Source organism: Vanacampus margaritifer, chromosome 1 (assembly GCF_051991255.1).
Source record: "Vanacampus margaritifer isolate UIUO_Vmar chromosome 1, RoL_Vmar_1.0, whole genome shotgun sequence".
Classification (NCBI taxonomy): domain Eukaryota; kingdom Metazoa; phylum Chordata; class Actinopteri; order Syngnathiformes; family Syngnathidae; genus Vanacampus; species Vanacampus margaritifer.
Window position 1 is genome coordinate 52,430,225 of NC_135432.1, and position 144,179 is coordinate 52,574,403.

At 39.2% G+C, this 144,179-nt stretch overlaps 4 protein-coding genes and 1 non-coding gene across 6 annotated transcripts; 1 reads left to right on the plus strand and 4 right to left on the minus strand.

Moving 5' to 3' along the window:
* Nucleotides 1-31,983: 31,983 nt before the first annotated feature.
* On the minus strand, nucleotides 31,984-73,089 carry eipr1 (EARP complex and GARP complex interacting protein 1). The gene is made up of 9 exons (XM_077586089.1): nucleotides 72,936-73,089; nucleotides 72,658-72,741; nucleotides 65,782-65,914; nucleotides 64,754-64,910; nucleotides 58,200-58,299; nucleotides 52,650-52,786; nucleotides 40,052-40,219; nucleotides 34,396-34,563; nucleotides 31,984-32,294 (listed from the first exon to the last, which is right to left on the minus strand). The coding sequence occupies exons 1-9, from the start codon at nucleotides 72,975-72,977 to the stop codon at nucleotides 32,120-32,122; spliced, it is 1,164 nt and encodes a 387-aa protein (XP_077442215.1). The 5' UTR covers nucleotides 72,978-73,089; the 3' UTR covers nucleotides 31,984-32,119.
* Nucleotides 73,090-73,224: 135 nt separating this feature from the next.
* trappc12 (trafficking protein particle complex subunit 12) lies at nucleotides 73,225-101,247 on the plus strand. Of its 2 annotated transcripts, none has more exons than XM_077585486.1 (12): nucleotides 73,225-73,287; nucleotides 73,738-74,992; nucleotides 76,563-76,679; nucleotides 84,567-84,680; nucleotides 88,358-88,496; nucleotides 92,998-93,110; nucleotides 93,830-93,902; nucleotides 94,969-95,042; nucleotides 96,673-96,771; nucleotides 96,951-97,054; nucleotides 99,111-99,198; nucleotides 99,291-101,247. In XM_077585486.1, exons 2-12 carry the CDS (start codon nucleotides 73,754-73,756, stop codon nucleotides 99,531-99,533), a joined length of 2,403 nt encoding a protein of 800 aa, XP_077441612.1. In that variant the 5' UTR covers nucleotides 73,225-73,287; nucleotides 73,738-73,753; the 3' UTR covers nucleotides 99,534-101,247. The 2 variants fall into 2 exon arrangements, with proteins under 2 accessions (XP_077441612.1, XP_077441701.1); XM_077585575.1 differs by lacking the exon at nucleotides 73,225-73,287 and adding an exon at nucleotides 73,298-73,447.
* adi1 (acireductone dioxygenase 1) lies at nucleotides 100,255-104,554 on the minus strand. The gene is made up of 4 exons (XM_077585695.1): nucleotides 104,253-104,554; nucleotides 103,713-103,832; nucleotides 103,374-103,553; nucleotides 100,255-102,763 (listed from the first exon to the last, which is right to left on the minus strand). The coding sequence occupies exons 1-4, from the start codon at nucleotides 104,373-104,375 to the stop codon at nucleotides 102,647-102,649; spliced, it is 540 nt and encodes a 179-aa protein (XP_077441821.1). The 5' UTR covers nucleotides 104,376-104,554; the 3' UTR covers nucleotides 100,255-102,646.
* Nucleotides 104,555-105,210: 656 nt separating this feature from the next.
* trnas-gcu (transfer RNA serine (anticodon GCU)) lies at nucleotides 105,211-105,292 on the minus strand. The gene has a single exon. It is a non-coding gene; the product is annotated as a tRNA-Ser (tRNA).
* A 1,304-nt stretch (nucleotides 105,293-106,596) lies between these two features.
* Nucleotides 106,597-109,201, minus strand: marcksl1a (MARCKS-like 1a). Its single transcript, XM_077585825.1, has 2 exons — nucleotides 108,875-109,201; nucleotides 106,597-107,952 (listed from the first exon to the last, which is right to left on the minus strand). The coding sequence occupies exons 1-2, from the start codon at nucleotides 108,956-108,958 to the stop codon at nucleotides 107,419-107,421; spliced, it is 618 nt and encodes a 205-aa protein (XP_077441951.1). The 5' UTR covers nucleotides 108,959-109,201; the 3' UTR covers nucleotides 106,597-107,418.
* Between the last annotated feature and the right edge of the window lie 34,978 nt (nucleotides 109,202-144,179).

A 144,179-nucleotide genomic window follows, 5' to 3' on the forward strand; every position in this document is an offset into this window, starting at 1 on the left:
TAAGGATGTTCAATATCACTTTTACTTTTACCGAGACCAAGTACTGATACCACAAGTACGTTTGATACATAAAATTTTGCCCAGAAAATAGTGACAGATCATTTTAAAGCAATACTTATACAGTATGTCCCAATAGTTCATTGCTCGACAAGATTTCAAAAATAAACTAGACTAAGTGCAATTTCTGCAGAAATTGCGTGGGAATGCTAGAATTCTAATAGCTGAATGCTAATAGCTGAATGCTTATGAAGCATTCCCACAATAAATCACACGGCGTATCGCAACAGCCACAAGTCGACAACTGAGCGAATCGAATTCCCTGCAGCACAGATAGGACAAGCAATGTCGCGTGATCACCTGCAGCACCTGACGGCCAAGTAGGGACATATCATTAATTATTTAATTCGGGCTTGTGTCTTGACCTCCGCCAGACCCCTGAGACTGACTCACCGAACTCTTGGGGTTCGGTCGAGCCCAGTTTAAAAAACACTGTTCCAATTTTTATATTCTAGTTCCTGATTGTAAAATAGCCAAAAGAGTAAAGGCCGGCGTCTCGAGTACCGATGCCTTGAAAAAGGGCTGGGCCCGATACGATACCCGGTATTGATACTGCCCCATTTATTCTTAAAAGTGCATTCATAAGTCCTATTAAGCCATTCCAACAATAATGATTCCAACAAATCTGGTTATGCAATAAAGAACAAATATCTTGTTAACTCATTCACTCCCAGCCATTTTCACTGAAGCAACCACCTTTGCTCCCTGCTGTTTTACAGGATTTTGCAAGGCCAACAGAATATTGTGTTCCATTGCTATATATATAAAAAAAAAAACACGGAACCTATCAAAAGAAAGATTAGAGTCTCTTCTTTCATTAGGAAAAAAGTATATTTCTATCTGTTTCCATTTTGCAGCAATTAGCATTAGAATTTTCATCAATATCCACAAACACGTGCAAAACACTGGAGAAAAGAGCTTGTTGCAACATGGCCCTGGTTGATCTCTATGGGAATATTTAAAATAGAACGTTTTTTATATGTTTTTGGGAGCAAATGAGGTTTTGAAGTCGCAAAAGGCTCAGACCTGTGACATCCTTGTTGAGAGAGCATCACAGTGGCTTGACCTTGCAGAGTTATAGTGCATGTCTCATTGAGATCGCGTTTCGCCCTATGGAGTGGTGAGGATGATAAATGACCCGAGTTTATGGTGTCTCATATTAACCATATCATCGTTTCTCAAAATCTTAAGACCGATTACCATGGACTGTTGTGCTGCAAATGAATGAGGGGGGCATGTGTTTGCTGTTTGCGCAATCTCTAGCTAAGCCCGAAATGACTGTGGTAGAGTATATTTGCAAGGATATGTGTGAATCACACTCCAGCTGCCAATGGAGATGATATCTAAGCCAATGCGTGCATGTTTGAGTGCGACTGCCCCAACCAACCATTATGATCCCATTGATTCCTCATTAAAGCCCCTGGCTCAAAATACAGCCTTTTGTTGCCGTTGAGGGACGCAGCGCGTGTGTCATCCACCTGAAGAGCGAAGATGCGAACTCTGCACGTGTTGCCGCGTACGCCCCCGCTCTGCTTAAATTACCAACCCCACACCTGCTACACAACTCCACGCACATACCTGTAGGCACTCTGCGCTGGCATCTTCACAACCGCTGCACTTTGCCACTAAGTCCTCCCTTCTGTATGATGTGTGCATGTACCCCTCCTTGTTTTCCTGTGCCCCCCTCCCCTGCCTCACCCTTTTTTAATTAAAGCATGCAGCGGGTGTGAAATTAACTCTCTCCTACACCAGGCCTGACAGCTCTGAGTGGGAGGAGGGAGAACGAGATGCCTTTGTCTCTGCACATAATTACAGAGATGGAGGGAAATGGAAGGAAGGAGAAAAAGAGAAGAGCAGCCCAGAGACATAAAAGGAAGACAGGACAGAGACAGGGAGATTGAGGGGCAAAGAGGCGGGGGATTGGTGGGTAATAGGGGAGCAAAGTGTGAAGGGGAATTCAGTAAGGGGACCAAAAAAAAAAAAATCCATATCGGGTACTGAATTCACATTCACATGCCTGGGAGAATGTGGAGAATCCAACACTGTCTTGTTTTGTAGTAAGCAAAGACAAAACCACAGAACAAGAAGGAAACAGCTGAGGAAAGCGGGAGAAAGGGAGGAGGTGACTTGCTTGATCGATGGTACAATTTGGAAAAGGAGAGAGGCGGGGAGTCTTATGAGTTTAAGAATTGATGAAGATAAAATAGGCCTGGGTAGCAGGGGTAATAACTAGCGGTGCTTTTTCCTTATGGGCCGTGTCCCGACTCGGCCCACCTCTGATAGACAGTTTCCCCATCTCCCTCGGTCTGGCTGCTCCTATACCCTCTGCAGTTGAAATGAGAAAGGGGAGGAGCCTCACGTTATTTCGAAGGGGAGAAATGGCTGGGTGCAGTGGAAAGTGAATGAAAATGCAGCTTCAAGTGCAGCACCACAGTCGAATCCCAGTTAAGTGTTGTCATCCATTTCCATCACAGAGCTGACATTGCCGAACTATCCAATCAATATTCGACTTCAGTCCTTAGCACGCTGTCTGTTGACTTAAGAGGAGAACGAGCCCAATGGTGGAGGCCACGGCCACCATTGGCCACCACAATGGACACTCCTGCCCGGATTGGGGAGATGATTGACAAACGCGTGTCACAGAATATGAAATAACTGCCGTTTCTGCACGGACGCATTTCACTGACGAAACAGAACTTTGCACCACGGGCACGAACTTCCTTAAGTCTGTGGTCGCGGAATGAGCCAAGAGAACAGCAGAGCAGAGTCTGGTAGGTTTTTCCACTCAAGTTTCCGCGTATGGTCCGTCACCTTGATTTTTAAAACGTGTCATACTGTACATTAACACTTTTAAACAGCCATTTAAATATAAATAACAACATGACAACGTTTATTATGCGCGCGGCATGCATGCTGGTCCATATCCGTCTTTTTTTTTTAACCTTGACTCAAAGTTGGGTCAAATAGACCCAAGTAGAGGATTGGTCCATTTTTGACCCATAGTTGGGTTATTTTTGGCCCAACTGTTTTTAGAGTGCATGTAACTGTTGTTTAGTATGACGTAGACCTGTTTTATATAGTTGTGGAGAGCTGGTAGGGCTGGACCACCGTTACATGAGCTTATTTTAAACATTCACTCTAAAAACAGTTGGGACTCAAAAGTAACCCAATTATGGATTAAAATGGAGCGATCCACTTAATGGGTCAATTTGACCCAACTTTCTGGGTTGTTTTATACAAAATGACCCAATTTTTTTGACCCAGTATATATTGGTTAGATCCTTTACTTGGGTGGAAAAATTGGGTCATTTTGTATAAAACAACCCAGAAAGTTGGGTCAAATTGACCCGTAAAGGGGATCGGTCCATAGGATTGTTTTATACAAATTGACCCAATTTTTTGACCCAAATAAAGGACCTGACCAATATTTATGAATTGTTTTACACTAAAAGACCCATTTCTTGACTCAAAGTTGGGTCAACTTGACTCAAGTAGAGGATCGGTTCATTTTTGACCCATAGTAGGGTTATTTTTGACCCAACTGTTTTTTAAGTGTTTGTAAGAGCCCTGGAAATGTGCCAGATAAATTAAAAGTTTAGAAATGCCTTACATGATTTGAATGTCATTTGAAAACGTACTTAAAGAATGATTGAATAGTTGTAATTATGTTCATATGTTCTACGTAAAGCGTACCCGTCAAGATAAATCCACCAGACCACCAAACGCAAGTCCAGTCATGACTGTGGTCAAGGGTCCATTCACATGTTTTGATTGTATTCAATTTCAAAATCAAATCCACTTAAGAGCTCAAAAAGCAGAAACAATGTTAACTCATTCACTGCCATTGACGGCTATTGACGTCAAAAATTCATTTGAACTATTTTGATTAGTTTAAAATTGTTTCCACTTTTGTTAACAAGAGTATGAAAACGTATTGTACATTTAGAACAGAAATACAATTTGTGATTAATCGTGAGTTAAGTATTGAAGTTTAAATTTTTAACCGCCTGACGCGTAATTTGTAATAATCTTTTCTTAAAAAACAAAGATTATTAAAAAAATGTCTACGTTTTCATACTCTTCTTAACAAAAGTGGGGAAAAAAAGCTAAACTAATAGAAATAGTTCAAATTAATTTTTGATGTTTATAGGCGTCAATGGGAGTGAATGAGCTAAATAACATGATACAATGTGATCATCAAAAATACATTTATTGAGGTGTAAATTTTGTCATCCAACAAGATGCCAAAAAGAAGGGAAAAAAACAGCATTTGATGAAAACTTCCATAATTTCCTGGACGAGTTAGTAGTCATTCAGCAGTAAATTACTGAGTGTACTTTGTAATCACAATTTGAGTACATTCTCCTACAGTAGTTCGCACAGGGAAGCGAAGACATGCAAATACGCGCCCGTTAAATCAACAGTCTAATCTGGTTGCATGCCATATTTAGTTACGTTACAATAATGGCATTCGAGCATGGTGGTGGCATATTATTGCAGCATTTCAAACATAACAAATTCAACTTGACAATCCAAACTTAATCAGGCACTTAAACTGTCCAAAGTGTAAAAGGAGGCCTGTCAGAGTCAAGTCAAGTGGTCACTTGCCTTTATCCTCTGCCATTGATTGTAGTGTCTGTTTGTCTGAGGCCACACTGTGCTCTTTTTGTCATGTTTACAACATTTCACAAGCTGTCATCATCCTCCAATCTTTGCCAATAGCCTCCTGTCCAGAGTGTCCATCAAAAAGCCGCACTAGCGCCACCTTCTTTCCCGTGCTATGACGTGCACCCAAACCCAGGCGACCTCAGCAGAACCAGACAGCCCGCCTCAACCCATGGCTCCGGCTATCGATTGGTTCTTACGGTAATGGGCATCTGTCTCCCTATTGTCTAATTGGCTAAGTGATGAGATTGATCCTCAAATTGTTGGCTAAGTTCATTTGCTGTGGCTGCCATCGAGGCCAGAAAGTGGAATGCATCGCATGTTTAGAGCTGTGCAAGTCATTCCGTGTAATGGCTTTGTAAATGATCAAGTAGAAGCCACAGTGGGTGGGGCTGGATACATTAGTGGCGCAGGACGCAAAGAGAATGTTGATTAAGGCACATTATAGCCATTCTTATGTGCTAATCAATCACGCTGCATGTGTTTTTTATGACCTAGTATAGGCTTTAAAAACAAGCCTTTTAACATGTACAGTAGTAGCTCGTTTATTCGGATCTGCGTGGCATCTTCAACGATGCAAACTCCGTATTGGTCCGTCGTGCTAAAGAAGGATCGGAGCGGAAAGGCAAAGCTCTCGATTTACCGGTCAGTCTACATTCCTACCCTCGCCTATGGTGAAGAGCTGGTGTCCTGAAGGGGCTCAGGCATCTTATCAGGATGTCTCCATACTGAGGTGTTTCTGCACGTTATGATAGCAAACATCGTAAAAACAAAGAAAGTATATTGCATTAAATATATACCAAAACGAAAGTTTGCTCTCTGGCCTGGCCTGGCCCTGGGGGGTTGTGCTTGCTCTGTCCTGGCCGGGGTCGACGGCTCCCCTCTTTGGTAGAGGTTTTCATGCATGCCAGATCCACCACACCAGCATCTATCGAAATTCAAACACAATCTGCTTCCTCCTCTGGTCGTTGAATCGGTGGAGGCTGATGACTGTGGATCTTACTCTGCTTCATCTATCCTTCCTTCCTTTCCTCAGTCTCTCCTTTGGTCTCTTGAGGTCTCCCTGATTTGTTGGAATTTAGATGTTTCTAGGGCTGGTGAAAGACTCTGGTTGGTAACCCGGTGGGTAGTAGGTGATGTCTGGTCGGTGCTGGATTTCACTTTCCTTTCTTTTCTTTGATCCTTCCTCGGGTCTCCTAACAACCTCACGACTCGAGCTGGATTCTGAAGTATTCGGTTTAGATGAACGGTATGGGATTTTTAATAGGTTTTAGGTGAACTAATGAGTACACACTCACACGCACGCACACATGCACACACACACGCACATGCACATTCTCACGCACATACAAAATAAAATAACAAAAAAAAGAGCAATGATGATGTCAAATCGGTAAAATTACCGAATGAACAATACTGAGCTCTCAAAAAGGGAAAGAAAAAAAAAATATATATATATATATATATATATATATACTAAAACTGCAGCATAATATACACTCACAGAAATATTTAAGCCTAACTTTTAAAATTAAAATTTTTTAAAGATCATTTTAACACAAACCTCCCAAATAAAACTTATATGATACATATTCATTAGTCCAATACCTAATATCTAATACCTATTTATTTGAAATGAATAATCCTCAGGTTTATGTATTTAGTATTAATAAAGTATAATTACTCTTCTTTTTTTTTTTTTTTAGTTTTTGGGGATGTTTGCATTCAGTTTCATCCCAAAAACATTAAGATGTAAAACATGGGGGGGAAATGGACATACGTTACTGTAAGTGTTTTTTCACATAGCAACGACGATATATAGGTAACCTGATTATTATGCAACTCAAACAATATACTTAATGTGTCTTAAATAAATACTCTCATTATCATTCAGAGTAATTATACTTCATTCATACTAAATACATAAACCTGAGGGTTATGCATTTCAAATAAATAGGCTTTATTAGACTACTGACTATTCAATTCAAAATTTTACATTTATTACAGAAGTAAAACTTGTGATATCTGCCGCTGATCAACACACAAAATGATCACCACAAAATAAATGGCAGCAAGCAGTCAAGAGGCTTTCAATGTAAAAATTTGACAAAATAATTAGATGGCCTGACTTTTTGCTATATATATATTTTCCAATAATTGTGCTTTAATAATTTGGACTGAGAATGATTTAGTTTTATAATCCAGATTGTTCCACAAACTGACACCTTGAGTTGAAATACATCGTTCTTTTTGTTTTGTTCTGTATTTAGGTTTGGAAAAAAATACATGTTCCTCTTAAAAAAAAACACAAATTTGATTTGCATGTTAATTGGTAAAGTTTCATGATGGGCTTTGTAGATTATTTTAAGGTGGTTAAACTCCATCAATTCATTAAATTGTAATGTTTTAGTTGTATAAATATTGCATTAGTGCGATATGTACAGTATATGTATCATATGTAATATGTATCATATGTAATATGTATCATATAAGGTTTATTTGGTAGGTTTGTGTTAAAATTATCGAAACAAAAAAAGTAAATGGGAATTGTCATGCAAAAAAAACAACATAAATCTTAAATTAGGTTTAAATATTTCTGTGAGTGTAGTAACATGTGTATTTAGTGTAATTTCTGAATCTGAGGCAAAAATATTGCACTAGACAATATGAACTTGCATGAACACCAAGAGGGATTTGCATTGATAACAATGTTTGTTTACCAAATTGTAACTGTGTTCACTCAAACATCTGTTAGATGGATTTGATTTGCCTCTAGGAGTGCCCATCTGTCAGAAGGGTTACACAAAACCTACTCATTGCATAAAGAGGACTCCAACTGTGTGTATTTTGCCATTTAATTTGATTCATTGCAATAGTCAGTTTAAAGTGATTGAATGCCAGTCTCATTCATTTTATATATTGTACAATAAGGGATGACCATAGACAGTAGAATAATTCATTTTCATCACGTCTTAAACACGGAATTCTGTAAGCAACAAGCTTCTCTGAGTGGTTATAACACAAATTTCATTCTATTTTTCTCCTTTGTGTAATGTGGACAATCTAATTGTTGCCATTTTACTGTATTGACGGACTGTCTGGCAGTGCGTCAATACAGTTTTGCTGTTAAATGAAAAGAAACATCACTGACAAACATCCTCGAAGTACTAACAGAACCTTGTTAAAATCAAATGACGGACTGACGATTACGGTTCGGTTCGGCGTGACAATGACGAAAGGGTGCCCGAATGAGAAACCATTAAAATTTTGCAACTTGCCCACATCTGGCGATGTACACATGGCGCAAAGTGTGTGCGACACTCCTCTGCCACCTCAATGTGTTATCGTCCTCCCATATGTGTACCTCAGGGTCGTCTCCAGTCCCGGTAATAGACTCTCTCAGTTCCACAGAGTCTCTGTCATAGCTGGAGGGGCTCAAGAGAGGTGTGTGTGTGTGTGTGCATGCAAGTGTGTGTATCAAGGCCACATTTTCCCATGCCTTCCAGTCTGCCACATTCCCATAAAACAATTAAATCCCAAACCTTTCTTCACCCTGCCGCAGTTTCCTGCAGTGACTGCGACAGATATTCACATGTGCGTGCTTGTGAATATGCATAACGCCGTCTCCTACTGGTAAGCTTTGGCTGCGCGCGTAGTCATCGCCATTAGCTTTCTTCTCCATCCGTCTCATTATAAGTCGTGACTCATCGACGTGACGCGATGCTTTAAACTTGTGCTAATTTATATTCAGGGGAACGCTGTGCGTCTATCTATGATCCCTTGCGCAGATGGCGGATGCATCCAAGAGGGTTCAGCGCCCCTGTCTGTGTTAACCCTTTGGTTTCCTGTACAGACAACAGCTGGGATGCTGAACATTGGCAGTCATCACTGCCATACCTTCCTATCATTCCCATATGGAATGATAAGCCTGGAGGGTGAACATTTCCACAAGGGAGAGGGGGAGCGGAACGGGACGACACAAAACGAGTAAACACAGCAGGGTGAGACAAAGAAAAAACACAACCAGAATGATGCGGTATCACAAAGAGAGAAAAGGTAATGTTTATACTCCACTCAATTATCCTCAGAGTCAATGGCGGCCTCTCATTGTTTTCACATGCGACGATTCACACGCTGACAATATGGACAGTATGAAGGTCATTGCTGACATTTGCACATGTGAGGCATCTGGACAATTAGATTCTTGATTTAATAGCTCCGTAATGACCATTCGAGGCAGCAATGAATCCCACACAGTGGCATCAAAGGATACAGCTTGAATGCATACAGTTTACAAGGACAAAGAGGGATAATGGGTGTTAATGGTCACCTGCAGGGTGTTCCTAATGCATGTGAGTGCACGTGTGAATGTGTGTGCATTTGTATTTATCACATCTTGGGATGGTGCTGTAGACTGTTTTTTACTGACTACGTTTACATGCAGTCAATATTCGGGTTAAGGTCAAAATTTCGGTTTCTGTAACAATCGAGGTAACACGTTTACATGCGTGGCGGAAAGAGTTACTCCTGTTTACATTCTCATTTGTGCTAGATTGAAATAACCTGTTCGGACCCCGACACGCATTTCCGCTTTTAATTTACTATACATTCAATAAAAGGCAGAAAGAAATTATATTTATGTCATCCAACACGCTAAATAAAGTAGTTGGTTTCCTCCTCGCTCCTTTGCTGCAAGCGTCATGTTTGTTGACGGCTTGAGTATTTCCGGTGGGTTACACGACAGTAGAGACGGTCGTTCAGTAACCAAAAGGTCAGTTGTTCGATCCCCGCTCTCCCTAAGTCATGTGTCGTTGTGTCTTTGGGCAAGGCACTTCACACACATGTATGGGAGGTGCGAAGGTTTGGTGGTGGTCGGAGGGGCCGTAGGCGCACACTGGCAGCCACGCTTCCGTTAGCCTGCCCCAGGGCAGCTGTGGCTACTTAAGTAGCTTACCGCCACCACAGTGTGAATTTGTGAGTGCATGAATAATGTATCCATTCCATTGTCAAGCGCCTTTGAGCGTCTACAAAAGCGCTATATGGGAGGTCGTGGGTTCAATCCCCGGCCGGGTCATACCAAAGACTATAAAAATGGGACCCATTGCCGCTCTGCTTGACACTCAGCATTAAGGGTTGGAATTGGGAGGTTAGATCACCATATGATTCCCGAGCGCGGCTGCTGCTGCTGCTCACCGCTCCCTCAGGGGATGGGTCAAATGTGGAGAACGAATTTCGCCCCCACTTAGGTGGGTGTGACAATCAGTGGATCTTATCTAATCTTATAAAAATCTGATGCATTATTATGATATACTTTAATAATAGGCATTAGCTGTGGCGTTTTTGCCATAGAGACACAAAATAACGTGAAAACGCGGCGGAGAAATCAATGTATTCAAGGGAGGGTCCTTTAGCAAGTAGGACAGAGCTGCGCATGTAAGTCGTGACTACGTGGACCAAGATTCCTTGGGAATCAAATGAGCGAAGAACAAGAAAAGAAGACAAAGAAGAAAATAGCGCACAGTGAAAAACATTGCCCCGATCGATCAAGGTATTTCGAACGCGTTTATATGAGAAAAAATTCCAGTTATGAAAGGAGTAACCCAGGGGTCTTATTCTGTTTTTTAAAAACATATTCAGGTTATTGTGCGTGTTTACATGGCCTTACAAAACAGGAATAATGCCAATATTCAGGTTTTAAAAGGGTTATTATTGCATGTACGTAAACGTAGTCACTGTTACTTGCGGTGTCTGTTAGCAATTATTCTGGACATGACTATGTAGTTGTGTTAAGTCCACATTCATAGAACCACCACTCACACATGTAGTTGATGACTTGATGAGGGACACCTGGTCTGGTCATTTCACAGACACCAGGCCAGCCATTTCAGAAATGCTTTTCATTGGATGTATGCTGGCAAGTCTGAGAAAACACACCTTTTTTTTTAAATCACATAGATGAGTATTTGAATCTAGTACTAGCTTTCTAAGGTCAAGCAATTAAGAAATTTCCCATTTCAAATGAAAAATGCATCCATTAAAGATTGTAATGACCGTGTAGTTGATCGTGCCTACCCAAAATGCATTTAAAGCAAGAGACATTACTGCTTCTATTGCTCCAAGCCAGAGCTTGCATCCAATTGAGATACATCCTCAGAGTGAGTCATTTCATTTCAATTTGTACTACTTATTTGTTATTGGGTCACATTAATTAGCTGTACTTGCTACTGATTTCAGGGAAAAAGTTATTTATACCAATCATGAAGAATACGTGGTTGATGCTGAGGCTGAGGTGGGAACCACCATTGTCGGGGCGACAATGTGCGATAGAGTCCATCCAGCTAAAACTATTGCTTCTATGTGTGTGTGTGCGCGTGCGTGTATGTGTTTATGATGAGTTCATGACCGTTAATGTGTTAGTGTTTGCTTGTCTAGACTCCAATTACAGAGAGGAACAAGAGCAGCAGTAGTGTTGTCTATAGGTCATTACTGTTATACAGACTGTGGCCAGTCTCTACATACTACATACTACATACCCTCTTTAATGGACACCAAGGTGTTTGGCCTATTAATCTTTTGTTCTCCAGCCATGTGGTCATTGTGGAAAGAGACAAATTCTGGACCATCCGAACATATCACATCATTATGAGCTTGTCTAGATGAAGCGCGTGTGTATGAGTGTGTATATGTGTGCCTTGACAAACTTAGGGTAGCGCTTGGTCGATGATAGAATCCGCAAATGGACACCACCTTCAGCAGCATGAGGACAAGTCGTTTTAGCAGGCTAATGGAATTTTACAGCATGGGAGTACAATATAGAAGATATCATCTTATGTAGCATGAGACGTACTGAACTGCAGTGGATGAAGTCTGATATTTTCACATATTCCCACAGAGTCGAACAGGACTTAATTCCAGCTAACGAGAGCACAGACGAAACATCAAATATGCACAGTCCACTGGGAGACCAAACATTCAACTCTCCTTAAGTTCGTGCATACGTTCACGCATAGCAGAGCTGTTTTTACATAAATATCACCCTCGTTGTCTGATGTTTTAACAGTTCAGGGAGTCATCGAGTTACGAACGAGTTACGTTCCTACGCTTGTGATGCAAGCCGAATTTCCGCATATGTCGTATTTCACTGTTAAGTCGAAATTCTTATCAAAAATACTTTGTATAAAAAAAAACTAAAATACATTAAAATTAAAAAGTAAAATGCTGTACTGACCATTACTGCTTAGAGGCGGATGGTAAAGCCACAGATACTCCCGGTTCACAAACACAGACAAGCGCTAGCACTAGCTAAGCAGAAACACTGGAGACAAAATGGCAGACAAGGGACAAAATGGCGGACGAGGCACGGCCATCGTAAAGTCGAAACGCCATTAGGTCAAGTGCGTCGTAACTCGAGGACTCCCTGTACTTCTGTACTTCCAATGGATACATATTTACACTACAGGTTAAATAACTCTGGAGAGTGTAAACATGACTCCCAGCAGTGTTGATTTTTTACTCGACCGTGGTAGAAAATCAACTGTCTCTAAAACACTCTTTAACACTGCATTGAGTAATAGAAGATTAACACTGGTGACTCCAATAACTCCGGCAAGTGTTAATTTTACACACTGCTGTGTACATGAGGTACACATCAACAACACATCCCAAAAACAGATGCCCGCTTTTGGAAGGGATAGAGCAGAAACTCACATAATTCAACATCTGTAACAGGCTCCTAATTCTTTTACCACTCGTTATTGGTCTACAGTTGGATAAACGACAAAATCTGACTTTTACTCCTCTCACCCTCTCTACGGCGCACTTTGGTAAAGGAGTAGCTCATGAAGCTACACTGTAAAAAAAAAAAAGAAAGTGAGATATACTTGAAAAAACGAGTGAAGTTTTTTCACTACAAAATTCTAAGTGAACTTTAATCAAGCATTGAGGAACGAAATCATGACCTTTAGCTTGGGAGACAGCAACTCTATCACCTGAGCCATGCCGCTCTTGCTTTCTGCCACTATACTGCATTGCTGGTGTGACCAAAGTGAAACCAAAAGCTGGTCATTTGGAGGTACGGGGATTCTGCCTGACACCATCAATATACTAACACATTACAGGAGTGGCATGTCTCAGGTGCTAGAGTAGCTGTCTCCCAACCTGAAGGTTGTTGGTTCGGTCCATATCTTCAACTCTTGCATAGTGTTTTTTATTTGTTTTTATAAACCGGTAAGATGTACTCAAAACTCTCCTTGTAGAATTTACTTACTAGTTTTTTTCCAAATAAGTTTTTACAGTGTACTGCATCATACCACCAAGGAGCAAAACTGGCCGCCAGTCATTTCATTGTGCCGGGGGTCCACAGAGCAGTGGGGGCCACAACTTGTCACTGCTCTATAGCTCCACCAAAAAAGGCCTGTCAACAACTGAGTCAATGCTTGCATTTAATCTGCTGCTACCAAAAATATCCATGCATTCATACATTTATTAATCCAGCCATCCATTTTCTATACAATTTATTTTACTCAGGGTTGCAAAGAGCATGAGCTATATTCAATGGACATCGGGCGAGGGGCAGAAGCCTTTACAAAACCAGGTCACCATGTTACCTTTGTGCATTCTGCTTCAACAAAGTGCAAATGTAGATTTAGAACATGCACTTGACAAATTCCCCTCCGTTCTTGTTGCTTATTAGAATGTTTTTGTCTGATAGAAGCATTTTACACAGCTTCAAACTAGTCACTTTTCATTCAAATATGTCAATGACTCAAAAGTAGAGACATTAACATATTCTGACAAAATTACCACCCTTGGTAGAAAGTATTTTTAAATGCAGTTGGAAGCTCAGTATGCACTTCAGTATGGCCGCCTGCCTTACGGACGGATAATTTACGGCTGCCTTTGCTTCCAAGTTACCTTTTAATAAGCAAAGCAGAGAGTCATAAATAACAATAAGAAACACTAAATCATTAGACGTTAACTGCCTTGTGTGTGTTTTGTCAGGTGACATTTATAAGTGTTTATTGTCCCCATAAAAAGCTTCTGAAAGTGCCATGGAGATCAATATCTCTTCTGGATGCAAGTTGTGCAATAAATCATTTAACAGGATTCAGGTTCTCGTACCTTTCATAATGGAATTAGCAAGAGACACTTAAACCACAGCGAAAACCTAATTTCATTGTTGAATGGGACTTTGAGACTGTCACAGAGTACAACATACGTGAGGAATAACCTTAAGACCTTAATCATAAGTATGGAGGGAAAAACAGCTTTTAACAAGGATTTGAAAGCATTTACACTTGGGCTAGCTTCAGTCTGTCGGCAGCATAACAGCTAAACGCTGATGCACCGTGTTTGCTTTGAACTCTAGGCTCCACTAATTGACCTGAGTCTGCCGACCTCATAACCCTACCGGGTTCAATGAGCAGTTCTTTATTGTATTCAGGACCTAATATTCAGTGATTTATAGACCAGTATCATAATTTCATTCATTCAGACGTCTGACCTGGGAGTGAGAAAGTGCATTCTTTTATTTTCACAAGAACTTGCAAAAGTAAAATCAACCCAGTGAGAACTGTTTCATTTTCTCTGCTGCTGACCATCTGCTTTCCTTCTGTGTAGGTATAGCAGATATGAAATCTCTTTCAATCTCAAACTCATTTCCACCCAAAATATGTCTCACAGCCCTCTGACCTCAAGTGTTGTGTATCTCGGCCCATCTGTCGCAGACATCAGCGCACTGGCTGGTGTGTTTTACGCAGTCACAGATGACCCCGGCGACACTAAGCCAGCAGCAGATGTAGGGGCCGCGGCTGGCCGCTGGTGGCCCAGCCCAAACAGCTGTGACACTAAAGGTGGGTAGACTGGCTCACGATGATCGATGACTTTGGCCAAGTTGCTCCACAACAGCCAACTCAACAACGTTTGGCTATAATTCAGTTACTATTTAATCTCCTTCAGTTTGGTATTCATTCTTATAAAAAATAATGCATTTTCTATATTTACTTGAGCTTTGTGGGTGGTCTTAATGACAACATAACAAAAGATAATACAATTTAAATGGGAAAAAATGCTGTATTTTCAATTTAAAAAAAAAAGTTTTTTTTTTTACGTGAAAAAAATCAGTAACTGTTTGAATTTGATTTGTATTATTATTATTATTATTATTATTATTATTATTATTATTATTGGATGCTTTGCTCACATTAGCCCCCATGTAATTTGAATCCAGTACAATAAAAAAAATAATACACATGTATACAATGGAAAATTTAAGGCTGGATTCCAGTTCTGATTTAAAGCCTACAATATAATTTTTTTTAATGACTGGTTTCAGCTGTTTTTTTCTTTTCTTAACTTTATCAAATTCTGACATGGTAATAGGGTTATCCTGTGTAGTTGTACATGTTGCATCAATTTATGATTTTGCTTATTTGGGCTGATAATTGACTGGATGGATTGTACTTTTTAACTAATCATGACTGCCTTAGTATTCTTGAACATGTCATTGAAACTTGAGCATAACATAACCTCTAATCTTGAATTAATCTTAATCTTGAGCCTAATTTAGGCTATTTCAGGTTTCTGACTGACAACAGGTTTGTTTGGATTTGGAAAAGGCATTTCTGGCTGAATTGCGGATTGTTCGACCTCGATATATTTCAAATGTGGAGGTACCCCTGGATTTATAAAGGCAGACTTTTGTACTCTATTAGATCTTATTAGAATGTGCGATGTTATGGTGTGGGTCTTTATTGTTGATGTGTGGTATGACTTTGTAGTGACTGAAGACGAGTTAAAGGGAGCAATGGGTTAATGCTGACATCAAGGATTTCAAATGTGAACTGAAAGTGTGAAAAGCCTTTTTAACTTCTTTTTTTTAACACCACAGACATTGGATGTTTTCATCCTACTGCCAAGTCCAATTAGATCATCTTTTCAAAATCAAAGGGAGGGGGGACAGATGGGGGAGTTTTTTTTTTTTTTTTACCAAGCTTTCATTAGAATAAAAAAAAAACATTCAGAAAGTAAAGCATTTAAAAAGAGTCACTTGTAGTTGAAATGATCCATTTCCATGCATTGTCAAATGTGTCAAATTCTCCGTTACAATGAATACAAACAAAAGTGTTAGTGGTGGGTGGCAACACTATCAGTGTGGGCGGAACAAAATGGGATGAAATGCAGTAAACACACACACACACACACACAAAGTCACGAAAAAAAAGTAGGAAGGAAGTCATTTTGGAGTTCAAGCCCAGAAACAAGCTGATGGGAGGGAAGGATGCTGCGGCTGCCTCTTGCTCCACCCCATCCAGCTTCTGCTCTCACCTCCCCCGCTGAGAAGTCAGCTTTCATGTTCTTTTCAAAGTCTCAGGTAATATTACCCCGGGCAACCTTGACAGAGCCTGGGGCAAAGGCAGCGCCTCGGTTCGGCACCTGTGCAAACACTCACCCGTGTGGCAGGGAGACGCTCGCTGTAAAGCTTTTTTTGCGCGCAGACGCATTAGCATTCACGCAATCACTTCCCCAGGCTAAGACACACACACGCACGCACGCACGCACGCACACTTCGATTGTCTCCACGCCGTCGCTGTCATTAAGACTCATTAAGGCGGATGGTTTTATTGAAGGCGGTTGTGTTGAGGCATCTTCTGAATTATTCATATCTGCTCTCGCTCATACACACACACCACATACACACATATTCATAGGCACACTTATTACACATGCAGGAAGCTGTAGCAGAGAAAAGAGCTGCATAGCCTATATAGGTCACTTCCTTCTCCACCCACATCACACTGAAAGTGGAACTGGAAGGCAGGAGGGAGGGAGAGATGGAGACAGAGAGCTTATTATAGCGCACGCGTGTGTATGCACACACACGGGCATCGAGGCCTCGGCAGATAAAGGTGTGTCCACCTGAGTCGTCACCTTGAATGAAGCTCGAGTGGCTTGTAGTTACTACTAATTAATTGCTGAAATTGTGCAACAAAGATTGGATAAGTTAACGCACCTGTATGATGGTGTCATTTATGTTTAAAAATGTTGGGGGTAATTCAAATTGAGATTGAATTAAAGTACATCTGACCAATCAAAATGGACCAAAATAGAATAATTTATAGATTCCATGTAATATTCATCGCATGTACTAAGGGTTAAGTATTCACAATTATGGGGAGACAATAGAAAGTAAGGCAAGAATGCTAAGTGCTTTGAGTAATGCACACCGGAGATTTCAACAATTAGACGGTAATGCTAATAAATTGTATTTTTGGCTCATTACTTGTGAGGTTTAATTAGTATTTAGCTAATGTTTTTCTCAAATATCTAACAGTGAGAAATGTTCATTCTGGGAATGTGAAAAGGGTTCATCACGCCAGGAATATATGTCAGAATTACAGAGATGCAACTTTTCAAGTTTCATTTGATTGGAGTCATTTTGGGCATTTTCTCCTTTTTTCCCTTTTCTTATGTGACAAGAAGAAAAGTGATCACCAGCAACATTGACAAAGCTACCGGAATTTCTGGCAAGTACTGCTTGTTTGGTATAGGTAACAACAATTTGCTGTTGTCTATAATAGGGGTGTCAGGCGATTAATTAAAAAAAATCGTAATTAATCACATGACTTCATAAGTGAACTCACTGTTAATCACAAATTTTATATCGGTTCTAAATGTACAATAAAATGTACAATAAAATATTTTGTTCTTAGTTTTCGTACTTTTGTTAACATAAAAGTGGAAAAAAAGTTAAACTAATAGAAATTTGACTGCATCTTTAAGTCATTGATACAGTAATTTCATAATAACTCATAAAATTGAGTTAAAAATTTTAAAAAGATGTGCTGCACTGTAAAAAGCGAGTGTGATTTTGATTTGAGTTGAGGTAATTTTCTGCCACTAGATGGCATAATTGCATTTGTAAGAAGTTGATGACAGCTCAAGGCATTTTTCTTTTCATATTAAGAGCTATCTAATCTTTAGCATGAAGTAACTTGTGAAATTCTGCACATTTTTAAAATTGTAAAATACAACTTGGCCCCAGTCTACAGGCTTTCAAATAAGTGGCGGTCATTAATCGCGCGCTAAAAAAAATTAGTGGCGCTAAAGGAACTTTAAATTAACCGAAAATTAACACACTGGTTTTGACACCCCTACTTTATACTATAGGCCTATCTAGATTGTGATCTTGGGTGGTAACCTTTATCTTACAAAGAAATACATTCGAGCTTGTCTACATTTTACAAAAACAAACACGAAATTTCCCAAATGCGTGAGGTTATGGTCCAAAGAAACCAGTGTTGAGCTTTTTGGCCAAAACTCCAGTGCTTATAACCAAAGGAAGACCAAACCTACATTAAAGCTTGGTGGTAGCAGCATTATGCTTTAGGGCTGTTTTTCTGATGGAGGGAATTATTAACAGTCAGTGTGAGCACAAAACCTTCATGCTGCTGCTAGAACCAAAGAAAAAAAGGTCAGGAAAAGACTACTTGAAAAGTGGAATTTTATTTGTGGTTATTAAGAGGCAATTTAAATGATGGCAGGTGTGTACTGACTTCCAGTTAACATGAGTTTAAATTTGATTAACTCATTCACTGCCATTGACGGCTTTAAACGTTTTTTTTTTAACTATTTCTATTAGTTTAACATTTTTTCCACTTTTGTTAACAAGTGTATGAAAACCTTGAAAAAAACTTTTTATTGTACATTTAGAACAGATATAAAATTTGTGATTAATCATGAGTTAACTATTGAAGTCCTGTGATTAATTACAATTAAAGAATTTAATTGCCTGATGAGCTAATTTTTTAATAATCTTTTCTTTTTTTAAATAATATTTTTTCAAAAAAGAAAACATTATTAAAAATTAGGGTGTCAGGCGATTACATTTTTCATCGCATTCATCGCATGATTTCAATAGTTAACTCATGATTAATCACAAATTTTATATCTGGTCTAAATGTACAATATTTTTTCCCCTAGGTTTTCATACTCTTGTTAACAAAAGTGGGGGAAAATGTTAAACTAATAGAAATAGTTCAAATGAATTTTTGACGTCTATAGCCGTCAATGGCAGTAAATTAGTTAATGATGAACACAGCCAGGTTGTCATACAAACAGCACTTGTAGGTGCTTTCAAAAAATTAAAACTAAGAAAGTGGAGGTATGCTAGCCTGGAAATCCAGACTCACTCAACTGCCGTATCAGTCGCATTTTTGAGGCGGGGCAAACATGAGCTAACAGACAGTGGAATGAACCAATGAGCGAAGAGCGGACGTGACATCAGAAAAGCAACTCGACAGTAGTGAATGACGCTGTTGAATGTCGTTGACGACGTTCGACGATGTTTTCGGCCGGTGCCGTATCGCTGTCTATGGACGCCTGTCCAGACCTAATTTATTTTTGAAGAAAGTGGGTGTGGCTTGCCAGGCTAGAGATATGCACATACTGTATGTGATGGTTCATGTGTTTTAAAAGATAAAATCTTTTAGGTTGACCATGCTACAATGCATCTCATCCTAGCAACACCTATACGATATATTGGGATGACATCAGAACAATCATGACATTTATAGGTTAATCTTTCTGCAATTACATGACATCACAATCCATCCATCCAATTTATTCTGTTCCAAGTCATAATTTCCACATCATTTTCATCTTATTTTCGTCATAACCAACTGATCCACTCCTAGACTAAAGCAATCTTGAACCTGATTTTGTCTTGTAAATATCACCCAAAAAGAAAATCACATTCTTTGATCTGTACCTTCCCCACTCAGCATCAGCATTTTGGTGCTTTTAAACCCATATCTACATTTGCACATTTATTTGCAAGAGCTTTTCCCACTGTCTCGGAATTGTATCTCGCAATACAATTAATAAAAAGAGCCTCCTGATGCTCCACTGTACCCTGAATGGCCTTGCTAGGATTCTGATGAGTGTGCAAAAACCAGATCATCACACCCATCCAACACTCTTCAATGGCATCTCCTTTAGATTTGTCCCATTTAATTAAAGTTCTCATTAATCCACAAACATCCACAACTGTTGGAGCCCATTTTATTTATTTTCTTTGGCTATGGAAAGCCACACTTGAGCTTTTCAGGGCAATTGATTTTAAAGCCCTCCCACCCCAACATGAAAACACTTTTTTTTTTAAGTGAACACAAGAAAAAAAAAAGTTCTTTACAATAATATCTTCTATGTGCCCCCATTAGTCTAAAGACAATATTCTGATTAATATTGCATTTGTGGAGTATTGATTGAATGAAAGAGCAAAATCCACAAATAAAGAAATATATATATATATATATATATATATATATATATATATATATATATATATATATATATATATATATATATAATCACGGAACAAATTGAATGTGAATATTTATGTGTGTTTTTTTCTCTCTTTCTCATTTTTTTATGTATACATGTAAATTTGATTGACTGATGTTTGTATTATTCATCTATGTTCAATAAATGTTTTTTTTTTAAATCAACGCTGAGGGATAAACAGGTGGATTTTGCTGCTTAATTCATATTCCCAAAAAATTATCAGATTCCTGTGTTTAGACTAGTGGGGTTGCATAAAGAAAAGAAAATGTAAGTAATGTCGAATTAGAAAATTAACTGGCCATTTTTTTTGAGTAATTCTCCAGTTGTGTAATCTCTCTCTCTCTCTCTCTCTCTCTCTCTCTCTCTCTCTCTCGCTAGCTCTCTGCATATGCTCGTTCAATTCATGCCATATCAGGATGGTCTGATTAGTGCTTGCAGCTGATACTGAGTCAGGGCATACTAAACGATAGATACTTGACTTATATTTGTCACTACTGTTGACTCAATTAAAGTAGCTATAAAATAAACAGCTGCACAACTGATTGGTTTCATAAGAAACTTACAGTATATTGACTAGTCAGGCATGCAGTCATCTACATTTAAAAGGGTGCACTTCTCAAAGTAGCCATCGTCCATTTATTGATGTCAGTTGGGCGACATGGAATTATAATATTCAAAAGAAAATGTCATGTTCATCATACAGAACAACAAAAATAAGACCTAAAATAAAATTTAGTTTTTAACATAAATTGAAATAAATAGTTGAATATAACCTCTGCTTAATTATAAAAAAAAAAAAAAAAAGGGGGGGAGGTATAAATAGAAAGACATATAGAATTTTGCTTTATGGCCTGCATACATGGCTTGATTTGGGTAGGATAGGATAGAATCATACAAACCTGTTGTTTTTGTTGATGTTGCTTTTCTCCTTTGATTTTAGAGTTAGTAGATGTTTGCTTCAGAATGTATTACTTTAATACACTGGAACAAGCCCTCTTGAAATAAATCATGGATCTGCAGGCACAAAAAGAAAAACGACTGCATGACTCCCAGTGTTGATTCTTCAAGGTCATTTTTGAATGTATTTCATGATGAAAAGCAGTCAAACCACAGTTATTGTTGCTCAGGCAATTCCTATTGGCTGGCTCCGATTCCATGTGATTTTGTGAGCATAACAAGTGCTCCTTGCAGCGAGAAAATAACACACCTTGAGTGAAGCACTGAAACAGTTCTGAATAGCAAGGCCTTCACATGTTTTCAGAACAGAGACGCAAGTGAGAGACTATCCCAGCTTGATAGGTAAACTGCGAGGTGTGTGCTTGTGTGCGTGTGTGTGTATGTGTTGCGCTCACAGGGCCAGTATCAAAGCAAAGGTTCACTGGTTCTCCTTGTCACCTGGGTTCCTCCGTCCTCACCTGATGTCTTGTCAGTGACCCAAATGTCAAGTGCATCTTTGTTCAAGTGTGTGTGTGTGTGTGTGTGTGTGTGTGCGTGTGTGTGTGCGTGTGTGCGTGTGTGCGTGTGTGCGTGTGGTCAAGCTAGCAAAGGAAAAGACAGATCTGGGTCAGGCAGTTCCCATGAGAGTGTCGGAGCGCTACGCGGCAGATGACATGTCTGATGTGAGCGAGTGAGCAAGGAGCAGAGGGAGAGAGAGCGTGAGCATGCAGCCAGACAGCGGAACAGGCAAGGGTCACAGGAGGACGACATCATCGCATGAGCTCACATTCACTCACGCACGCACGCGCACGCACAGTTTGTCTTAGTTAGTGCACAGTGAATCCGTGGAAAAATGCAGCAACACTCAAGATAGTGTAATAGGCATAAATAGTCAATGACATCACACAGCTGAATTTTATATACAGATGGTGCTGAAAGCTAACTTATTTACTGTGCAGTGGTTCATTGCAGTTCAACTAGGGCTAGGCGATATAAACGGTATATTCAATATAAGGTATACATTTTGTCGAAGGTAGAAAATTTGACTATACCGTCTTATCGCGGTAGCGCATGTTGATGACGTCATCATATCTCTGACTGTCCACTTCCAACACACGACACCACCTCGAAATTATATTTATTGCCAATTAAGGACACTAAAGATAATTAGTCTGTTAATTAGTCTGTCATTAAATGACATATACAACTAGCAAATAGCCACTAGCGGCAGCGTAAACAAATGACAGCGTTCGGCGAGCCAAACTGCAGCTACATTCAAATACTGTCGGACATTTCAAACTCAGACAGAAAAAAGTCCAGTGCATTAACCCTTAATAATAATAAATATGTGACTTTTCCTGACCTTTCTAGATGCTGTCAACGATTTAAATTTTTTTTAAAGGTGCATTGTGCCATTTAAAAAGGTCATGTTAAAGCTTTTTCTACATCATGCATGCTCCACCAATGCCCATGTGAGTGTGAAGAGCCCTGTCTGTTTTATTCTGACTGCACCTATCAGCTTTATCTTCCCTTTATAATAGAGTGTGCGGACCCTGCACACTCCACAGTTTCTTTGGGGACGGGCAGAGTTTTTTTTTTTTTTTTTTTTACCTTATTTGAAGTCATGTCTTCGTTTGTCAACTGTGGCTGTCGCTTTAAGATATGTGCTCACACGTGCACCATGAACGAGCTGCACAAAGGTCCTTTAAACTAATTAATCACACAATTTTTCATAATTAACCAAGATTAATCACATTTTTAAATCACTAGTTTCTAAGGAGTATGTAATTGATATTCACTTTAGTAAAATGTAGGAGTTAATGCAATATCATCAAATACAACGTATATTTAGATTCAAAGACTGTTCTAATAGATTTCTTTGACCCCTGAATATTAATCTTTTTTTTTCTTTCTTTTTTTTTTACATACAACTCTTGAACAAAACATCTTGCTCACAGGTTCGGTTCTACTCACCAGTACCGCACTCTAGCAGCGCTAAGGCCACGTGGAGGTAACCTGAGATGATATGGTCTATATGTACAACTAATATGGTATTTGAATTTGGCTTTGCAACGTGCACAAATTATTTTTTAATTCAAATGAAAAATAAATGAGAGTAAAGCTGCATCACTTTACAATGTGCATCCGTACACAACTTAACAAAATAAAAGCATTCAACGTTGTGCAAAGCAGTCACTCTAACAGTAACACAATTCAGCAGTAGGCTAATAGATATAGTAATAATGCATATATTTGTGGAGACTAGTGTCAAGTGAAGATGTCTACAACTTACTTCATGTTCAAAATGAAGTCGCTCTAAAGCGCGGTCACCAATGTCCAACATGAACACTTTTGCCATCTAGTGGCAGAAATATGACCTCAACACAAATTAATGTCTCACACTCTTTTTTTTTTAATATAGTACAGTAGATCTATTTAATTTTAACTGAATTTAACTTATAAATATAACTTTATAAATTACTAGAAAAATACTGAATCAATGAATTACAGTATTTTCCAACTGTTTACCCACAATTTTGAAAACAGGGCTCCTTTTTTCAAAATATTGGCAAAATGATCCAAACATCACACTAAATTTGAATAACTCACTGTTTACAAAATGTAAAACATAAAACCGTATTTGTATTAGCGTTACATATTTTTCCACTTTTTGTTAATTAACATGAGTATGGACAAACTTGAAAAAAAATATTGTACATTTAGAACAGATATAAAGTGTGCAATCAATCAAAAGTTAATTAATAAAGTCATGCGATAGGTTGTCACTACTGTGTAATTATATATGTATATAAATCTCTTACTTAACAGTACTGTAGCAACACCAGAAAGTATGCACAAATTAAAACTTTTTGTTATTTATTGATAAAACCAAGAATGCACATCAAGTGGCACACTTGAAATCACACTCTGTACAGTAATTACGGTTTTAAAAAAAATGCACACACATTTGGAGGGGAGGGGTAGTGGTCATGGAGTTGTGAACTTTGCGACTGTGGCTAAATTGCTTTTAATGGATTTCATGGGGAGTCGTTCATGTGCCGTTTGAGTGACAAAGATGTTTGTGGGTTTGTGCTATGCACCATCGATCAATCGCATAAAAACTGACACTCGGTGTCACTCGGACTTCATTGACGGACTAGCTGGCCACTTTAATTATTAGTCAGTAAGTCTCACTTATTGGAGCTGGAGTCACAACTGTGAAGTTTTCATTTGTTTTTAGGTGAATGCAAATATCACAAGTTTAGTGCACCAAATGATCTCCATCATTCGTTGCTATCCAGTTCACACAAAAATTGGGCTGCCAATTCAATGATGAACCTCCTTCCATTGGTGTCATAACATCTGTGGCTCCATGTAGTCGCCTAGTAGCGCATGAGAATGGCTGTCAACATCACACATGACAAATGAGCGCACTTACAGCATTTCAGAGGTACGTATGCGTGCGTCAGTGGCAAGGGCCATAAATAATGTCGGATCCACACAATTGTGCTTGTTCATTAATTAAGGGACAATGACTTTGGATCAGGGAACTGGATGTATACTACATTGAATTGCACCTCTATTGTAGTCTCTTTGACCCTAATGAATAGGAGGTCGGTCTAGCAAGGCCATGACAGCATCTTTTACAAAGTAGAGGGTGATGTCGCTTTTGAAAATGTAATTGATGATTCATGAAATAAGCCTTTTAAGTCCTCAAAGCACTGGGATGGAAATGTTTAATCGGGTAGGCATGATTAAATGATTGATGAACATAAACAAGGTCATATATGTGATTTGTACAATTTGTAACGGATTTTATATGTGGAAGCAATGGCGGCATCATGCAGTACAGTTAGTTGGCATCACCTAAAGGGGGTACAATTCATTTAAAATTAGTTTTTTGACTTAATTGGTTCGGTAGAAATCTGGAATTATATTAAAATTATTATTGTATATAAATATATTAACAACAGTATATTATTTATGATTTCTTTTTTTGTAAATATTGTGTGTAATGCACAGACTGGGAATAATTTAATATAACAAGGTTACCCAGGCTAGTAAATTTTGTTTAACTATATGACTGCATTACTGCAACATTAGTACTGGAATGCATGTTGTGTATCCATCTCACTGTCTGTCTAGCTAGCTATCTGGCTAGCTAGCTAGCTGGCTATAGCTACTGTATTTCGACTGTTTCTCAACAAAAATCACAATGTTGGAGTAAATATTTACATTTGGCTCGTAGATTAAAATTTTAGAGATAACCTTTTTGGGAAATAATTTAATATAACATGGTTACCCAGGCTAGTAAATTTTGTTTATCTATTTGACTGCATTACAGCAACATTAGTACTGTAATGTATGTTGTGTATCTATCTGGCTGGCTACCTAATGTATCTCGGCTGTTTCTCAACAAAAATCACAATGTTGGAGTAAATAGTTTCATTTGGCTTGTACATTAAACTTTCAATATTTCAGAGATGAGGTTTTTTTTTTTTCATTTCCCCAATCTTCTGTGTATTTATTCATGGTATATTGTTAGGATAATTGTCTTAATGGAATTAATTCTCAACAGTTCAAATGAAATAGGTTACAGTATCTATAATACTGTAATGAAAACTTTTTTGGGGGGAAAAGTAGAAATGCACGGCGATAGATGACAACAATGCATCATACAATTATCTAACACGTGTAGTCCATCAGGTTCTAGTCATAAGATAAATGGAACTGTCAACCATCGTTTAAATGAACTTGAACCTGAAAATCTCATAACTTCATTAACACTGAAGAAAGAGGTTTAAAACTGGTGTTGAGATGGTAGAACTTTCACAAAAACTTGCAATTTAATAATAAAGCTGTGACCTGTTTTCTGTGTATTGCAGGTGGAGATATACAAGTGACATTTTTTTTAAATAATCGTGTTCAATGTAATCATGTTTTAATCCCCACCAGTAGTAAGATTAGAGTGAAAATAAAAAGCAATACCGGGAAGACAGACTTTCCTGTGAACATCTTCATGCAGAAACCTTCAAATTTAAAGGATGTCGCTGTTTGTCCCTTCCACATGCTGTTTATCTTCTGCAGAAATAATAAAATCATAAATATGTAGCTTAGGGCACAAAGAAGATTTCGCCGTGACTATGGGGTGCTTGTCAGTGTTAAGCACGCTTCCACTAACATCGAAAGCGATGAGATCGTGTTTCATAAAAAGGGCGGCAATGCTATGGAGCAAAGAACATTGCAGCTCGTGTGCAAGTTAGTTTCACCAGGCGTATTTCCTTCTACCTCCTATAACGGTTTGTTTTTGTGAGTCCACAGCCTCGATGCAGTGGGTGGAATAAAGTCTTCAGGCTGATGTTGGAAACTTTCTGGCCAAGCCAGACCTAACCAACTCAGGAATTAAAAAAAAAAGAAAAGAAAAAAAGAACAGAATATAAGGGCAAAATCTGCATGGCTGTGGAATTTATGAAGCCCACTGCCAACCCTGGAGAGAACAACACTCGGCAGACTCGGCTTCCTTCCTCCATTTCACTTCATGCGCACGTACATCTTGGCTATGCTGCTCTCGTCACCTCCCATGGGTGCTCGCTGCAGACCTCTTCACTCTCCTTCTATGGCTGTCAGTAATTCGCTTCTCTCGGCCTGTCCGCTCTCCACCCACTGTGCAGAGGAGCATGTTCAAGCATGAGCTTCATTTCAAGAAGGCACAAATCTCCTCCATGCAAATCAGTCAAACACACAAAGGTAATTATCACCTGAAACCTGAAGCTTCACTTTCACATCCAGCCGGAGTGGTTCCATGTTACATTTATGAATAAATAATTGAATGAAACCCAATTATTTTTAATTTCATTTCGATGGCGGCTCAAGCCATTTCCACCGCCACGTTAGAAACATCTGTTTGGCAATTACTGCCATTCACAACAGTAATTTCTGTCGCAGCTGACAAGTCTGTTTTGCACTTGATTACAACATTCTTCTTAGCATAGCACATTCACATCATAAGAGGTTTTGTACTGAGTCATATCAAAATTGCTACTAAGAGCAAGCAGACTGTGTTCTTCTTTTATCCTTTAATTCAACTTAAGTCATATCATACTACTAAGCAGAGACTTGTAATTGGTAATCATAGCATAAAGGAAAGTACACACATACTGATGATAATCAATAATAAATGAGAGACAAGGCATATATTTTACATAATGGTACAAGACCAAACAAAAAAGTCGCTACAGATATATATACTGAAATAATGATGATTGAATGTCAATTTACTCATTAATTAACGTACTAAGTTTGGAACATTTGCCATGGGAATACAGAAATCACTTCAAAAATGCGTTAATATGTCATTTCTATCAAGCAAATTTTAAATGAGTAATTTTAACTAAAACTTGCTTGTATAATTTAATAATATTATACTATATTATTATATTAATAATAATATAATTATAATAATTAATAATTTTCTTCAGAGAATACAAATTTTCCATCCAATGGCAATTACATGAGTTACAGAAAAACCGTCATAAGCTAAACTGGACTCATATGGGTAACTTTTCACTTGATTAATGTTTACTCTCGTTTATACAAATCAGTTCCAAGAATAAAAATGACAAAGGGAAGAGTTTGCAGCCATAATGTATTTACCAGACAAGCTAACCTTTAGCCGTCCTATACTTTTTCTTATTCTTTGTATTTTTGGCTTGGATTTCATGTGATACTGTCGCTCACAAGTCAGTCTTGATACTATGCCAAACATCTGCTTTCAGGGGAGAAACTCACGATTGTTGTTGAATACGTATTAATAAATAAATAAATAGCTAGATAGATAGCAAGATAGCTAGATAGATAGATAGATAGATAGATAGATAGATAGATAGATAGATAGCTAGATAGATAGATAGCTAGATAGCAAGATAGATAGATAGATAGATAGATAGATAGATAGACAATCAGACAGACAGACAGACAGGTGTACAGTGTTCCCTTGTTTTCCGCTGGGGTTAGGTTCCAAAAAATACCCACAATAAATGAAATCCGCAAAGTAGTTAGCTTTATGTTTTACATTTATTATACATTTTTAAGGCTCTAAAACGACCTCATCACACAGTTAATACACTTTTCTCATCGATGAATTTCCATGTTTTCATATTTCTCTCGTTTAAACATTCTCAATGTTCAAACCTTCATACATTTTGTAAAATAAAAAACATTACTGTGAAAAAAACATGCAAAATTGCACAAAAAAAAAAACACAAAACAGCGAGACCGCAAAAAGTGAACCGCGTTATAGCTAGGGAATACTCAGAATACTTTAGAATCTACTCAGTGGTCATCAACACACTATTCCCATTTGTCACCACAAAATATCATTAAGAAAAATAAATAAATAAAAATCACACGAGGGGAGTTAATACTTGATTGTTTGACTAACTAAAACGCTGTCTTTCACGCCTATTGACACTTTTGAGACTCCATGCTAACATCCGTCTTGCATCTTCTAACATGTATATTTTTTTTCTATGAATATCTAAAATGTTAAATGGACTGATTTTTATATAGAGCTGTATCTACACAATATGGTGCCCAAAGCGCTTTACAATGCCTCACATTCAACCATTCAGAGTGGTCGGCTGCTGCCATGCCGGGCGCTGCCAGGTCAACTGGGAGGTAATCGGGATTCAGTGTCTTGCTCAAGGACACTTCAATATGGTCAAACCCACAACCTCACAGAGAGGAGACGACTACTCTACCACTGAGCCATGCCGTCCCCGTATCTGGTAAAAGTGCTTTGCGTGACAATGCAGCAGCACTTCGAGAAAAAGTGCTGTTAGCAGTGACAACATGACTTGGCTTGTGTTGTGTAGTAACTTGCAATATTATGATAAATAGTTGCATAGTAGCAACTGTTAGTTGCATACTAAAATAGTGAATGACAATTCACCATCACCTGCACTATGTAATCAAATGTATCAACAAACTGAGATAATTTCTGTTTTAATTTGTTTCCCAAGTCTTGCAGTGTTTTTATAGTTGAGTCATGGTTGACTAGACTCAGTAGTCTTTTGAGTACAGTTCTATCATTTAAAAAAAAATCACAGGAGGGAATATTTTGCAATAAATTATGTGATCGGTGAATTAAATACAATTAAAAAAAATCTACATCGTGCACCAAAAGGGGAAAAAACGTCCTTGTTCTGGGCCCAGAAAGTTCTGTAAGGTCATTTCTTCAGCACAATCTACATTATGAGGATAAGCAGTATATAAAAAGTGAATGGATGCCCTGCTCTCCTTTCGGGCCAAAAAGTTGTTCAAAATCCTGCTGGAGACTAGCTTTCCCCCTTAACTGGTTCTCCTCTTATTTACCAAAATGGTGCATACAGAAATAGAAGAGCATTTCGCTCAATTAAGGTGACAGACTCATTTCATTCAGTGCATTCATTCATGGCTTCAAGTGGCACTGCCCCCTCCTCAATCCCAAAATGCATGATTAGCAACAAGTCAGCAAGAAGCTCGAAATGTCATTGCGGAGTAGTAAAATCTGTACAAAATTTCACTTCTGTATTCATAACATTACAGGAGTAGCATGTAAACACTGAACACACATCATTCATGTCACACACGGAAAGAAGATTTCCAGCAACCGGGCATCATTTGGTAGGGTTGCCAACTTGCCACCTGTCCCGTAAAATACGGAATCGTTCCTTATTTGGTTAGTTAATGTTGTGTCCCGTATTGAACCAATTTGTAATGTATTTTTAATACAAATGTCTGTCAGACGCTAAATCTGACAATAAAGCACAAATAAGCATATATTCAGGCCAGCAAAATTGTCATGGCGGGTGTTCTGCTCTGGTCTTGGGTGTACCTGGCTGCTGCTGTCACGGTTGCCTGGAGTGGAGACGCACAGTGGCACTACTCTTTATTATAATAATTTTTTATGTGCTTCCTGAGTGCAACAGTGAGTAACATTTGGCATTGCTTGAATAGTTATCACATACTTTTCAGTGTCTTCTATCACACGCGAATGTGGAACAAAACTAATGATTAACAAATAATAAAGAGACCCTAATCTTAGATAAACCACTGTACACTATATAATACTGTACATAAGAAAGAGCAATTACAGTGTTTACACCTCGAAGTGAAGCATTCTAGGACTTTACAATTAGCATTAGCATTTAGCAAGTGACGTCACATAGTTGCCATGTCACGTCTTCATTACATAGAAAATAATCCAGGAATGAAATCCATCCTAACACTATTTTGAGTGTGTTAGCTAAAAAAAAAAGGTACATTGCATTCTGTGCTGTTGACCGAGTGTTATCTAGCTTAAAAAACACTACCGGTACACGTAGTTAAGTTATGAAGAAAAAAATCGTATGGATCTCAGCACATTAAAGCCTTAAGAGAAAAACCAAGGTAATAAAAATTTAAAATAAGATAAGCAACATTGTTACTGACCATACAACCAACACACTACTAAAAAAAAAAAAATAAGAAGGAAAAAAATAATCAATATAGTGTAAGTCCACGTCCCCTATCCATTTAGGAAGCAACACTGATTGTGAATCAATTTCACCTGCTGTTGTGCAAATGGAACAGACAAAAGGTGGAAATGGCAGGAAAGCAAGACAACCATATGAATGAACTGTTCTGCTGGAGGCCACTGACCATTTCCACGTCAATCCTTTCTGTCTGGTTTGTGATGTATTTTGCATTTTGGCAGTGCCGCCAGGCACCGCGCTATACCTTAGCCCCCTCCGAAATCTCAGTTCCAGCATTGTATTTTCATTTGAAAATAGTCTTTATTGAGTGACTCACAGCCCAATACAAGCTGAGTGTCATTAGCCAGAGATCACCAGGAATGGTAGATTTGCCAGCGGCACTCTGAGCTCTTCACGGATGGCAGTTGGTTCACACTGAGCACATGTGACAGGCCTGACAGTCGGGAAACACCCTGGAGAACGTCCTGCTGCTGCTAACATCCTCCAGCATGACCGGTTTTGAGGTGGGTCGGTGAAGGTCTGGGGAGGCCTATTTCTTAAGACCTACACATACTGTACTAGCCGGACGTACCCTGGTTGCTGATTAGGTACTGGATGAGATCTTCAGACCTGTTGTCAGACAAACTATTTGGGAGGAGATATCTCAAGAGCTGCTGCCAATTTTAAAGTTTTCCAACACATTCTAACGTAACATGAAGCTGAAAGAAGCACTTTCACATGAATGATTTGCTTCATTGGTTCCAAAATGTTGGAATTTCCCCGCCAGATCAATTATGAGATGAAATTTCGTCATTGCAAAAATGCAAGTGTGTTTGTTTGTTTCCATGCCGTCAACTCTGTGTAGATAAGTGACCAATTAATGGCTTTATTGCATGGGGTTTTAATGACAACCACCATTGGGTGATAGAAGTGTCAATAAATTGCATACTGCAAAAGAACGGCCCCATTGGATTCGTTTGTGGAATAGAAAAGAGCATGCGATGAAATGTCTGACTGATACATGTCTTTAACTTGTGCCGCTTTTCACATAAAATATAATTACATTGCTTTAACCACAGTTTAAGCCAGGGGTGGCCAAGTTCGGTCATTGAGAGCCCCTATCCAGCCTGTTTTCCATGTCTCCCTTCTTCAGCGCAGCTGAACCTAATGATCAGCTCATCAGCAAGCTTGATAACGATCCTGATCATGAATCAGGTGTGTTAGTGGAGAGAAACATGGAAAACAGGCTGGGTAGTGGCTCTCGAGGATCGAACTCGGCCACCCCTGGTGTAGGCCTTCTAGAATCTTGGTGTTTTTCTACCCATTGCTACAAGCTGATGATACATTAAGTTAGCATTCTAGTCAGAATCTAGAAGGACACATTTGATGCAGATGCACAAAATGATTCATACTGACATTTTGAAACGATCGTACTGAGGTGAATAAAATTGCTTTGAAAAGGTAGCACTGAAGAAAGAATGAAAGAAAAAACAGTTAACATGGAATGTTTAATTAATTTACAGAATGTCTATTTATATTTACACGAATGACTGTTTATGCAACAATATTATGTAGTGCGTTATTTTTTTTGGAAGCCACGCCTGCTTTGTCACACGTATGTCCCCTCACAACAGGATCTGGTATTTGAGGGCACGGGGGACCCTGTTGATGACAAGGCGGCCGTCATAGCTGAGCGAGGCGAAGAGCCACGGATCAGCCGACGACCACTCGGCTGCATATACGCTGTCTTCGTGCTCCTCGTAGGTGGACACCACGCTGTCCTTCAGAGGCTCCTTGCACCTGCAACACAAACGCACATAGCTAATAAACACTCATTTCATAATGCTATAAATAATGTATGGGAATTATGACAGCCAGCTGCAGTCTGAAGAGGTTTCAAATTAATTTCCACTGCAAGTCTGTGTACTGAGGCAACGTGTCACATTTAGGATGACGTATACCATACTTCAAATTTAGATTTACAAAATCAATGAAATCGGTTGCTTTAAACTCGCATATAAAAGGCTTGATCGGTTGTGGCTTACAACATGCTTGTATTGTTAATAATAATTAGAATGTACGATCCATGTTACCACACCCACTTCCATTTGTTCAGAGATTATTGCGGGGCTCCACAATCACGTTCATATAATATCACTGACAATTAAATGCGTAATTAATTACGTCAAGGACAGGCCTTTGCTTGCCTTCCTGCTTCAGTGGTTCAGTGCAATCATGTCAAACTAAAGAGTTTCACTGCAGTTACAGTGGTTATGAAACATCTGCAATCGTCAGGTTGATGTGATTTAAAACAATGAGACAATAATGTTTTTTTCATCCCAGTTCAATTTTATTCCATTTTAAATTAGCATAATTTATTATGAAACATTATTTATATGAATGGGCTTAATTTTGGAGATGAATTACATGCAGCAGACTCTCTCTCGTGACCACCAGCTCATGTTTGCGGTTATGAGTCAGTAAACACATAGGACTGGGTGTTGCTTCTAATTTCCTGAATCAATTTGATTTAGATTCACAAGAGTTCAGTTCGATTAAATTTTTTCAATTCACTTCACTTCAATCCGATATTGATTAATTATGGAACATCAATTCTTCTTAAATATCAAGAACATGATGAAACATTATATTCAAAATTAAATTTTGCGAATGCAGTAACTGGTTAAATGATTTAGTTTATTAAATCAATCAATAATTGTATATATAAATTAAAGAGATTCTGAATTGTGCAAGTCAGGTTTTTCATAAATGTAAGAACCTAATTTTTAATTCACGTGAACAGCAAATTTCAAGAAAGCAGTAAGATACAAAAAAAAAAAAAATCTGAATTTATGGGAAAAATAGATATTAAAATAATTTATTCATGGTATTATGAATCATTATCAGGGTCAAAAACGAAAATCGATTCGATATTGATTATTCGATTTTTTAAACCCAGCCCTTAGAGAACACTGTAGCATTGGAGTCAGCGGCCTAGCAAGCAGCTGACTTTCCCATCAGCACAGATTTACTTGTAACACTTGCGCTTTGCTGTGCAGTCCAATATTCATTGATTTACACTGGACTTCACCGCTATAGTAATTATTCTTCATCATCATCATAATTGTTGACGTGAACATACTGTCAGAGGCTTGACATCGTCCATGTGCATGCTTAGCTGTAAGCTGTTTACTGTACTCTATTGTATCTTTAAGGGTACAGCAGTTTCACAATGTTGGCGTTTGAAATGCTATTGAAGTGTTTTGAGATCATAGTTTGTGGTATAAACTATTATTACAATTCATTCCCTATCCAATGTGAATAGTTGGGGTCAGTTTAGAGTTCAAGGTATGGAGCAGTTTGGAGTCTGGGAAACCTGGAATGGTGTAAGCATGATAGCTGAAGTAAAAGAGTGAAGTGATGCAGTCAGTGTGGACTGGACTGTCATCATTATAGTCATGATTTTGAAGAGTTGGTAATAGGGTGTAAGGGTCTGCCATTGAGTTAAGAGCTATAGTTCATAATTAATGAGGGGCAGGAACGTCATGGATTAGGTGAACAAGATGTGAAAGAGCTTTTTATTTTTATTTTTATAAACACTAAATGCCTGCTTTATTGTTTCACTGTTGTCGGAATATTTTTTTTTGGGTCACTTTTGGCCAATTTAAATGATGGAAGTGAAAATACCATATACAGTATTTATGCTTATTATGGCTATCCTCACCCATGTTATTTTTTGTAGCCTTTTAATTAAGTCCATTCATTACTGCCTACTGTTCTCCAGTGCAGTTGGTTTTCTCTTCAAACTTGGCACTCAACTCTTTCGCTACCCTAGTCGATCATGCAAAATCGTTGTTTGATTAATTTCTCATAAATTGCAATTGAAAAATGTTGCTCTTACTTATCTTCCTGGTGGTTGTCCTCCCCCTCGCTGAGATCCTCATCATCCACCAAATGGCCAAATGGCTCCGAGGAGATCGACACCATGTTGGAGAGGATGAGGCGGCTGTCACTGCTGGCCGTCAACACCAGCTGGTCGTGGCTGTGGTTATAGCGGACGCTCCACACCCTACAACCAAAAAGGACGATTCACCCATTTTGCAGGGACACCACACAAAAGTGCGACATTGTGGACAAAAGTATTGGGACATATGTAATACTGCACAAGCAATTTTGTACATTTCCTTGGTGTGCCCACTTAGTAGATCCGTGACCACATCTGTTTGAGTAAGAAATCCGGTTTGGATCTGTTTTTGCATGCACAAACCTGTACTAAATTAGGCCATTTATATACTAAAATCTAGGAATGTTCAACACCACTTTTTTTTCCAGATCAAAACCAGTATGAGTACTCAACTCAAGTAGTCACTGATAAGCATACAAAGTACCGATTTGTACTTTTGATTTGAAATGGGCGCGTACCGATACCAGGTAGAGGTACTCGCAACGGCTCTCGTGGCCGTTTTATGACCAGGAACTAGAAATTACAAGAATAGAAAATTGCCATTAATTTTATTATATTTTAAGAAAAGGAAAATAAAAAAAACGCAACAGTATATTGGGATATATAGGACTTAATTTAAAATGATCTGTTATTGTTTTTTGGGGGAAATGTTATGTATCAAAAGTACTTGTGGTATCAGTAGGCCTACTTGGTATTGGTATCAGTGACTATTGAAGCGTTCAGTACTTCTATTGTTATCGGGCTGAAAAACATGTGGCATTAATCACCCCTACTTTTTTAACACAAATTTCCCCCCCAAAAGAATGACAAATAATTATATATATATATATATATATATATATATATATATATATTAGGGCTGGGTGATAAATCGATTTTTTTTGTTTTGTTGTGGACGATTAAAAAAATGATAACATTGAGTTTTTTTCCCCTTTTCGTTGCGCCGGCGCCCGCGGCTTTCGCCCCCATGGGCTTCCGTAGCTTTAGCTCTACTAGTCGTGTCCTCACACACTCCATACGGGAGGAACTCAACAACAGCAAACAAACTCCCGCTAAAAAACAAACAGTGTACCATTTTACCGGGGGGCAGTCATTGACACAAGAAAGCACGTATGACAAGAAAGGGGCACAATAAGAGCGATCACCAAAGCGGACACGTTGCGCCTCGCGAATAAGACTCGATTTCACCACTTGCTGAAAACGGGAGAAGCCAGGTACGAGTATATTGCTCAAGTTGCCCCACGCCATTTGTTTAGGCAGTGGTTATTTTGCCGTGACTGGCAACTCAAATGCTTGCGATAGTTTTGCTCTACGGCTCCAATATCGGTCAATCGCCAGAGTGAGGAATCTTTAGTCTGATGTAATTGGATATTTTATCCTGATTGCTTATAGACATTTACAAGCTTATGTGAATAGCACAAATGTGCACGTTAAGGTCGCTGCGTGGTCGCAACACGTAGGCTATCTCGCCAAGACGGACTTGCCTTTTGAGCACTTACCGTTATGAAAGACAATCTTATTTTCACTTGCCGTGTCCATGACACTTGTCAGCCTCTGCGTTGTCAGTGACATAAAATCCTTATGGAATGTAGTATAGTAGGCTGGTAATGCTGATAACAAAAAAGAGTGAAAGGAGATCTATAGGATGGGGTGAACTTGGTGAAGCGGACTAATCACGGTAAAATAGACGATTTACGGCAGGCCAAGACTTTCTTACTCCGGGGACTGGCCAATCAAATAACGTTAAAAGGAAATGTGCCAGTCATGGCAAAACAGCCACCTCAATTTACATAACAGTACTTGTGTACTTTTAAAATCAGCAGACAGTTGGATTGGATGACAAGCTCAGACCTCAGTTCCTACATTAAAGCCAAAATGTGATGTTATTTGTGTTATATTGAGGGACGCAAGTAGCACTGTTGCTGTAGCTTTTAAGACAAAGTTGAGAAAAAAGTTTTACTTTTCTACTTTATTAACACATAGATTTACATTTCCAGAAGTATTTGATTCAAGGTAGAAGTTTTGCACATTTACAAGAGAAGAAATATGGTTACTTTTGTTAACTGATCAAATAAAAGCAAAACTTTTTAAGTTCTTGGTTTATGTAAAAAAATATATAATAAAAATAATAATATTAATATAAAATCGGGAAAAAATCGTAAATCAATTTTTTTGTTAAAAAAAATTCAGAGATTTTATTTTTATATATATGTATTAGGGCTGTATTTTATAATTTATTTTAAGAAAACCATCGCGAGTAAAAATGCCTTGAAATGAGGCCTGGTACCAGTCTAATATCGATACCTGAGATTGGTACTCGCCCATCCCTAGCAAAAAATATGTAGAGCCCAGTCAGTGTGTTGCCTAAAACATAATTTCAGAGGACTGTTTATGTTTAAAAAAACAACCAGTTAGAACTACTGTGAAGCTTCACTGTGTCTCAATGAAAGGAGTTACATTATGGAACAGCTGCAGTGATGAACTGAAATCATGTAAAACAATAGGTAGGTTTATATACATATTTAAAACTGAAATATTAATCAGATACACAGCAGAAAAAGAATAGAAACACAAATAAAATTAACATCATGAGTGTTTTATGTATCCAGCGATGTCAATTTCTTTAGGTCTGCTTACATTTTGTGTTTTATGTTATGTGAATGATTTTGCTGCTAAATTATTTGTTATAACCTGAAAGGGTTTTCAGGGGGAATTTAAGTGGTACATTTTGACAAGGAATAAAGGGTGGGACTAGATAAGTCACTACTTCTTCCTACACCCTTTTCAAACAATGTTGCTTTTGAAATTGAATACTGGTAGAACAAAAATGATGTCATAGCTAAAACATTTTTTTTATTTTGTTGTGTATGTGCAATTGTTTACATATATATGTAGGTATTTCTTTTCTTTTTGAATAAAGTTTGTCTAACTAAAAAAACATTATATACCTTGCAGTTGAGCTCCCACATCATCATCATGAATGGTGTTTTCCTGTTTCCCTTGATGTCTCTTAATCCAATTATTTGTGTTCCATTGACACTCGCTCATTCACATCTTATCCATCTTTGTATCACTCACAATGAGAGTGCTTTTCCCTCCTCTGCTACTTTTTCATCTCTTTCCACCTTTGTCTGTACTTTTGTTCCCTAAGTCCCTCCATCTCTGTCATCCGGTGCACAGCTCAAAGTGCAGTCCTTGTCCCCTTGCAGGGAAAGCTTGTGCAATATCCAAACCGTTCACACACACCAAAAAAAAAAAAAAAAATCAGCTATGGCCATCCTATTCCTCACAAGCCTCTAATAAAGCTACCCACGCAATATCCTTATAAACCCAGACACCCTTACCTGCTTGTGCTCCTGTGATGACAAAGCACAAGCAATGCAGGTATAGAACACTTACACAAACAGACATACATGCGTCGAGATATTTACACGTACAGTATACATACACAATGGCAGACTGTTGCAGAAAAATCAAATCAAATCAGAGACTACAAATATGGGTGCACAAAGATGCGTACATGCAAACACATGCCTTTGAACTATCAAAAGTAGATGAAATCTGCAGCTAGAGGACCTATGTTAGCCAAGTATGCAGTATATTCATTCTACAAAGATGCGAAGTGTGTGTGCGTGTGCGTGCGTGCGTTTGCCTTAATCAGAGTGGTGTGGTGCAGGAAAAGCCTGGTTTAGCTACAGACACACACACACACATCTTTTAATCTTACACATTAGAGTGTCGCTCTCTCACACGCACACACACACACTGCTGCAGTACACTGCGTTCATCTCTCGGCACTGCCTGCAGCTTCACAGAGCAGAGGAGAAGCTAAAGCAGAACTGAGGCGCATTGGGCCGACAACGGTTAAACCTTTGCTGTCAAAAGGAGTAACTGCCTATTTAAAATGTAATTAGCGTATAACTACATTTTATTGCACCAGAAGTACTTAGAGCATTCAATTATTTAGGAGATAAAGCCATTAATAAAATCAGACACCAATCAACAGTGGTGCAGAGGAGTTTTCATTGTCATCAGGATAGTTTCTGCATTCTACAGAAAAAAATTAAAACTTGGATAATTCAAACAAATCGCAACACGTTATCTTTTACTTTCTCTACATTATCAACCAAATGCTCAGGAAACAATCATCTTCAAGTTCAAACCGGTCAAAAAGTACAATTTGTAGTTTGAACAAAGATTTGGTGGAGAGCAAAACACTTTAATATTAAAATAGTCAAAATCATATCACACGCGCAGTCAGTATCTCAGTAGACATGAGCGACTTGTCAGGGCCAGTTTTATGAAGATTCCAAAAGCAGGTGTTGTAACTGCAGGGCACTTTAATTTACAGATTGCAAACCCTGATGGTACCAGGTGTAAAAGTAGTGGAGACCAGCCTATTTATCTCATTCACTCACAGCCATTTTCACTGAAGCGACCCCCTTCGCTCCCGGCTGTTTTACTGGATTTTGACAGATTTTGCAAAGCCCACAGAATATTGTATTTTATTGCTATAAAAACATGGAACCTACCAAAAGAAAGATTCGAGTCTCTTCGTTTATCAGAAAGAAGTACATTTCTATCTGTTTCCGTTTTGCAGCAATTAGCATTAGAATACAGCTAAGTTTCATCATTATTCACAAATCTGTTTAAAACAGTGGGGAAAACAACTTGTTTGCAACATGGCCCTGGTTGATCTCTTATACTCTGCTGCCACCTGCTGGTTGTTTTTGTAATAACTACCATTGCTTCAACCGTTCTCTGCAACAAAGCCTAACAGATGCTCTAGCATAAAAAAAACATAAAAAACGTATACATGTCTTTGGAACAATGGTAATATTTAAAATAGAACGTATTTATAAGTTTTTGGGTGCAAATGAGGATTTTGCGCTTTTGGTAGCGCCAATGGTTTTTACTATGATTTTGTAATTTGGGAGATTACCGTTAGCGTAAAATGATGTTTGAAGTGATGGAATTGGAAGTGTTAGTGGAAGAGGTGAACAAAAATATCACTGAGTTACAGAAAAGAAGTCTATAGCTATGATAATTTAGGAGAAGACAGCAACCTTTTCCTTGATTTGACAAAAAAAAAAAACATCAAAATAAGTTACAATTCATACAGTTCTATATTAATTCCAGTGCAAACATATAAAAGTGGTTTGATTTTGCACATTTTTACTGGTAATTAATTAGTTAAGCAATTAACAGTGTAAGCAGTAATTAGTATGTTAAAAGTCAGTAGATATGGATTTCATTTTGACTGGAGAACAACTTTTTTGATGGGACATTTAGCTAACAGTCATGTGTAAAGAATGCTTTTACGCTAAAAAATAATTACCTCCAACTGGGCTATTCATAGACAATCACGCTCATGAACTGTAAACACCTATTGTATCCCAATAGGACTAATTCGTAATTCATAATGAGATCAAATGCTCTCCAAATGACATTCAACATCGGATTATTTTTGTCTTTTCAGTGAAACAAACGAGAGATTGAGTCACTGCGACTCTGACACACACTGTGACGGTTACACAGTTCAAGGACAAAAGCCTCAGACACACAGCCGCACACACACACTCATTATACCCACCAATGTGAGTGCTCTTCCAGGGTTTTGATGGGCTCCTGGACGTTGCGGACATCCCAGAACTTAACCTTGCAGTCGTCTCCACAGCTGGCCAAATAATACTGCCTGTTTGGGTTGAAGTCAAGGTCACGCACCAGCTGGCCATGAGCGTTCTCGATACAGTAAATCTGACTGGGAAGGAGAGAGAAACAGACACAGTTTTGAGGAAGTAAGTTTAAAAAAAAGGTTTGTTTTGGGGAGAGTTGAGACAGTAGCGGAACGATTAAAGAATAAAGAAATAAGAGGAATACCAGTGAACATGATAGGGGGAAAAAAGGGTGAAAAGTTGCGGATTTAAAAGAACAATAACAAGAGAAAGAGAATGATTCACATTGTCCAGACATTCCCAAGTGTGTGTCTGTCAGCCAAGGCCAGGCTCAATAAAGAAGCTGACACCCGGTGTTGGTTTATTATAAAGGCAACTACACAGCTTTGAGTTCCTGCGAGTCCAAGTTGATATAATGACAGCGGAACAGTGAAGCTCTGCATTCTGTCTACTTCCATCTTTTTGGTCAAATTGTGCACCGACCAACACTTTATTCTGCTACGTACGTCTGTCTGTTCATGTCTACTGTGCTATTGGTAACCATTTTGCTTTTTTCACTGTCCGAGCAATGACACATTTCTTTTGGATAGCTGAAAGAGATAAATTCCATGGTAAATATTAAATCAGTATTATACCAGGAGCCGTACGGGACTACAGATGCAGATCTTTAAATGCATAAAAGCAGAAATAACAGAGTGAAAGGGTTATGGTTATTGAGGCAGATTTCAATCATGAGGTGCGAGAGGCTACTGCTGCTTACACGTAGACAGCATTGTTCTGTGTTAATGCAAAATATAACAGACGAGTATTGCTTCAACAACCGGAAAAAGGTCAATATCACGGTGGATGGTGATAGGTTTCAAGTTTTAAGCTGAATAGTTTTCAGCTAGCTCTCCCTTTCAATACAGTGTAAGCTAATTGGCAAGTCAACCAAAAACATTTCATAACAATAAGTTGTATGCACCCCAACTAGTCTCAACACGGCATTCTGATTATTATTGCATTTGTGGAATATGAATTAAAGCACCCCCCAAAAAACTTCTTCACAATAATATGTTCTATGCAGCCCCACTAGTCTAAAAACGGTAGTCTGGTTAATATTGAGTTAGTGGAATAGGAGTTTAGCAGTGAAATCCAGCAGTTTTTCTCAGGTAACAACCAATCACAGCTCAGCTTCAGAAAAGAGGTGAGCTGTGATTGGTTGTAGCCAGATCGAGCCCTGAGCAACTGTCATGTCGTTTTCAGTTGACAGCAAGTGGCAAATTGGCCGCCCCTGAGATGGATTTTGCCTCATAACTCATATTCCACAAATGTAATATTAATCAGAATGTCATGTGTAGACTAGTGAGATCATATATAACATTATTGTGAAGAAATGTTTAAGATTAACTTCCCCGTTAAACACCAAAATCCACCTGTTTTAATCCATCTCAGGGTGCGACCATTTTGTCATTTGCTGTCAACTGAAAATGACATCACAGTTGCACAATTAGCGACCAATCACGGCTCATATGTTTTCTTAGTTAGGTCATGTCACATTCGCAAGCTGAGCCATGATTGGTCGTTACCTGAGCCCAGAGCAACTGTGATGGCATTTTAGGTGAACAGCAGGTGGTAAAATGGCCGCCCCCAGAGATGGACAAAAACAGGTGGATTTTGCTGTCTTGTTCATATTCCACAGACACAATATTAATCAAAAAACTGTGTTTCGACTAATGGGGCCGCATAGAACATATTATTGTAGAGACATGTTTGAGTTGACTATCCCATTAAATCCCATTAAAATGTGTTAAGTTTAGCTACTGCATTTGGCAGAATAGTATAAGCAGTGCATAGACCATAACGGAAAAAAAGGTACTGTTGATGGCAGATGATGGAGTATTAACCAAGTTACCTGTACTTGAGTTATTGGGCAAAAGTAAGTCCAAGTAAATGGTTACTGTTTACATATGCATTGTTGGCGCACAATGTAATTTATGTTCTCTTTTGCTACGTAGTTGTTTACATTTTGAACCTATGGGCATGAAGGTTGTTACAAGTGTTCAGTCATCCCTCGATCCATTCTCTGACCTGCTTATCTTTACTAAGGTCACAGGCATGCTGGAGCCCATTCCAGCCGTAATATGATACTTTTTAGGTTACTTTCTCTGCAGTATATTAAACGACAAACAGTTTAATAATTAAATGGAAGATGCTCACCACAGCTCTACTTTTCCCTTAAGGATGAATAAAAGAAACAGAACCCACCACAACAAAAAGCAAACTTTATAATCTTCAAAACCATTTCCTCTCCAGGCTCGCCTAATAAAGCTCAGCTTGGCTGGGTTATGTTCAGCAGAGTGGAAAGCCTCAAGTGTTATGGCCCAGCTGGATGCCAACAGCAGATAGCTAGCTAGCTCGTCACCCCTCTGATCACATTAGGCAATTAACATGCTAATTAAAAATCTCATTAAAATAAGGGAGGTATAAGAGAATGACCCGGGGCAAACTGCTGGGCTTCAATTAGGTCAAGACAGCTACAAGCTTTTGTGTGCCTGTGCGACAAAATGTCTAAAAACAAGTAGAGGGTAGAGGGACTATATATAATTCAAGCTATGGACTATGCAGCGCATGTCTGTAATTCAAGCATACACATAAACAGTGATCCCTGTCAAAAGCTCAGCGTTGTCATTTAATTTTTATAGGTGGAATACAGATTACAAAAATGTGTTGTGCTTAAATTCGTGGAATTTCTACACCATATGTTGAATATTTAATGCAGTCATAACAATAAAACCAGCATGGATACATTGATTTGTAATCCATGCTCTAATCAATGCATTGTTGCAATGCAGATGTTACGTACCCGTTTTAGGAGGGTGAGAATTTTCAAATGTTAAGTGAAAATCTGACTTTGACTCGTTTGTTATTTCTTTTTGATTAAACACTTAAAACAAAAGAACAACAAGTCATTAATTGTAGGCTCAGATCATAAATATGAAATGGGAAAAAAACGGCTGCAGGACTTAGTTTGATGTCTAAACCTGCATATTGCTTTTGAAGGGAAACGTTGACAAATCTTCTTTCATGGCTGCCATGTCACGTGCCTCACCCTTTCATGTGTTCAATAAAGACTGTTGTCAAATCATTGTCATTGTGTTTGTTTGTAGATAAAACATTCAAAAAGGTACCTACAGGTTGGAGGGTAAATCTGCAAAAGCATGAGGCCTCTTTCATGTGTTTGTTTTTCAAAATGATTCTGTTCAACCACAATTCAAAAACAATGTCTGACGTTCATTGCTTTTAAATATATTTGTTATTTATTATTACTTTTGTAAATTCAAGTTATTTCTGTGACCACTGTGGGATTTTGCTTCATTAACACTTTATCATTCCAGTCATTTTTACCTGAAATGCCTAAAAAAGGTAAACCCAAAGTAAACAGCTGAGATAGAACTTTTTTTTATAGGAAATGTGACCGTCCTGAAAGAAAATGATTTTTGCATAACTGTGGGATATGCTAAATTGCAAATATTACATTATGAAGAAAGGTTCAAGCACAATGGTTTATTTTGGGCTCAGTGCATGTGGAAGTACAGTCAAATTTCAGATGATTTGGTTGAGTTCATTATTAATGAGGCAGAGGTATCTATTAGTGTCAACATTAACACTGTGTTTCAATATAGGAAAACAATGATTGAAAGTGGAGATACATTGCACATAAAAGTTAAAGCTGCATTGCAGGTTTTGTCACTTTTTTTTTTTACACACAACTGCCACCTCTGGCCTAAAGCGTAATCACAGCCTCTGTGTCAAGATTGAGCATGGTGCACGTGAGTACATGGGCTTGAATAAACTTCTCATTTTTTGTTTGGGCTATGCTTGAAGCTGACTTCTTGTTTCTTTCAGTTTCCATCCCAAATGGGTCGTACGCTAGGCAATGCACCACTACATGTGTCCGGGGATGAGCATGACGCTAAAAAAAAAAGTTGCTAGATTTTTCACTAGTCGCTTTTGACAAAAAAAAAGAAAAAAAGTCACCAGGAGGCTTTGGAAAGCAAGAAAGCCACCAAGTTGGAATCACTGACGAGCATGACGTCACCGTCCACCACTCCCCACCTCCAAGAAAAGTTCGGGCGAACACACTGAAGGGACGATACAAGCTGATAGGTGCAGTCGCAGTTAAAAGTCAGGGCTCTTTGTACTCATCTGGGCATTGGTAGAGCATGCATAATGTAGAAAAATATTTAACATTGTAAACTCCACAATACACCTTCAAATAAAATAAAAAATCTCTCTCTCTCTCTATATATATATATATATATATATATATATATATACTGTATATACAGTATATATATATAGAGAGAGAGAGATAGATAATATATAAATGTTTGAAGAAAAACATTTCTAAATGATAACAATGCAGATTTATTGTACTTTAAAGTACAACAATGCAACTGAACTGCAGTCTATTCAACAAATATACTGTGCTGGATTTACAGTTAAAAAAAATAAATAAATTGAAGCCACTCGTCACTACTATGTGAAAAACACTTATGTCCATTTCCCCCCCAATTTTTTATGTCTATTTTTTTTTTAATCAAATGTTTACATTTTTGGGATGTATGCATTCAGTTTGATTCCAAAAACATAAAAATGGAAAAACAAAAAAAATAAAACTATGACAACATTGAACGTAAGTGGTTTTCACAGCGACGCACTGTAACATTATGCACAGTTTGAACATTTAATTCATTTATTCTTTCGCATACCACTAGAGAGAGCCCACATACCACCAGTGGTACTCATACCACACTTGAGAATCACTGATGCCACTATGTATGTCACTGTGGAAATGTTTCTAATTTACTTTCCCTGCCACTTAGTTGAAAATAATTCATTTTGGTGTCCTGTAATAATAATGCTAGCACATTTTTCAAAAACCCACCATTTGATAAATGGTTCTGACACATTTGAATCTAAATGCACTCTAGACATGCACACCTAGTTCAAAACAGCCTCATTTGCAGTGGTCACGCGATTTTAGATGTCTCTGAAACACCGGTTGGCCAGACCTTTGCTTCATTTCGTCGAATGGGATTCGAACAGACAGTCTCGAGCATAACGACCATAACCACGACCACGAGCCATCAGATAATGGATCAGCCATATAACATCAAAGAAAAATGTGTTTTCGCTTTCATGCATGACGTCTCACGCTGACTATATGCTTTTGCTTTAATCAAACCCAGTTTGTGAACCTTTTGCTTCTGCTCGGGCTATTTGCACCATACTGTACTGAAACGTATGCCCACCTAACTTCATAATTCAATTAAATGTCAGGTGAGTTTGTCAAATACTAATAGTCTGTCAGACACAAAACACCAGTCTTCTATGTTTATGCTGACTTAAAGTAACAATTTGATGTTTAATTTTGAAGCTGAGGCGCATGATTTATTCACAGGGCTCTCTCTCCTGTGTAAAAGCTGTGACCCCGGGCTCAAGGGTGGCTAGTGTTTAACCCGTTCCAGCGTGGAATGGGACGTGCCTGCCATGTGAAAAGGAAATGGAGCAGGAAATTGGGTTAGTTTCGCCTTTTCCCTCTCCGGTGTCACTAAGCAATCCCCACTACACACACATGAACACAAAGCAACACGCGCACACATCCACTCCCTCGGCTCCAGCTAATAGCGGAGAGACCTGGGACTTTTTTTTTTTGTACGTGTGCGAGTGTGTGTTTGTATGAGTGTGGGGGATTATAGTTGTGTTCTGCCTAAGCCACCAAACACACTCAATCTACTGTCATTCAGCCAGCAAAGCTGAGTGTGTGTGATGGGGGTTGATGGGGGAACAGGGGACCTATTACACACACTGTTAGGCACTAGCAGATAAAAAACATAAAATTGGGGAAACACACTCACAAACACTGTTGTGTGTAAATGCAGAAAATACCAAAGTAGAGCAGCAAACACTCACATTTCCATCAAATCAGAGAACATTACACTGCCATTCATTATTTATTTACAACCCCCTACCTCAAGGACCTAACCTCGAGTTCAAACTTTTTAGTCTTTATATTTTGTGACTTTTAAGTCTCTCTTTGTCCATCCAAAATGACAGGACAGTTCCCACAATATGGCTGGATAAACAAATTCCAGAGGAATACCTGGTACACATAACCTCCTACTGGCTTAGTCTAGCCGATAAATCTCTCCGCTGAGGGAATCGACTGGAACAGACGGTCATAGTCACACAGGCACACACACACACTCTCTGTTTCTATGACAACTGCTATGTGAAAGGATGGGGAGAAGGAAAAATCGAACAAGGAGAGCAATCATTTCATTGCTGTTCGAAAATTAAAGCCTGGTTTTGAGATTGGGCTGGCAGACAAGGATGACGGGGTGGCAGGTATAAAGGGAGGGACATCAGATGCTGAGAAATAATTATAAAGAAAGATAAACAGAGCAAGATGGAGAATAATCCATTGATTTATGAAAAATAATTAATAACCCAAGCACATCTTGAAGGATCGTTAATGTCACATGGGTTCACGATGTAACCGCCCAAGAAGAAATATAAGACCAGTGATTGTTTGTTGTCTTTTACCTTTTTCTTTTGAATCAATTTATGTTCCCCGTCCTGCGTGTTTTTAAAGTTCTACATCGAGTGTACATGATCCATTAGAACTTTGCCGTTTTTTTTCAATGAGTCATTCTTTGCATTAATTGCTATGTTGAACAATTGCATTATTTATTTATTTATTTTAACTGGGCTCCAGTAAGAATTAATGTGTAACTGAATTTTGCATCAATGCACAGTTTTAAACAATCTTAAATCTCTCTTGGATTAATTCTTTTGTTCTCATTGTAACAATTTATTAGCAAACATTCTGTTGCATTTTAAAACTTGATGGGTGCGTATGTTAAAGGTGATATTTGGAGTTAAAATACACAGAAAAGGCTAACAAATGCATGGAAAAGCCCCCCAGAAAAAAAAAAGTTTGAGTGACTACATGTTTCATGCAGTTTTTGAGGGAATAGTTTTTGAACGTTAAATATGAAATGTTTAGGGAAGGGAAGACTACACTCTGCACTCGTCTGTCTGCAGGGCTGTTGCGATGACCACATTATGTGAGAATTGATCCACTGCACTACCATTGTCTTCAATAACACTAAACTCATTGTTCATTTTTATGCTAGGATCTACCTAAGGTCATAAATAAGTCTCCAAATACAGTATATGCCTAACAGAGTCAAGGGGGCTGGAATATATGAAAAGGTTAGATATAATTGATTTGACTGCAGTAAGGTTCCAAAGGTCACTCTCAAATCAAGTGTAACATATGGAAAAGTAGATTTAAAAACAGCTGATATATTTTGCATAATTGTCTACTTTTACAATAGAAAATGTGACCGTCCTGATAGAAAATGATTTTTGCATAATGGTGGCGTATATGCTAACGTTACATTATGAGGAAAAGTTCAAGCACGATGGTTTATCTTGAGTCCAGGCATGTGGAAGTACAGTCACATTTCGATGATTTGTTTGGTCATGTGCATTGTTGACATGAGATTGTTTTGTCTGTCTGGAAGAGTTTTGGTTCTATAAGAGGTGTGCAGAAGCCATTCGTTACTGCAGCACTGCACTGATTTGAAGTATGCACCCTGCAGTGTATACTGTGGCTGCAGGTCTGGCAGCTATACAGCTGTGTAGATGGATACCTTTGGAGGGCTGCTATGAGATTGAAAACTTCTTGGAATGGGAGTAATAAATACTAAAATGTAGGATCTATTTCGAAAGTCATTGTCAGAGACACCAGTGCACAATGTGAAATGGAGAAGTTCACATTGCATCGAACATACATTGAATCTTGGCCATGATGAAGTGAATTTCAGGCTCTAATTGCACCATCAGTGTGTGTCCACCTTAGGTTGCTGCCATGGCATGTTAGGCTGCTTTTTATCCAGACAGTCTGCACATTAAGAGATTGTCTGAGGAGGGCACAACATGCAAATTAGTGCAATCTAACACTCCAGTAATTTGGACAAAGCCAGCAATTACAAGCCATGCTTTGTTTGATTTAACTTGTCTTGAGTGCTTAAGAATTCAATCTGTCCATTGTGCTAAACATTGCATTTAAAACTTGGGCTGGCACAAAAAAAAAATGCTCTGGGTGAGGCTGGTGCCAAATTCAGAGTTGAAAGGAGTTATGTCAAAGGTGATTATATTGCATGACTCCTTCAGGAGCTCCAAAATGTCTCAATCATTTTTGTTTCTGGTATTTCAAAAAATGATTAGCAGAAAATAATCATTCTCCCCTTCATCACAATAACCGCAGTCAGTTTAGTACAACTTTCAGACGTGGTCCACCACAGGTTTGATAAATTACAATGGGTGTGCTATTTGCTTGATGCCTCCCAGTATTTTGCACGTTTTGATAGGTACTAAATGAACTGTAAACTGGCAAGGTTGGTCGTTTGGGTGCCCCTGGTTAGTAGATCAGCTTTCAGATGTGTTTGAACAATAAAGCTTGCACCGGTTTGGAACGTGCAAAGATCTACTAAATTATAGCATTGTCCTGCAATCAATGTTAAAGCAAGTGCACTTGGGCCCCTTGAAAGACACAACAGCATAACAAAATTGTTAAAATGCCCAAGTAAAGAATTTTGACCATAATAAAATCACTTAATTTAAAAGATTTACTGTTGAGCTTTATTTTTTTAACTAAACATAAAACATGCCAACAAGCTTGCAAAAATGAATAGTGATTTGGGCAAATGACTTGTGTGCATGTTCAGTGAAAACATACCTTTTGACACTCAAGTCAGAACTGGGGGGTTAAACTATGCATTTAACTAATAATTGTGCTGACGTGCAACATAAAATATGAGGTTGTGTACTGTCCACATATCATTTGACCTTGCTTTTTCTTTCAAAGGCTCAAGGCTCCTGCATACTAAAATGACATAAACCAGTTACAGCCAACATGCATTCATCAAAAAGATACGTTATATCATTTAAAGGAGTTACTTGTAATTTTGATGAACATAAAATATTTGTGTAAAATCTGAATAAATCACCTTAATAAGAGACTGAGGGTAACACAGCACATACAGTATCACAATCCAACATTAAACTATACACTTTAATTTAAGAACAAACATGGCTGCACCCTTCAGGAAGGGGGAAAAATACTTAATACGTTTCAGTTTCTAAATAATGCACAATAAAAAGTAAAGTCAGGGAAGAACTTGCAAAACCTGTCTCATATTTCCATTAACACTGCTTTTTTGCCCCAATATACGAGTAGGGTGTTCCATAATTTACATAAAACTGCATATTACATTTGTACAAACTAGAACAGAATCCATGTATGTTTGTTTTATCAGTAGAGTTATTTTTATTTTTTAAGCATTATGTGACTCAGAGACAGGGTGCAGCACATATCGTACTACTGTGGCTCAGTTAGAGCTGACAGAACAGTTGACAAATCCCAAGATTCGGAGAGGACTGTAAAATCTACCATGGATACATTGAGCTGAGTTTGTTTCGCTAGACTTCAAACAAAAGATGCTCTGTCATCTAGATGTAAATAACATGGAATAAATGCTGGAATTCTGAACTTTTTGTCTCATATTCATTTTTTATCTGAAACCCAACTGTGACAGGGTGACAGAGCCTTCTTGATAGTTGCTCACACCCTTTGGAACTCTCTTCTGGTACAAATCGCTGACTGCATGGACGTACCGTCATTTAAATTACAACTCAAAACCCACCTTTTTAGAACTGATTTTAATGTGTGATTATTGTCATGTGCTTGTCCTATATCATGTATTGTTTATATGTATGTGTTTAGTGTTAATTTGTAAAGTCTTGTATAACTCAACTGGTGTAATTTTTCTTTCTGCCGCTGTAGTTTTTTGTTGTTTTTTGTGTGTGTATTCTAGTCTAATGAATAGTGCTATACAAATAAAATGTATTAAAGCATTACACTGGTCAGCAAAAAAAAAACTAAATATTTTCTGCTGCAGTTTTTGGATGTACAATGTAGAAATATCTCAGTTGCTTTTCTCTATATTTAATGTAATTTTATATATATATATATTTAAAGAATAATATAATAATTATAATAGGAACAATACTTGAATAGAAAATGGATGGATGGGTTGATGTTATTTTGTCAAAACAAAGCTGAAAAAAATGTTCACATGCAGCAATTTAAACCAAGAATGCTTGGCCACTAAAATATGCCTTAAAGGGACAGTGTAGAATTTTCTGATTTTTCAAAGTTCATTTATAAAAATAAAAAAAACTATACATTTTAATAATATGCTAAATTTGTTCCATCACATCAACATATTTTTTTTCTTTTTAAATGTAATCATAGGTCTAGTAAATTGCTAATTCGTGCCACGCCTTACGGGAGGGTTACATCATATTTTGCTGACATTTTTCTGCCACGGCTATCCGTCCCAAAAGTCTAATTAAAATACAGTATATAGTTTTTTTGATTGCTGCTTTGTTCAAAATTTCAAGATGTATTCTCTTATGCTGGCTGGAGTTGTCCTCTGAAATAATAGCGGTGCATTATGATTTTTACAGATGAGACTATGGCTTTTGATGACTAGGCCTGATGTAAGACACCTCACTCCACTTTCCTATGTGCTGACGGCCAAATCAGCACAGTCTTTCAAAACCCAGAGCTGCGGGAGGGCAGCCGAAATGAAGTGTGCAGGAACTCTTTAATTTGTTACAAGGCAGAGTGATATCAATGTTGCGCCCATCCTATCAGTGGCCGCGATACGCATCTTGTAAATATATTCTCTTCTTGTCTATCTCCCCTTCACCAAGCACCCCTCTCAATCTCCTCTGCACTTTGCTGTTATCATGGTGATCGATGGCAAGGTGATTATTATTCCTCTAGCAGAGCCCCCACACGACACGTGCTGACCTAACACATCATCACATATATCACAAACACGTGGAAAACAAATAAGCACACCCCCTGCACACACACTCAAAGCTAGAGGTTACAAGATGTGTTACCGATAATCTGCAGTAACGAGGTTAATGTGAAGAAGTACATCTACTCCACGTCAAACAGGAGCATTAATGTTAGACTGTCATGTAGCGTACTTCATCACGCACTGTGGAGTTTTGAATCCTTAACAGTCAAAAGATTGCAAACAACGTAAATGTGACATATTCTCTGACAGAGCATAAACACTGTTTACCCCAAGTCACAAATTTCACATAATATAGCACCACGTCCAATCACATTATTGTTGATAAAAAAATAATAATAATTAATAGCTAAATATGAGAACAATATATACTAGTGTAGATCTGCCGTCTGATGGGTTTTATGACTGTATGCGATAGATGCCCCTTCCCATCAATTGATGCCTGTTCAAAAATGATCGTCAACGGGTGGGAGAGTTGGATGAAACACTATCTGTTGGACGTATGTCTGGTGCAGGGGTCAGCAAGCTTTACTGTCAAAAGAGCCATTTTAGGCCAAATAAATAACAGAAAAAAATCTGTCTGGAGCCACAAAACATTTGAACATCGTGATGAATGAAACAGTGTGCTAGTGTTAGTCCGATTTACCAGACCCAATTTTTCATATACTTGCGTCAAATTTTTAGACATTTCTGGCAATTTTACATATTATGGTAGGTTTTCTACCTCATTTTTTGGAGCTTTTATGGCTATTTTTGAATTTTTTTCTAACTTTTTTGGCTATCAATTTTCTGAATTTTTGGGCAATTTTGTAGACATTTTATAGTAATTTGCAGGATTTCTTCTTTTGTTTTAGGAATTAGTTTTTATTGTGTTTTTTTTTTTTTATATTTTTTGAATGTTCTATTTCTTACTTTTTTTAAATCAATTTGTCTGACTTTTTTGGGCAATTTTGTGGACATTTGATGGTAATTTTTAGGACTTTTTCTGTTTCTGGACATTTTATAGTACTTTAATACTTTTTGGACAGTATCAAAGACATTTGATGGTAATTTTCTGCATTTCTTCTTTTGTCTTTGGATATTTTATGGTTACGAATTGATCTTTTTCTTTTCTGCCTTTTTTTTAATCATTAAATTCGCTGCCATTTTTGGCAATTTCATGGACATTTTATGTCAATTTTCTGCTTTTCCTCTTCCCTTTAGAAACTTTTTTGGTCACTTTTTACATTTTAGGTCATTTTAAAAACGTTTTCATTACCTTTCATCTTTCTTTTTCTGACAACTTAAAAATTCCTACAGTTTTTTTTTGTTTTGTTTTTTAACATATCTACAGGTTGCCACAAGAGAGGGAGTTAAGAGCCACATGTGGTTCCAGAGCTGCAGGTTGCAGACCCCTGGTCTGGTGTATTGCCCGACAAAAGACATTTAGCAGCCCATTGTAAATTGACATCAGGTGAATAACAGAAAACACCACTACTCAGTTTGGTTTTATCTTAATAGGCATGTGAGTGTAGAAAGATAAATGATTGCTACATTACACCAGATAAGCCTTTTACAGAAAACTCACCACATGGTGCGAAGGTCCCAGCCTCTTATAGCTGTGTCACTTGCAGTGGCAAGTTGGCTGCAGTTATGGTGAGGGCTCCACTTTCCAGAGGTGAACTTAAGCTGTCCTTTCCCCTCAAGCATAGCGGTGCTGGAGACCTGCAGAGTATCATGGCCCACCTTATTAACACCTCTAAGCAGCCACTTGAAATGTATCTATGGTACATAGCTCATTTTCCAAGAGATATGGCTTTTTCCTCACATTCTCCACGTGCTTTCCAGGATGTGTAGTTTGTGTAGAAATTATACAGTATTTGATGCAAACTACATTGTAGTTAATATTTGCTCAATAAACCACACTAGAATTACAACATCAAAATCACAACTGTTTAGTGTAAAGTGCAAACGTGCACTGCTTCATGTGATTTCATATATTTTAAGATGCCCTAAATGACTAAAAATCTGCTGTCCAGTAAGCAAGCCCCTGCACTGAACCATGCCTCTTCTACTATCAGTGACATAAATCACGATAACTCACATGTTCATAATGCATTAAAGATGAAAAATGTCAGATGATTGCTAAAAAAATGATGTACACGTGCAAGTTAAGGCTGCCTGAATTTCAAATATTGTAACTTATATGAACGCCTTAAATGACATACAATTGGGAGTTTTTATTATTTATTTTTTAAATTGGACTCACCTTCATACATGACTTGCATTTTATGAAAGTTGTCAATGCACCTCAGCAGACCTGCACCTTTACTCATTTTTTATTTTTTTTTGTATTTTACTCAAGCATGGCGAGAACATGCAAACACTGTAATGTACAACTGTAACTCAATGTTGGGTGAAGACAAGGGCTGTTATTATTTTTTTTTTTTTTGCACAGCATGTTTGTCAATAGATTTTCATCAAAACTGCTATTTGTGTCTCAGGGCAACGATGAAAAGGAAAGTAATCGAAGGACTTCACATGCAATCTTTTCTCATGAAAGTCCAAAAATGAATTGATATTGATTCTACAAGCTGGATTTGGATTTTTTTCCTCCCCACTAAAAGTAAGACGTACCAAACAGTCATAAAAAATATAATAATCCTCATGTTTTTCCTTTCCTCCAACGGTCTACATCCTGATTTTTCTCCTTTTCTGTATATTTTGTAGTTGCTCTACAGTCACGCTGTTTAGGCATAAATCATCAATCGAGCTGTTGCCATACAACTTGTGGGAAGTTTGGGAACCCTCTCATTATTTCTCCAATAGCATAAAGAGAATGCCAGTGAGTGAGTGAGGGACTGGGTGAGTCAGTGAGTAAATGAGTGAGTAGGTAAAATAGTTGTTAATTAAAAAAAGTACAGTAAGTGTACCACGTCGCAAAGAGTGGGTAAAGCGGCTGTCCTAGAACAGGCAGTGTGAGTGAGTGACAAGCAGGAAATCAGAAGAGGTTAAAAAACAAAAACAAAAAAACACACCAGGTTTGAAAGAGAAGACAGTTGGGGCTCTGTGTTCCTTTAAGGATTTTAATGCCTCTCAAACATTGCACCAAACATTTTACTGCTTGTCCTGGTTTGGGTCACAGGAGGGGTAAAAGAGAATGTAATAAAAGTGAAAGTTTTCAATAAAAATAAATAAATATAAATATAAAATAATAATAATAATAATGATCATACATTTTATGAAAATTACTCAATGAAAATCTGACATTTTTGAATTGTAGTTCAACAGAAATATTTTTTAACTCATGGAACAAGTGTGTTCAAAAATGATGGTACCCCTATCATAATATTTTGATGCCGCGTTCGCTGTTTAATTCAAACAGACGCTTGCTTGCAGCGGGTTTTTGCTTGCGTCACCACAACCTATTTCGGCCATATTCTTTCGGCTTTAATTTTATCTTGGCCGAATGGCTATTTATGTCATTTTCTGCCGAAAATTTTCGGTGCATCACTAATAATGTATGCAGAAAAGCCATATGAATCGAACTCCCAACATGTTCGCAAAAGGAGTCCACCAGTCCACCAATCTGTAGCGTCCGTAGGGCACAGCTAAATTTGCATATGACACGTTGCGAGTCGGGACAATGCTTACTTCTGTTAACACTGCAACGTGACGTTGTTGTTTTGGGTGTACGTCACTGATGTTAATTGATGACGTTTCAGTTTGCTATCTATATGGATTACCGGACCGATCCCTCTAAATTGTGGATCAGTCTCTTGGGGTAAAATATAGCAAAATAACAATTAAAAAGCACTGTATTGACCCCCAAAGAGGCCGACCCACTGGGCATCTGCCCTGTATGCCAGATGGCCAGTACAGCCTTGGTTTGAATGTGTTATAACAAGGGTGTGCACACTTGTGCAGCCACATTATTTCAGTTGTATATTTTTGCTTGCCTTCAATAAAAGATTCCTTTTTCTATATTTTAAGCTATACAGGTTACGGGGCACAGTAATGGTGCAAAATGTTTTGAAATGTATTTATGTCCTAAAAAACTGGCATTTGGGTGTGTAGAATGTAGACTTTAAATATCTACTGTATTCAGATGATTTTCCTTCATATTCATACGTGCTCGTCCAAACACCCACATTGAAGACATGATAATCTAGGCCAAGGCCTTGTGAGAAAGAAATAGACAAGTTGAAATGAACACATAACCCACTGACAGATAGAGGGAATGGGAGATGGGAAAACCATGGTGAGAGGGGGAGCAGGAAGGAAGGGGAAGAGATATTAGCATTCTCATCAGTACGAGAGGAATTTGTCTTGACTGCCAAGTTTTTTTCTTCTCTTTTTCATTCCCTCTCTCCTAATCAAGCACACTCCCTTCCCACATCCATACATCCTGCTCTGCCTTCCAGCCTACATCTTTCCAATCAAGCTTGGCCGCCCATTGCTCCCTCCATCTTCCTTTTCTCATTATACAGCCTCCCCCGATTACTTTCCAACTCTCCTCTTCTCCCTTGATATGGGATTTAATACCTCTGCTGTCCAGTGTTGGTGTCAGAAGATAGGATTAAGACCTCACATGTCCCTGTGGTTGTACTCAACCTCACATTGGGGTCACTACTTACACCAGAGCACACAATCTGAAAGCAGTATAACAATATTGCCCAAGTATAACATTTATAAATGATGGAACAACGGGAATCTGTGTGTATGTACATTAATTTTCTTTGAGGGGAAACCACTTAACTTCACAGATAGATTAACAATGTGAAGAAAAATATTGACACACATCTCTAAATTTAGATTTGGGCTAGACCCTTAAATCTTGACAAACCTGACCAACTCATTTATTATTAGGGGCCTTTGACTTCACACATGGTTTTCTAGACCAAAACATTTTGTAGAAAGTCTTCTCAGAAATATGAAATCTGAGCTTTACTTAAAGGCGTATTCAAGGATCTTTTGTGCTGCATCTTCCAGGTGGATCATCTTAGGCCCCGTCAATACAAAAGCCAGTTTCAATGTACCCTCACAAGTTTCTTACTGTTTAGGCCATTCGTCCACACGCTGGCGCGGTTTTGGAGTTTGAAACTTTTGAAACCGGGCTCCAGAGTGGAAAGATTTGAAAACTCGCCCCATACGCGTCCGTCTGGACACCATATGCAAGATACTCCTCCAGTGATGACATAATGGTCGCAGCTCGATGACGAAGCATTGTTGCAGATTAATGACGTATGCGCCAATTCTCGCATGACTGCACGCGAACCGTCAAGTCTGTCAACAACAATGGCGGATAGACGTGTCATAGTTGTTTTGTGTAGCCTCCTAAGCTTGCTTATGCTTTTGCAGCAAAATATTTTGCTTCTTTATTCCCACGTTCAACAAGCGGTGTCGTGCTTGAATCACCCGCCATTGTCACTTCTCCTGTGTTCGTCTTTTTCATGTTGGTTTGATACACGCAAAGCCATGTTTGTTCTGTAAATTGCAATAAAGTTAGGGGGGGAAAAGTGCTCGTCTTCTTCGCCGATTCTTCTTCTACGCTTTCTGTTAACTCCCTGTGGCTGCGCTACAGCGCCACTCCAGACTTGGCATATACATTACAGCCGTTAAACGTCCTCAACGTCTTCTTTTGGACACACGCAAATCTTGAAATGCTTTTGTGTGTACGAGATTTGTTTGAGGAACGAAGCCGGCTTCGAGTGTCTGTAGCATGTACCCGTTGAGCTTCGGACTCAGCTATTCATCGTTGTAGCTCCACCGATATCACCGCATACTTTTAAAAAGACTGAGATCCACAAGAGGACATCCGTCTATGAAGTGAGGCCGGCTGCAGAGACTGACGAAGATGATGATGAAGATGAGATTACACGTTCCCGACATTTGATAGGCGTTTCCCCCGGATAAGCAGGAGAGCTGGTAGGATGGTCTTCCGCATGCACAGTTTTTAAAAAGTGATGAACGGACGTTTGGCTTCTACTTTTCAAGAAAATCCTTGAATACACCTTTAACATAAAAAGTACATGAGCATTTTTCTGAAGGGCCAAGAACAAGGACAAGAAGAAATTTGTTATGAAAACAGCACTACTGCAACACATTTATCTCACAGATATCCACTGGAAACATATCACATTGATACTTGAAATACATGGCACTATTACAAATTTTATTGCAAAGTCAGTACATCACAGGCATACTGTTGAAAACTACATTAACACTTTGTACTTAAAAAAACCCAATTGCATTCCTTTAGAATGTTTAACAAATACACCAAACACACTAATAGTCTTATGTCACAGAATCAGCCAAAGCAAAAAACTAACTAATTTGACTGAAATAGCACAACCTCAATGAGAAATGAAAGCAGTGATATATTTTATTGTGTTTTTATCTTAGTACTATTTTTTATTTCCAGTTTTGTTTTAATAGTGTTCACTGCATTTTAAATGCATGCTAGCTGACCTGGATAGCTCCTTTTTATTGTTCTAATTTGTATTATTTTATCCCTATTGTTTTTTTTAATCAGTTTTTTAATATATGCAGCACTTTGGGCAGTGAATAAAGTAGGCAGTAAATAAACCTTGACCTTGATATCATTAATGTACTTATGATAACCTTAACGACACTCTGCGTTGACAGTGGGAAGTTTGATTTTCTGTTCATGGGATTGATTAAAGTTTGGCAATTTGTAATGTAGTTATTCCTTTGTCTAAATTAGTTCCCCCTGCTTACTTACTCCTCCTCGTGGCTATTAGTCAGAGTGCATTTTGTCTCTCAGTCTTTGTCAACTCCATTTTCTACAACTTATACTCATCAGCGTTATAGGTGAGCTGAAGCTCATCACAATTGACTTCAGGTGGGAGGTGGGACAGAGTGGTTATCAATCAGCAGGACACAAAACAACTGTACACACTCACATTTCACAATTACAGGCAATATAGAAGTGTGTGTGTGTGAGGGCAGGGGGGGGGGGGGGGTATGGTGAACTGAGTATGAGAGATTAGTGGACTCTGCTGGTGTCACAGGGAATAAGGACGTGTGCATCTGATAATGTAGAGACAATATGGTGGTTATCAAATAATGAGTTTACTATTGTGAGATATGGTGTGTGTGTGTGTGTTTGTCTTACTGTGGCCTGTGTGGAGCTCTCTTGCAGATCCCAGAGAAGTACATGGTTATCAGCCAATGAAATCACACGCTTGCCATCTCCCATTGGCTCCCATAGTACACTGTGGATTTCAAAACACACACACGATTCTTGAACAAGCACATTAACATTGTGTATTGAACAGGGGGTCATTGATCCAAAATATGATGGTATGATCAAAGGGGGAAAAGTATTTATTTCTAAAGGTAACTCCAAATGCATGGAGGACCGCAATGCATCCTACTAGACACCTATGGATTTCACCCCCGCATTCCAATACATAAGTGGCTGAAAGCATGATTGAGAGTGTAGTTACTCCACCTAGTGGTAAATTAGGGTTTCATCAACCATGCATTCCCTCTCGTCCTCTCCCTCGCCCTCTCCCCCATCTCTGTCCCCCACATACGATTTCATCCTTGTGGGTATTTCAAGTACTGCTATAAACAAAAATGAGACTATGTTTTAAATACTGGGTAACTGTGACGAGTCAGTTCTGTTACTTTGAGTAAAACTTTTATTATTATCTACGGAATAGTCTGGCATTATATAGCACAGGGGTGGCCAAGTTCGGTCCTCGAGAGCCACTACCCAGCCTGTTTTCCATGTTTTCTCCACTAACACACCTGATTCATGATCAGGATCGTTGTCAGGCTTCTGCAAAGCTTGCTGATGAGCTGATCATTAGAATCAGCTGCGCTGAAGGAGGAAGACATGGAAAACAGGCTGGATAGTGGCTCTCGAGGACCGAACTTGGCCATCCCTGATTAGCATTTGTATCGAGCAATTCATAACAAAAGAATGTCACAGCTAATCCAAACCCCTGATTCTTTCAATCCAGTGTTCAAAACAACAGTGGAATAAAAAAAAAGTTGCCTCACTGATGTGGGAAAAAGTGGGTTATTTTGCTGCATGCCTAGCTTTGATTCAACCCGCACACTATGGTCTGCATAGTATTGATTCCACACCTGCTTGGTCATTCTTCACTGTGCTCAGCATAAAGTACAGTATGTATTTCATGCTTGTTCCTTGGAGATGAGCAGCTCCATGACAGAGTTGCTCAAACTGGTGCTTTATAACTCCCTTGTAATGTTGATTGGCTCACTCATACTCTTTAGTGCTTATTATTTTAGGCTTGGTGCCTACACATTTTAGAATAAGGTATGAAACTACAGTCACAGAAACATCAAGCTACTTGGAGAGTCTTATAGCCTTTACCTTTAATGAGCGGTCTATAATTCTCTTTCTAATCTCTTGAGACAGTCCACCCCCTTCATCCTGTGTTCCATCATTAGAGCAGACCACGTCACATCATCAAACAGCACAGTGACTACTTGTCACCCTTCAAATAGATCAACTGACTGATCACAAATTTGAAGACACCAGTGATGCTATTTGGTTGAATGGTCAAATTATTTTCTAGGGTTAATATAATTTTTTGTCCTGCAGGCCTGTTTCATGAGTTTGTTTTTATAGATAATTCCGGTGAACCAAAATTCAAAAGCAGTGCCTAATTTCATTGGTTAATTTTCATGAAGTTCTTATTTCGTATTACCTTTGTCAGGTTTGAGGTTTTTTTTCCTGTGACCATTGTGGGTTTTTTTTGCAACAATTTTGTCCATGTGTGTACATGACTGTACCTTTCACAAACAACATAATGTGTGCATATTCACATAGCAATTTTGGCTTGCCCTACTATGTTAATTAGATTTATGGGGACATGTGCGTGGCAACAATTGCTTTCAATACAAATGTGATTCTTGGGTGTGAAACTTCACATTCTTGTAGTGGCTGGCGGCATTCTGCCTCTGATACTATGTCAGAGGTCGGCAAATTCAAGGGTAGACTTCAATTTTCCAATTCTGCAACGGTACCTTAAATACAGTATGGAGAGCCAAAAAACAGCTTAGCTGGTCAGTCTGTGATGAGCTGTTGTGCTTTTGGAGTCAAAGAACAGACCAAAAGCTCAACCTCAACCTGGGGTCGAACATGTACTGTATGCTTGTTAAAGTCTGGATTCAATTAGATTTTTCTGGGTTAAATTCAGTAAGGCAAAATGTCACCGAGCTCTAAAGTAGTTGTTATGTTATTATAGGTAAGTAAACTCCAACTTTTAGAACCTAATTGTTACCTTTAAGCAACAGCAATATTTTTAGTTGTTGAAAAAAAAAGTTGTCAGTGTGGGGGAGTGTGCTTAATTCATTTTACAAAGAAGAAACAGATTTAAAAAAAAATGTAAATGTGTATTAGGCAAAAGTGTTATTGCTATTTAATGATTTAACAAAACAATATCCCCCACATATACACAAAATAAATCCATGTAAATGGTCGTTATTTGTATGTACAACTTTTTTAGGGTTTGGGTTTTAAGAGCCATTTCATTGAGTAAACAATACAGCATTGATCATTACTATCGTTCTTTGATGGCAGCATAACCTATATTCTCTCTAAAGTGTGTAGGATAAAATCGATTGAAGTTAATATGTGTTTCAATAATATTCAATCACACCTTTTACAGCGGAAGAAATGTCCAATGCCTTAGACAAGAAAACAACATCATTGTACAGTTAAGAGTTTGGTGTGATTCAGAGACCCAGCGGGTTTGTTTGGACAAAGTCATGTTAAGGAACATTTCTGTCAGGCAAATGTATCAAGAAGAGGGCAGCTGTTCAGGAAAAAAAAAAAAACACTGATGAGCAGCAAGCATTTGAAGCTGCTGGTGGAGTCCTTACAACAGAGGTAGGGTAGAGTTCGCCAGTCGGCGAGCTGGCGAACTCAGTAACAGGGTTAGTTTTCACTAAGAACGCTGGCGTGACGACCGGGGCCTTGCCCCGCTGGGCCTGGGGTTCGGGGGTGCCGCCGTCCCCCGGTGCTCCCATCTCCCTTTCTGCCCCCGGTGTTTTGTCCCACCACGTGGCTGGAGGTGGGGTGGGCACGGGTGGCTGGGTGCTGGGGGGTAGGGGGGTCTGGGGGTTTGGGGGGCGGCTGGGGCTGGGTTGTGGTGGGTGGCGGGGGTGGATGGGGGCACGGGCCGTGTTGGGGTGGGGGGCGCTCCTGGGTATGCTCTCCGGCCGGTGGCCCCTGCCACAATCCAAAACATGCAGCACTGTGGCCTTCAAGGACTGAGTTTGCCCACCCCTGTCTTAGGACCTCATGATGCAGGACCCTCCTAAGGCTTGCATTGCAATTATTCATAACGTGTCAATAAGGTGGAACCCTACAGTAGTCTTTGAAATACATGAATACTATTTTTTTTTATTAATTTTGCATGTTAGGATCATTAAAAAATCTAAAATATCCATGTGAGCATAAATGCATACACCTCTAGTATGTGCCATGTGCCTGATTGCCGCCCAAAAATCATTTGGGAAATGATTCAGCTCACTTGCAACCTATAGCAGTATAGAAAATGGATTGAAAGATAGTTGGATGATTTGGGCAACAATAATGTGTGAGACCCTTCATGGTGCCTGAATGTGTCATCTTTGAGAAATGTTGAGTCTCAAACTGAAATTTGCTGCTATGGTCTAAAAAGAACCATGCCTTCCGCAGCAAAATAATTCTCATGCAAGACAACACACCATTCCACGCTGTTATGCATATGAAGAGAAAAAAACTCATTGTATGGCCACCATCATTACCTGACCTCAACCATATTGAGAACATGTGGAGCACCCTTAAACTAAAACGAAGATATACTGCATGAGGGTGGATGGCACAGCACCTCCTGGAGGCAATTCTTGCATTCTCAAATGAGATACAGTCTGAAACTACTATTTTAATGGATGAGAAAGTTGTAAAGGTGATAAAGGTGAGTTGTGGCCTACACAGAGTCAAACATACATACACAGGAATGTTCATATTCTTATATGAATACAAAATCTAATATCTTTACTTTTCCCACCTGACATACACAAACATGGACACGCTAGTGCAAACAATGGTGAGTGTGAGTATAAATGCACATTAATGTGTTTTGAAGGAGGTGGAGGGACCAGATCAAAGCCATTCATTTAGGGAAGCAAAATAGTGCCCACTGGGCACAGTGGGCACTATTTTGCATAGCATAGGCTATAAGATATGCACACACATGTACACACCTAATATCCTTGTGCAAGATGTGCTGTATGTTGAGATATAGGAGCTAAAAATATCAATCTTTACAGAAGCATTGCTTGACCTAACTTTTGACTGACACACACACACACACACACACACACACACACACACACACACACACACACACACACACACACACACACACACACACACACACACACACTCATGCTATTTCCCACACTTCTTCCAGTCTTCCCTTTCTTCCATCTTTATCTCTTCCTTACAGACACAGTTACAGTATGCATCACTTTAACTGATTGGCATCTCTAAAAATGATAGCAATCGAGAGATACTAATGAACAGTGGACTAAAATGAGAAATGAGCATCGATTTCCTTTCTCATAGGTGGTGAGTTATGGGAAGGCATTGTGCCTCACAAAAGACAAAAGACTCAGGCTGTGAGTACAACCGGAGATGCGGGCCAGTCAATAGTCTGAGTCTCAGAAAGTAAAACAATATTCAAATGTCAGGGAAGTGGAAAAAGGACAATATAATACCCATCCATCCATCCATCCATCCATCCATCCATCCATCTATTTTCTTAACCGCTTGTCCTCACAAGGGTCGCGTGGGGTGCTGGAGCCTATCCTAGCTGGCTTCAGGCAGTAGGCGGGGTACACCCTGAACTGGTTGCCAGCCAATCGCAGGGCACACAGAGACGAACAACCATTCACACTCACAATCACACCTGTGGACAATTTTGAGTGCTCAATTAACCTGGCATGCATGTCTTAGGAATGTGGGAGGAAACCGGAGTACCCGGAGAAAACCCACGCAAGCACGGGGAGAACACGCGAACTCCACCCAGGAAGGCCGAAGCCCGGACTCAATCTCACATACTCTGCACTGGGAGGCGGACGTGCTAAGCAGTCAGCCACCGTGCCGCTGCACACAAAATAATATAACTAACCCAAAAAACTTTGCTTTCCCAGTGTTTAATAAATAGACAGAAAGATTAGGCAGAGAGATAAGATAAGTGATGCATGATATCTATCAAACCAATAATTATTGGGAGAAAATTATATCACTTGTATCAGTCCAATATTGGTAATTTAGGCCGATATTGAAAGCCACCTCAAATACACGAACATTGATCTGGTTACTGTCACTTTAACAGTCCAAGCCTCTGCTGCATGACATAGGCGGTAATATGACGCAGCTGCGTGCAACTTCAGGAGACATTTGTCAACACAGCTTTAGTTTTCCCAGAGCAGTTTATTTGAAATATAGGGCTTTAGACTGCTCCCAATTTGAGCGTGCAGTCGCCCAAATTTCACGATGTGGCGACTAAAAACAATTATAGGTTGTACACGTACAACCAGTCAAAGTCTCCTGGACTCTAAAACTAATGTATTATATACATTGAAACTTGGGGTAAAAATTTCACAAGCGCACGCACTGCTAGCTGGGTCTTATTTACTTGAAAGAAAGCCGCAGCTGATGGACCCAGGGTGGTCACCCGGGCTGATACCTGTGGTACCGCCTCAGGAGCGGCCTGCTTTGGGCAGCCGCCGGAGAGTAATGAAGTGAGCCGTGCTTTTTCCTTTTTGACTGTAACTTTACCCTTGTTGCTAGGTACTATAATCGTATGGACTTAATCAACATTGGAGAGCAGTACAAATTTGACGAATTCCAGCGATTTTTCGCCGTACTTTCAACATCCTGAACCAGATGGCGCGACCATACGGGACCTTCATGGACTGTTGTCGGGTCTTGCAGGTAATGTAAACAATAGTGGAGCAGTCAAATTGAGGACTGGCTAAGCTAATGGCTAACAGTGAAGAATAAGTGGTTCTGAATATGAATGGATAGTTAGTATGGCAGTGTACTGTGCCCTGCTGTATACAAATGGCCACAGCTCGTTGAAGTGCAGCTATGGTGAGAGATATTTTTAATTGCTTGTTTTTATTGTGGTCCTTGACAAGATCTTCACATGAAAATGGCCAGTAGCACTAAAATGCTTAAGGTCCTGTGTGTATTTCAAATTGTGTGCAAAGTGCACTGTTGAAATTTCACTGCAAAATAAATATTTTTGTGAGTGATTTATTCTTTGAAGAACAAAATGCGACCATCTTTATTAATACAGTACGTACTGATACGCATCAGAGCTTTTGAGTTTGCCCGCCTCACCGTCTGAAGTGAAAAGAGTGAAAAAATATATAGCAAAACATGTGACTGTACGTTGTTGCTGACCATCATCTTCCGTCATCCTCCGAGCCTCACTACATTCGTAGGAAGCGGGATTCAAATGTTTTATTCTTTTAAAATGCAACATATATATATTTGTAGTTTACAGAAAAAAAAGTTATATGTATTGGTTTGGAGAATCTGAAAGATATCGGTATCGGTGGGGGAAAAAAGTTATTGTACATACCTAGATAAGATAAAATCAAATACAGCTATTCCCCCAAAACACTTACCAGGCTGCGTTGCCGCGGGCTCTGTCGTCTAGGTGACAAAGCAGTTCCAGGGTTTGAGGGTTATGGGCTGAGTCGTCAGGAGACTCATGGTTTCCTGTTTCATAATTGGAGGGCATCCGCCATACTGCTGCACAGGACACCACCCGGCTGTCACTGGCTGGATGGGAACGACATGATATCATTCACAGATAGTGAGAAACAGATTATTTTGTCATTCACACAAATTTAAGAGCCAGAGACACCCTGGACTGCTTTTCAGTTGCTGACCATACAAAAAATACAAGTGAAATTATAAGTGTATATATTATGGGAAAAAGGGGGGGGGGGAAGTGTATATAATATGGGAAAATTACTTTTTAATTTCTTGTGTACAAATTCTTGGCTCTCTGGAGTGTCTATATCACCCAATGAAGTGAGAAATTACACAAAGCATGTAAACAAGGAGCAAGGAGGGACCTACCAATTTACAAATATAAAAATGAGATGAGCCCCTACATATGGGCCATATTTACTACCGTAAACACTGCAGCACTTGATGTCGTATGTTGTATGTATGTGTGACTCGACGTCATGTTTGATTTCAGCAAGGCAAAACACAGGTCGTGAAAATCTGAATTCTTTATCCTTGTATTTTTACAAATACATGTTCAATTACCTGGGAACTAGTTGAAATTGTGGGGGAAAATGGCATGATCTGTCTCATTTAAAAATTCTTCATACCTTTAAATCAACACATTTTATGATGGCCTGGAGAATGCACAATGACAATAAATAAAAAAGCAATACTAAGCATGATGTACATTTGAGATGTCTTGATTTTATTCGTATAAAATAACATAATTTCCATCTAGGCTTATTTGTTACCTGGAGATTTATTCCATGCTACAACTCTTACATTAAATGCATAAAACTAATTAATAAGCAGACACGACAAGTTAGTTAAAAGGCAAAAAGACAGAAGAAAGAAAACAAAATACATCAACAGCAAGTGAATACAGATAGAGGCAGTGGAAAAGACTGGCACTCACTTTTGTTGTAGCAGGTGGTAAGCACATCTTTGTCTGCAGGACTGGCACCAATGTTCCATATCTCTCCAGCTTGGTGTAGAAGGACATTCTTATTAATGATGTTATTCTCATCATCAAAGTCAATGACGTGGATCTTGAAGGAAGGACAACAGAAACACAAAAGAGATTGACTTCACTTCCATTTAAATTCCATTTAAGTAATCTAAAAGTACATTAGACGTGAATAGTAGAGTTGAAAAATGAAGACGTAATCATTGCTCAGTATTTGCGTTCTAGTTGTACTGATATGGCATTGTGAGAGACAGCAAGATGATACTTAAAAATAAAGAAAAAAAATTCTTGCTACATATTGCCACAGCAACATAAACACACCACACATATTATATTTCAAATTGAGCAGCAAATGCACAAATGCGCATAGAAAGAAAAAATCACAGTATTGATAACTGATGCAGTTGAATCAATACCATAAAATGATACATAAAGTGATATGTCGCAGTAGTGAGTGAAATTGGTATGTTATGGCTAAGAGTCTGATCTGTTGATCACTGCATATAAAATTGATGCTTACAGTTTTGTGTTTTGTGGGTCTAAATGACATGAGGTGTGAATGTGTGATTTAGTTCCTACCGGTGGCAAAGATTATGGAAATCCCACTGCAGAAGGATGATCATTTAAATGTTAAATTTGGAAACAAATAAGTACATCACGGACGTTTGACGATTTAAAAAAAAATCAAAATACCATCCTTGTAGATTTAAAAATTGCATTAATACAACCTGGGTGCAAAATGACAACCATACTATTATTGAAATCTGCAGTAGTGCTGTGCTGCCAGGCGTAAGAAAGCTCAGATGCATTCTCGCGTTCACAGTTAAAAGAAAAATGTTTGGAGTCATTTAAATTCAGTTGTTGCATTGGGTCCTTTGCTTCTTTTCCCTCAACATTGCACTGATGTATTTTTTTCATCTTAATTTGGCCTTTAAAATAACTGTTAAAACACTTTAACAAGTAATGGTAGATTTTTACATGTTATAGGATTATGTAAAAAGAGGAAAATTGATTTTCTTTGCAAATACCCAGAAACCCACAGCATGCTTTTCTGTAAACAGAAATAAATGTTACTTTAAAACCCCTTGGCGGTATTGTGACCCATTTTGGTCTTTTTGATGGTTCTGACCAAGCCCTTTCAAAATAAAATACTGCCCACGGGTTTGAAAAAAATAAAAAACTTTCCTCCTTGGATGTATTTTGTTTGTTTTAAATTGTAATACTAAATCTGTTGTGTTAAAAGTTGGCATGAACAGCTAACACTGCAGTACATCTGATTTAGTTTTGAAACATTATGGATGCTAGCTGAAGAGCTATCCTATACCATTATTATGACAACCACTGAATTTCATCAATGCACACTGTGTGCAGGCAATTAAAGACATGCGAGTAGACCTGCTATGATGTTCGTGTTTTCATTAATTCTCACTTAGCATTGAGATTATAAAAAAAATAAAAAAATAAAGTGTTTACCCTCTGCAGTACATTTTGGTATAGTTAGTATAACATTTTTGTTTTGGTTTCTGATCCATTTTGCTTCATTCATCCCATTTCCAATCACAGTGGTGTCAGTCGGGTTTCCAGTAGTGCAGTTATATAGTTGGGGCCAAGACTAAACTTGTACATCACTGCAGTTAAATCAAGCCAGTAAAGATTTACAGGGGATGCAACCCTTCAACTATATCATTAATATTGGTGCGTGTTAGAAGGCAGGTCCTTGACCCGTTATATGACTTAGGCCTTGGCTGATGTTAAAAACAATCAACAGTTGTCTAAATTCCAACAAGGTAAACTTGTATTTTACAACCTTCCCATTTTATTGAGGGACTTTCATGACATAGGAATCTATTCAACACGGGCCCTCAGTTAAATTCAGTTCAGGGCCCACAATACAGTAAAAAGTGAGGTTCTCTAGGGTTGATCAGACAACTAAAGGCAGTATCCCAAATTGGAGATGCACTTACAATGTCTAAGAGGACTGTAAATGGTGATGCCATGGCCAGTAACTCCCACTCCTCTTGCCTGTTTGCCATTTACAGGCTTAACAAGAGGATGAAAGAAAGCAACATGAAGAAGAGGAGGGGATGAGCATCACAGCCACAGAGTCCCTCAGCCAACTCAAAGTCAGCAAGGCAGCTATTAACCTTGGGTTGGACTGCAGCAAGCAAAAAAAAATAAAAAAAAATAAGCAAAGTTATAATTTAATGGTGGTGGGGGAGCGGTACAAATAAATTCAGACCGACGGGGTGGGGTAATTGGAGGGCCTAGTAATAGGGTCCTCCCAAATAATCCCAGGTGCGAGGGGAAAGAGAACCTCCAACAGTCCCTCCCCCTAGGTGATTTATACGTCTCTCTTCCAGGCCTGGGGAGTGACTCATAACTTTGAACCACTTGGGCACCCGGCCCAGCTCTTTTAATTATGTGCTGGAATGAAGGCAGGGAGAAGTAGAGGAGGGAGGAGGGAGGAGGGAAGAGGAGGTAAGGGAGGGATAAAACCAAGCTGGCTTGTGGACCCCACTTCAGGGGCCTCTGTTCTAAAGCTCTTTAGCCGCACAGATGACAGTAAGCGGTACGGAGGAGTAGAATGCGGGTGAGAGGTGCCAAGCTTGGGCACTTTATCTCATTAGCGGCCTTAAATGCCATGCCGACACACACTCCGATCTGTCATTCTAGCTATTGGTCTCCAAGGGATTTGAGAGGTGCTCTGCGAGTTAAAAGAGGCATTTCCACCCTGCATTATGCTTAATGGAAGGTGGAGAGGCCACAAGGCTTATGGATACAGAAGGAGCTCTCCGGGCTGAAATGCCAATCGAAAAAACATTTTTCTTAGTGTTGGTTAAACTCTGCCAAACTAAGCAGATCATTTGTGGCCAGCAAACACACAAAAACTTGAAAATATAATTACTTCCGTTGAAAACAACATACAGCACAACTTATGATAAAAGCCTGCAATGGTAGGCATGTTAGTATAGAAATAGTACAGGCTTAAGTAAAAAAAAAAAAAAAAGACACAGGCTGCTGCACTCTTTTTTTTCCCCATATACAATCACTGTGTCTCTACTACATTACAATGACGGACGAACGTCAAGATTATATAATCTTAATTGGTGGAAAAAAGGGTCAGCACCAAGCAGACTATTTTCGTCACCTGTAAGGAGCATTTCCACATGCTGATGAGTCTTGGAGTCGAAGTGCAGATCACAAACAATACAGCCATAATCATGGGCCGTGAGAAACAGATTTTTTATTTATTTATTTAATTTAATCGCATCCCCGTGCTTGCGTGGGTTTCACCGGGTACTCCGGTTTCCTCCCACATTCCAAAGACATGCATGGCAGGTTAATTGAACACTCCAAATTCTCCATAGGTGTGATTGTGAGTATGGTTGTTCGTCTCTGTGTGCCCTGCGATTGGCTGGCAACCAGTTCAGGGTGTACCCCGCCTACTGCCTGAAGCCAGCTGGGATAGGCTCCAGCACCCCCGCGACCCTAGTGAGGAAAAGCGGTCAAGAAAATGGATGGATGGATGGAATTTAATCGCATTCCACACGCATTGCATGGCAACCTGGTCAACTTTCACTCGCTTTGCACCTTCAAAGTAGCCTGTAGATGAGCTGCACACACATCACTGGCAGGGATCAGTATAACTTCCGGATCCACGAGTTAATTTTGCGTTAAAAGTATGATATGTATTCAAAGAAATGGTATTTTCCAAATGGATTTCTATGGAATTAACACATTTTAGGAAAATTCTATGAACTAGAAAGTAGGGACACACAAGTCAACGAATCATCCCTCTGGTGGTTGTGCATGAATTTCCAGGTTATGCATGGTGGATGTGTCAGTGTCATGAGACAGGACATATTTTAATCATTGTGTGTGACCTATTTCTTTGTAAATACCCCATGTTATATCATAGAGATCCGTGGCTAATAAAGTGAAGCAACCAATATCTGTACATATTTGTTTTTATGGCAAAATTTAGCTGTTGGGGCTTTTAATCAAGGTGTGTTTTGTAGACTGGAAATAATGGTAGTTACATCTAGCTCAAATTTGTTTGTACTTTTGCCTTGATCTCAACCAGTGCCATTTCCTTTCATAGATTCCTACACTACTCCTTTGCCTGCTTTACCATCTTGTCTCTTAAACACCAGAAACCTGCATCTATGTGTACCTCATCTCTGACCAAGTCAAACAACATTCACACTCTTTGTCGGCTTAAATGAAATCTTGTTTGGGCTGATGCTTGAGTAGAGGAAGTGTCAAGAATAGTATATTCAGCTATTGACAATGTGTGATAAGAAATTACAAAGATCAAGTGGTCACTGTCACCGTTTCCAACAAGCATAATTTTTGACTGTTTCTATACAAGACTTGGAATGAGCTAGGTTTGCATTTGGTGCCAGACCATTTTCACATTCAAGTCTGCCAGAAAACAGGCTCATTTTTCTCTGGGCAGACATTTCTCGCTCTCACCGTCATCCCTATTTTTCTTAGAGAGCTAATTATTTCTCTTCCCGTTTAGCACCAACTGTTTCTCTCATCTGTCTCTGTAATGACCTATGCAAGATGTGCATGCCGGCATGCATGCACACAAACTCATCTTTCTTCCCAATCACACATACAAACATACAGTTCATACAATAAAACACATGAACAGTTAATCCATAATACGAGAAACCATAGTTAGAAAAAGGGTTAATGTGTAACAGTTCTGTATATCATAAAGAATCACACTTGGCTGAAGTCCTGTTATTTGTTATTGCATTATGAATGCACAACTGACTGGGCTACATGTGAGGTTCCAAACAGTGTTGAAAAAAGGTTGATACAAATGAATCACATAAAATTAAAACTGATCACGTACAAGTCATCTACAGTACACTATAAAATAAAATACTCACATTTAGCATATATGAACAGTTGGACACAGAGTTGTACGATATAATGATTTATATTGCGGAAACCAGTGGTGTAGTGGTCCCTGGAGAAGTGGGCATACTCTCAATTTTCACCATTTTTTTTTTTAAATAGTCCAAAAAAAACGGCCTCTTTTAGAAACGGTGACATGTAAGAAATAAAAATCTGTCTTTTGTACTTACTCACAATAATAAAATTATCACGACTTGTTAAGAACAGTTTGGTAACACAAGTTGTCGACAAGTTGTGGTGACAGTGAACAAGATAGTCGTCCATTGCTGGAGCTCTCCATGCAAGCCAGCGAGACTTCCTTCTTCGCCGCCGCTCACTCGACCAATGAAAGGAAGCTTGCAACGGTGGAGTCCAACCCAAGACATGCTTAGGACCGCCCCCTCATTTGAATAACATTTCTTCCTGGCAATATGGACCAAAACTGCCAAAATTAAGAATAAATAAATGACTAAATAAATAAATAAATGACTAAAAGTGAAAATAAAAACTAATATAAAAAAATATAATTCCAAATTTAAATACAAATGTATCAATTTATGTATATATATATTTTGTTGTTTTTATTTCAATTTATATTTATTTTTTGGGATTTTATTTTCTAATTATATATATTTTTATATCTGTTTTTATTTCCACTTTCATTCATTTATTTAGTCATTTATTTATTTTGAATTTTGGCAGTTTTGGTCCTCCATAGTTATACTTCGTATACCCGCGTATACCCTGGACTACACCACTGGCGGAACAATATAAAACATCAATGACATGATATAACGGTATATCATATGGAATGTTTTTTGTACATAGGCTACATTTATCAATGTCAAAAAAATTAAAATTTGCTAGGATAATAATGAATAGTTGAATGTTACCTGAAGCACTGTTTTACAAAGCGGAATTCCAATTAACCTGGGATGTTGTTTAAAATGTAAAAAAACATTCACAAAAAACAACAACAGAATACATTGATTTTAAAATCCCGTTTAACCTACATTAAGTTGAATAGACTACAAAGACAAGACATTTAATGTTAAAGCTGAAGAACGTTTTGTTTTTGTTTTGTTTTTTGGCGCAAATATTTGCTCAATATGAATTTGATGCATGCTATATGTTCCCAAAAAGCTGGGACGGAGTGGACGAAAAACTGAGAAAATTGAGTAAAGCTAAAAAAAACTCTTGTTTGGAGCATTTCACGAGTGAACAGGTTAATTAAAAAGAGGTGAGTGTCATGGTTGGGAAAGAAAGATCGAAAGGCTCATTTGTTCACAAGCAAGGATTAGAAAAAGGTTCACCACTTTGTAAACAACTGCATGAGCAAATAGTCTCTAAGAATTTAAGAACAGCATTTGCTCCATTTCCTTGTACAACAGCAAGGAATTTAGGAATTTCATCATCTCCTGTCCATAAATTGTCTTATGGACTTTAACATGTCATGACTGTTCATACACAGTGATATAGAATTCTGTGTTTCATTTTGATTACTTAGAGCAAAACATTAACTCACAATATGACACCACACCATTTTACCCAATTGCAAATTTTAACTACAAACGCAAATATATTGTTACACATATAATGTATGACAGTATAAATATAGTATAAATATAATGTAGGACAGTATAAACCAAAAATCAACATTATTATCTTAAAATGCAAAACTCTGTCTGACCAAAGTAGTGGTCAATTAGTTGGCAACAATAAAGTAACTATATTTTAAAATAAAATTATAAATTATTCTTACAGCCCCGCCCTCCGTAAAGCCACCCCAACACCCCTCTACCGAATTTGGAAAAAGTATTGGAGCCGTCCGTGCTTGACAATAACAACCGTTACACATTTACACGTAATTTCCCTTTTTAAATTCCTGTGACTTGACCACGTCTGTTGTCTCACCTGGTTGTCAAACTTTAGAGACTGTGTACCCACAAGGAAACGAATAGCATCAGTTTCAGCTGTCTGGGCAGTCAGTGATCGTGCCTGCAAACCATTCACAGATGCAAAAAAGGGACTTTAGATACATCTTAACAACATGACAGTAAATCGAAAACAGGAAATTAAAAATCATGCATTGCAAAAACGGTGCAAATGAAAATGGAACACAGAATAGGAAAATTATCATTTTAGCAAGCTAAAAACGCACCAGTAATATGATATCCCCGTAAGATGCATACCTGGAATTCAAGACCATAAATGACGGGTGCGTCGTCTTCCATTTTAAATGTACTGCTGAATGGGTATTTTTAAATAACACAAACAAGACGATGGACCTAACACATTCATTCGTTTACAATTGTTCTACCACTTCCGCGATTCTTAAATTATTACGTTCGCGTTTCCGAACGGAATGCGCAACAGAAATTATTCAACGTTGAATACGTTATAAAACATGCGTAATTAAATTCCGGAATATCATGTACGTCATCCAAAGAGATTTGGTCACTACCGCGTGCCGTACACCAAACTTCCGGATAGTAATAGTAACCGCTCATGCGCATTGAAGTTGTATGGTTGCGCCAGTGATTGGTAAGAATTTGTACCCTTGATATATTTATGTTGAACCTTTTGACTTCTGTAATCACAAATCTGTATGGATACTTTCGGACTATTATCTTTCTTTATAACATCCTGCAACGCTTCCTGAAGCAAAAAAGGGACTCATTGCAAACAGCTCCGTTTCTAACTGGTAAAACTGTTAGCAAAATAGCTAAATGAGATCAATGCCTTTGCGATTTATTGGTTACGATATCGTTACGTGCAAGAGAGGTACTGTGCGTCTTAACTTTTGATCTCGGATAAAGCGTTGTTATATGAAAGATAATTATGTAAAGTGCTTATTGCGATAACTCTTCTCTCGTGCTAACCGTGTCGTTGTTATAGTTTGTACTTAATATTGTTTCTATTCATTTTAAAAATATATATACATTTTATTTATTTATTTTGATTACTGACATATGTCTTTCAATATGGTTTAAGATTCGAAAAGCAGTAAATGGATCGTGAGGAGGCTCCAACCCAGCGGCCAGTCACTTTGGACATCACGGTAGAGGATGTCACCCAGGAGGCTCCATCCCCAGACCCTCCAGAGTCAACCAGCAGTCGGACTCCTGCCAGAGACAATATCTTGCCACAGGGAGAGAGCATCGACCTGGGGGGAGACTTTGCAACACCACACGGAGACAGCAGTGCTTCACCATCAGAAAGCCTGATGGACAAGCTCAATGACCAAATGATGGAGAGTGTCATTATCTCTGATTCTCCCAATAACAGTGAGGAGGAGGATGTTGCTCCGATAGATTCATTCCTTGATTGTGGCGTTGAGGAGAATGAAAGCTACACATCATGTGGCACTGAAGAACAAACAGACTGCTTACAGATTATGAGTGAGACTGAAGTTTTAGATGTACAGCAGAAAGAATATACTGAGATAAATGTTGGGGCAAATGCAAGAGAGCATTCCCATTTATCTCACACTGACACAAAGAGTCCATCCAGTCTTCAAAGTGATGAACCAGTGTCGGAAAAAGGGACAAATCTCAAAGACGGGCCTGTGCCAGTGTGCACTATATTTAGCCAAAGTAAGCAGCCAAATTCACTGATACCCGACGGCTTCCAGCCCACCCTGATCAAGTCCCCCAGTTTTAGTATAGGGAGTGGTGGGGGAAGTGATGAAGCGGTAACGCCCAGCAAGTTGACCATTCCACTGGTATGCCAGCCCAGCCCTAGTCTCAGCAAATTCTTCAATGACAATGGACAGATCAATCCAGCCTCTGACTTTTTTGATTCCTTCATGGCCCCGTCCTCCTTCATCTCAGTGTCCAACCCCAATGCAGAGATCTCACCAGGCCCGACACCTATAGCCGCAAACCCGCACAAGCTCTCTTCTACCTCCTCCTCCTGTGACACTCTGGGTGCTCCTACTCCTCATTCAGGACACAATTCTGTCCCTCCTGAGTTCACAGCCAAGTCTCAACTTCCTCCATCCCAAACATTACAATCTTCAAGTCAACCTACCGCCTCATCTCCAGTTACTCAGCCGCAGCCTTTCAACCAGCTTCAGGCTGTTTTCTCAGGAAGTGATGATGCATTTGCAACAGCGCTGAGTCTAAGCGAGGTGGACAGACGCCATGATGCATGGCTGCCGTCTGAAGAGATAAGGAAGTCATTGCTCTCCATGGCCACACAGCAGTATAGCCTCACCATGCCGGGTCTCAAGTTTGACAACCTTCAGGTAAGAAAAATAATTTACTAGAAAACACATTATCGGCGCAGATATTCAGCATTTTTATGAATATCGGCATCTGCCTTTTTTTCATATAAATTTGATGTCCGATAATACATCAATTTAACACTCTGTTTACTTTAGAGAACTATTTATTCAAATTTTAAGTTCACTTTATAAGGGATGCTGCAAAACTCTCTGCTCCTTCTTGTTTTCTTGAAAGTAAAACTGAGATAAATAATAAGTAACATTTCAGATATTTCTAAATTTTTTTATTTTTTTTTTTACAATATTTTCAATGCCCCACTAAATACAGTATTCTGGTTAATATTGCGATAGTGGAATATGAGTTACATCACAGTTGCTCAGGTCACAGGTAACACCCAATCACAGCTCAGCTTCAGAAAATAGGTGAGCTGTGATTGGTCGTTGCCTGATCCCTGAGAAACGGGCTCTTTGCACAAATCCACTACTTCCTGAACTCAGCACCACTCCTTCATTTCCTGTCTTTCATGATTGGACAAATTGATTAATCCAGGTGTGCCAGACCTCAGTAACCACGACAACAATGGCCAGACACACCTGGATTAATTAGTTTGTCCAATCATGAAAGACAGGAAATGAAGGAGTGGTATTGAGTTCAGAAAGTAGTGGGTTTGTACAAAGAGCCCACTGCGATGTCATCTTCAGTCGACAGCAAGTGTCAAAATGGCCACCCCCTGAGATGGAAAAAAAACGGCTGGATTTTGCTTCATAACTCATCTTCCACAAATGTAATATTAATCAGAGTGTCACATATAACATATTATTGTCAACTGTTAAGAAATGTTTAAGGTTGACTTCCGCTTCAAGTTTTCAATTGGCTTTGACATATTGATGAACCGGAGAGCTCCCTGAACTATTTGTTACAATTTTAAAACAAAGATGTCTATTATCTAAGATTAAAAAAACAACAACCTTTTGCAAATCAAAAAAGATGTTCAAAAAACACATGCTTAAAAACATTTTGACACAATTAGGAGTTGGAGTGTGCATTTCTTATGTTTTTTTTGTTGTTGTTTTTTTTACACAGATATTTTAACTTTTAGTGAAAGTAAATATCGGCTCCAAATATCGATTATCGGCCTCCTCGACTACTATTAATTGGTATCAGCCCTGAAAAAAACACATTGGTCTATCTCTACACCTCTTCTTTATTTATTATACACCAATAATATGGGTAAAATTATACCAAAATGGATATACACCCTTACTAACAAGTTAATTGTTAAATGCAACTAACAAATAACTGAGTGTCATATGGGCTGAGATGCTTACTGGGTCTCTATAGTTGCTTGAAGGGAATCATTTGTTTATAGACAGGCATTACCTATTCAGACTTACTATTATATTTGCATTATTTTAAAATGTCACTTAGCCAATGTACTGAATGTCAAATAATTTGCACCAAAGCTCCATTGCCAAATTTCACTTAAATTTGGATCACAAATTAAAAATAATATGCAAGTAGCTTTAATTTGTATTGTTTTGTTCCTTCTTTTGCATCATATGTCACTACATTTTGTACATTTTGTCACAGGGTGATGCCGTAAAAGATTTAATGCTTCGATTCTTGGGGGAACAGGCGGCCATGAAGCGACAAGTTCTCACCGCCAACTCTGTGGAACAGTCCTTTGCGGGTCTCAAGCAGCTCATTGTAAGTTTGTTGATGCAGTGCTAATCAACTACTTAGTGGTCTGAAGAAGAATGTCATGACAAACTGTGGGAAGTTGACAATTGCTTCCGACAAATTAACCTCATATTCCTTTTGAGGAATGCTGTAATGAATTGTTGATTTTGTTTTGGCACTTAAAGAGGCTGCCAAGAACAGCAAGGTGAAAATATTGATTATGGATTAGTTGTGTGTATGTGCTGTGCAGCAAAGAAGGTAGATAGAAAGACAAGAGGGGAAAACAGAAACTGTGTGGCTGACGTGTGGTTTTCTAACATGTCAGTTATCTCCTATCTCCTCCCCCTTTGGCTACGGTGGTGTTATGGAGTCTAATGGCTTGGGGGACAAATACTTTTTTTGAGTTGTCAATTTTTGTGACAGTAGTCAACCACTGGAAGTGCTCATCTGCTGGGTGATGGCACTACGCAGCGGATGAGTGACATTGTTGAGGATGGGCTGTAGTTAAGTCAGATTCCTCTGCTCCAATGCAGCTTCCACACATTACAGCTGTACCCTGACCTCTGAACGTGGATTCCTGATGATCCTGTTCAGCTCTGTGCGTTTGCTCCTTGGTGCAGTCCCCCCAACACACTCTAGTAGAGGACAGGGACACTGACAACTACAACATTGCAGAAGTTAAACAAAGCCAGTCTTTTCAGGAAGGCTGCCGCTTCCTGTAGAGCAGGTCCGTGTTCACAGACCACTGCAATTTATTGTCCAGTTTGCAGCCCAAGGCACTCCAAAGTCCCAACGACGTTCACAGTTGCTCTCAAATTGTATTGGCTGCATAGGGGGAGTACAATTTCCTTGGTCCTCCTCGTTGGTGTTGATCTGTAACGGATATGTCTTATAACAACCAATCAAAGTCTTTGATGAGGCATATATACTCACCCTGCTTGGGGTCAGCATCACTGCTGACAGAGGGGTTCAAGGAAGGCAGGGAGTTAAAGTGGTTGAAGATGTTACGTTTATTGGCCTTGTCTTTGCTCCCCTAAATAGTGGTATCACATTTCTTCCTGCGCAGCCAGTAACTCTGCTGCTTCTACACCCAAAAATAATAATCTTATTTTCATCATTCCACAATATCCGGCAGAGGAATTGTGGAATGTAGTCCAATCATCCTGGGCTGGAATACCAGTTCACAGGTACCATACATTGATTAATTCTATTCAGTGGGTATGTGAAATAAAAGCTAAATCTTGCAGACAAATGTATACTTTGCATTTTTTCACAAGCCCAATATTACCCTTTCTTCACTAAGGGCCACATTCTCAAGTTTGTTTGTGTTTGTTGTTGTTTTTACCTCGCCTGGCTTTTACACCTTTCCTTTCTCATTCTCCAGTCCAGACTCCTGACACACATACTGTGTGTAACATGGAAATTTGTGCACAACCACCACAAATGTGTGACTCATTGAATGCTGAGTTTTCCTGAGACTTGTATATGAAATATGTAGCATACTTTTAATCTGAAATTAAACTTCATAGCGGTATTAGTGGATATGTCATCACCAAGGAGACATGAAGTGTGTTAAGATGAAGATTGTTATTTGTAATTAATTAAATTATTATTTTTTGGTTAGTGAGAGACCACTATACAAATTAAGTTACAAATTTTAATATATCAGACAAGCACTCGGTTTTAAGTCCATTTATTTTTTTCCAAACCAAAAATGCTTTGCGCTGCTTGGGGGTAAGGGGGATGACTTTGCTGCAAAAAAAATTTACATCAAGGAAAAAAGGATGAGAACCACAGATTTAAAGCATGTCCAACAATGATCAACTAAGAGAAAGCACAGTGGAGGGAGGAAGGGGCGAAGAGGGGAGATGGAGAGCTGGAAATCCACTCGGCTCACAAGTTCTTTCCTCCTGCTGTAGCCATGCATTATGCATAGGACTGCTGTGCATATTTTACAGGCCTTCTGGACTGGGTTATCGCATGCACACACACGCGCACACACGTGAACGTGCGCACAAACAATGCACTATGCAAGATATACATACTGTAACTATGTGTGCCAGTCACTGTCTGCAATGGGTGTAGGTGGCTCCTGAAAGCCTAGGGCAAAATAATGGTGCACTACATTGAGCCAGAAAGCTAGCATTGGCCTGCAGCAGAGATGTCAAGAAATGACAAGCAATGTAACAAACAGTGCACTTGTGTGTTTTGTGTGTGTGTGTGCGTGTGTTTGAGGGCGGGCTGCAAATATTGTAAAATGTAACAAACACCAAGTCAAAATTCAGGTGGCACTTTGGTGGTACTAAACTTTGTTCACTTCTTTAGAACTTTATTTGCGAAAATGCACTGTTCCAAATTATTATTAACATTAACGGAACAGAAAAATAAAACCGATATAAGACTTAAATGCCTTGTGTTTGAAAAAAGTACCCAGTGCTGGGAGGCGGAGGCAGGGATGAACTTGGGTAACGCGTAAAGACATTTTTGTAGGAGCATCCCAATCGTAACTCTTGCATGTACCATTTTAAAATACTGCTCCAGTATCATTTTCTTTGCCATTGCCCTCACAGCATTGCAGATCAAACAAAAAGCATTAAATGACAATAAATAACAACAAAATCTTAATGGCTCTGATCGCTGGCTGCAAGGCACTGCTGACTGCTGTCAACTTTATGGCATGGAGTTCACACGCTATTGTAGGTTAAAGATTGTTTGGTTTTGTTTTGAATATTTTTTTGGTGGACATGAGACTGATAGGGTGCTCTAACTCACACACATAAAACAAAAAAAATTAGACAGTGTAGTGTATATGTCTATACGGTTTATACAGTCGTGGCCAAAAGTTTTGAGAATGACACAAAGTATTGGTTTTCACAAAGTTTGCTGCTTTAGTGTTTTTAGATATTTTTGTTAGATGTTACTGTAATATATTGAAGTATAATTACAATAATTTCATAAGTGTCAAATGCTTTTATTGACAATTAATTGAAATGTATGCAAATTGTCAATATTTGCAGCGTCGACCCTTTTTCTCAATAACTCTGCAATTCGCCCTGGCATGCTGTCAATTAACTTCTGGGCCACATCCTGACTGATGGCAACCCATCTTTGCATAATCAATGCTTGGAGTTTGTCAGAATTTGTCCGTTTTTGTTTGTCCACCTGCCTCTTGACGATTGACCACAAGTTCTCAATGGGATTAAGGTTTGGAGAGTTTCTTGGCCATGGACCCAAAATGTTGAAGATGTTCTTTCTGAGCTCATAGTTATCACTTTTGCTAAATGCCAAGGTGCGCCATCATGCTGGAAAAGGAATTGTTCGTCACAAAACTGTTTATGGATGGTTGGGAGAAGTTGTCCTCGGAGGATGTTTTGGTACCATTCTTTATTCATGGCTGTGATTTTAGGCAAAAATATGAGAAGCTGAGAAGCAACCCAACACATGATGCTGTACTGTTGGCATGACACAGGATGGATGGTAGCGCTCGCCTTTCCTTCTCAGGACAACCTTATTTCCAAATGCCCCAAACAATCGGAATGGGGATTTAGCAGAGAAAATGACCATTCCTCAGCAGTCCAATCCCTGTACCTTTTGCAGAATATCAGTCTGTCCCTGATGTTTTTCTTGGAGAGAAGTTGCTTCTTTGCCGCCCTTCTTGACACCAGGCCATCCACCAAAAGTCTTTGCCTCACTGTGCGTGCAGATGCACTCATACTTGCTTGCTGCCATTCCCGAGCAAGCTCCGCACTGGTGGTGACCCGATCCTGCAACTGAATCCACTTTAGGAAACGGTCCGGGCGTTTGCTGGACACAGCAATTGAACCTCTCTCCTTGAAGTTCTTGATGATCCGATAAATGGCAACTAGGGTCTTAGAAAATAATTTCAATTCATCTGATCACTGTGCATAACATTCTGGAGTACATTCAAATTGCCGTCATCAAAAATGAGGCAGTACATTTTGTGACAATTAATATTTGTGTTATTCTCAAAACTTTTGGCTATGACTTTACATTATATCATTTCATTTTGGTTTGTTTCATTTTTTATTTATTTTTTCAATTTAATAAATCTACATTTGAAAATAAAATGTAATATGTCAATCTAATTTGACTTACTAACAGTTTCTCGTAACCCATTGTGTTCGTAAATTGAGGACTACCTGTGTATGTGGCGCATCAAAAAGTTCCCCTAGTAAGAACACCAGGGGTCGCTGTTTTTCTGTTGCAACATGCCGATAGATTCACATTCACCAATGTAGTTTTGCGCCTTAAGTTGCATTCATTTACATGGCTCGGTTGTGCGTCAGCCCATAAGTAGCTGATCTTTGTTTTGCATATAACAGTACGTTAGTTACCTAGTTTCTACCTATTTACCGTCCGTTACCACATGGAAACACTGTATGCCTAAGTACCGTATTGAAAAATCTGAATAGAATATATGTAGGCTACTCTTATGTCCTACTTTTGCCATCTTATTTGGAAGGTGTACATTTTGTAAATTAGGTCCAATCATGTCAGACTCGCATTACAAATAACACAACATACATTTTTGTCTTCGTTTTTGGAAACATTCAAAATGATACAGGGACATTATGGAAAAATACTTAAGTACAACGATAATTTCATCCTCTTTTTGCAGCATTTGGACAGTATGTGCACTCTTTTGTGGGGGGTGGGTGGGTGAGACTATGTGGATGTGGACTAGTAGATCTAACACCATCTTTAGTAGTGCTCTCAATGAGAGAGTCTCAGAGGCAAAAAAGTTGGCCAAGCTGTTATTGTTGACAACCACACCATTAAAACTATCTAACAGCCTACTTGTCAATCAGCGGTTCATATTACCCAGAGGAGTGTCCCTTACAACTTGGACTCTGTGCTGAACCATCTTTGGGAGTGTTATGTTGAGTTCTCTTAAAAGCCACAAGCTACTTTTCATAATATATTACACCAGTTTTGTGTCTCAGCATCTCTCTGTGGTACTGTTGGAAAAGTCCATCCATTGCCGGTGGGAGGAATGATGGCTGATGTGTGAAGTTCATATCGGTTAAGTAGGGAGCCATCCCCCAGCTTGAGGGCAGTGTTTTGTCCCCTCGGTTCAAGTGTCTGAACACCAACTACACAGTCTTCAAAGCGAAGATGGCCTCAGCAATCACTGGCCTCCAAGTGTGTCATAACACTAATGTTTTTTTCCCCCTCTTTGTGTAATGCCGGATCTTTATTGAAGTTGCTTGGCAGCTCTGTATTAACCAAAGCTGAGTGGAGAAAGTCTTTTTAAGTTTGGGTTGCTCGGAGGCTTCTGGTCTGGTAGGAAGATATGTGGGCGTTCGTTTGTTCACAAAGCATTGTAATGCAGGGCAACTTATCAAAGTAAAAAGCACACTAAACATGTGACTTGCAGTACAATTAAGAAGCCTCATCCCTTTTAATCACGTGACAAGCATTAATAATTGTGTGTGCTTGTAATGGTTGACTCACTTCACTTGCCATAGCACTGTATTAGATAAATATTGCCTGCCATTTAAGTCACCACAGACAATTTGTAGAGACTTGTGAACAGAATTGTTTGAACTGTTAGGAAATGTTTCGTATTGCTTTCTTGCTGGGAACGCAGTGATGGGAAAATGAAGCTTCATGAAACACTTGTGATATTTTACTAGAAAAGCTAGAGCAATGAAAGTTGATTGCATTTCCACCGAATCTTTAAACCAAGAGTGCCATCTAGAGGAGTCAAAAATATCACAAGTGCTTCATGAAGCCTCATTTGTCAATCAGTATGGGAAGGTACCGTCCGTAACTAGTACACAACCTCAGATGCCAAAACATAGATCTTGGCCTTTTATCATTTAAAAATAAAATATGTTTTATGAAATTTATATGCCTGTGACCCTAGTGAGGATAAGTGGTATGAAAATGAAATAAAAATGAACATCTTGAAAGCAGGCCCCCCCCCCAAATATCTTGTTTTTCATAAGGGTATTAGAATAGAATTGTTCTGTTGGACAGCAGTGTCCTATTATGTTGACACATCAACTGTAACTTGACTTGTTTTGGTTGAGACTGAATTGGAAAGTCCCAAAGTCACTGCACTGAACTTTTTAGCTCACTTCGACTGCCTGATGCTTCCCTTGCAGCTCCTCTGGCTCCGCTCTTCTCTTCACTTTGCCTCCCACTGTTTCTTGCTTCCATCACGTAGCTTTTTTGGAAAATATTACATTTTTGTACCTGCTTCCAGTGTTGATTTCTTAACTATGTGTCGCTTGGCATGCCGTTTTGTGTGGTGTCATGTGCCAAATACTGTACATGCTAGCTGTTGTTTATTTACCCTTCGTCTGTCCATTTTGCACCAGCAACAAGAAACACATGCACACTCTAATTTATGCTTTCCAGCAGGGCAATAGTCTACTCCGGAATGCCGGTAGGGTGTGTATTTTGTATTTTAGAGGGGCTGCAGCTGCTTTGACCATCCACTGGCATCCAGGCTGCCTTCTTGTTTTCAGCTTCATTTCCCACCCTAATGAAGATTCAGAGGCACACTAGCAACTGACACTCGGCAGAAAAAGAGGGCAGGGGAACGAAAGACAGATATAAAATATATGATATAAGGAAGGGGGGCATAAGGAAGAGGGAAATGGCCAACATGGAGAGTAGCAAAAGGCGATTTAAGGTTGAAATATACAAAAGGAAATGGCAGAAATGGAAAAAAAGAAAAGTCAGGGATTGAGAAAGCACAAAGTAGGTACGTCTAGGTAGTGTGAGAGGAATTCTACAGCACCCGCTTTCTAGTGAGAAATGCATATGCAACCACTAAGGATTGGGAGAGTCAACCTTTTTGTGTTTTTGTTTTTGTGTCATGAACTGACTTCACAAGTCTGTGATCTGTGCGGAGTGCAGACCAACCAAGTCACTCAGAGTCGTCAAGCTTGTCACCAAATTCATCCAGTTACTATATATTGTTATGAGCTCTGTATTGTGTACTAAAACTGACTTCCTAAAAACTGTTCGCACAATATCATTTTCTGTAAGTTTTGTTGGAACCAATCTTCACTGTAACTGAAAAAAAAATTGTGCATGGGAAACTGACAGCCATTACTCAGTGTGTCCCACAAATTGGTTGATGTCCAACTTTTCATGTTTTAAACCGACAGCAACTTGAAAACAAATTGTGCATCAGCTGTTAGCAAAATTTGGTTGGTTGGACGGAGTGACATTGCACAGTGGAGGCTCGGAATGCATGCCTAGTCCGGTGCCGTGAGGTTCATGACTGGTGAGCCACTGGCTGCTCTGGAGTCGGATATAAAAGTATGAAACCAAATAAAAGTTTAGCCTATTTAAATTTTGACTTTCATTGAAACAAGAAGCTTTAAATTTTGCTTCAATCAGTTCCATACTGTTCAGCAATACAATAGCCAGAAAAGCTAATTTGTTAAGTTTGTTGAAATTAAAAAGCATTCGGTCTTACTTTTTTTATTTTATTTAGTATTTTATGAAAGCAACAATTATAAAATTACACCCATATCTAGTATCATAGGTGCATGTGTGATGTTTCTAACAAACCAATGTGTCAAAATCGGTAAGGAATATAACAAGTTATGATGAATTAATTGGAGCCGAACACAGTTATGCAAATACAAGTGAATAGATAGATCACCGGGGACTCGCGGTTCAAAATGGCAGCTCGTTCCAACAGCTTTCTCACAAATCTCACTGGCTTTGGTGCCCATCAGATTCAACTGCTCTTTATCCATCCATAAATGTTTGTATCTAGTTAAGTTGTAGTATAAAAATATGCTGCACACAAAGTTGTGTCGCCCAGATCTAGAATGTGAAATGGACTGAGCTTATAGCGCTTTCTACACCATGGCTTGAAATGTGATTGTAATCACTCAGAGGGTTATTGTCTCCTCTTGCTTACAGAGCAGTAAGAACTGGCGTGCAGCAGTTGATCTGTCAGGACGTCTTTTGACAGCTCATGGCCAGGGATATGGAAAAGCTGGACAGCCAACTTCCCATACGGCTAACTCACTACAGGTAGGATACTGAACTCAGAAATGGCATGGCTTAACAATACACGTCTAGAAATCTGGTTGGTGAAATACTAAAATAGTAATTATGCACTCGTAGTTGAATAAATAAATAAATGACCTACAGTATTTTTTTTTTGTTTTGCATTTGCCCTCTTCTCAAAGTGTTACTGTTTTGCAAATTCCCCATTTTAATTTTTAAAGTGGCAGTAAAAAGTTTTCTTTGCAATATTACAGTACAAAGGTGCAACTAGAGCTGTCAAAATTAGTAATTGTTTATCAAATTAATCGACAACTATTTTAATAATCGAGTAATCATTTGAAGCCATTTTTTAAAATTCAAAATTGTCCAAATCCTCTGATTGTCAATATATCAATAGTAATTGTTCACTGATTTCTGTAGTCTTTCATGAAAAAACACTGATTATCTTCTGTGTTTAATCAAAATAAGACATTTGTAAACACCTGTTTTTACTTTTACCTTTTTTTTTTATCACTATACGAATACGAAGAACGAAATAAACATCAATCTTTGGTTGACTGTAATTGAGGGGGAAAAAATTGTAATAAATTTAAAATGCAACATTAAAATGAATCTGATTAATCGATTGAATAATCAATAGATCAATCGATTCTAAAAAATCTTCGATAGTGACAGTGTGCAATTATTAACTCATTCAAACCCAAAAACGTATGAATGTTTTTTTAATACTTTGTCCTTCACTCCCACAAACCTATTTATACGTTGTTGTTGTTTTATGTTCTGAAGAAGTGGTAGCAGAGTATAAGAGATCAGCCAGGGCCATGTTGCAACAAGCTCTTTTGTAGTTTTTTTAGGTTTCTGAATAATGATAAAACTTAGCTATATTCTGTTGCTAATTGCTGCAAAAGGGAAACATACAAATATATATTTTTTCCTGATAAAAGAAGAGATTCTAATCTTTCTTTTGGTAGGTCTCTGTTAAGTTGACCACAAAAATTGGTAGACATTAACATTTCTGTTTCAACTGACAGTCGAGTGTCGAACCATCCTGACGACATAACATTTACCTCCTTAACTGCTATTGGAATTGACTTTTCAGTGATCTTTTAACAGTTCCTGAAAATTTGGATTAAGATAAGATACTAAGATACTGGTTGCTATGGACATTTGAAAGATGCAAGGACCAAAACTTTAAATCCGTTTTTCTCAAAACTAACCATTAAAATTGCTTTAGCTTTGTCAATTTTAGGTATGTCCATGTATTATATAGGATTTTAAAGGGAATTAAGAGTAGAATTTGAATATCTCAATTGTTATTTTTATTTTTTTGGACACTTGATTTGCCAGACAGAGCCGGTCACATATTTGTGATGCCCATAACCATTTATCCCATACCTTGTTTACCGCATGGATGTTTCTTGCAGACGGACTCAGTTCCTCAGACAGTGGTGACTTCAAGGTCATGAATATCAATGATAGCGATTACCCGAGTAATCGATTAAGTAATTGTTAGGATAATCGATTCTTAAAAGATTTATTTGTGACAGCCCTAGTTTAGCCCTAGCTTTACAATATGGTCTATGTGATCCCACTATTCTAAGAATGGCATTCTGGATTAATATTGCATAATGTGAACTTATTCCATCTGGGGGGAGGGGGGTCATTTTGCCCTGGCCTGTAGTTATTTGACCACATCATCCTCTTTTCTCCAAGCGGTATAGGCTTGAAAGCCTACTACCAATTAAGCATATCAGTGATGTGCATCGCTGTAATGAGAAGGGGTGTGGTCTAATGACATCAACACCCTATATGAGGTGTGCGTAATTATAAGGCAACTTCCCTTCCTTTGGCAAAATGGGTCTGAAAAGAGATTTGATGGACTCCGAAAAGTCAAAAATAGTAAGATGTCTTGCAAAGGGATGCAGCACTCTTAAAACTGCCAAGCTTTTGAGGTTTGATCATCTAACAATCAAGCGTTTCATTCAAAATAGTCAACAGGGTTGAAAGAAGCGTATTAGATAAACAAGGCACAAAATAACTGCCCGTGAACTGAGGAAAATCAAGCGTGAAGCTGCGAAGATGCCACTTGCCACCAGTTTTGCCATATTTCAGAGCTGCAACATCACTGGAGTGCCAAAAAGCACAAGGTGTGCAATACTCAGGGACATAGTCAAGGTCAGGAAGGCTGAAAAATGACCACTGAACAAGACACACACGATAAAACGTCAAGACTGGGCCAAGAAATATCATAAGACTGATTTTTCTAAGGTTTTATGGACTGATGAAATGAGAGTAAGTCTTGATTGGCCCGTGGCTGGATCAGTAAAGTGCAGACTCAAAGGCCAGCAAGGTGGAAGTGGGGTTACTGGTATGGGCTGGTATCATCAAAGATGAGCTTGTGAGGATGGAGTCAAGCTCAACTCCCAGTCCTACTGCCAGTTTCTGGAAGACACCTTTTTCAAGCAGTGCTACAGGAAGAAGTCATTGTTCAAGAAAAACATGATTTTCATGCAGGACAATGCTCCATCACACGCATCCAAGTACTCCACTGCGTGGCTGGCCCACAAAGGTCTAAAGGAAGAAAAAATAATGACTTTGCCCTCGCATGCTATGAACCAATGGCAGGGCAGCTTTTTCATGTTGGAAAAACAAAAACTAGGTATCGGTACAGTCTTATCTGATTTAATTAACTAATCGCATTTTGACAGCATTTGTGCATAGCTATGTACGCACGGACACTCAACCACACCTGAGGTCAGGGAATCTGTCCATAGGACCATTATTAGTCACACACTGCACAAATCAGGCCTTCATGGAAGAGTGGCCTTTATGGAAGATTGGCAAGAAGAAAGCTATTTCTCAAAGAATACCATAAAAAGTCCCATTTCACGTTTGCCACATGATGGGAGACACATTAAACGTGGAAGGAAGGTACTCTGGTCAGATGAGACCAACATTGAAGTATAGTAGCAGGATCATGGTCTGGGGCTTCTTTTCTTCAGCAGGGACAAGGAAGATAGAGTTGATTGAAAGATGAATGGAGCCATATTCAGGGCAATTTTGGAAGAAACCTTGTTGGAGTCTGCAAAAGACCTCAGACTGGGACAGAGGTTTATCTTCTAACGACACAATAATCCTGAACATAAAGCAATATCTACAATGGGATGGTTCAAAACTGAACTTATCCAACCAAGTGTTAGAATAGCCAAGTCGAAGTCCTTGCCAATTGAGGATCTGTGGTCCATGGAAAGATCTGATAACTGCTGTTCACAAACGCTCTCCATCTAATCTACCTGAGGGCAAAATTTCCGTCTCTAGATGTGTAAAGCCGATGGGAGATGTAGCCCAAAACACTTAGAGCTGTAATCGCAGCTGGTGGTTCTTCACAATATTATCTTAGCGGGCGTGAATATTTTCACATAAACTACTTTTCAGTTTTTATTTCTAAAAGAAAAAAAAAGAAAGAAAGAAAAAAAAAGTCTTAAACCGTATAAATTCTGTTCCACTTCACAATTGGCTCCCACTTAGTGTTGATTCTTCACACACACACACACACACACACAAAAATCCACTTTTATTTATTTGAAGCCTGAAATATGGAAAAAGGTCAAGTTCAAGGAGACCCTCACTTTTGCAAGTCACTCTATATGCATATATCGCCCAAAGAAGAAAAGTAGTTTATGTTTGTGTTTCTTTTCCAGCTTTGGTTTGTGCGTTTGGCCCTTCTCACCAAGCTGAACCTTTTCCAAAATGCTGAGCTGGAATTTGAGCCTTTTGGTGATCTAGATCAACCGGACCTCTTTTACGAGTACTACCCCATTGTATATCCCGGGAGGAGAGGTATGCACACACACTAACTCACAAAACACACTCATGTTAGAGTACATTTGTACCGTTATTTGTTTGGTCACCAAATAACGATGAATTTCCATAAATACTGATTGCAATGAATTTCTAGTTGTCATTTTGCATACATGTGAATTAACTTGTCAGTACAGTAAATGTGGCATTCCCGTCAAAGATATCTGATTATTCTCTCTAAAACCTGAAAATTAGAACATGAAAAATTAACCTTATTGTAATGCTGCCTATTAGGGGTGGCAATCTTTGAATGTCTCACAATTCGATTCCGATTTTTGGGTGTGCAATTCGATTCAGAATTTCAGAAACGATTTTTGATTCAAAATGATTTGATTGACAATGATTTTTGCTTCAATTTATCGATGTTCAAGGAATCGTAATGATCTACTCCAGTCTGACTCGCTAATGCTAATTAGTGCTCTACTCGCGGCACTTTTATCACTCAAAAGAACGGCTCCACACTGCAAAAAAACAACTTTGATTGGAATAACTTGATCGTGACTTTTTTCTTCTACTCTCTAATGTGGCTACAACTTAACAGTGTATCAGACTGCGTGGAACCACACTGCCCCTAAGTGGCCAAATTGGGTACAACATGAACAGCGCTCCCAATAAAGGCACACACAAACAATGGGAGACTGTATAAAATAATTTAAATAAAATCGATTTTGGGACATTTAAAATCGATTCTGAATCGTACTAAATGAGAATCGCGATTCTTATGAGAATCTATTTTTTGGGGGGGGCACACCCCTACTGCCTATGTAAAATACAAATAATAATACAAATTACACGTGATCTTATATGTAGTCACAAAATGTCCTGATATGGCCTTGTGTAAATTAACTGCTGGGGAAGCACTGGTCATTCACGCCGAGCCTCTTCTGACGTTCAATATGAATGTCCATTTCACCGGCATGGAGTCCCAACCATTAATGGCTGACTTATGCATTGAACAGAAACTCTCAAGTTGACAAAACACCTCTTTTGTTATTCACTTCATACAGTGGAACCTCTAATGTTGAATGCCCTCGAGTCCCTAAAATTTTGTTTTTGCCAAAAATATCAAGGAAGAATACTGTATGCCTAAAATCGTGCAAACTTTTTTTTGAACATCTGTCTTACATGATATTCACAAGATATCAACCGATCTCAGCGTACCTAAGTTCAACGAGCATGAAACTATTGTCTTTGTGTGTGTGCTTTATGCTTTTTGTTTGGCTCAACTGTTTCGCCCGAACAGCTATAGATTTTTGAAGCCGTTGGCAATTCCGCTATTTGGCAAAATAAATTTCATTCCACAACGATGATTTATTGTAGGCCAAATATAAAAATTGCGAGGAATTTTCATCAGATGGACATAGCAAAAATGGTGTTGAAAACATGCAGCGAAAGCCTTGCCTATGTTTGTAGTTCAATACATTGGACCATAAATTTAGAAAGTTACAGGGAAGGGAAGTTTCTACAAGATTTTTTTTTTGTCCTGGCTATCCTTGAGAAGCTTGAACAACTCCACTTGTCTGCAGCAACTTTTTGCTTTTGTTGGTTCTCATTTTACGCGCATGAATTGCTCTCTAATGTATTCCGATTACTTAGTATCTGCTTTACCCCTCGAGCAAATCAAGAAAAAAAATTGATACAGCTGCACACACACGAACACTTTCTTTAAAAAGAGAGCACCGCTTGACTTTCCTTTGCTCAATATTAACTTTTGCTCGCAAACGAACTGGCACAATTGGCATCATTTATCAAGCATTTCTTCAGCTTAATGCTTATATTGACAATGTAATGTCATGATAAAACACCTTAAATGTCTGAAGAGGTGGCTGCCCATGTGCTACTTGGCCTCTAAAGAGTTTCGATATGAGTAGACAAAAAAACTCAAATGTTTTTTCCAAGTTATTCATGTGTGCAGTTTCATGTACTGCATTACTTCCCAATGCTTTAACCCATTAAGGCCTAAAGCGCCTGGGAAAACATGCCTCTAAAACCCATGGGTGACTTTTGAGTCACCCCCGAAAACCTGAAGTTTTCCTAGAAATTCAACAATATTAAAAATAGCTCCTGAAGCAGATAGAAACATAATTCCCAAAACATTTTTGAGCTTACACTTGTGGTGTTCACACAAACTTAAGTTTATTATTATAAACCTTCAATATTCTTTAAAAAAAAACAAACAAATGTCGCATATGAGGGTGTATAACTCCAAATATATTTACCTTCAATACTGGAGCGCAGTTGTAATAACCTCGGGGGATCGGGGTAATTATTCATCGTCCACTCCGTTACAAAGCCGTCACAATCATCCTCATTGTCTACAAACATATTTCTTAACAGTATGTCACTGTCGACTTGTTACACTGATTCGAATTCATCCCACGCCGTCGTCAATCGTGTCATTTCTTTAATAACTCCTGCGAATCTGCGTCAACCATAAACGCTCGATAAAAATTTCAGGACATGCTATGAGGCCAACGTCACCCTATCGTGCATATTCTGATGCATTTAATTGGCTAAGAAACCAAGAATTAGTCAAAACACAAGAAAATTACATATCCGCTCTCCTGGGTTTAAAGGGAGAAGCGCAGTCACGCGCTCCCGGCCTTAGTGAGTTAAGGCAGGTATACACATCAATACAATATCAATAGGATTTTTTTGTGAGATTGTCCAATATGATTATCCTTATGTCTGTATGTATGTAAGAGCGGAAGTCCCGAAATACGGTCCAAAATCGAGTCTGGGCCGCCAATCTTGGATATTAAACGTCTTCCGTATTTAAGACCAAAATCTTTACGTGTGTGTGTGGGGGGGGGGTTAGCAGACTATTTGACTCCATGGATTGTGACATGAACAGAATGTAGCCAACCAAAAAGCACACTGACTGACAAACAAGGCAGCAGCGGTAAATATAATATGTACTCAATGACAATTTTTGTATAAAAGTGGATTCCTAGAGACGGCAAGAAGTCTTTTCTTGCCGGCATCGGCATCTTACAACGCTCCCCCCTCCTGTCCTCTTCGGAAGCCCTCGGCAACGATCTGCGCACACGCCAGTGTCTGTTCGTATCCGTGTTTGTGGGATCACGCGAGAGCTTTGCCTCGGAAGACTGGATGCGACCAATGGTAGAGCAGGATTTTTGTGTACAGTGTTCAGTGTTAAGATGATCAGAGCAGATCATACACAATGCAACCAAAACGGTTTAATGTCTGATTTTCTATCTTTATGTGCGAGGTCTGTCACAGATTAAAAAAAAATCATATATTTTTTTTAAAAAGTTCAAATTTGCAAAATCTTTCATGTGTGTACGGGTCATAAATCCTACCCAAAAAATCCTTTCATATCCCTTTAAGCTGAACGTGCACAATTAGCATTCATTCTAGTTTGAGTTGATTAAATATAAATGTAACAAGGGTGTTGTATTTAATTATTTTTTTTACTAGAAAATTATGTCTTGGTCACTGGCAGCCTTTTTCAAAATAGAGTTCCCCATATTGCTTCTTCTTTTACCAGAAAAAGTTTGTAATTTTTTCAGTTCTTTAGTCATCAGCAGTAGAATATGATTTGGCTTTGCAAAAACCGATTTTGGAGAAAAAAAAAGGGTTTTATGAACGAACATGTCAAGCAGAATAGTGATTCTAATGTTATGAATTCATTTTGTTTCCGTGACACCTCAAACTATAAGCTAAACTGCGAGTTTTTTTTGTCAAAATGTATTTTTACAGTTAGATGACTAAATGAGCTATAAGCACTAAGCAGGGCTGCCCAATTTTACGTGTCATCCGTATTTTGTTACGGAAATCACTGAATGCTAACTCATTACGCCCCTAACACTGATTGTTCCAGATATTTTTTATATTTTTTCAAATCTTGTTTCAATTGCTGGAAAATATTTTCTTCACATGAAAACTGGGTGGATTCAATCTAAAATGGTTGAACTTGTGTATCGGATTCAGCTGTAAATTAAAGCTCATTCATTTTGTGATTTCAAACCCAAATGATTGTAGTCTAAAGCCTAGAAAAGAAACAAATAATAACATCATAAAAGTAGCACCAGTTCCAATACTTTTGAAGAGGAGTTTGTCCACATTGGGTGAAAGTGACAACCAAAGATGGACCAGCTAGGGGATTTTAAGATTTGATGACGGTATCAAAGAACCCACAGTCAAAGCCAATGGACCGAGTATAGTTTCTTCTGCAATATTTGTGTGACTGTGAACGATGTTGAGACAGACACAGAAGGATGAAGCACGGAGATGACTGATTGTGCTGTGCAGTGTTCAGAGGGAACGATGAGAGGGTTTAATAAGCAGCCATACATAGCTCTATGCCATCTGTAGGTTCTTGCCTCCAGGGCGGTGTGGGTGGAGGGGTTTGCATTTTCATCATGTACCTTTGTTTCCTCTTCCCTCTTTCTCCTGCAATGTCCTCATCCCACCCTTTCTCTGATTCCCCTCTTCTCCATCCTTCCCTCCCTAACAGGCTCCATGGTGCCGTTCTCCATGCGGTTACTGCATGCCGAGCTTCCCCAGCACCTGGCTAAGCCCCAGGAGGCTCTGGACCGCCTGCACAATCTCAAAACTGTCTGCCTCACAGTTAGTACTTGAACAAACAAGCAACCTCCAGATGGACGTAAAGTCCTGCATAATATGTAACACGTACATTAACCCTGGAGAACCCACGGGGTCAAATTTGGCCCCTATAAATTCTGCTACTCAAATAACAAAGACCTTTTTTTTTTTACAAATTTAACTTCAAAAGTCCAGAGTGCCACTTCTGACCCCTGCATGGGGCCATCTAGTGGATGAATATTGCACTTACATGAGCCAGAGTGGTGGTGACAAGATGGCTGGCAACATGCTGTTTTGTTGAGCTGGAAATCAATCCAAACAAAACCATCTTCTCAGCAAACCATCAGATGGTAAAATCTTGTGTTTTTTGTAAAATCTATTTCATATCATGTTGCAGAATGCCTAGGAGTATGTCTTATATATATATTTTTGATAAATCAGCAACTCTTAGGTAGTTAAAAAAAAGGTTAAAATTGAAAAAACATATTTTGGTGTTCAGTGAACTTATAGCAGTCATTTAATGTATATTTCATCATTTTCCAAAGAAGAAAAGGGTTCTTGGGTTCTCCACGGTTAAAGACTGCACACCAACAAAAAAACACAACACCCAGACAAATACTTAAGTCAACCTTTGTAAACAAGGAAATATGGTCCAATTTTAGCACCATTGACACTGCGGATTCCAGTATAAACAGAAATCCCACAGTGCTGTGCTGCTAGCAGTGAAACCGTTTCTTCTGCAGATCCTGGCTAACTTGGAGAAAGGCTTGGCTGAGGATGGCGGCGCGATCACCTTAACAGAGGAGAATAGGCAAGGTAAGCTTCACACATGCTCACTCAAGCAGACTTTAGGCTGCAGACCTGGCCTCAGGCCCAGACTGCATCACACATTGGAAGAAAGTGAGGTCACAGAACCCGCTGGGAAATACACGTACGCACAAACAAGCGCTGGAGCACACCTGGTGCGGGTACTGAGGCGTACCTCGACTACACACGCGCATTGTCCGCCACGCAAACACATCGATGTGGGCTCTTAGAAGTGTTTAGCACCTCACTGTTTTGTACTCTTGCTGAATATCAAGACAGTTTCTGCAGCCCAGCCAGCAGAACAGATCAATACATCTCAGCCTTAGCCAAGCTACTACATGTGTTAGGGTATGAGACAGGCAGTATAGACCATAATCACCATTTTTTCACTAATATCACCCTTACGCAGACCTCTCGTCCTTCAGAAGTGCACAACCTAACAATAAATCTCTTTTCAGGCTGCTGTCAGTCTGCTTTTTTTTTTCTTAAGCTCAAGAATCGTTAAGTAAGGTTCATTTAAAACAGTGGAAAATAAGACGCCAGTTGCTAAATCTGAGCTAAATGTACCAAGATACTTGCTTATAATTGGGGAAAGCTGTCAGGATGGTGAGCGCGAATGTATGCGCGGGTGCACCAGTGCTGCCAGTTTGTGTAATAGCTCTGCCCTCTGTCTCTCCTCTCCCTGCCCACACAGACAGCCGACAGTCAAGTCAATAACACAGGGGCATGCCTTCGCACATCAGACCCCTACTGAGTGATTAGCTCCCCTCCCCAACACACACTCACACGCACAGGCACACTCACAGGTGTGCTGCCATGAATAATAATAGGCCTGTACAGAAGCTCTTCCACGGGGGGTACTGTCTGAGGGAAAGAAGAAAAGTGCCGCAGTGTCTTCCCTATCGCCTCCCCTTAAAGTAAACCACGGTGTGGAGGAGTAAAGCAAGGGAACTAAAAAGAAAGTAGCTAATGTGGGCGTAACTGGTCTCGGAGCAAGAGACCCGAAAAGGTGTACCGATGAAATCGCCCTCAAACAATAAAACATCTGCCCTGTATCCTTTCTTCATGATTTTAGAATCTGTAAAGCTGTGGAAATCTCGCCTCGGTCGTGTCCTCTATTCCATGGCCAACTGTCTGCTGGTGATGAAGGTACGTGTGTTTAATGTCCTTATACAAGTATCTCAGTCTGTCTGTGTGAGGAGGGGGAGTCGCTGGTGTGTAAGTGTGTGAGAGAAAGACGGAGAGCGAGAGAGTGCTCTGCTGCCAGGCAGGTGGAGGATTCACAGTGAAATCCCCCCAGACTGACCACTAATTGGATTCTTGGTCAGAGAGAGGCAGAGAGGGACAGAAGAAAGGGAAGGGTGGCGATGCGTTTGGGGATGTAAAGAGAGCCACAGTGCCATCTAGTGTCAAGATTTAATGCCTGAATCAAGCTCTGTTTTTATGGTAGGGTGTTTCCTCATTTACATTCTCAAATATTGTAAAATGTATTGGCTGATTAGTATTGATAGTATTAGTATATAATAACTGATTGGTATCATGACACGTTCTGATACTCCTATGTTGGGTAATGAAGTGCACCAGTTCCATGGGGACCAAGAATCACAGTTAGCTAATATTTATCGTTACCTCTAAACATTTGCCTGTCTGCGTAACCTCTGTTCCACTCATACATACATTATACTGGTTTGAAAATGTCCCCAAAAATTAATTTCCTGGTTGAAACAAACCAGCCAGCAACAACGTTGGTTGACTGGGCTCATAAAGTGCTGTTTTTTTTCATGAAAAGTGCCCCTGCAAACTGATTTAGTTTTTTATCATGTATAACATCATCCTGCCTTGTAAACCAATTTTTGGTCCGCATTTTAAGATCAACCAATCAGAGGCATACACATGACTGAACCAATCAGAGGATTTTAAAATGCCAATATCACCCAAGGATTTGTGAAGGCGCACAGTATAGAATCTAAAATCATATTGAAAAAAGAAAAGGGGGTGGGGGGAAATCAAATGATGTGTGTGTGTGTCTTTGTGTGGTCTGTCAGCAGTCAGGATTATAAAGGCATTGAGCAAATAACATTTGCATGGCAACAAATTAAAGCTGAAATCTGATTGGACAAGAAAAAACAACAACCTACAAACGACTGGGAACTGCGCGGCCAAGACACACACACACTATGAGGTGAAGACAAAACACGGTTGGAAATAAATTATTACTTTAATACCATTTCATTAAAGTTGTAAGTTTAGATTTGACATTGTTACAAGTCGACCAGCAGACTGCACGCCACTGCTGGTAAACTATTCTACCTCCTTGGTGGAGAAGAATACTTAAAGGTAACCACATCTGCAATTTATACTATTTACCAATCATTTTTTCACTAATGCTTGCAAAAATGTGCAATAGCCCATAGTAATATGTCAGCCCACAAATACACACACACACACACACACACACACACACACATGTCTTTCTGACCTCCCTCCCTGGCCCTACTCAGTAGTCGACTCGCTGTGTGAGCAATGTGGAGGTGAGAGTTGGGTCACCTCGCCCTGCTATTACTCCATATGTTTGATTAATGCCCTCTCTCTCTTTGCCTGTGCCTCCGCTCGGCTTGCCCTCCACCTGTCTCTGCCTCCTGCTGCGTCCCTCACCTTTACCTCATTTGTCTCTAATTTCAGTGCCTTTTAGTTCTTTCCCAAGCTTACTTCTTCGATCTTCTCACTTTCTCTTTCTGCGACTCCTGACTTGTCAAACGTTATCCATCTCTTGCTGCAGGACTACGTTTTGGCTGTAGAGATCTATCAGTCCATCATCCAGTATGAACCCCAGCAGAGAGCGCAGCTGCTCAGTGGCATAGGACGCATCTTCTTGCAGGTAGAATTGCACTAACACACAGCCATACATTATGACAAAGACGTTGATTTGAAACTTTACATGGTGGTCTTGTAAACGTTAAAAATTATAAACAAAAGCTAAATTAATGGGAAGAACGACAAGAACATATTTGAATTAATCATGTAAGGCATTACTTGTGTTTTTGTTGCTTTGCTCAGATTGGAGACATTAAAACAGCTGAGATGTATTTCTGCGATGTGGAGAAAACATGCCAGACAACAAACAGCAGTCTCAGCCTCACAACGTGTGTGCTGATGAACAGGTATGTGTGTTTTGGGGATTTGTATTTAAAGCATCTTTGCAAAGTGTGCCTGTACTTGAGATTGCAGATAACGTCCTAAAAGAGCTCGCTTCTGATGCATGTTTCAGCACAAATTATGACTCTTTACAGGGGAAGTTAACCTTAAACTTTCTTGACAATAATGTTATTTGTGACCTTACTAGTGAAAACATGACATTCTGATTAATATTATTTGTTTAATTATTATTCGTGGAATATGAGTTATGCAGCAGAATCCAGCCCTTTTTATCCATCTCGGGGCGGCCATTTATTTTTTTGTTTTTTATTTTATTTGTTTACATTTATTGAACATAGATGAATAATACAAATACCAGTCAATCCAATTTACTTGAATCCCATAAAAAATATATAAATAGAAAAAAAACAATAACATTTAGCTCTGAGAGTTATTTTTTAAAGATAATTCTGCATAGACATTAATTATCAAATGATATTTCCTGTTCGTTACGAATTTAAGAAGCTTAAAATAATTGTCAATTTCAATAAAAAATAATTTGAATAAAGGTTTCAAGTTTAGACATTTACATTTATGGATATAAGATTTTTCCAACAAAACATAAATTAACCAAAGTTGACAATTTTTTGTTCTTAGATTCAAAAAGGGTAATAATGTCATTTTGCCACTTGCTGTCGACTGAAGATGACATCACAGTTGCTCAGGGCTCAGGCAACGACCAATCACAGCTCACCTGTTTTCTGAGGCTGAGCTGTTATGGGGTATATGCCACGGAAGAGGCGGGACTTCCGACTTCCTGTTTTTCACAGATCAGCTTTGTTTCCGTTTCCTGTTTGCGTCCCAGTTTGTGCGCTTCCACCTTTGTGCGCCTCGGTTGCGCTTTCCAGTTGACGGGTGCGAGTGTGTAGTGTGTCTGTCTCGAAGCATTTCAGAGAGTTGAGACGTCCTGCGCAGGGGTGGGTGTGCGAGTGTTGGAACGCAGCCATCAGTGGCCGGAAATTACGCTGATGTGTAAAAGTCGGAAGTCCGTGGCATCTACTCCATTGGTTGTCACATGAGACCTGAGCAATTGTGATGCCATTTTCACTCGACAGCAAGTGGCAAAATGGCCGCTTCTGATAATGATAAAAACTGCTGGATTTTGCTGCTTAACTCATATTCCACTAACACATTAACCAAAATACTGTATTTTGACTAGTGGGGCTGCATAGAACATATTATTGTCAAGATTTTATTTTATTTATTTAGCCCATCTGAGCAGTGGGGAGCTACTTATCAACATGGGAGCCTTGCATATTTTAAATAACACTCTGATTATATTAGATGTAAATACTTACTGGGCATTTAGATATGCTGGCACTGAAATTTAAGATGATAGAGAAATAATGTATGTTATAATAAGTAACTAAATCTAAACACAAGATCAAGACTGGTTAATTATCTAGTTAGTTAGTTAGTATCCTGTATCACCCAAGAATTTAATTCTTCAACATCCCAAGACATATTGGACAATTCTGGGCTTCCAACTTTATGGAACAGTGTAGGCCGGGAAGCCATTTTCTGTTAGAGGGTGCCCCAGTGCAGAAAGCAAGTTCCAAATGTATGCTTGAAGGAGTTTAGGCCCCCCGTCCACATAGAAAAAGAGAGTGTGATCACTTAAAGACGCTGAACAACTGTATAAGTGGCATTGTAGTGCTGCCACAAGAAGTCAACAAAATCAAACACTAAGAAGTCCAAGCAACGTAAATACTCACAATAATGGCGGCTGGAATAGGAAGTGTGTCAGAAAAGGGACACTTGTAATGATTGGCAGCGAAAGCCCAGATCCTCATCAAGGTAAAGAACATCTGACATGGTGAGCCACAATTGTTATTGTTGGCTGTGCAAGAACTGGGACAACCAAATCGTTTTCTCATCATTAGTGAATTTCCGGAATACTGTTTGATTTACATGATTCACATTACCCCATCAGTGCTCATACAAAATATGTTTTGTTATATTGACATGCACACAACTTATCCCATTATAAATAAAGCACAACTTGTTTGTGTTGATTGCCAGAGCGTTTGTCTACCTCAGTCAGAACAACTATGCTGAAGCACATGCGTCCTTCGTGGAAGTTTTAAAGATGGATCCAAAGAACCCTGTTGTAAGTCTTGGCCACACTGTTAAATGCACCCCCCCTTGATATTATCTTATATTATCTTAGCCGTTTCCTCGTCCGTCTCAATTCCTAACAAGGCCAACAACAACGCAGCAGTTTGCCTGCTCTACCTGGGCCGGCTTAAGGAGTCCCTGAGCAAGCTGGAAGGCCTGGTGCAGCAGGACCCGGCCCTCTACCTTCACGAGAGCGTCCTCTTCAACCTGACCACTATGTATGAACTAGAATCCTCACGTAGCACTCAAAAGAAGCAGGCACTGTTGGAAGCTGTGTCCTGCCGGGAAGGGGACAGCTTCAACACTCAGTGTCTCAAACTGGTTTGAAAAATTGGGACTGGGGGGGAATGTTTTTCTTCTTCTTCTTTTACATGCTCTACTGTGTAAGTATCCTTCTCCCAAAATGGGCCTTGCTACAAGAAAAAAGTAACTGTTCAGTCATTGGATTGGTTTCTCAAAACTAGGCATTAGGTTTGTTTTGTTTGTTTTTTTCATTCAAAAGGAATGTTTTGACAAATAAGAAATAAGCTTGCCACTAGTTGTTGTTTTTTTACTTTATAATTTTTTTTAAGATAAATGATTGACTGAATGAGTTTGTTTTTTGTTTTTTTTCTCCCCATGACACTTTGAACTGACCTGGTCTGCAAATCAACATTGTTTGGAAAATTTGGCAACAATATAATTGAAATATAATCATAATGCATAAGATTTATATAGCGCTTTTCTCGACACTCAAGGACGCTTTCCAATGGAATAGATACATTATTCATGCACTCACACATTAACACTGTGGTGGCGGTAAGCTACTTAAGTAGCCACAGCTTCCCTGGAGCAGGCTGACAGAAGCGTGGCTGCCAGTGTGCAAATACGCCCCCCCCCCACCAAATATTCGCACCTTCCATACACCAGTGTGAGTAGCACCGGAGGCAATTTGTGTGAAGTGTCTTACCCAAGGACACGACGACACATGACTTGGGATCGAACAGCCAACCTTCTGGTTACTGAACAACAGTCTCTAGACCCTGAGCCACGGCCGCCACAACATATGTACGTTCTTCTTGGTTTAATTATCGACGGGACATTACAAAGACACTTCAGCTCCACCATGTTGACTTTTGACCATTGAAGTTTTATATGGGCATATATGGGTGGGTTCCATGTGTTAGAGAAGCAGACAGAGCATCATGCTCGCCCACAACCGTGATGCTGACAACTGCCACACATTTGGTAAATATTACATTATATATATATTATATATATTACATTCTATCAAATCAGCAGATTAACAATTTGAAACTTGACAAGGGCATTATGCTGAGACTCACTATGCTTAAAACTCTAGTAAGCTTGCACTGCATGGGTCCTTTTTAAACGTAGCCCTGTAAGAACACACTTAAAATACTGTACTGGATTAACTGTCTAATGCTACTTGAAGAAATAATCTCTTACTGGGATTTATTCATCTGTACGCAAAACCACTGCGATTGCATTGCAATTTCCCCTGAAAATAAGTGTGATGTGCATACATACAGAGCGTATATTGAAAGTCTACACACCCCTTTTCAAATGGCAGGTTTTTGTGTATTCGGAAAAAAAAGACCAGCACAGATCATTTCAACACACACCATTGTTACTATTGTGACATAAAATGTGTGTGAATCAATTGATTTAAAAAAAAAAAAAAAAGGAAAGAAATTGAGAGGATAAGTAAAAATTTATGTCAACAAGTGTGACACAAAGCACAAAACGTTTTTAAATTGTCTTGGTGCCTTTTTTCATTTAACAAAAACCTGGCATTTGAACAGCAGGTGTATAGACTTTATATACATGTGTACCATATGTGTGTATATATAAATGTGTGTATATATATTGATACGAATATGGATATCAAAGTAAACAATCGTTGTCATTCTTCAGATCAAATGATTAGCATAATTTAATTTTTAAAAACATTGTTGATTGTTATATTGTTTACATATTGTGTTGATCATAACTATGTCAAAAATGTTGTCTTAACCTAATAAAAGAAATGCTAAAAGTGCATAGGAGTACTCCACAAGCAATCCATACCATACCGACAGTGGTTTCAATTATATTTAAAATGACTTATTCATTTTATTATCGGGGGGCTCTTGCTTTCTTTTTTGTTGTTAAAATGTTAACATTTTACAAGTTGCTTTAGCCAAGATGCTCTGATTTCAAATTAGTTTTTTGTTTTAAGTACGGTAACATATAAACCCAAATCCCAAAAAAAGTTGGGACACTATACAAATTGTGAATAAAAACTGAATGCAATTATGTGGAAGTGCCTAATTTCAATATTTTGTTCAAAATAGAACATTGATGACAGGTCAAAAGTTTAAACTGAGAAAATGCATCATTTTAAGGGGAAAATATGTTGATTGTAAATTTCATGGTGCCAACAAATCTCAAAAAAGTTGTGACAGGTAGCGACCGGAAAAGTCAATTGCACTTGTTAAAATAAAAATAAAAATAAATTGCTGGAAGACCAGTTGCCACTAATGAGGTCCATTGGAGTATAAAAAGAGCTTCTCGGAGTGTCAGTGTCTCTCAGAAGCGAATATGGGTAGAGAATCACCAATTGCTCCAATTTTGCTCAAAGATAGTGGAGAAATATCAGAAAGGTGTTTACCAGCTAAAAATTCACAAAAAGGTTGAAGTAATCATCATCATCTACAGTGCATAACATCATCCAAAGATTCAGAGAATCTGGAACAATCTCTGTGTGTAAGGGTCAAGGCCGAAAAATCATACTTGGATGCCCATGATCTTCGGGCCCTTAAACGGCACTGCACCGCAAACAGGAATGCTTACTGTAAGGGAAATCACAGAAAGGGCTCAGCAATACTTCCAGAAAACATTCTGGGTGAACACAATGCAGTCTATTTCTTTCACTTATAGAGCACATTTGGCGCATCATAAAGAGGACGGCGCAACAAAGAAAGCCCAAAACAGTTGAACAGTTAGAGAGACGCGTGTTAGACAAGAATGGGACAGCATTCCTATTTTTAAACTTGAGAAACTTTGTCTCCTCCATCCCCAGACGTTTGCAGACTGTTGTGAGAAGAGGGGATGCCTCACAGTGGTGAAAATGGCCTTGTCCCAACTTTTTTTTTTGTTGACACCATGGAATTTAAAATCAACATAATTTCCCCTTAAAATGATAGATTTTCTCAGTTTAAACTTTTGACCTGTTCTCTTCTGAATAAAATATTAAAATTAGGAACTTCAACATAATTGCATCCAGTTTTTATTCACAATGTGTGTAGTGTCCCAACTTTTTGGGAATTGTGTTTGTACTTTTACTGTATGTGTACTGTAACTGCATTTTAATGAACATGGTTCTGACGAGATATGCTACATCGTGTACAACTTGTGGTTCACATGGTGACTGACTGCAGTCTTATTGATGCACTTTTTCAGGGTTCCTGCAGAGAAGCCATATATTTCTTTCGTATCTCATAGTCATCCGCTGGCCTGTTGTAGGCTTTCCACACTGGCTCCCCGACAAACAACCTCATGGCCTTAGTGTAATTCTATGGAGAGAGAAAAAAAAACAAAAATACAATGAGTGTACTGGATTACTGATTGTGGGTTCACTCCAGGACATAGAGGAACGTCAGATACTAAAGCTATGCCACACAGAAAGACTGAGCAAAACAAAACAAAACAATATAGCATCAAATAGAATTAACTGTACCACCAAACTTCATAGCTGCACATGTGTCAGACAAATTTGTCAGTAGTTCCTGTGAAATACCGTTGCTAGAGAAATCATATGAGTCTATTGCATAGTCCCAGTTACCATGGAAACCAATGCTGATATTTTCACATTCTATATATTTTTTTTCTAATTACATGTTGCCTGAGTGGGTTTTCTCCGGCTACATCAACCATAAAGAGTAAAGACAACAACAGTTTGTTAGTTCTGAGGTCTAAATCTGTTTCAACTAATAGTAGCATTAGAACAGATAAATCTAAACAGAAATGTTGGCATGTCACACCAAGAAACCTATACTTGCAGAAATTGCAAGTGATGTCTAACTGAATAAACACACTACCATGTCGCCAGTCCATTATAACACAACACAAACATTCACCCATAGATAGTGAAAAGGTTCAAACAATTTGAGCTATCAGACTTGCCAAGTCGTCCAAGGTGAAGCGGTGGTAAATGCCGGCTGGCAGGGTAATGAGGTCACCCTTCCTCATGGCAATTCTTATCCAGCGGTTCTCTTTGTCCCTGACGTCGAAGTAGGCCTGGCCATCAAGGATGTAGCGAATCTCATCGTCCAAGTGCAAGTGTTCCTCAAAGAACATCTTTAACTGATAAGAGGAGTTTTTGCTGTTTCATTATCCAACAACCAAACAGTAGCTAGTTGATCCATAACTATATGTGAAAGAAAACCTCTAACATTAGTTCATTTCTCATATCTTCTTCCAAACACAAACGGTTAAATCTTATGGATTCATCTTCCAAGTTACCTTCTCCTCATAATTTGGCAGTGTGTGCTTCTCAATGGTGATGATGTCCATGTATGAGTAGCCTCGCTCTTTCCTGATCCGCTGCAGTTCTGGGTCTGTTTCATAGATGTCAGCATTCAGCTGCAACAAAAACAATACTGTACTTTTAGCTTCTGAATCCTATATGGTTACTGTTGTCTGTGAACTATAAGGCTTTCGGGTTTAATGTCAGGGCGAACGTAAAAATATGTTCACCTGTTAAGGTAACAGTGCACTTTAGGGTCATCCTGACATTTCACACCGGAAGCACTAAACAGCATCCCGAACTTTTTGTGAGTAGTCCATATGGCAACATGCAGTTGTGAGTTTCTCTCCATTTGGTGATGATGCGGGTAAAATTGCTGTCTACAATAAAGTACTCAATCTTGCAGTCGTTCTGCAAAAGTTGTCAAACTGTGTCACCATCCCACAAAAGTACAAGTCCTTCGAAGTTAGCTAACTCTCAGTCAGGAAACATGTGCTGGGAGCACATGATTGTCATTACTGCAGCTTAACAGTTACCTTCCAGTGAAAAACGCCAAGATGTTTTAACTTTTCTAACGAAACGGGTCGATTCGGGTCGAGCTTGTGCGGCTTTCTCTGATCTTCGTCGGAGTTATCCATGTACCAGGCTTCCATCGCCATGTTTACAAGTCGCCCAACAACAACACGTAGAGTGGGCTGCAGAGGAGCATGCACGGGCTTGCAGAGCTCAGTTCGAGGCGTGGCTCAACGTGGGGTGCGCCTAAACGTTTGACCCCGCTCACTAGGATTCTTCTAAGAGCTTTTTTTTTTTAAGGTTTTAACAAAATTCGAGAATTTAATGATACGCCATCTTATGACGTCGCGTTTATATTTTTAAACACTTTATATGGACTGTGGAAAATTACGTTCAACCCTCCGTCAATCAGGGTGGAGCTAACTAAAGTGGTCGAAGCGGCCATTTTGACGCCAATTCTGGGTGTACAACACGGATTTGCATATGAATAAAGGGTCGTCCAGCCACAAAAGCACGTCCAATGTGTTCGGGGGCCTTGAAAATAGGGGAGTCAACCTTGGTTCTGAGTGTCTGGGCCATTGGGTTCAAGGTTTATGGATGTCCTCCACATTACAAAGGAGTTGGGATGAGTGCAGTACCGAATGTTCCCAGCAGAGGCCGCACTCCCTGGATTATTTAGGTTAGTTTTTATATTTCTGTCTGTCTGTAATTTTCGACGTGCAATAAAGTGTTAAAACAATAAACGACGCATAATAAGTCGGCGCATCATTAATGCCAAATAAATCGTTAAACACGACACTTCGCTTTGCAGCCCGGCGTCATCACGTGGTGCGTTCACGTACCATCCGTTTTTCAACAACCGTACGATGATAGAACAACTATACAACATAATAATGTCGATTGGCATCCATTGTTTTTGTATCATTGATGAGAAAAATTAAACGATGTGTATCTTTCACAGAACACATAAAAAGTTAAATTCGACGAGGATGGGATTCGAACCCACGCGTGCAGAGCACAATGGATTAGCAGTCCATCGCCTTAACCACTCGGCCACCTCGTCTGGCCATATTTACGTTTGAATGTTTTTTAAATAGATGGTCTGTGTAAATGCAGGAAGTGAAGCCGACGGCGGCCATCTTGCGTTGCCACACATGAGTTTTCCGCTCCGTACATTTCACGTTGTTTTCTTCCTCTACAGCGAAAATACCACTATGTGTGGCGTACGGTTGTACCAATAAGTATAAAATAATTTTGGGAGAAGCTCTAAATGCAGCTTCATTAGTAAAAATGTGAATACCTGTATAAATTTTCTTTCGTAAGGTATTTTCCAGAGTGCTACTCAAAGATTGGTCGTGAGGTCCGCTGTTCGAATCCCGCTCTTTCCAAGTTATGTGTTTTGAACTTGGACAAGACACTTAACACACATTACCTTCCAGTGCCACTCACACTAGTGAACGGCTGGTGTGAATGTTTGGTGGTGGTCGAAGGGGCTGTGAGCACATTCCCTCAGTCTACCCCGTGGCAGCTGTGGCTACCTACATATGTACTTTACCGAATGTGAGTGCATGAATATGTATCTATTTTGAAGCGTCTGAGTGTTCGGAAAAGCGCTATACAAGTCGGATACATTATTGTTACAAGAAATTGATTTCGATTTGGATGGCTAACATTTAACTTTTATGAATGTAGCGTTTAAGTGACATGTCAGAAAAGTTCCAGGGCCGACGTCACAAAAGGTAATCTAGAATTTCAAACGTAAACTACAATAGTAAACATTTAGTTTTCCCCTTTCATGTGGGGCAGATTATTAACTATCATATCTAGGCAACTACTTTGGCAGGACAATTCATGGGTACCTCACTAAGCAAGCATCTGACAGTTCCTGAGAACATCGCTTTGCGGTATAGCAACCTCAACTCACCCGACCTGGCTGTCATTTTTTTCCCACCTTCCCAAACCCAAGGGGGTCATCAAGGGGACATAATTGGAAGATGTGGATGTGGATGATATCAAGATGGCTGTGATGATGGAGCTGTTTTAAGATCCTGGGAGAAACCAGCCTGCATGAAGGCTGGGAAAATGCATTAGACACTGGTGGGATTCCATCGAAGTGAAAACTTAAGAATTTTAATGTGATACATGATTTATTTTGCAAATAAAACAAATGTAAATAAAGTTTTGCTTCTCATTCAAAAACTGCAGAATGTTCTGGGTATTACTTTCCATAATTTCTGACAGCAATGTTTTGATGTGATATGTCAAAATTGTCAAACCAGCCAGCTGAACCACTTTGAATTAACATAACTACATATGTGGCAAATAAATCAAGTGTCAGTGCAAATAACAAGGCAGAACACAGCAAGAGGGGATCAAACATTTATTTAACCCTTATTAAAAGTTACAATAAAACCATTAACATCTCCAAACGATAGCAAAATAAAGAGAACCAAAAACATTGGCCAAAACATATTTACAGAGAAATGTTTTGCAGATAAAAAGCTCACATTTTGTACACAATCCCAACCCCTGCATCATAAACTCTTGAAATGTGAACGCCGCAATACTCAGGAAGTTTAAATGGGGATTTTAATCTGGAAAAAAATCCAAATGCACTAACAAAGACACCGATCTTCTCCCACCTGTCCTCATTGTTTTTTTATACATGACAAATATTTGAAATTTGCGGGCAAAACGTAGGAATGTATAGTTATGAAAATTAAGATCATTTGAAAGGTTTTCTGCATCCATAAGTCATTTTGAATAGAAGATGGTATGCCTTGCTCTGCAGCGATGGCAATCGTTAAGATCCCAAAAATGAGACAAAAAAATTGTTATAGGGCTGCCACGCTGAAGATGCTTCTCTGTTAATTGGGTAGGGGGAGAAGTCAGTTTTATATTCCTGATTTGTCCACATCCAGTTCATTACCTTCTCCACATGACACTCCCTGTGTGTACCATAAGGGGGAGACACTTTCATCAATTTGAGGGCCCGGTGAGATTCCGTCTGTCAAGAACTGATAAAAAAAAAAAAGGCAAGTGAACTTGGTGGTGGAATCAGCAAATGTGATATATCCTTTGTCTTCTTTTGTAGTTTTGTTGTATAACTTTAAGAACGTGGCATGAGTCTCTCTTATATATATTTATATACTTTAATCTTGGAAAATTAGTTCAGTCGCTGGGGCGCAATCACTCCGCACTGGCGTCGCCCTCGGGGGCGGCGGGTGTCGTTTCCTCAGCGGGGGCAGGGGCAGCTGGGGCGGCCTCCTCGGCTGGAGCTGCCTCCGCGGCTGGAGCGGCCTCCTCGACGTCCTTGGTCTCCCCCTCTGGAGCAGCGGCCTCGCCCTCCTTGGCCTCGGCGGCTGGCGTCTCGTCTTTGGCTTCCTTGGCAGTGTGGCCGTTCTCCTCGGGCTTCTCCTCGCCGGCGGGGGAGGTGGCCTCCTCTTTGGCCTCCTCGCTGCCCTTCTTGTTTTTCTTCAGTGAGATGCCCTTGAACTTGAAGGAGTTCTTCAGGGAGAATTTCTTTTTCTTCTTTCCATCCTTGGGGGCCTCACCCTCTGCCTTGGCGGCCTCGCCGTCCACCGCGGGAGCTGGCTCAATGGCATCCCCGGCACCGGCCTCTCCATCCTTGGCTGGTTCGGCTGTGCCATTGCCATCTGCAGCGGCCACATCCCCATCAGGCTTAGCGGATACATCCCCGTTGGTCTTGACATGGCCGTTTTCCTACAGAACAAGAGGCCTTGTTAGTAAATCAATTATTAATATAGCAATTTTCAAAATGTAAAATATAAGGAGTATCTCATTTGGCAATGTTAGATGGCAAGATTCCTGGCTACACTTAAGAAAAGCTGTTGATCTTGGTTTTAAAAGGAGGCGGAGGGGCTACTCTAATCGGCCGCGCGGGGGCAGTAGTGTCGCGTCTGCTGTTAAACGTTAAAGAACAAAGGAAATCCCTCGTCACAACTGCTCTCGCAATCATCCTTTTTGGCTTTAAAGCTCACCCATTGCATCAGCTTTCAGTTATAAAGGGCCTATTGCTGTTATGGTTATATACATAATCACAATTCGACAGCTTGGTTACTGAGTTTCCAAGTTTTCACATTTCAGCGCCTCATCAAGAATTCACCCCATTTTACACAAACAGAAAATCTCTCGTGCCTTAGCGAGCAGGCGCATATCCGCGCTTTTGTTTGCAACTCTGCAAAATGTGCCTACAAGCAGAGCGCATTTGCATCCTTTCCACTGCGCATCTTTTGTTTGGCCCGAGAGCAAATGTTCCTCACGATTAAAGCCAAACCCTGAGTTAAAACCGCGCTTCAAATATCCTACACATTCATTCATAATGTGTCACTTAGCATCACGTTCTTGTCATCGATTTCAATTTATTTCCCTCGTGGAACCAGCAGCCTAACTGAACAAAGGCACGATCGATGCTCGCAAGTGGCGATTGCATTTACCATGCTACAAGTCTTCTATTATTATTATTTGATTTTTAAATTGTGATTTATGAGGTTTCGAATGTAATGCGGAGCGTAGCTGAGCAACAGCTTGCTACCGCCGCTCCAAGCACGCCGGTGGTGGGCGTTGGGTGCCATGTGACTCCCCGCCGGTGCTTAGCTTGCTCGGTTTGCTCCAATTGACTCACCTGGCCGTTGGCTTTGGCGGCAGCAGGGTCGGCGACGACATTCCCCTCAACAGCTACATCTCCTTTGGACATGTGGGCTCCCATTTTTATTACCGTTAGATGTTCGAAACACACAACAAAAATAAATCGAAAAAGAAAAACTTCAAAGTGTGTGTGTTTGGGGGTGGTTTTTAGATGGAAAAGTCCAGCTCTAAGATGAGCGCGATCACGCCAAAGAATGAAGAATCCCTCCTCCGTCCTGACTACACAGACACCGATCACGTCCTCCCACTGTGGACCCCTCCGCGGCAGAGCTCAAATTAATGGATGGAAGAAGAGACACGACTGTGAGTATTTCAACTGCGCCTCAAAAATCGACCAGAGTCTCCTCCCATGGGCGTGTCAGCAGGGCCATATCCAATGTGATGCCGGGGGGTGGGCCTGGTCCATCCCTACAGCATGCCACTTGCATTGCTTCAAGCTGTATGCAATTTACAAGTTTTTGATAGGATCACTTGTTGAATGGCTGTCAAGTTTATAATAATTGCACCTTCACCTTTTCCTGCTCTCTTATCCCTACAACTGGTGCAGTAATTTATTATGCTCCTCTTGGTACAATTTACACTCATAAGTATAATAATTGCACTTTACAGCAATTGCCATATTCGTACATTACATTGTAGAAAAAGGTCAAAACAAACAAAAACAGTTCCCATGTGACACACTTTGGACAAAATGCCACAATGATCAAGAATTAAGAATTAATTTCAACTTTACACATCCTTTTTCTTGCCTTGCTGAAATTAGCCCATTTATACAGCTTTCATTAACATTTCAATTGGGGAGCACAGCTAGGTAATGGGTTGCAACTAGGCAAGCATCTTGTACTCGCAGAAGCAGGAAGCAGAGCGCAGAATGTGGGAACAACAAGTGTCTGTTAAAACAAACATTTTTCTCCAATGGAGGCAGGACTTGATGGATTCAAGCAATTTTATTGTCATAACTACACACTCTTAAATATGATATGGTACAAAATAATTTAAAAAAAAAATGGTTCCCAGATAATTAAGCCCAATAAGTGAAAAATCAATACAATAAGATAACGAGATAAAATAAAACAAAAAAAGATACAAAATAAAATAAAATATAAGCCATAGTTGTGAATGTGAGCAAAGACAAAAAAAGATGTTCGAACCATTTTGGTGGGTCAACAGATTTAAAAAAAAGAATGTATTATATCCATACGGCGAGGCTTGCATTGTGTTCAAAGTGTACACAATTTTACTAAAATAGGGACTTTTTACTGAAGGACTGAATGATTTTAGGAAAAGATTGAATTGTAATTTCTCTGACAGATATCACCATTTTGATTCGATTGATAATTTTCTTTAAATCGAGCTTCAAATTTTATGTACTACTATATAGCTAACCAGCTACAATATATCGTTCTATGGGCACAACCCAACAGAGACACTAACTGTTGGTTGGAACTAGAACAGAAGGATTGTAATAACCTCAGACTTCGAGATTTACTCTTTATTACAACATCAATTAAGCGCCATAATTGTTTTAAAAACCCAATGATTTCCGCCACCGTGACTGCCTGGTGGAAGGCACTAGAATTGACAAAAGCCCAAGTGGAGCCCTGTGGACTTTCTCCCCTATAGCATAACCCCGACTTTCAACTTAACAACCAACCGTTTCATTTAGCTGTGTGGGAGCAGAAAGGAATTACACATCTCCACCATCTCTTTTCAGATAATATGTTTATATCATATACATCCTTGCTCCAAAAATACAATATAGAAAACGGAAATTTTTTACATTATCTACAAGTTAAAAATATGATAAAGAAAAAAATTCCAACACTTCGGGGTACGCTCCAACCGCCTGTTTTAGCTAAAGATATTAACAAGCTTTCTCCGACAACAACAAAAAAACCTTCAAAAATATATAAGTTACTTTCATATACTGATAAAATGTCTTTACCCATCTCGAAATGGGAGACAGACTTGTCTATAGCACCTGACTTTTGGATTCAAGTTTGTGAAAACGCATTTAAAATGACAAAACACACAAATTTACAACTTATCCAATATAAAATTATTCACAGAACATACATTACTCAATATATGATGAAGAAAATGGGACTCTCAGACTCCGACATTTGTCTCCAATGCTTACAAAACACTACAGACACTTATGTTCATGCTTTATGGTTATGTACTCCGGTTATGTATTTCTGGACTAAAGTCTTAGAAAAACTTTCCGCTATTTTGGACTGTAGGATACCTTTATCTCCAAACTTGTGTTTGCTAGGTGACCTAACAACAACTGACTTACCACATAAACAATTTCAATCTACACTTGTAGCCCTTACTATCGCTAAAAAAACAATTCTTGTTAACTGGAAAAATAAACAAACTCTGAATATCGACCAATGGTCTAACCTCCTCATAAATCACATTTTAATGGAAAAAATATCTGCCTCAAATAAAAACCAAATATCAAAATTTATAGAAACATGGTCTACGTATATAGAATTTTTTAACCTAATTCCGGTTACTTAATTCTGTCTGTTAGCGAGAGCCACTACATCGTGATAACTTACATTGATGTTTCTGCATCTGGCAATTTATTATTATATTATATTATTAGTATGGGATTTTTTTTTTAATGGGCTTTAGGTGAACTGATGAATACACACACACTCGCACGCACGCACGCACACACACACACACACGCACATACACATACTCACCCACATACAAAAAAAAGGGTATCTATATATATATATATATATATATGTGTGTATATGTGTATATATATATGTATATGTATTAAAAAAAAAAAAAACATTTATTAAATCTTTTTTAATAGATTTGTTGGATTTTTAAAAAAAAAAAAAAAAAAAAAGGAGAGCAATGATGATGTCAAATCGAATGAACAATACTGAGCTCTCCTGTAAAAAAAAAAATAAAAAAAAATAAAAATCGAGCTTCAGTGCAATATTCACTATGTAACATTTACAAATAGGACATAAAATTACATCATACCATCAAAACATTAAAAGCTATTACTGTACTCCAATAATGTACGGACACTAAAGAGGCTGTGTGTCCTTTTTCAAAGTTTTTAAAATGGTTCAATAAAGACCTACTGCTTGCTTTAATACATACATAATCATGCAATTATGTGTAATAGTGTATGTAAAAATACTTTTTTTTTACCAAAGAAAAGTTCTGTTGTATGCTAATGGACATGTTCTTTGCACATAAATGTAAGATAGTGTATTTTTGGTTTTGTTATATTTTTCACATTTTTGACATTTAGAGATAGAGACTGAGGGCTTACCGACCAATTTTGAAATTCATATTGTGGTATGAATTCCGTCCCATCACAGTTATGGTATATTTCATAATATGAACCCAAGTGTTAATAAGACATGTTATTGTTTCCATTCAGGTCTAATGATGTAATTTTTCTCTGAGTGAAGACAGTTAACTATAACTGAACAAATGCCCCAAAAATGATCTCCCATATCTACAGCGTGTCACAGTTTTTGAGCGGTAAAAAAAAACCAACAACAGTAATGTTCTCTGAGCGATAGTAATCTTATTACATAACAACCGGCCTTTACAACATTTATTAGAATAAAGTGCTTTGTTACAGCTGCAACTTGTGAGAGTGTCAGTGGTGGGCACATCAATGAATTTTGAGCATCTGTCATTCGGCAAAAATCAAAAGTGGTGACACCCTTCCGTCATCGTCAATATTTCAAGACACACCAAACAGTAATCATCAATGTGTCAATCCGTCAACGTTACTTTAACCAGGCTTCCGCTATTGCTAAATTACAGCCGCTATTTTAGGACCGATAGTAAATTTCATGGACGTAGTCTGTCAATCATCTGTCTGTCAACGTTATTTCAAGAATGCTTCTGTCATGCTAAATTACATTTTGTCCAAAAAAATAAAAATAATCACGATTGCTTTGGTAATAATTGAAATCACGATTATTCAAAACTATTATTATTTTTTTTGTTTAAAACAAGAAAATTTTTAAATATTTGAAAATATTAAGACTAATAAAATTATTTGAAACACTATGATTACGTAAGTTCCTTTTGGACCAAACAGAATTTATAATAATATATTTTATTTATGTTAGCAAAAATTTAAAGTTGGGGTGCAGCGTGTGCAGTATGACTTGTGAGGTGCAAGCTAGTTTTGACAGGAGTGTGTGGTGATAGAACTCGTGTGGGCGTGGCTTAAAACAACTCAAAATTCATATTATTAGGGCTGCAGCCATCGGATATTTTGGTATTCGGATATCCTACTGATAATTCTAGCGAATAATCGGGTATTTGGATAGAAATAAAAATATATATATGCTTTCTTGGTTAAATAACAATTATAAATACAGAAGACAAAAAACACATTTGCATGTAATAATTAACAACCAACTGGTTTTCATTCATTCATAGATAATCAACTTATTTTATTTTATTTTTTTACTTGAACTGTGCTTGTCAGCAAATTATTTTCCTCTGAAACAGCGAGATTTTAAACAAATCTCTCCCCATAGATTTTGGTCAATGAAACTAAAGTGACGTCAGACCCATGATAGCGATTTTGTCGGCTAAATAAATAGCACATTTGAGTAAGCCTGGTTTGTTAATAAGTGAACAATAGGAACGGCAAATTAGTCCGGCTGTCAGCATCAAAGTGTGCATCCATCAATCCATTTTCTGAACCGCTAATCCTCACGAAGGTCGCGGGCGCGCTGGAGCCTACCCCGGCTGTAGTATTTACGCCTTTGAAAAGTAATCAGACGGTTGGAGCACTTTACCGCTGCTAGCTAGCGTGGCTAGCTTGCTGCTTGGTGCTGGTAGCTCACAGTTAGCTAGCAGTCGCCGCTAAACGCTGTACAATACAATGTCATCATAATTGGTTTGGTACTGGCCCGATTTATTGATTATTGATGATTACACTGACAGAATTCCGGCAACGAGTCCGTCATTTTTTTACGTTTCTTGTCATTCGATAATCGTCAACCACCATTGATAAATCGACGGACATTCTGTTAATATTGACAGAATGCCAACCTCTGGAAAGCGTTGAAGATGAGTTGAGTTGAGTTGAGTTGGGACCTTTGAGACACTGGTGCTGCTTTGTCATTAGCGCAGTCATATTGAGGTGAATCATGACTCTAGTGCAGTGGTGGGCAAACTCGGTCCTCAAGGGCCGGCGTCCTGCAGGTTTTGGAGGTTTCCCTGCTGCAACGCAGCTGATTCCAATCAACAGGATCGTTACCAAGCTTCTGCAGAGCTTGCTGATGAGGTGATTATTTATCAGCTGTGTTGAAGAAGGGAAACATCCAAGACCTGCAGGACTCTGGCCCTCGAGGACCGAGTGTGCCCACCCCTGCTCTAGTGGTTGGGTTGCTTGTCATTCAGAGGCATTGGGGAATCTATTTTCTCCCATGATCTCAAGCCCTTCATCTAAATTCTTACAAATTTGAACCAAATTATCCCCTCTTTGCCATCACTGAGTCCTCATTTTATCCAATGTGAGACCACCACCTAAAAACGCCAACTTCTTGTAGTCTTTGCTTGACTCAATGAATTCATGATTTCCTTCATATTATCTGAGGCATCTCTGTCTGACATTCCAAGAATCCAAAAGCACAAGGATCAACACCCCCCCTCCCCCGTACACCCTCACACAAACATGTCACAACCGTGGAATGCGAGGTATGCATACTACGCCACCCAGAGAATGATCTCCATCCTTTCACTGGGCTGAACCGCTCAACCTCTCAGAGTGGAATACACCCTGAGGGGTTGTAAATCTGTGAACAACCCCTCCCATCTTTGCTTACCATCCTCCTTCCCACTAGACATTCCCCCAAAATGAGACAAGAAACACAACAACAGGGTTCAAAGCTTTCTTTTGCACCATCCCGCCATCCAGTGTGCGTCTAATCATATCTTTGGAATTCCTCTGATGTGGGCGTCTATGAGTGGACTCTTGACCAGGATGAGGCCAAAATGTTGGCGATGTTGAATTTCAAAGGGTTCATTCTAACTTTGATGATCACAAAACAAATGTTTTTGAATTTGTATAAATATGTGAATGGTTTGTCTTCCGATATTCCTTGCGATTGGCTGGGGACCAGTCCAGGGTGTAGCCTGCCTCTAAAATCAGCTGCGTTTGGCTCCAGCTCACCCAAGCCCTAAAGAGGACGTCTGATAAAAATGGAATGGATGCATGTTAAACTAGAGGGGGGGAAAATATATAGCTTGTTGCACTCACAACCTGATGTTAAAGTCATCTTATCCTTGTCTTCTAATGTTGTGCAGCTGTTGCACCTCACATTTCTGTATAAACTGGAGGAGAGGAAAAACTATATCAGAGTGCTATGTCTGTGCCAACGGTTAGTTTATAGCAGCCTTTTCCAAACTTTGGGCCATTACCCAAAATGGGTCCCTCTTCTGATTTTTACTGGCTTGGCGATTGTCAGTGTAAAATGCTCTGAGCTATTTTATTGTACAAATATTTCCTTGCGAAAAGGCTTTTTGGTGTTATACATTATTTAATCTTTGTTCCTTTTTTTATTAGTTTCAACAAAAAATTGTGCAAATGTCTTGGGCTCTCAATAGCAGTTTTGTTTTCATTTTCGTTTTACATCAGTGATTTTGACTTTAAACCAGTATAACCGCACGGGGATAGATACAGCAAAAGTAGGGGCTTGTGAAATCTAGTAGAGTCGTGCGCATGGGCTCAGGAAAAAGCCATTTAATTTTCCTGAAATCTGGATAAAAGTTCAGACACCAGATTTTTTTCTTTAGTGAGTGACATTTCAGTTGTATTGGGTAATTATTGCATGCGAAAACAAAAATGGTAAAATATCAAGTATTTTTAGTACAGGGAGTCCTCATGTAACGTCGTACACGACCTACGTCGTTTCGATTTGACAGAGCCCGTGCCGCGTCCGTAGCACCTTCTTTTTTTCGTTAATTTCCAACAGTAATCACGCCATTTTAATCTTATTTAAAGTTGTGTTCTTGTTTCCTTCAGCAGCGGGTCGGCTCACCATCAGGCACGTCACATTTCCGTGTTTAAGTTTAAATTAGCTACGCTCTGCCGTCCGTCAGCACTGAATGTCCGTGCGGAAACACAAAATATTTTTGGTTCCAGCTCTTCCTGGTTGCGCAAATACGTTTTTTTAAAACTACTCTACAAAGTATTTTGATGGAAATATCGACTTCAACGGTGAAATCCGACTTAAATCGAAATTGGGATTACATCGCTAGAGTAGGAACAGAACTCTGCCGTAATTTGAGGACCCCCTGTATTGTCTTTAGAGTAGGCATCATGGAATGTGGTTATACTGCATCTGCATCAAAGTCAAAATAATCTGGATTCAGGTCTGTCTGTCCAGAGTTCCTCCCTTCCAAAAATGGCAAGTTATTTTAAGATCTAAATTGCCCCAGGTGTAAGTGTGACGTTACATAGTTATACGTCTGTACGTATGACTAAAGTATATGTTAACTTTTGCAGCCTTTTATACGCTTTGCGGCTTGAGCCTGCTGTCAAGTCTATATTCTCCCAGACTTTAGGAGGCAGTGAAGAGCGTCTATGGCATATGAACAACGCTTCACCACAATAGACAATACAGACGCTCCCCAACTTACGAACGAGTTACGTTCCGAGCGATCGTTCGTAAGGTGAATTTGTTCGTAAGTTGCTTCAGTGCTATATTTTGTATTATAATTTATGTTTAAAGAGAATACGTACAGTACTGTACTACGTATGTTAGAGAGAGAGAGCAAGAGACACACACAGTATGTACATGTACGTAATAAGATAAATAAAATGAAGTTTAACTTACTTTTGGAAGATGTACTCGATGCTTAAGGATTTGATGGAGGAGGAGGAGGAGGAAGAGGAGGATTTTATATCAGAGAGGTTCTTCGTCATCGCTGGAATGGGCTTCAAAAGTTACTTCCTCCTCCGTAACTTCAATGTAGGAAGAAGTTGAGGGTCGCGGAGAAGAAGATGAGGGTTGATGAGTATCTTCCTTGGAGGATTTACTAGAAACTGGTCGAAAGAAGCGATCTAACGACGATTGCACAGTTTTCTTCTTTTTTCATCATAAATGATGCGGTAGCACTGTATGGCATCATTCAATTGATTTGCAACCTTTGTGCAACGTTCAATATTTGGGTCTTGCTGCTCGAAGAGTGCGATGGCTTTATCTATGAGCGACAGGCGTTTCTTCTTCTTCCTCCTCCTCGACACGTTGCTGAGCCTCCAATGCTGGGTGAGCTCTCACAGCGCCAAGCGTCGGTATTAGCGGCGGAAAGAAGCACTACAGTACTCGGAAAAAGGTGCGCAATAAAAAATCTAACTTACAGCATCTCTTTCTGAACATTTTTTGACATGCGCGCATGCGCGCAGACATGTTCGTATGTACCGTTGTTCGTAACTCGAATGTTCGTAAGTAGGGGAGCGTCTGTATATTTTTTTTCAATACAGTATCTACAACAGCAGTTTGGGATTAATGATGATCAATTGTATTACGGCATCTCATGTACCACCTCCCTGAGAACTTGCAAGGCAAATAGGTCAACAGCTGATGCGGTTGCCACTGTCCTCTATGCTGCTGATAGCCACACAGAGAAACAGGGGAACTATGACCGGGCGCTTTTTGTAAATTTCAGTTCAGCATTTGTACCATTCTGTCGGACATCTTAATCAAGAGCTGACTGACCTCAAATTCCCACCCATCATCTGTGCTTGGATCTTCAACTTTCTTACAGACCGCCCACAGCTTGTGCGGATGGGACCACGCATGTCCTCCACCCGAAGTCTCAGCACAGGTTCTCCTCAGGAGAAAGAGAGCAGACCACGCCCCCCTGAGGATAAACGCTACCTGCGTGGAGAGAGTGTCTTCCTTCAGGTTCCTGGTCGCGCACATGGCTGATGACCTGACCTGGCACACCAACACGACAGCGGCAGTCGGCAAAGCCCGGCTGAGACTACATTTCCTGAGGATACTTAGAAGGTGCCACCTGCAGGAGGACCTGCTGATGAGGTGTAATGGCATTCGTGATCACGGTCTGGTTTGCTGGCCTCAGCGTGAAGGATAAGGCTGCCCTACAGAGAGTCATAAATCAGGCACAAAAAAATCATCAGCCTGCCCCTTGAAGACATCACAGACTCTCAGGGTCTAGCCAGGGTGAGGAAAATTATCCAGGACCCCTCCCACCCTAGTCACTGTCTTTTTGAACTGCTGCCCTCAGGCAAGAGGTACAGAGCCCCCAGGCTATGGACTAACAGACTCAGAAACACTTTTTTATCCCTGGGCCATCAGGCTCTTAAATAATAACTAACTGCAACATTGATGGACGTGAGTGAAGGCTGGAAGCTGCTGCATTTTTCTTTTAATGTGTTATATTTTGAATCTTTATCATTTTACAAAGTGATCTTTTAAACTTGCGATTTTATTTATTTTAGGCATTAAATGTTCTTATTTGCACTATTTATGTTGCACTTTTGCACGTGGTAAGGGCATGCTAAATAAATCTCCTTGTAACTTGTGTACAATGACAATAAAGCTATTTGATTTGATTTGAATTCTGATGGCTCAAAACAATGGTTGTAAGAAAGAAAAAAAAGAGGAAAAAAACTCTTGTATGTATTTTGCCAGATCTCTGAACAGTGACTACGTTTACATGCAGGCAATATTTGGGTTATGGTCAGAATTTGGGTTTCTGGAACAATCAGAATATGCAAGTTGACAGAGTTACCCCCGTATACATGGTGTTTGGAAGAATTCAATGGAAGGGGGCGAATAACGAACGGCGTCATGGCAGAAATAGACGTCAGTTCCCCTTCTAACTTTAAATGGTCAATAAAATACATTATATTCATGTCTCTCACCACGCTAAATAAAGTAGTCGGTTTCCTACTGGCTCCAGAAGTGCGGTTCTTGTCGGTTACTCATTTGGATAAAGCGGAACTACTGTACGTGTGTGTCATATAATGTTCCTACGCGGACACGTATTGTTAAACACTGCAAGCTGGAGATAAACATTGTTTAAGCATTACGAGTGATGTCGCGAATAGTTAACGTGTCACAAACTGTGGCATTTTCTCAATATAACGTGAAGAGAGATTAAAGTATTTAAGCGAGGCCCGTGTAGGACGGCGCTGCGCATACAAGTCGTTACTACAAAGGCCAAGATTCCTTGCGAGTACAAATAAGCAAAGAAGAGGAAAAGGACACGAAGAACAGATTGTGAGCATGCGCACAACGAAAAAGAAATGCCCCGTTGATTCGAGGTATTTTGATTGCGTTTATATGAACCAGTATTCTGGTTATGAAAGGGGTTTATTCGGGTTTTTAAAAACCCGAATAAGAGCATATTCCGGTTATTGCACGTGTTTACATGGCCTTTCAAAACGGGTTTTAAGAGGGTTATTGCCTGCATGTGAACATAGTAATTCAAATATGGTAATATCAATGAGTTATAACGAATATGAAGTGATTCATAATTCTTTGGACAGAGCAGGAATGCTTTTAGATAGTTTGGTTTGTATGTGTTTATATGAGGTTTCCAGCTAATTCTGTTGTCAACAATTGCTCCTAGAAATTTATTTTCATGTACCTTCCTAAATGTACAATGTCATTCTGTACCTGGAAGTTTTCTGATTTTTATACAATTTCTAAATATCAGGATTTTAGTTTTATTTACGTTTAGTGATGCATCTAACCATTTATTAATATACTAATGTCAACGGTCAATGTGGACTGAAGTTGCTGCAAGTTATCACCAGAAACAAAAATATTTGTCTCATTTGCAAAGAAGATACATTTCAAGGATTTGGAGACATTACAAATGTGATTAATATAATGTTAAAAAAAACAATCGGTCCCGGCACGGACTCATGTGGGATGCCTCACACAATGTCCAGGCATCGTGACTTTCCATCCATGACCATCCATCATCTCAAACTGTGGCCTTCTCTCCAAATCCAAGCCAGTCACTCAATTCAAAAGTACCCTGCAAATCCCATTTTGTTCTAGTTTAGTTATTAATGTATTGTGATATATTGTATCGAATCCTTTCTTTAATCAATAAAAGTCCCAATCGCAAATTGCATCTAACATTGATTCACTATACACATGTATTGTACTACACATCTTGTTTTGATAAAAAGATCTACTTTCCTTGAGAAAAATGCAACTGTGGCTGGTGGACTTCCTCTGGCCTCGTCTGCCGACTTATTTTTGTCACGTTTCATATGCTGCTACTTCTACTCTTCCCGCACTATTTTTTTCCCTCCTTCAGAGCGAGTCAATAGCCTTGTTTGTGTGATTGCCCATTTTTCATGGCCCGACTCAGGATAGGCGTTAAATTCAGATAAAAGGCCTCCATTGTGTGATCAGCCTCCCAATGGATGAGCATGACAAGTAGGAATAGTGGGGGAGGGGCCTAAAAGGTTACCCTTGCACGCTAAAAGTTAGGCGATACGGATATGCAGAAATTAACAGAACCAATGGTTTAGATTTAGAAAATTACTCAAATTTTCATTTTCATCAAACACCATTATTTGTTCTATTTTAGAGGATTGTGGTATCACATCTGGCAATATCGAGAGCATGGGTTGACCAAACTTTTTGAAACTGAGAGCTCTTTGAGTTCTTTGGTTGGCCAACTGATTAATGTGAACTACAAGCGTGTCTTCACAAACACTTTTGTTTGGTAATGCACTACAATACTGACCTTTGAACGATAATCATTTAAAAAAAATTATATTCATGTATTTTTAGAATAGTAACACACTCAAATTTGACACATCTCACTGCTATTTTTCAACAAGCCTGCAGGCTACGTATGTGCTCATTGGTGGCATAAGTGTGTGTAGCCCAATTTTAGGGTTCAAATGGGGATTCAAGTGGGCATGGAAAAGTGAGTATTGATTCTAAGGTTTTGCGCTTGGATCATAATAAAACATTTTTTAATACTGTTTTGTGTTAAGGGTGACCAGCTGTCCCGTTTTGGCCATGACAGTCCTGTTTTTTTAGCCTTGGGTCTCGCGTCCTGACGGATTTTTTTTTAAAGGTATTTGCATTACCAGGCTCTTAACTCATTCACTGCCATTGACGGCTAAAAACGTCAAAAATTCATTTGAACTATTTCTATTAGTTTTAATTTTTTTCCCCTCTTATGTTAACACGAGTATGAAAAGCTAAGATATGAAATTTGCGATTAATCGTGTGTTAACTAGTGAAGTCATGCGATTAATTACAATTTAAATTGTAATCACCTCACGTCCGAATTTTTTTATTTATTTACTTTTTATTCATTCACTGCCATTGACGGCTATAAACGTCGAAAATTCATTTGAACTATTTCTATTAGTTTACATTTTTTTTCACACTTTTGTTAACAAGAGTATGAAACCTAGAATTTTTTTTCATTGTACATTTAGAACAGATTTGCGATTAATCGTGAGTTAACTAGTGAAGTCATACTATTAATTACAATTACAAATTTTAATTGCCTGTCGCCCCTAATTTTTAATAATCTTTTTTAAAATTAATTTATGGCAGTGAATGAGTTAATTATAGAGAATCAGTTCCACAATTCTCTTCACTGACAGTGAATAGGGGGGTGTCCACTTACGAGACAGGTCTTTATTATGCTAATGAATTCGATCAACTGGCTTATTGACTGCAAAGGGTCCTCACCGGCAGGCAAGCATAAAGCTGCACATGGCAGCCATCTTGGGAGGGGCTTCTGCAGACGTATCTGCAGCATCCTGGCAGGGGGATGGTTCGAGCATAGCAGGGTATCCAATGCTTGGCCAATGTTGTGGTTTTGGCTTGCCTCATTGATGGATTAATTGCTCACACGGATGCTTGGAAACAAAGTCTAAAGATGCCTGCGAAAGGAACAGTAATTGTTTTGATGATGTGTGTGTTCTGTTGATTCACATCCCCCATCGCGCACACATGCACACACACACACACACCCTCCCCTTCACTCACCCAATCTCCCTTTGGTGGCAGACACGCACATGATGCTGCATACCCCTCCCAACATTTCTGCATGACTACAGACATGCCACAGAGCCAGTTGCCATGGCAACTACTGCTTCTATCACCGACTGGTTATAAGGGCAAACGTGATTTGGTGGGAAGCCAGTCAAGGGCAAAATGATAGCGTGTGTGTTCTTGGTCTAAGCACGGCTGGTGTGTTTATTTGAGATGACCCTCACTTCCTCATAATATTCATCAATTATTTTTGACAGTTTCAGACAGCATATGTTTTTCATCTCAAACGATCCAGGGGGAAAAACAAATTCAAGTACGTAAAAGGATGAATGAGGTAGGAGATGATAGAGGCAGGCTAGAGCTGATATGTATGTGTGCGCCAGACGGGGGTTGTACAGTTGTGGGGCAGCTCATTCCCACTGGCAATGAAGCCGCAGCATTACTAGGTCAGTGTGCCATCGTCTCATTTATCAACATCACTGCCTGCTCTTCCTCCTCTCCTCACACTTCATCCCTCCCTATTGTTTTTTCTTTTTTTGCAGTTTTATTCCAAAATTCACATGAATTCTGTTTTGGGGCAATTTACAGATTGAAACACCACTATTACATTTTCAATCTTTAGTCACATTATACTGTTTAGTTTCGGACACTTTTTTTCTTAGTTTTTTTGTGTTCTTGAGCTTCTCTTTTAGCCCCTATACCAGTGGTGTCAAACATTAATTTGGCCCGCGAGATGATTTTGTAAAGTAAAAAAAAAAAAAAAAAAGTAGTCGGACCAATTAATCAGATGGCCACAATCAAAACATAGAAATTTGTAATTTCACAAGTAGGGGTGTGAATTGCCTACTAACTATCGATTCGATTCATATCACGATTCATAGGTCATAAATCAATTTGATTAATCCCGATACGAATCTATAAATTGATTATTGCGATTTTTTTAAATACTCAAATTTAGAAAATACAAATCAGTAAACTTGTACATGTACGCTTTAAGATTTGTATGAAAATGTATTTATTTATCTTAAAATTCAGGCTTATAACTGAGCCACTGCATGTAACAGTTTGCAGTCTGTTTCATGTTTGAACAGCACTGAAATAAAATATTAATGTTCCATTAATATAACATTCTTCCATGATTAATGTGTGAATCCTAACCCTAAGTAAGACGTTTTGTTGAATATTTCCATAAAAAATTGATGTTAAAAAATCGATTTGGCCGCATATTGAATCGATTCGAGAATTGCGTGCTGTAATATCGCGATATATTGCCGAATCAATTGTTTTCTAACACCCCTATTCACAAGCAATCCTCAGATGAGCAATGCAAATTGTACATGGAATTGCTCTGGATGTCATTATTTTACACACCACCTAAAGTTACGGTTTGTTTAAAAAAATACTACTAATAAAATCATAGACCACGATAAACGTGTTAAATATGACACAAATTAAATTACTGTTAACATAAACATATATGACAAGGATTAATGTCCTTATAACTTCAACTTATAACTGTGCCGCACAATGCATTCTGGGAACAATATATATGCAAATCAGGTAGCTACAACACGTCCGGAACTCATAAAGGCAAAGTGTTGCTGCGTTCCTTTTGCATTCATGTTATTTTATGGAACAATATAATTAGAGTTGAGGCCCGTAATGTTAGGGCAAGCCCACAAATAGCGAAATTCTGCATATAATTGACGGCAATTGTTTTTAAGTTATATACCATGATTTTACCGATCTGGCCCGCTTGGTAATATATTTTCCTCCATGTGGCCATTGAGCTAATATGAGTTTGACATCCCTGCCCTATATCTTTATCAGACCATCCATCCATCCATCCATCCATTCATTCATCCATTCATCCAACCAACCAACAGGGCACATGTAAACAGACAACCATTCACTGCCATGTTCCGTGTTTTGTTGATTTGGTTTTCAGTTAGATTTTGGTTGTCATGTTTTTCCTTGTGTCCCTTTTAGGCCCCGTCCACACGAAAGCTAGTTTCAAAGTGTCCTCACAAGTTTCTTACCGTTTAGGTCAATGGCGCGGTTTTTTGGAGCTTGAAACCGATCACTTTTGAAACTTTAAAATGCGCCCCCTACGTGTCCGTCTGGACACTATATGCAGGATACTCCTCCAGTAATGACATAATCGTGGCTGCTCGATGATGACGCATTGTTGCAGATTGATGACGTATGCGCCAATTCTCGCATGACTGCACGGAAACCGTCAGTCTGTCAACAACAATGGCGGATAGACGTGTCGTAGTCGTTTTGCACAGGAACGAAGCCGGCTTTGCTTCTGTCTGGACGGGACCTTAATAATGTCTGTCTCATTAAGTTTTATTGTGCCCACCTGTGCTTGTCAACCGGTCAGCTCCCTCAGCCATGTGTCTTGTCCCGGTGTCTCTCGTCTCAAATGAAATAAAGCTGTAGCCCAATATTTGTTTGTATTTTGAATCTTGTTTTGGGACTTTCTTTATTTTGTGTTTTTTGCTATCACTCAAGTTTTTTGTTTGTCTTTTTATTTTTGTTTATTTAATTATTTTTTACTGCACACCGCCTTGCTTCCCAGAATTTGGGTCCACATCCATACCAAAATATAACATTCACAACTAAGCAAGATTTCTAGTTTTTAATGAACCTGACATGCATAGTTTTTAAATGTTGGTAGGCACATTGGTAGATATCGATACATAAAATCTACATATGGAGGAGAACTGAGTTATTCGATTACGTGCGTTTTTTACTGTGCCACTGTCGCGTCACTTGAACCATGCAGTTTCAATCCAGCCAAAGAACCGCTGAGCTGATGGTGGTGAAACACGAGCCTCGTTTTAACAATTCAATGTTTTTGACCTGCAAGGCATTAACAGGAGTAACTATTCCTGCCTTTCTTGTGATTGCGATAAACTGAGAAAAACACCTTTTAGTGTGCTGCAATGGTGCAAACCACTGAATCAGCAGTTGTATTATCAAGATTTGATCAGCTTTTTGGTTGGACAAGAGATTCTACTTGCACTGCATTGCCAGTATTTTTTTAGAAAAACAAGGACACAAATTCAAATTGTTTCACTCTTAATAACCAAAGAGTGGAAATGTGCAGCTGTTAAAAAAAAAGAAAGGGAAAAAAACACTGTAAGAAGATATGTATCAAGATAGATGGTGGGCATGTAGGTATTTTTCAAGCATGTGGTATTTGTTTGCCATGTTGGAGTTGGAGATCTGGAGGATAAACTAGGCTTTAAGATGAAAGACTAATAACCTGAATAGAAATTTCTCGGTATAACTGCAATCGCTAATATCAGCTGTGTTTTATTTTTTTATTTTATTTTATTTTATTTTTTTTTAATTTTTTCCTGTGTTTTAAAGTGTCAATAGATGTGCAAAAATGAGTGTGGAGCCATAATTGTCCCCTGTGTTGAAAGTCTGAAAGTTTCTTGTGTTTGTTTTTTTAGATAGTTACGGTCGATAACCATGACATTTTGAACAAATTCAACATTACTCTGCGGCAAGAAAAAAAACGTTTGAGAGTGTGTGGCGAGTGTCTGCAAAGTTTTGCTGCATTGAACGAAGCCTGACGAAAAAACACTCACTACGTGGGGGCACCCTCGCAATCCTGTGCGTCTAGTTATTAGTGCGTATAGTTGTTTGATGGCCACTTTGTGTTTTTCTCCAGACCGTCAACTTTTTAGCCCTCATTTTAGCTAACTAGATTGCAAAGATAATAATAATGCTGACATGCAACAAATGAAAACAAACCTTGCCTATGCACACTAACCCCGCCCCCCAATCCAAATGAAAAAAAGCTGTGAGCTCATTACTCTCTCTTGCTCCCTTCAGTTTTTCTCTCTCTCTTTCGTGGCTTCTGAATAGCCCTCCCCCCCAAACTATCTTCATTGTAATGCAGATTTAAGAATCAAATGGGGGATGGGTAATGTGGGGGGATGGGGAACTTGGAGGATGGTGAAGAGGCTGCGCTTGGTGTTAAGTATGACCTGGCAGCCCTGCTGTGAATCAGTAGGCAGTCTGGCGGGAGCTGGCGAAGGGGGGTGGGGGCAAAGACACTGAAAAATGAGCTCTTCTAGGGTTATCCCCTCCGCACTCAGCCTGTTCAGCATGACTCAGGCTCTGCATATCAACTCCTATCTTGGAAATATGATACATGTATTACGCAAGAGCCGAGAATACAATGTATCACTGTGATACAGCATATATGTGAAAGTTTGTCTAGACAAACTGAAAAAAAACTGAAAATGAACAATCCTAATTCATAAATGTATTAATCCGTTGCGAAACAAAAAGCCATCAGTAACGTGCCAACGCCATCTGTCCGGCTGCTGCAATGCTGTCCACGTCATGCTAAGTTTGAGGCTTCTGTAAGTGTGTCAGGGTGTGCGCAAACATGTGTACGACCAGTGTGATTGTCTGCAGGGCTGTCTCGTTCTTATGTCGACAGCTTAAACCATGACCACGTTCATCCCAGCTGTCAGTGTAATCAAGTCCTCTCCTAGCACAGTGGAAATGAATGCTTGGCCTTCTGACTGCAGCCTTGGTGTATTTAGGGGACATTTACACGAGACTGGTATTAACGGGGATAAAAACGGTCTTGTTTTGGACATTATATGACAGACGTGTGAAAACTGAAGTTGTTGAAAATGACAAAATGAAAATTGAGATGAAAGCCTTATCAATTCTACATCGAAGCTTAACATTGCATGTGTTACGTTCAGGAAGTGTTCAGCATTAGCTATGTGCAAGTCTGTCAGACACAAAACCACGGTGGCAAGCGTTTGTTTCATATTCTACTAATGCACTGAATTGTCAATGCATATTACAGCGTGGTAAAATGATTTCCAACCAGGGTGCCATCAGCGATCGTCAGGGGTGCTGTGGGGTGTTATCCAATTTCACTTCATTTGGCCAATATTTATAATGCTTTGAGGTAAGTTAAAAACTGTAAATTGTCCCCATGTGAGTGTAGCTGGCATAGACCAGCTACTTGCAACACTAATGACAAGTGGTTGGGTGGATACTGATAGAGGCTAATTATTTGTCCTCTTTTGCGTGTTCCAAAAAATTTAAGATAGACTTCTTGTGAGAAAAACTCCTTGCAAGGATGATTTATTACAGAGAATCTCCGGTCACACAACACTGAACATCACGTAAAAGGTGGAATTCCAGGGTGCGCGTGTGCCCCCTCTTTTGCGGAATACAGCTTTTAACTCTTTCACTGCCACTGACGTTTAAAGACGTCAAGTAAAAACCTACGGTTGACTGCCAATGACGTCAAAAGACGTCATCCAATGATTATTATTTTTTTTTTCTTGAAACGGGTAGAGGAAACCCTTCCGCATGTCTGGTGAAAGTTTCCAGTCTGTCTGTTGTGCCTAATGACTATTTTTGGCCCCTAGAAGGCAGCGATGACTCTCTTTTGACAAGATCGGGTGGGCGTCAGTAGAGGCGGAGCTAGAGCGTCGAGCAGGAGATGAGAATGGAAGACAAAGGAAAAATGGCGGCCGGTCGCGAGGAGCTCACGCCCGAGACGTTTTTTTCAAAGACCAAAAGCATCGCTGAAAGAGCACATTGTTGACGACGATGATCATCATCGATGATGAAGATGAGGGTGGTGACTCCGTGGTTGAGAAGCATTGACGCGGCAGTAGAAGACGTTAGATGGAGCTAGATGGAGGAGGGAACGGGCAATGGCGAGCGTTTGCAAGCAGCTCTACACTTACAAGACGAAAGGCATCGACCAACGCTAAAATAGTACATTGATGACGACGATGATCATCCTCGATGATGATGAAGGTGAATCCGAGCTTGACGGCGAAATTGGAACCGCTGACGCGGCGACTATGACGGTGTCGTAACGCGGAACACAAGTCTAGCACAGGCGGACGTTCGATCGGACGACGGAGAGTGCCCCGAGTCCAATGCATATTCATCGGAGGAAGTGTGTATAGTCTGCTACTTGCTTTTTATTCCCCGGAAAAAAAGGCCGTCAAGAAAGTGTAACGTTTGCACGCAAAACGGACCAATGTGAAAGTGAAAGTAAACTGTTGTGCGAGTCCTGGCGTCTCCTTGCATGCAGGAGAGCGTTACAAAAGGAAAAACTGTATTTGAAACATCCACATAATTGTAAGTAGTACCACAGTTGCACACATTTGTAAATAGTTTGCGAAATTGTTTTGTCAAATTGTTACACTGTTGAATGGAAATAAACGTATTTTGCAATCAAAAAATACTTTTTCATTGTTGGTGAAAGCGTTTTACAGAAGTAAAGCACTATTTAGGTGTTTGTGGCATCATTCATGGACAAAAAGAAGTGTACAATTCACTAGAGTGCATGAAATAACATCGTTTCACAAAAAGCTCTTTTTCTCCGTTTTTTGTTTCAAAAGAGAGAATTTCGGTGAAAGTAACCATTTTCTATTGTTGATTACTGAAGAACGGAATAAGGTAGAAACAAACTTTTTTTTCTGATGAAAGCTGAGAGTCCAATCTTTCATTTGGTAGTATGTGTGTTTCCATAACCCAAACACAACATTTTCTGTGGACCTTGAAAGATCACTCAAAATGCTTAAATCGGCTGGCAGTGGGGACAACCCGTTTCTGAAAACGTCTGGCAGTGAAAGAGTTAAAGAATCAAAATCAGTAAGAGAACACCTATTTCTCCTCCCATCATGAATAAGTAAAACAGATGGGTTCTCACACAATATGTTACATAATATTATTTTCGTACACAGTCCGCAGCTGTGTTCATCTTTTTAGACAAAATATACTCTCAGGGTACTTTTCGTACTTTTTTCCCAAAACAATATCTCACAAACAAATTGAACTGGATTTAGAGTGGCCGTGAGTGATGGTGCTCTCAGGGTATGTGTGTGGCAAAAATTGTTCTCACGAACAGAATGTGTGTGCGCAAAACATTGAGAAGGAATTTTTAGACAAAAACAAGGTTAAGGTCAAATTATACTGAGTTCAACACTATTTCACCTACTCTACACATCTATAAAACATTTCAACATGGTTAATATATGAAATAAAGAATTAAAAATGTTAATAATGTATAACAATACGTGAATACTGGCTGATTATTAGTTAGGTACCTAACAAAGGCCTTCTGAAAAGTATATTCAAGTCATGCACTTAGTACTTTGTTGGGCTTCCTTTAACAATAATTGCAGCATCAAGGAGGCATGGCATGGAGACGATCAGCCACATTTCAGGTGGTATTGTATCACAAGATGCTTTGATATCGGCCTCTCCACAGTACAACATTAATTTTCAATGGGGTTCAAGTCAGGTGAGTTCGCTGGCCAATCAAGTGCTGTTATTCTGTGGTTATTAAAGAAGGTATGGCTAGTTTTGGCTTTGTGGGCTTGTGCCGAATCCTGCTGGAAAAAAAAAAAACATTGTCTCCAAAAGATTCATTCAATGAAATGCTCTAATGTTTCCTGGTAGACAGCTGCGTTGACTGTGGACTTGATCGAAGACAGTGGAGCCACAGGAGCAAATGACATGACTCCCCAAATCATTATTGATTATGGAAACGTCACACTGGACTTGAAGCAGTTTGACTTTTATGCTTCTCCAGACTCTGGGAGACCTTGATTTCCAAATAAAATGCAAAATTTACTTTCATCTGAAAAGAGGACTTGGGACCACTGGGCAACCGACCAGTGTTTTTTCTTTTTAGCCCAGCACAGACGTTGAGTCATGGAATTCTACAGCTTATCATGTCATAAAGACATAGAGTATGTACAGTATGTGGTGGTTCTTAATGCACTGACACCAGCCACATTCCACTCAGAATCACCGTTGCTTGACATCCTCTCTATCCTTGTCACTTGTGTAACTTTTCCAGCCACATCTTCACTTTCCTCTTAACACTCTGTTCATGTACTTCGTTACAGCTCTTTGTGAGCAGCATCCACTGCATTGTTTTGCGACCTTCCATTCTTATGGAGGGTGTCAATGATGGTTTTCTTTACAAGCGACAAGTCAGCAGTCTACCCCAACACTAAACCAGACTGAGGCTATTTGAAGGCTGAAGAAAGCCTTTGTTGTTTTTGGAATGAGACGCAGATCAGACAACAGCAGCCTGTCTGTCTTGTCTGTCAATCACTTATTTCATGTATGAATTTTCTGAGCCACTGTGAATCACTGCAGAAACCTCTTCGACCATTTTGTTATTCATACAATCATTTTTGGAACAAAATCTCTTGTCTTGTGAATGGTATAGCCTAATTTTCTGTGAAGACCTGAAAGACTTTGCAGAACCCATTGTTATTGAACGAACTTGTATAACCCTTGCCCTGTTGAAAGATTCCAGATCCAAAGTTGCTTAATCAACCTAACAACTCTGAACATGTGAATACTCACAGAACAATACAGTGACAAAGGATGAACCTCTTGCATACACATTTGCTGTTTTAGCTCAATTTGCACACGGTGACTCTCATTACGATGTCAATAGTGCTCCTGGTTAGATTACGAGTAAAGCATATCTCACTGAGCAGCGAAGGTTTGCGAGTTCTGTGTTGTGGAAGTGTAACAATGTTGATTTGTTTTTTTTGTCAGGGTTCGTTGAAAGCCGCAAACGGTCACAAAGACATTTACCAGCCATTCGCCAACAGTTCACAACAAGTTTTTTCTTGTCACCAAGAATTCTGTAATGGATCCACCCCTGTGACTTCACACAGTGGACACTTCAAACAGTGGACAAACACAAGCCAAGTTTATATACAGTAAATGGACTGCTTTTACAATTGAAGCCTCACATTCACCCATTCACACACACACACACACACACACACACACTCATACACTAGTGGTCGGCTGCTGCCATGCAAGGCGCGGCCAGGTCCACTGGGAGCAAATCGAGGTTCGGTGTCTTGCTCAAGGACACTTGTCATCAGGGGTGAAGGTCGAACCCACAACTGGAGTCAGTACAAAGTTAAGGATATGGTATATACACTATTTTGTAACTATATATAAAAAAGATGATAGTATAGACATTTATTTAGATGGCTTCATTTTTCATCCACGCATTGTCGGCAGTTTGCACACGTCAGTTGTGATGAGCACATTGGGTGGGAGGTGATCACACACCAGCTGCATGAAAGTCAGCGATGTGTATCGATCATTATACTGTAATTGGCTTGCAACAGTCTTTTGGGCAGATACATGAGGATTGTAAAGGTTTAAAGTTTAATTTGCTATGTTACATTTTCTTCTCAACACTTAAAATTTGGAAAGGGAAGCATGTGTCATATTCAAAGTAAAAGCAGAAGAGCAGAGGGCTGTTGTGTTACACTCAAATTAATGTACTTGCTAACGCTTCTCCAGTGAAGTGTACAGTACATTTGGCAGAGATGCAATAACTTTCAAATGAGGGGGGGGGGGGGGGGTCATTCTCATTTAAAAACACCTTAAACGTGCAGATAGTTTGGTAGGCTTTGGCTTGTCCGTTGCATGCACTACTGATCACAGCTGATCACAACCGTTCCTGTAAATGCAAATCTGTGCGACATATTCTTCCAAAACAAAATTAAAGCAAAATGGCGGTACTGCAAAAGCCCTCTGGCAAAATGAAAGCCTATAATGTATAATATTCAGATTGACTTAGCACCTCTTGTTGCACTAAAAACGACGGATTACTTGTTTTGTTTTTGCTCTTAATTCCTAATTTCAGTTTGTGAGGAATATGTGTGTGCTATATTGCATTTGCATTTCCCACCCTTTGCAGTGTACGTAGCGGGTCGTCAAGTTAAAGTAATTTGTTGAATGACATCTACAGTAAGTGAATTAGTTATTATGGGAAAGAAAGTTTTGCAGCTACCAGATGGCTTTCCCACTCACTGTGTAACAAAATACTCAGCTCAGCTTGTGGAAAAAAAGAAGAAGAAAGTTATGTAGCTTGATTCATTATTTGGTCATCATTTTGCTCCAGTTTTCCATTTCGTCCATCTGCCATTGCAGCTGTGTTGTCATGGAGCATCAATGCAGTGTGTGTGTTTTTTTTTTTTTTTTTGGTAGTGACCTATTTATGTGTCTTCCCCACCCCCACACGAAAACACACGCAACAACCCTCACTATCTCTTGCCCCAATTCCCTCACTGTCCTCCTCCAATTTGAACCAGCACGGTCTCCTCACATGGAAATCTCTGAGCTCATCAATTCAAAGAGAAGACCGAGGGTTGTGTCTGTTGTTTGCATTTTATGCTTGATCAGTTTTCTTTGCGCGGAAGTGGTTTCATGCAAATGCATCAGTATCATCTCAGAGGGTTTGGTAATATGTTATTATGTATAATATCCATCAATTTTCTAAACCACTTAACTTGTTTAACCCCTGGGCGTTATTTTATTTTGAAATGGCTTGGTCAGAACCAACAAAAAGCCAAAAAAAGGTCAAATAACGCCCAGGGGTTAAGGTTACCACAGGGTCTATATCTTGTCCCAGTTTCTTTCCTTTATTTTCTTTGGTCCTTCCTCGGGTCTCCTGACGGCCTCACGACTAGGTGAACGGTATGGGATTTTTTAATAGGTTTTAGGTGAACTAATGAATACACACACACTCGCACGCACGCACACACCCACATACACATTGTCACCCACATACAAAAAAAAAAAAAGAGAGAGAAATGATGATGACATGTCAAATCGATAAAATTACCGAATGAACAATACTGAGCTCTCCATAAAAAAAATAAAAATAAAAATCTTGTTCCAGTTGAATTTGGGCTAAACCATTAGCATGCCTTACTTGGTCCTGCTGTGTCTGTTGAGACTCCTCCACCTGGTCTATGATAACGTTTACATGCAGTCAATATTTGGGTTAAGGTCCAAATTCCGGTTTCTGAAACATTTGGGACAACCCGTTTACTTGATTGTGGAATGGAGTTACTCCCGTATACATGGTCATTGTGCTCAATTGGATTACCCCGTTCGAAAGCGCGTCATTTCTGCAAATACGCGTCATTTCCGCTTTTAACTTCCAACGTTCAATACAAGACATTATGTTTATGTCACTCAAATACACTAAATAAAGTCCAAAAGTGTGGTTCTTTGCTGCGCCGTCACGTTTGTTTACCTCTGCTTGAGTATTTCCGGTGGGTTGAACGTATGTACGTTTGTGTAGATACACAAGGCAAACATACCACATTCAGTTGAGGTATCTCAAATAAGTTTATATGAACACAAATGCCGGTTACGAAAGGGGTAACCCAAGTGTCCCACAACACAAGCTTATTCAGTTTTTTGTGCATGTGTACATGGCTTTACGAAACCCCCAAATATTGCCAATATTTGGGTTTGTTGTAAAGGGTTCTTGCCTGCATGTAAACATACTCAATTGACAATTTGACCCGCCTGGCCAGTTGAATTTGCACTAACCTCAGCAAGTTCAGTGTTGACGCTCATGCTACAAGTGATTGATTAGGGATTGATTAGTTGAAACAGGGCTTGGAGAGGGTGGGGGTTGGTAGTGTGGTGCTGTGGGAAATTATTTATGTTTGTGTCTCATCAGGAAATGAGACCCGTCAGGTCGACCAAAGATTTATTAAAATGGTTCATATTATTCCATCGTATATTCACTCCTTGTCAGCGTCCGAGTCACGACCCTGAAGATGGATACATTAAACCAAAAACAGGATGACTATCTCCCACGAAGAGGTACAAGATGAAAGACAGCTGCTCGTGAGAGAAAAGGAAGTTGTGTCTTTGTGATGTGGCATGACTTCAATTGTTTGTCTTCCCCTTGGGGCTTACTAACAAGGTTATTATAGGTCAGTGATGAGCTGGAGATCTAAGGGTTAGCAGTTTGAGGACCAACAGTACTACTGTACATAAGATCACATTTACATTAGGGTTTAGAATAGCAGAAAAATCCATGATGTAAATATATAGCGATGCAACTATTATGTGATAATTGATATATTGCAAAACTGATATGTAATACTATATGACATGAAATATGTTTTTTTGGTGGCATGGTAGTGCATCAATTATGTAAATAGTGTGACAACATACCGTATGAGTGTAGTATAGTTCAATCTACTTAAACCTCTAGACTCAACAAACAAGAATGTCATAATCCACTTAATTGTTCTTGTGTTATTTATCTACAGCATCCTTTAGATGTGTATCTCATTTTCTTGTCACATATTATTGTTGTGTCGTGGATCATGTTGCATGACGTTTTTATTGAAATTATGTTTTTGCTGTCCAGTCATCCATTAAATTCTGTTACCATCAAGAAGTATGACATTCATTTTTTTAGTGTGTCCACTGAAAAGTGACCCCACCCAATCAATCGCCACCAGCCAACATAAGTAAAGGAATTAATAAAGATAATAAAAAAATGTCTAATGTAAGCTGGCCCAAAACTGCTTTTTCTGAATCTAGGTTTGAAGGTGTGTTGGAGGAATTAAGAAGGTCTAAAAGCAAACACTAAAAAGTACAAAACTGACATACAAGGTTCAAAGAAATATTAGAATAGACTCACTTCCACAGGCAACAGAACATGCAACATTGGACACCTGGCAAAAAACAATGGTCAGAGACCAACTGGAAGAAAAAAAGGGGAACTAAACACAAACAGACGGAAAAGGGGGCATGGAGCAGGTGGAGACAAAGACATAATGACCTGAGTGGGAAAACAGGAAAACAAACCAAAACTGAAGAATTAAAGAGACTGAAATTGTCATGATCTATGTTTTTGTTTATTTGTTCATTTATTTTTAGTTCTGTTTCATGCTATGTCTTGTCTTCTTTTTGTTTCTACTCGTGCTCACCAACTTGGTCCCTTGTGTCTTCAAATCAGCTTCCTCAGCCACCTGTTTCTTGTCCAGAAGTTCCTCATTGTCTCATCAATTTGCTTGCATTTAGCATAGGTGGGCATTCCATCAGTCCATCACTGACAAACACCCGTTTTGCTGATGACTGATGGCATTAATTTAGTGCTCAGTTTGTGTATTTTACGTTAGGCATGTTGTTGGACAGCTAAGGTGTCTTATTGAGTCTGTTTTGCATCCTCCTAAATCCCCCACACAAAACGCACGGCACACACCCACCACACCGTCCACATTGGACAGACCCTGATAATAAATGTTTAGAGATGGCAATTTTGACTCTTGAGCAAATTATTCCAAAAATATTTATTCAACCTTCAAGGTACAACTGTCCATACAGCTTTTCTCAAGAGATAAAGGTGTCATTGCTGAGGACATGCATGCATCCACCATATGAGCAGGTGTTAATGGTGGACCTTCATAATGCCTCAAATATGGAAGGTAAGCTGATCAGGCACCATAGGCAGTGCAGAATATAATCGGCTTGGACCAGTCATAATAATTTATATATGATGTATAGAATTTGATGAGATTGTCCGTTCTTTATGGATGTCATTGGAGGATTAAAGCATATAGACATGTAACCTTTAACTATCACCTGTGTCACTGTAAAATGATGAAAGTGATGTGACGAGAACAGTGGGATTATTGCCCATTGTGGCCTGATTTCCATCCCCTCCTTGTGTGAGGTTTTTGTTTCGGGCATTGTAGCAGTTTCACATTGGCATGACAACAAAACACACATGGTTATTAAATAGTTCAACAATATTAGGTAATCTGTCATCGGAACCCAGAGGGGAAATTCAAGTGGCTACTTCACTGGCAGCAAAGCCAAATGTTCTTGTCAAATTAAGTCGTGTCAGCTTTATTTATATAGCACATTTCATACTAGGGGTGTGAATTGCCTAGTACCTGGCGATTCGATTCGTATCACAAATAGATTTGATACCGATTAATCCCGATACAAATGTATAAATTCATTATTGCGATATATTTAACTCAAATTTAGAAAATACAAATCAGTAAACTTGTACATGCACGCTGTAAGATTTGTATGAAAATGTATTTATTTATCTGAAAATTCAGGCTTATAACGGAGCCACTGCATTTAACAAACAGGTTGCAGTCTGTTTCACGTTTGAACAGCACTGAAATAAAATATGAATGTTCCATTAATATAACATTCTTCCATGCTTAATGTGTGAATCCTAACCCTAAGTAAGACGTTTTGTTGAATATTTCCATTAAAAATTGATGTTTAAAAATTGATGTTTAAACATCGATTTGGCCACATATTGAATCGATTTGAGAATTGCGTGCTGTAATATCGGGATATATTGCCGAATCAATATTTTCTAACACCCCTATTTCATACACAAGACAACGCAATATGCTTCACACAAGCATTACCAAAAAACATTTACAAACACAACAGCGAACAACATTCAGATGCAAAGCAGAGAAAATAAAAGCAGCTAACTAAAAAAAATGTTTTAATTGTTTTAAAATGTTTTTTGAGAGAGAGCTCAGTATTGTTCATTCGGTAATCTTACCGATTCAACATGTCATCATCATTGCTCTCTCCCTTTTTTCTCTCTTTTTCTTTTTTTGTATGTGCGTGAGTACATGCATGTGCTGTGTGTGATTGTGTACTCATTATTTCACCTAAAACCTATTGAAAATTCCATACCGTTCACCTAAACCAAATACTTCAGAATCCAGAAATTATTTGCTGTTATTCATCCATCCATCCATCCATTTTCTTGGCCTCTTTTCCTCACTAGGGTCGCGGGGGTTCTGGAGCCTATCCCAGCTGGCTTCGGGCAGTAGGCGGGGTATACCCTGAACTGGTTGCCAGCCAATCGCAGGGCACACAGAGACGAACAACCACACTCACATTCACACCTAGGGACAATTTGGAGTGTTCAATTAACCTGCCATGCATGTTTTTGGAATGTGGGAGGAAACCGGAGTACCCGGTGAAAACCCACGCAAGCACGGGGAGAACATGCAAAAAAGGCCGAAGCCCGGACTCGATCTCACGTCCTCTGCACTGGGAGGCGGACGTGCTAACCAGTCAGCCACCGTGCTGCCGCTGTTATTCATGCAAATTTTAAAAGCTTTTAAAAGCTTTTAAGCCAGAGGTGGGCAATCTCGGTCCTCGAGGGCCAGAGTCCTGCAACTTTTGGAGGTTTCTCACTTCCAACACAAGCTGTTTCCAATCAACAGGATTGTTATCAGGATTATGCAGAGCTTGCTGATGAGTTATATCATATATCAGCTGTGTTGGAGAAGGGCAACATGCAAAACCTGCAGGACTCCGGCCCTCGATGCCCACCTCTGTTTTAAGCCTCTGCTTTCTGAAAGATAGATAGTAAAATGGGGAAACAAAATGTGACCAGGCCCAAATGCCGCTCCCCCTGGCCACAAGATGTCCGCTATTACTCATCTTAAAGGGGAAGTCAACACAAAAAAATAAATAAATATTGACAATATGTTCTATCCAGCCCCACTAGTCTAAATACGGTATTCTGGTTAATATTGCGTTAGTGGACTATGAGTTAAGCAGCAAAATCCAGCAGTTTTTATCAATAACAGAAGGCGGCCATTTTGCCACTTGCTGTCAAATGAAAATGACATCTCAGCTGCTCAAGTATCGGGTAACAACCAATCACAGCTTAGCTTCAGAAAACAGCTGTGATTGGTCGTTGTCTGAGCCCTGAGCAACTGTGATGTAATCTTCAGTCGACAGCAAGTGACAAAATGGCCGCCCCCTGAGATGGATAAAAAGGGCTGGATTTTGCTTCATAACTCATATTCCACAAATGTAATATTAATCACAATGTCATGTTTAGACTAGTGGGGTCACACATTATTGTCAATAATTGTTTAAGGTTGACTTCCACTATAATGATACACTAGTCTGCAATGGTCCATGAAGGCTGCCCACTGATCACCTACTTCATGAGTTGTATTGCTGGACCAGCCAGGACACACGGTGTTGTGTTAGTACTATGTAGGAAAATGTTAATATTATGCACACTTTGCTGCTAAATAAAATTATCGTTATTTGAAAATATGATAAATATAGTAAATGCTAATTTGCTACTCTTTAGAATGTACAACCATTACGTTGGTTTGCTTTTATGACTTTTGTTAGTTAACTTCATGTGTTTTAGTTTAATTTAAAATGTTTATTTTAAAAGTGACCTCATTGAGCTGTTCAACAAGTGACTGTGATTGGTAGAAGAAGTTCAACGCACAAAAAAGTTCATGTGCATCACTTTAATAATTGCGTTAAACTAGCAAAATCCAAGGAATGTTAGCTGCAATGTAAGCTGATTATTGCTTGGTAGGCAAGTGACCTTACATAAATATTTCATGCATTTGAGTTTATGTCATACAAGCAAGCTAGAGTAATAAATATATTGAATGATGTGTGATGGAACTGGCAAGAATTTACAGTTTGGGGATTACTACTTGTGGTTTCGCTGGGTACTCTGATCTCCCACCTTCTAAAGACATGCGTGGCAGGTTAGTTGAGCACTCTGAATTGTGACTCTAAGTGTGATTGTGAGTGGGGATGGTTATTCGTCTCTGTGTGCCCTGCGATTGGCTGGCAACCAGTTCAGTTGTGAGGAATAAGTGATTAAGAAAATGGATGGATGGATGGATGGATGGGTGAATGGGATTACAACTTGTGTTTGGATCATGAATCAGAACTAAAAACAGCTCATTGGGCTGAACAATTTAACTGACAGCGCTGCTTTAAAAAAATATTTTTATTGACTCACTCACCTTGAGGTTATTGTCAAATTTGATATAGACAATTACACATTGTGTATTTAAAACAACCACATAGCTGCTGCTATCTGAATGCTAACATACAATGGGAAACTCCATAGGCACACAAGTTAACAATTAGCATGCATGTGGCGCTGTTGTTGTTAGCTTGTTACCCTTTGAGCAATGAATATCTGAACACAAACAGTGGTGCAGCACATGTAGACAGACCACATAGCAAGATTCATGGTAATATAGTCTCTATCCTCTGCAAAGAATGACTAATATTACTGCTGTACTGAGACGCAGAGAAAGGAGCTGACCCTCTTTTACAGGAACGACTGAATGTGACGCATTATAAAGTGCTTAGAGTACCATATGGTGTAGAAAGTGCTATATAAGTTCAGTCCAGTTACCATATTATCCACGCCAATGTCTGATACGGCCCCCAGGTGGCCAAGGTCCAAATGGCACCACTGAATGGGCAAGTGTGACGAAAACAGTTTAATTCTTTGTAATTGTATTTAATTATGTTATTAGTGTATGTTTTTTTGTTGTTGGTATTTTTGGGGAGGCTGGAACGGATTAATTAATTTTAATTCATTTCAATTAGGAGAGATGATTTGGAATAACTAAGTTGTAATTTCTAGTTCTGTGGTAGCAACACAAAAACTGCCCAAAAGCCAAAGAAAAATGATAACCCTGTGATGTGTCATTTACATATGCACAGCAACCAGAAGTCTCACAAAAGATTTGTTGAAGCCTGAGGTCAACATTTCAACTTAAGAGCCATCTTAACTCCCTTCACCAGCGTCACCTAATAAGGACTTCATGAGTTTGTCGCCTCAGGCAATGTGGCACAAAGCTTATACTGTTTCACTTGATGTATGCTTGCGCTCTTCCAACTATGAAGTGGGAAGGCAGCAGCTGATTATAAATATCTGCTTCCATGAGAAATGCAAATGGCCAACAAAGCAATGATTTACCAAGCTCTTGACCGGTGGAGAAAATCAATTGGAGGCGGCACCTTTCACATGCTTAACGGATGGGAGGGTTGCATTGGAACGGGCAGACACAAATCACATTGTTCGGGGGGAGGACTTTCGAGGAATCTCACATTGAGCGATGCCAGTAGTGACGGAGCAGTGATGAAACACAGTTCAGATGCAGAAGGATCTCAAATAGGCTTGATGTTTTAAAACTCGTGTTAGCTGTTATGACGGCTTTTCATTTTTCCTTACAGGGTCTGCTGTCAGTGATATTAACTCCTGAATGTAATCATGAAGTCATGATTTGTTTCTATGCACTCACTTGCTACTTTATGAGGCACCACTGTAAGATCCAAAGCTGAAAAACTGCATCATCAAAATCTTTAATAATATTTTTTCTAATTGTCATCAATTTATTATCTTCGTTTTTGTTTGTAGTTGTTTAGACTGCATGTCAGATGTTGCACTAGAAAGCATCTAACAAGTATTTACAATACAACAGTTTCCTTAGTAAGCTATATGACAGTGGAAACATACTGCGTAGGGGTGTGAATTGTCTAGTACCTTGCGATTCAATCACTATCACGATTCATAGGTCACAATTCGATTCAATACCGATTAATCCCGATACTAATCTATAAGTCAGAGATGACACCCCCTTTGTGTTGTTATGGTATGTCAGGCTCATTGTCGGCGTTGTTTATCAAACTCATAGCAGGAGTGCAACGTGGAAGCTGGCCTTTTTATTTTTAGGTGAACTTGAGGCCCCGTCCAGACGGAAGCAAAGACGACTTCGTTCCTCAAACAAATCTCATACACATAGAAGCATTTCAAGACTTGCGTGTGTCCAAAAGAAGACGCTGAGGACGTTTAACGGCTGTAATATATATCTCAAGTCTGGGGTGAAAACCAAATATCAAAATTTATAGAAACACGGTCTACGTATATAGAATTTTTTAACCTAATTCTGGTTACTTAATTCTGTCTGTTAGCGAGAGCCACTACATCGTGATAACTTACATTGATGTTTCTGCATTTGGCAATTTATTATTATATTATATTATTAGTATGGGATTTTTTTTTTAATGGGCTTTAGGTGAACTGATGAATGCACACACGCTCGCACGCACGCACGTACACACACACGCACATACACATACTCACCCACATACAAAAAAAAAAATAATATATATATATATACAGTATGTATATGTGTGTATATGTGTATATATGTATATATATTAAAAAAAAAACATTTATTAAATTTTTTTTAATTTATTTGTTTTTTAAGAAAAAAGGAGAGCAATGATGATGTCAAATTGAATGAGCTCTCCTGAGAAGAAGAAAAAAAATAAAAAATAAAAATAAATAAATAAAATAAAAAAGTCTGGGGTGGCGCTGCAGCGCAGCCACAGGGAGTTAAAGGAAAGCGTAGAAGAAGAATCAGCAAAGAAGACAAACACTTTTTTTCTAACTTTATTGCAATCTACAGAACAAACATAGATTTGACAAACACATGAGAAGTGAGAATGGCGGGTGATTCAAGTACAACACCGCTTGTTGAACGTGGGAATAAAGAAGTTAAAATATTTTGCTGCAAAAGCAGAAGCAAGCAAAAGAGGCTGCGCAAAACGACTACGACACAGCTATCCGCCATTGTTGTTGACAGACTGACGGTACGCGCGCAGTCACGCGAGATTGGCGCATACGCGTCGTCATCGAGCTACGACCATTACGTCATCACTGGAGGAGTATCTTTCATATGGTGTCCAGACGGAAGAGTACGGGACGCGTTTTAAAATCTTTCCACTCTGGAGCCCGGTTTCAAAAGTGATCGGTTTCAAGCTCCGAAACTGTGCCATCGTGTGGACGAACGGCCTAAACGGTAAGAAACTTGTGAGGATACATTGAAACTGGCTTTCGTGTGAACGGGGCCTAAATTAGGGACAGCGGGTGGACATGCAATCAAATAATGTAATTCTAACTAAGCTCTGTTTAAAAAAAATAGAAATAAAAAATCATTCAAACAGCTAGGTCAGCATTTTATTGTTGGGAAAACCTCTCATAGTGACAGAAAAAAAAAATGCTAACTCACAACATTGAGTAATTCAAGTTTTTTTTTTCTTTCCTGTGTGTCATTTCATGTGCGATATCGCCTCATAGTTTCTTGCAAATGTGATTGAAAATCGTCTGGATCAAAATACACCACTTGAACTTTCATTATGGACTCTTGGATCGCTGGAAAGTGTGCCAAAAAACCGTACCTCGATTTGAGCCAGCTTACTTTGGACACCGATAGCCAGTACAATGGTATTATTTTCATCAGCTTGCATCATTTCACGTCACGTGTCATCCGCTCTCGAGAGTAGCGGCAACGTGGTGCCATAACACGCACAAATGAGTGACAGCACTTTCACGCTATGCGGCGGTGCAACTGTGGCACCAGCTGTGCATACACTTGATAGCTCACAAACCACTCTGAACCTCAAAGTATGTCAGTCATTAGATAAGCTAGCATGCCTCTACTGTTCATACATATTTATCATTAAGATACCACAATGGCTCTGCCGGCCTGATTACGATTACGCAGGTCACAACTGGCCGGCATTCCACCGTCACCCTCAGCCGCTCTCATGAGCACATTTTCCTTGAACCCTAAAAAGCATATGACCCTGTTCAACTGTGGAAGATTTTTTTCTCATTACTGCAAAAACAGTGCTGCAAATGTCCGTTTGTGTTGACTCCATTTTATATGTATTATTCTAGTGTGCGGCGCCAAACTATAATCAAAATCCCCTCTCTTGACCGTAACCTGTTCCATTCAAACATCAGCTGAATATATGAATACAGTATTACTCACACTTTCAAAACTACTCCTCTGGGTAATTAATTTTTTTGGTATAAAAACCAAGACTCAATTTACAGCACATCTTTTTCTCCTTCTGGATGTGTGATGGTCCCCGTGGTTGTCCCTCTCTTCCCATGTGCTGCTGCGCAAATGGATTAATCATGTAACCCCCCAGTCTGGAAAAGGGGGTGGAGTGTTTGTGCCGGTGCAGAGCCACAGTGAAATATGCATGTGTGTGTTTTCCAGGTATTGTATATATGAGAGGGTGAAATATAAACTACTCTCGCTGGCCACATTATTAGGTGTTCTGTGCTTAATAGCACCCGGCACAAGAGATGTATTATAAATTCTGGACTGCACTAAACATGGACCAGAGGAAGCGAATGAGAGAGTTGTCGAAAGAAAAATATAGACAAGCACGTTAAAGGTAAAGGCTATGAGACCATCTTCAAGCAGCTTGATGTTCTTGTGACTACAGTTGCAATTATTATTCAGACCATTTAAGATCCACGGGATCGTAGTCAACCTCACTGGAAGTTGAAATGTCCGCAGGAGTAACATTGATGACAAATTGAAGAGACGTATAATACGAATCATAAGAAAAGAGCCCAGAACAACATCCAAAGAAACTAAAGATGAACTCCAACGTCAAGGTACTTCGATGTCAGATCGCACCCATCCGTCTTTGTTTCAGCCAAGGTGGTCTTCATGGGAGATGACCAAGGAGAACACTGCTGTTAAAATTAATCATAAATAGAGACTGCAATTTGCCACAAAGCTTCTGGGAGAATGTGACAGGCGAGAGAAAACAGATGCTAAAATGAAGCATACCAAGAAAAGAACACTGTCCCTACTGTGAAATATGGAGGAGGCCCTGTTATGTTCTGGGGCTGCTCTGCTACATCTGGCACAGGGTGTCTTGCGTCTGTGCTGGGTGCAATGAAATCTCAAGACTGTCAAGGTATTGTCGGGAGAAATGTGCTGCCCAGTTTCAAATCTTGATCTTAGTCACGCCATGGGCCCTGCAACAGGATAATGACACAAAACACAAAGGTAATAAGACTCAAAAATGAAGATTACATTCCTGCAGCCAAGTTCACATACTTTATGTCCCCCCCCCCTTTTTTTTTTCTTGGTACTCTCAGACAAACGTGCCTCACACGAAGTCCCAGAATAGAGTCTTAGTCATTAATAAAGCATGTACCTGCTGTGCATCCCAGCTCTTTGCTTGTATCCCTGCAGGAAAGAGAGGAGAGGGCTGTTGCAATAAGTGTTCCTGAATCTGTTTATAGCTCTTCATCACTAGTATAACATAATTTTCTCTAGCTGAGCCTCCAACAATTGCTTTAGCGGTCAGCTCACATTAAATATTTACCCTTTTTCCTCTCAATCACAAGACATCCCTCTTCATACTCTTAGATTGCTTTTTGTCTGCTCTCATTGCTTTTCTGTTGACTCATTGCTGACATCAGTGACAAGGATTCAAGTGGTTGCCATGGCAATGCCTTGACAACACTAACAGAAATCATTTGGCAAGCTGGTTTGTGAATGGAGGAGTTTGGACCTGAACAATATAATATGCGGTGTGTAGGATGAGTTAGTACATGTATTGTCTCCTTCTTACAATCATATCACATTCAGGTGCCATAAATATTGCAATGGCAGTCCAAAATGGGCACCGAGCTCGAAGATGAAGTTGTTAAAGTAGCAGTAAGGAGATATATTATTATCCTTAACCTCACATGCTCCGTTCAATCCCGAGCTCTTG

Bases quoted from the DNA above. Each gene is read 5' to 3' on its own strand.
- marcksl1a (XM_077585825.1), bottom strand. From the start codon at position 108,958: ATGGGAGCCCACATGTCCAAAGGAGATGTAGCTGTTGAGGGGAATGTC. The intron at 107,953-108,874 runs GTGAGTCAATTG...CTTGTTCTGTAG, and splicing joins CCGCCAAAGCCAACGGCCAG to GAAAACGGCCATGTCAAGAC.
- adi1 (XM_077585695.1), bottom strand. From the start codon at position 104,375: ATGGCGATGGAAGCCTGGTACATGGATAACTCCGACGAAGATCAGAGA. The intron at 103,833-104,252 runs GTAACTGTTAAG...TTTTTGTTGCAG, and splicing joins TTGGCGTTTTTCACTGGAAG to CTGAATGCTGACATCTATGA. The intron at 103,554-103,712 runs GTAACTTGGAAG...TCCTCTTATCAG, and splicing joins TGCCAAATTATGAGGAGAAG to TTAAAGATGTTCTTTGAGGA.
- eipr1 (XM_077586089.1), bottom strand. From the start codon at position 72,977: ATGGAAGACGACGCACCCGTCATTTATGGTCTTGAATTCCAG. The intron at 64,911-65,781 runs GTGAGTGCCAGT...GTTCCCATCCAG, and splicing joins TACCACCTGCTACAACAAAA to CCAGTGACAGCCGGGTGGTG. The intron at 52,787-58,199 runs GTAAGACAAACA...GATACTCTGCAG, and splicing joins AGAGCTCCACACAGGCCACA to GTCTCCAGCACCGCTATGCT.
- trappc12 (XM_077585486.1), top strand. From the start codon at position 73,754: ATGGATCGTGAGGAGGCTCCAACCCAGCGGCCAGTCACTTTGGACATC. The intron at 95,043-96,672 runs GTACGTGTGTTT...CTCTTGCTGCAG, and splicing joins ACTGTCTGCTGGTGATGAAG to GACTACGTTTTGGCTGTAGA. The intron at 99,199-99,290 runs GTAAGTCTTGGC...ATTCCTAACAAG, and splicing joins TGGATCCAAAGAACCCTGTT to GCCAACAACAACGCAGCAGT.